Below are 124,690 nucleotides of genomic sequence, written 5' to 3' on the forward strand. Positions count from 1 at the left end.
ATTGTCGGCCTAAATTTAGTCACGTGACCTACAATTTAATCACATTAGCTACAATTTGGTCACATTACTTACAACAAACACTTTATTAATCATGGCCTGACCGAATCACTGGAAATGCGACCATTTTGTAACAAGCAGATAAAGAGTGCGAACAGACAACACTAAAATTTTATTGTAAAAAGTATAATTTGATCGGTATTTTATATACTAAGAAATGTGCTTTACAATAACGATATTCTAAGCTGTTTTACATTACCAAATAGAAGGAACCCTTACGCCGACGCTAAAACACACCGCGGCAGTACACTCTAAAACTGCAACTACTTCGGTAATTTAGCAACAATTTTCACCATCTCAGAAATGCTCTTAAAGGGCTCATAAGACCCCAAAAAATTGAAAAGCTTGTCACAAGGCTTATTTCTTGATATTTGGAGATGAAAATTTGGCGCATTTATCCTAAGGTAAGATTTATGATATACTTAAAATTTCAAATTCTATCCCAGGAATAACGTGTAAACTCTTATTTCGAAATTCAATTAATTCAGAAATGGTTTCGTGAACTCCTGACCCCGGGATCCCGATGCTGTCTGAGACATAACAACTCATGTTCTCATTTGTGAACCTATGTCTGAACTTAAAAGCTACATATTTTGACTGTTAGCTACATATAACCTAGCATGATACACGATTTGAGTACTGGCTTCATTCATCCGTCTTTAACATTTCTTGCGTCTTTCCAAACTGTTGACTGCTTCTCTTTGCAAGAATCCGCTTTAATTTCATATTTTATATACTTTCTTAGTTCTTTGGTGGTTTGTGTAGAATATTGTTGTGGAATTGACCAAAGCGATTATTGACCTGGAACTTCTGTTTACGGCTTACAGTGTACGACTGGTATACGAATATCTGTTTTGACACCTAGATCCTTAGAGAGACCCAGTTTTCCGTATAATGTATGCAACAGGCATAACAGATTAACAGATTCTTTGTTTGAGAATGGTGGTTCATGAAGCAAAAATTACTTGCTTATTAGTAGGTCTTAACATTTGCATCTTTTGTCTCTACACTTACATAGTAGTATTATGTTGGACAGGGAGAGTGGCATAGCTTGTGCGAGTGAGTGAGTGAGTGCTTGGGGTTTAATGTCGCACTTAACAATTTTTCAACCACATGACGACGAAGGATTCATTAGGGTGTATGTACGTGTAATGTGCCTCCTTGTTGCAGGACGGGTTTCCACCGCTCTTTTGTCTAGCGCTGCTTCACTGAGACGACTTACCGAAGGCAAGTAAGCCGCTCAGCTTGAGCCATTATACTGATACGGATCAGCCAGTCGTTGCACTATCCTCTTCATGCTGAACGCCAAACGAGGAAGAACAACTTCTTCTTTTAAAGTCTTAGGTGTGACTCGACCCAGGATTGACCCTGGATCTACCGCTCCGATCTACCAACTGTGCTATCCGGGTCGGTTTCGAGGCGCTTGTCTTTCAATGACTGCAGGAAGCGCGGGTTTAAATCCTTACTCCTTACAGCACATATGCAGGTGTCGGCCCTTGTTTTATATCACTATAGCCACTGGACAATTTGAACCGTTGGAGCCTGTAATAAAAACAAAGGCTGGCAGAGAGTTTTTGTGTTTCTTCACTTCCTGCCTCAAGTGACATTTACAGTGCAATTTACATGATAGCATTGATTTTCCTTACAGTTTACTTAGTAAACTTCAACCACAAAATTATATAACCCCTAACACCCCTAGGAAGGTGATACTAACCTGCGGTCGTTTAATGCAATGCAGACAAAATTCTGATATATTTTAACTTGGTGCAAAATAACAGTGCGGAAATTTATAGCATATCAACAGCCTAAAATCTCTGTGTGACAGTATTACGTTGCCAGTATTCCTTCACTTTTCTGTTCCCAGGCGCGTGTATAATTTAAAGCCAAAATAGAAAGCGACCCATGCGTTGTAAGGCGTGTGGTTCAAACCCGGCATTGGACAGGGAATTTCGTTTTTGCGCCAATAAACTATCGACGACGCTTGTGCTACCGTTTGCACAGTGTAACGTTCATTGAAGACCAATTTTCTTGCGCCAGTATTGTATATCAGTGCGTCACATGTGGGAAAGTTTGTCCATAAACTGCCATATCTTGATGGTTTACACCTGGCACTCCGGTTTCCTCCACCCAAAAATTGACCGCCATAGTGTAAGCGAAAAATTTAAAAAAACTGGCGTTAAGCAGTAATAAAATAAATAAATAAATGGATGGTGATGGTTGATATATATTACCACAACTACAAAAGAAAAATGTTTAAACAAGGAAGGGAAGTACATTTACATAAGTGTAGTATATTCCATGTTTTTTAATACATTTAGGCATATTTTAACTTAAATTGTGTTAGTTTACCGAAGCACAAAAAAAATCCTTCCTTAACATTAAACAGATGAAAACGCCTATATTAGTTTCAATACCAGAACATATAATAACTGGCATGTTGGCGAACGGCAATCGGTTGTTGGTTACCTAGATATATAACCGATATATCCACACCTCATTGAACACAAGCATAACTAGCTGGTCGGTAGACACAAGAACAAAACCAAACTTGCGTGACCAGTGAAAAGCTGTAGGTATTCTGCAGTTTAATTTTTCTGCATGGCGACCCGTTCACCGATTTGTCAAACTACAAAAGCGTAGCGGGTGACCAGATGTTATCGTTTGTGTGAAGATGACCCTGGGAAAGGACAGAGGTCACATTGCACCCCTTTTCAACCAATAGGTATTTCAGAAATATTAAGTGTACTGGTCACTTGACTGAATGGTATACAGATGGTCAGTTCCTAAACAATGAGGTCGCGAGTTCGAAACCAGCTGCATGTTTCCGGTCAGGTTGTCTATGACTTTAATTCGAGGAGTTTTTCAAGTACATCGGGGGGGGGGGGGGGGGGGTTATCCGGGTTTCTCCATACCACCAAAGCTTACCACCGTGGAATAATTCAAAGATGTTTCACGTTTAAATGAAATCTAAAGGAACCCCACCCCAACCCACAAAACTCAGATCCCACTCCTAAAAAAATAGTGTTATGTTCATAAAACATATCCTCTGATGAAGAATAAAATGTACAAAAATGAATCAGAAGTATATGGTGAATACGGTGTGTACATTGCTCATTGTGAATACAATTCCCTTTCATAGACCTACATGACAATTTTACTGAAGGCGTTCAATGTGTCTGTACATAATACATACTATCATGAACTGCCGCGGTTGCGACACTGTACTCAAACTTCTGAAACATGTATTTCTATGGCATGAACTCTTTCTCATACAACACATCTGATGTACCCGGATATCGAAATTCGCCGATTGTCTGCTCTGTATAGGTGTGATGTGGCGACGCTCTATTCCCCAATAATAATTTCTTGTTAGAAACGCACGGCTGAGCTGTACAGACTGGCTTATTCAATCTATTTTACGCCCTTCTTTATAGCGCAGCATATCTTCCCAACCCACTTCTGAATGCAAAGAGTAAAACCTGCTTTTGAGGTAGGTTTGCAAGACATGGGTTTGTTGGAATCTATGTGACAAAGCCTTTCAATTCTGGGCGTAAGCATGTACACGCCCTTGACGCTTCGTTGATTTTATTGAATCTTCAAAGATCTAGCATGAGTCTGTAGTTCATGAATTTCACCCTGCCCCAATCCTTAGTGGGCGGGACATGTGGTTTTGGTGACGAATTCTGGGTATCTTCAAACTCCGCCCCTTTCTACCTCTATAATGCGGTTTTGACGTATTATCCCCGAGGAATGGAGCTACTTGAGGTATTCTGCTTTGGTTTGTAAAGCTGCTATCTGGGGACCAGCCTATATGGTGTTCACAACGTAAAGTAAGTTTTAGATACCAGAATGTCATATTTCGCCTATAATCCGCGTGTACTGGATGGAATTGTGTTCAAATTACCTGTCAGAGATTTTGTACATAAGAAGTTGTAATCCTTTACGACTAAAATGGGACCCAAAAGTTAAACGTATGCAATTCTGGTGTGACGTCACAAAATGGAGGTCTAACACTCTCACGTGATCAGCTTTACTCCAGCTTTACTTGCAGGGAATCCGTTCCTCATAAAACCATCCCTGAGTTCCAATAGCAGTCTGGACAATTGTTGAATTTATCGGTAGAACATTTATAGATATTTTCACAACTAATCGTTGGATTATTTTATCCAGAAGATTACAGCAGGTCAGTATGTGTCAATATATGTCATTCATGAGTGTCCATTGAGACACAAGTAGAAATTAAGATTTACTACGAAATTAATGAAAAAATGTATGGTATATAACTTAAGTATAACGTAATGTGTGATATAAGATTCTATTACAGTTCGGATTACATTATTCTACAGGGTGAAGGAAACGTAGAACAAACACAAATAAGAGGAATTTTACCAATGTTCACTCAAAATATATTGAGCTATATCTGCAAAAATGCCTATAGAAGATAACAAAACTTAATCCAATAATTGGATAATCCAATTAGAGTTTAACAGTATAAACTAACTCGAAATATTGGACTACTCACCTCCACTGTATAAATGGCTTTGGAGATATATAACCGAAAGATAAAGATATTCCATTGGCATTCGAAATGAAACACTAAAAATAATGGACACAAGTACTTTTGCATTAATAATAAAGAAATCTAGACACCACCAGGTAGATTTTTAAAGGTTACGCAAGTTTACCTTTATAAAGTAAATAACATTCTTTATAAAGTGAATAATAACTTTTATTTGCTAAATTATTTGACTGATTATATGAATGATACACAATGAAATGTTTAGATATTAGGAACAAATGAGTTGGTGCCAGTTTATTTATTTTTATTTAATTTTTGTTATTATATACTACTTACTTTTCACTTTTGAGATGGTGTTCAGTTACATGGGTGGGGGAAACTGGTGTGCCCGATGTAATCCACCGACCTTTGGGAAGTTACAAACGAACTTTCCCACGTGTGGTGTACTTATATGCACAGTAAATTGGTTGATGTCAAGTAGTTTTGATAAGCTTGACAAACCGCGTCGACCGCCTCGTCCACTGCTTATAGTCAACGAGGTGACGTTGGTACGGCTGTGTCATGGTCACGGAACAGCGAAGGTCTCTGGGTCAAACTTTTAAAACACATTTATTCACTTTTACAGCCCTGGACCCCGAACTGCTCCAACCATCAAAGGCTGGTCTTTGACTGAGGAATCATGAGGGTTGCTATAGCCGCCGTCCTTGCTGCTCTTTTAACCGTAAGTTTGAATAACTTTGACAACATTATCGGATTATAGTTACTCAGCATCAAAACTATCATTTTTTGTTACACAAAATGCAGAAGAAATAAAATACTGTACATGTTTTTAACTATATTTGTTATATAAATCTTCTAGATATTTCTTTTTTTATTTATGTGCTATTATTTTATATTTATTTCAACATTTTTACTTTATTTACACTTTTTACATAACATTGTATGAATTTAAAAATCCTTTATTGCAAATTAACCCATTCGAGCCATTTTATCATTTCAGCTGACAAGCGCTCAGACCAGAAGTGGTACGTACATTCCTTTACCTGTAAGGATGCAACTGATTCAACAGTGCTACATTTTCGCTTTTCTTTCCCATATGACATGTGTGGAAACTGAAACAGAGAGAATCATAGAGCTGTTACGGTATTCTGGTTTCTATTAAAGACTTGGTTAAAGTATTTCCGCAAAAGATTCCATAAATTTAGGAATATTGACGTGTTGGAATTATCGTTGCTCAAAAGTAATATCATCTATACAAGACTAGCTGGATTGTGAAAAAAATAATTCTTTTGCACAATTTTTGTTTTCATGTAACCACAAAAGAAACACCGACTGTTAAATTCTAAGTGTTCCTAATGGATAGAACTTCATCAACCGTTTCTTCTTTTCCCTTCTAGCGACGGTCCAGTGTTATGAGTTTAAGGAAAAATATCAAATGATATTCACGGTAGAAAAAAATGACGACACAGACGTGAATTTTGTCTATGCTGTGAATTCTACCAACAGCAAGGTGGAGACATGTGCATCCAGCCTTACGCCTGAACTGTTCACGATAACAAATACCTCTTTCTCAATTGCCATCAACATCACAAAGAACATCGTTATTGTAGATGCAAACTGTGATCATACCAAGGTAAGTAAACTAGCGTACAAAAAACAATATAAATAAAACAACATTTCAGTCAGGTAATACAGGTAATCTGGTGTCTTTGTTTTCCTCTGATGATAACGTATCGACGTTGAAGTGTAAAATCAACAAAGGTAAAGGTGAAAATGTCTAAATTCGGAGATACGTACACATACTGCATTGTAGCAGTATCTGTATATGAGGCTTGATAACACTGATTGATTGATTGGTGTTTAATGCCATTCTCAAGAATTTTCTTTAATTATATGATGACAGTCAATTTTATGAGTGTAGTACACCTGAGGGCACCACCGACCTTCACCAGTTGCGTGACAAATGTCTTGACAATGCCCCGGTCGAAACAGCGAGGAATGGATTCAAACATATGACCTCATTTGCCATCGGTTAATTGCTTGAATATTTACCACCCAGCATTTACTGAGAAGAAAAGCAAAAGCTCCAAATTTTAACGAATTTTTCAACTGATTAGCATCATGCATAATCATCCAGAAAAGAATGACGTCCTCCTCACTCCTTTTGGATTTTGAGCGACACCCGGCAAAGTCTTCCTTTTTTGGCATTTTGTATACTATTGAGCCAACCTTTTTACCACAGTAGTTCATTTTCTTAATTATGCTTCTTTGGTATTTTAAGGTGGCACAACTTATTACATCTTTGTTTTCTTGTATTTGCAGGATGGTTTAGAATACCAATGGCAATTTTTGACAACTAAGTTTAAAGATGTGATCGTGAAGAGTCTGGACGTTTTATATGTAGTAGCTTGCAACTTCAGCAATGCCACACCCACCTTCATTTCTTCCCACAACAATGTCACCGGGTAGGTATTCTACTTCAGCTAGAATCATTTAATATCTTGGTAGTAAGAGCAGATGGACCATCACACTCAATTTATGATGTGGTTTCCAACCAAATTCGCTTTATTACATTTTTTCCTAGGTTTGGTTTTGCATGTACCTGTAAAATAGGACGTCATGGCGTTAGTTCCGTTCCTCTGAATTTTTAATTTTAACCCCTAGGTATGCATCTGTTCTGGTGGTGAAGGTTTTCAGAAGCATGAAGCACATGTACAAATACACTTCGTTGGCAAAAGGGAATTTTAACCGCTGTTGCTAGCACAACCAAATTACCATTAGATCAAGGTGTATTGAAAGTTGTATTCCTCCTTAAGACTTCTGGCACTGGGTATTCAGAACAGTTATATATCTTTATACACTAAAACTGTGACATAATTAACTGGTCCATTTCAGACCAACACTAGCGAATGTAATAGAATTTATCCACACATGGGTCGATCGAGGATGGCGGGGGGGGGGGGTCAATCTTAATGTTATAGCAAATATGATAAAGCAATTATACATGAATATGGACAGGTCTTTCAAGTTTAAATAGTCCTTATGACCAAATGTTTCCGCCATCGGTTGTAGTTTTCAAAATGTCAAAAATAAAATAAATAAATGAATAATATTGTGTCAAAACAACCAGCAATTTTTTTTTTCTGTCCAGTGATACAGCCGAGAACGCCCCCCAAATCAACCAATACACATTTGGAATAGAGGTTTTGGACTCCAGTAACGCTGTTGTGACAACTATTGCTTTGGGTCAGGATGTCAAACTCAGGATTAAACAGCTGACTGGCGGTGAAAACACTTTATTAAATCTGTCTATACAGGCCTACATATATGAACACGTCTGGACACTTAAGAATATCAGTTAACGGACTAATAAACTTTCTACAGATACGTCATACTAAGTCATACTTACGTTATGGAATTTATTACTGGTCTGCCCAATTGAGTAGATTTGAGTACAAAATGCAATCTTTCTGAATAACAGACGGGATATGTTATCAATAATATAACGTCGATGAGTTAACACATTTGGATGTTTATTTTTCAGATCCTGTCGCTGTAACTGGTCATACCTGCTTTGCGAGTCCCGATGGCATCTTTGACGGGACTGGCGATTACGAACTAATTCTCCCGAATGGGTTTGTGTTTGTTTCACCTTTTAATTAATAGTTACCCTCATGCCATGTTGTATTTATCGTGTCAGAAACCCTTAAATATGATTGCCGTTGAAATCGCAATCGAAATCCCAGGTAGAAGCGAATGACGATATAAATTTTGGCTTGAGTTATCTACAGTTTGATTTGATTGTATATATGTATATATATATATATATATATATATATATATATATATATATATATATATATATATATATATATATATATATATATACTATGAAGTAACTGTCAACAAAATGAATATCCCATTGTGACAAAGCCCAGAGTGAATAACGGTTTCACACATTTCTCAAAATCTGAAAGAGCCTTTGATGTGATGAACAGTTCCCGTCAGCAAGTCGCGAACATTGCAAATCAGGCTGCTTTATCATAGACATCCCTCTAACCTATATATGATTTAACGCGACCTATTCATGCATAGTGTTCAGTGTAATTTTCTATCACTAGGTGTCCAAGTGTATTAGGTGGCATACAGTTTATGACGGCGGGGTTTACCGGTTCTATAGGGTCCGCTATCTCCGGTACGCTCGAGCAGTTTCAGTTTACGGGATATCCCAGCGTGCACTATCAGTGCCTTGTTCGCTACTGCTTGGATGGGGACAACCAATGCACAGATGTACGTATCAGTAAATTATAGCCATTTAAGATACTTTTTAGAGCATGTATAAATGTACACAAAATGTCTTCTTGACGTAGTGTGGTAATGGATGAGGGATTTAAGAAATATACGATTTCTATATGTTTTAGTAGAAGTCAGGCTTATACGGGAAATGTCCAATATTTGAACACATCGCCACAGGCAATGAATAAATCTACGAATGAATCACCTGTATGCTTCACCAATGTTAGAAATAGGCCATTCCTTTGCCGAGGAGGAAATTTTAGGGTGAGATCATTCATACTGACAGCAGGAGAAAGTAAGGAAACACGAAATGATCCCTGTCCTCCCTCCCCTCTTCCTCCCCCAAAAACTAACTTACGTCCTGGTCACTATGGAGAAGGGGATGAGGGTGGGTGGAAGGGGGCTACAGCCAATCCACTACATCCTCACCTAATGTGAGACTTAGCTCCCCACAAAACTTCGGATTTAGTCCTACCGCCACAATAATATGACCTTCATCAAGTCTATAAATGAAGAAAACAAGTCAGATCACAGAAATAGTTTTCATTCACAAATTTGACGTTAAGCTATAATAATTCATTCATTCTTTTTCTAATGAGCGGTATACCTGAGAAAGGCGTGAGGTGGTTGCAATCGTCTTGACATACTGTTTTGATTTTTGATTGGTGTTTTACGCCGTACTCAAGAATATTTCACTTATACGACGGCAGCCAGCATTATGGTGGGCGGAAACCGGGCAGAGCCCGGGGGAAACCCATGACCATCCGCAGGTTGCTGGCAGACCTTCCCACATACGGCCGGAGAGGAAGCCAGCATGAGCTGGACTTGAACTCACAGCGACCGCATTGGTGAGAGACTCCTGGGTCATTACGCTGCGCTAGCGCGCTAACCAACTGAGCCACGGAGGCCCCGACATACTGTTTTGTATTCGTTCCGAAAGGACTTCAAGAATACAGGTTAGCAGTGCCAACAATAATGATACCATTCGAAGTACTGTTCTCATAGTATTGAAATACTGATAAATACTAGTCCGTAGTACATTGATCGTTTCCAAGTTCTAAGTTGCAGAGAAATAATCGAACCATGACATGGACGAATGGTTTTCTTTTGCTTAGTACTGTGCGTCACAGACAGGAAGAAGAAAGCGTGAAGTCGAAGAGGAGGAAACTATGGCACAAACTTCGATTAGCATAACAATGTATCCAGATCCGGTCACCGAAGAACAGAAATCAGGTAAAGTATAACCAAATTCTACGACTTAAATTACATAGAAGGCTTCCATAAATTTTGACAACTTGCATCACGGAAGATGGACTCACGAAAGGTGTTTTGTATATATATTCAACAGTCAAAACTCTATTCTCTTCAACTCACATCTTTGTTGCCGATGCATTTAGCTCAGATGGTAATGCACCTGACAATCCCATTATCATTACTCCGTAAATCTGGTTCGATATGTTTGAAATTTTTGCCGATGAAGATGACCATGAAGATTCATTCATCCGTAAAATGCAAACATGGCCATGAAACAATCTGTAGTATTTATGACTAGTTATTAGTTATAATAACACAAACGTCGTTGGAGTGTACAACATGCTAAATGCAGAAGAAAAAGAAACCCTTCGATTTGAAAAAAAGAGAGATAAATCGAAGCCGCTATAGAGTATGCCAATATATTTCCAAGCAAACATCCATCCTTCTAGTCCTATAGGCATTTCGTTTCATTTCTCTATCATTTACCTACTAAAATTTACAGCAATGTAGATCTAAATAGTGCGGTGTTATTCTCACATGTGTATACCTTTCTGGAAAAAATTATTTTGAATATTCAAAATCGCAAGAGTAGCAATTACATCTGACTCATTTAAATGACAATGTTGTCTTCAGAATGCGAAATCCCATCGAATGTGAAAAACAGTTGCCTGAACGACGTTGGCGTTATAGTGGCGTTTTCTGTACTGGGTGCACTTTTACTGGTGACCATGGTTGTGGCCGTCTCAGTGGTTGTCCGTGCATCTAGACAGTTGCAGGCCAGCCGTGCCAAGTCCGAGCTATGAGGAGGTTCAAAACAAAACGTGATACAGATCGTCGCAATGACTGATTATATATATATATATATATATATAATGGTATACAGCACCGGATCCGAGAGAACAACTCGGCGTATACTGCATAACTTTCAAAATTGTTGACAATTTTTTTTTTCTTTTGCAATACACATACGACTGTTTGTTGTTATACGACTGTGTATAATCTTGTACAAAATATCCGTGCATATATGTTTTAAGACGACGATTTGCAAAATAGTGCTGTTAATTATTTCGTACAAACTTAAAAAGCCTTGAAGTGCTGTCTTCTAAGCCTTAGATAGTGTTAACAATACAGATGATGGACAATGTGACATGTATGCATAACGTAACTGAATTTGCAATTTCAGGCTGGGTCAACATTTCCTGTGGTAAAAGGGGTTAAAAACTCAGTTCGAAAGATTTTCCGGGTGCAAATAAAGTATTTTATGTTGAAGTTGATATTGAGGTGTTCTTTATATTTGTTTATACTCACCACTCCAAGTTTGGATGATCATATTCACACAGAAAAGCAGTTTGTGAAATTTTGTCCCTTAAATACAGAATCGACGCTGACTGGTGGACAGTGGAGATTGAATTTCTTGTTAAATCTTACAGCCTTAGTAACCTATAGTTAAATTGAATTTTCCACTTGATTTCACACATTCATCGTCAATTGTGTTCAGAAGGATAAAAATCATCCAATTGAAAATGACACTTTCCACACTTCGGATGCTGAATACTTTGACAATAGAAGGTATTACACAGTTGACTCCGTTCTCCCTGAATTTTTTTTTTTTTTTTTTTTTGGTGAAGTTTGATTGAAAAGTGTCCACAGGCCATTTTCTTGAAGTATACTTCCCCTTAAGTAGCTCATAGCCAACATACCTCCTTATGGTAGTTGGAAGTTAAGAACTCCCTTAGCTATACTTGCGCTCCAGGAAACGGGTACAGGCTTTTCACCTGCATTCCCTAGGAATCTTTAGATACCTCATGGGTCGCTGTAATAGTAACATGACCGGTCTCGCTTCGTTTATGGAGTAAACCAGACCGCCCAAAGCAAATCACAAGCGCTTGGCAAGTAGTTAATTAACTCTCTCATAGTGATGCACTGGCCCACAACCATACTACCTTAGTAATACCTAGACACAACCAATCAGATGCTGCTCGATTAATCTCTCTTCCTGAGGTTTACTTTTTGATGCAGTTTTCATTTGTTTTACATTTTTTTCCATTATTGTCCACTCGTGTATACTTGTTTGCCGGACATTCCATATGTATGTTATTTGTGCGGTCTGCGAGATCACATTTCAGTGTACTACATAGAACTTTATGTATACTGCATCTATTCTTCATTCTCATAAAGCAAAAGCTTTACAAATGCGTCATTATAAAATGTAGAAGTTTCTCTGACATCACTCAATTAACAAAACCAATTGGCTTCTTTTAAAATGAATGGTCAACCTTTCAATATCGTATTCCGATTTCTTGAAATGTTCAACCAGCACATATCAGTATGACGAAAAACAACACAGAACTCTATGCATAATATTTTTTTAATTACATGAAACTGAAGTGAAAATGGGGAAAACAGTTTTATAAGCACAGAATATTGGTCTTTTAACCACAGGTACATTTATTATAATCTTATTTAATGAATTTCATAAGTTATATGAGAGACAGGTATGTTATTTAAGTTCACCTGTTCTATGTACATCTAGCAATGTATATGATAAGACATTCATATGGATCACTCTGCAAAATATCAGATCCCATAATTTTTATTTTTAACTTTCTTTTTATTGCCAGCACAAATAGCAGTACCAGCAGGTACAATAATATTAGCATACTAATAGACCAGTAGTACAAAACAAAAATATTCAAGTTTTCTCTCAAGGTATGCTAAAGTCTGTCAAGGGTGACTTGTAATAACTTGAAGTGCTGCATCAGGGTGGAAACCCCTGGCTCTGAGGAGCTCATGGCTTGTAACTCCACCAAATAGTTGGCAATGGCATCATGGCAAACAGCTGTGAACTTGCGTCTGTGATACAAAGTAAATTCACTCTCATAAGGAAAGGTTTAGACAATGGTTAGTGCAGTTGTCATGGTAACTTGTGTGCCATACTAGTCACATTACAACATTACATTCATGTCCCACATTATTCTTTCGCTGCAAAGTACATGAAGGTATGTAGGGTAAATTTGTCTGTACAGTGACGCAAGGTATGTCACATCTAATAGACATACTTTTACTTGCACTGTTGTGACCCTAAAACTGCTCCTTATCCCACACCACTTCAGACATCATTCATATGATGTTACCTTTTATCTCCTCTTTGTAGCATACAGTCTATAGAACTGTGAGGAAAAGGTGGGTCGGGTGATAATGGTAGGGCTAGAGCAAGAGATCAGGGAATTTCTCGTAGACAAGCTGCTTTGAAAGTAACTGGTACATCACACAAAGTACCACATTCACACTGATATTTGTCTGCCCCTATCACTTTCAATTACCCAACTGAAGACTACAGCACGTATAAAATGTATTTTTCATACACCAAGTAAACATCCAAATAAAAAATTTTGAAACGGACAGGCCGTGACGATTTAGCTACATAACAGTTTTTCTTCAAACAATTTTTTTTTTTTTTTTAAGGATGGGACAGTTAAACTTCTCTTTCACAAGAGTGGAAACAAAAAAAGTTTGGACTAGTTATTCCACATAAATATGTACTTCGGGTTTCCAATAGTTACACCCCAAAATTCCAAAGTTACAAATACTATGCAATACCACTAATTGTTGAGCAACAATCACAGACGGAATGCATATAGTGTGACTTACAGGGTAAACAAGGTGCAGACTTAGCGAAAACAGGGTCAATCAGTAACAATACAGTTCAAAATACAGAATAAATACAGACAAAATGACCATGTCCACAAAAACATCATTAGGTATTTTCCAAATGCTTAAGTGTACATTTGCTTTATCAAAAGTTTGGTGACCCTAGCAGCAAGTGTCCAAGAGATATTCAGATATAGACAGACCGAGAAACAAACAGACGCCAACCCCTGCAACATTATCCTTTGGGCAATTTCTGGCCCAAGGAAAATATTTTCCATATTTTTTTTTCTCACAATAAAAGTATAAAGAAAACAGATTTTTTATATACATTGAAGGCTTTTACAAATGCTCATTTATTTGAAAAAAAATTTATATATTGTATTGACAAATCTTCATAATCCACAGAAAACTTACATTTGTAATGCAGAGTCACGCATCAATGCTCATAAGTTAGCTATATGTCAATTTCTAATGCCTTTACTTTTGACCTTGCCACACCTTAACAGGTCAGACTGTATACTTTATCAGAGAGTTCATCAAACAGTTCAACCATGTATGTTTGGACGCTACGGTTATCTGATGGACATGATGGGATACAAGAGGCATCAGAGTGTTTCGAATTTGCAGTGACCTGGGCCAGCTCTCTTAAAACAAATCCAATGATGTCAAAAATTTTACAATGATACTTTAAGATGATTGAATCACATACCAGCCTCTAAAAAGGACTTGTGAGACAGTTCAACATATTACCTTACCTTTCAATTGGCTGTAACTGTTGAGGGGACTGGGTATAGCATTGTAACAGCCCATGCAAAACTGTAAGCAGGTGGAGTGGTCTCTTAATGGTCTGCCAGTAAGGGTCCTGCAAAAACAAAAGAGATGGCGACAATGGTAAACATGTGTACTTTGCAAAAGAAAATGGGTGTCCTGGGTAAAAATAATAGTAAACTGTAGTAAATCTAAGCATTTTTAATGGTACGTGTGTCAGGGTATCGAATTCCCCAAAACACAGCATGACAACAACAAGCAAAAGAATTGCACAATTTCAAGTACAAGGGCCGATTTCACAAAGCCATTTCTGACGTATATTGTAAGTCAGAAGTTGAAGACTTAAAACTTTGTTGCAATGCTTTGGTTTTGGTACTGCGGGGTGAAATTTTGGTACATTTGTCTTAAAGTGATATGGCTGACCAAAATTGGGACTTTTCAAAAAAGTCTGATTGGGAAGTTTTGAAATTCATTCATAAACAATATTCATTGAGTATGTTGAAATAAACAATATTCATTGAATATGCCGCTTGTACAAACCTAAAGTCCTGTCATTATTAAAATTCAACACAAAGAGGGCGGGCCATTTTGCCTCATTAACATTCGACTAAAAGAGCCTGAAGCATATGTGCTGCATTCAGAAACTTCCGGTCAAAACTAACACATCGAGCGAGGTACTTGTGGGTGACAGAAACAGCGACAGTGTGATCTTGCTATATTCCTACTCAATCGATATTCCTCCATCTAAGTATTATACTGAACATATACTAGCATGCAATAAGAGGAGGAAGCTTGGCTAAAAATGCTACTTATAATAGAGTTTTAAGGCGGTTGTCAACGAAGTCAGCCCCAGGTAAGTGGCAAGTTCAACAAGCACTAGCTAAGCAACATTTTCATGCTTCATGAGCCCCTTTTCTTTCTTCAATGTACTCCACCGTTCAAACTGACCACCAATTACAACTCTAGACTTGCTTGTCAATCTTTCAAGCTATTTGTTGAGCCCCTTTTTGGCCGATCCTGTCACAAGCGAGCCGTAGGTCTCGTGTGTAATCATCCATGTTTGGTTTACATATGAAGTTTACCAAGCCCTGTGACTTAAATATTCTGGCAGACTTGTCAGTTCTTAGGTTTTTTGGTTATTTTTAAACATTGACTTAACATACAATGCTGGGGGTGGGACCAATGAAAAGCTTGTAAATTTAATTCTTGAGAAAAATACTCAATATTCAAGTCATTCTATAAATACACAAAATACCTAATATTTGGGTGACCATGATGCTTTAAGATCACAGTTGTGAAGTGATGAAAATTTCAGTTTATAGGGCCGAAAAAAATAATCTTTAATTGTATTTCAAATTTTGACTTAAGTCCGTATCTGTCTTGTGGAATCGGCCTCAGATGACAAAAATTAGCATAAGTGCAGAAGGTGTTTTACATACAAACAGAAGGAGGCAAAAAATAGCATGAGTATGGGAGGTGACCAAGATTAGCATTATGTTTTACATAAAAACGGAAGAAGACAAATATTAGCATAAGTATGGGCGGTTACAAAGATTAGCAATATGTTTACATACAAACAGGAGAAGACAAAAATTAGCCTAAGTACAGTAGGTAACAAAGATTTACATAAAAATGGGAGGAGACAAAGATTTGCATAAGTACAGGAGGTGACCAAGATTAGCACTATGTTTTACATACAAACGAGAGGAGACAAAAATTAGCATATGTACAGAAGGTGACAAAGATTAGCATTATGTCTTACATACAAACGGGAGGTGACAGTAGGTGATTAAGATTAGCATGAGTACAGCAGAAGACAATGATTAGCATTAGTACAGGAGGTGACCAAGATTAGCACAGTACAGGAAGTGACCAAGATTAGCAATAGTACAGGAGGTGACCAAGAATATCATAAGTACGGTAGGTGACAACAATTGGCATAAGTACAGCAAATAGCAATGACTAGCATAAGCAGAAGTGGTGACAAAAGGTAATGGGGCAAATCCCCACAACCCTGAAAAAAGGTTAAGGTCATTAAAAAAAAGGGAGGCCTTAAGACATGTTTATAAGCCTAGCTGTCGATACTTTAAATGACCCCAATTACCCGAGGAAATAGGCCATTATTCAAAATGCCTAATTGTACATATGGTCTAAGTTTGGTAAACCTGACTACAAACCTTTAAATGATAAGAGTGATTCCGACATTGACTCCTACAACACCCCGCATATGTACCTACATGCCAAAGAAAGGCTATTAAACTGTCTACTAAAATATGGAGCTGAACTAACCAAAACTCATCGGGGCTCTGCAGTTTTTCACAATTGAATCCGCAAACACAAGAATTAGATATATTACTGCTCGACATACAATTTTGGAGACACCTTAGCAACAAGAGCTACACATTCAAAAATGAACCTATGAGCTGAGAAATTCCGTAAAATGTCATTTGCATTGCTTTCAATATGATTAAGCTTAGAGAACACCAGTGAAGTAGTTTTCCACAAAGTGTTGAAAGTGAAATATTAAATCAACAATGAAAACATAACCGTAGTTCAAATGTCATAACAAGGTCAAAATATTCCTAGCCAACATCAATTCTGGCTAAGTAATTGTACTACAAATTTCAGCTAAAATAACGGAAAGGATCACACTAACTTTACTGAAATTAAATAAGGTCACACAGACATATGGTCTGGCAAAATTCATTTTCATTAGGCTTTCTACTGGACCGGAGATAAACATGGTCACCAATTCTTGTAAAAAGATTTGGTTGATGGACAAACGTTCACTTCGCTGTCATCAATTTGCAATGCTATTCGTTTACTAGGAAGCAACTTTCAGAAAATACAAGCCATTCTTCGAAATCTAGAAACTGCAGCTATTCATTGCTAAAACGACAGTTGCCTGGCAACTCTAATGCTTTTTTTCATGCACCAAATCACTCTTAATGACTACAGCGTAAGTTCTTAACGCCAAACCAAAAAATGGAGATCTTAACGCCCTCTGAAGGAGAAAAGGAAGTCTGTAGTGGCATAAAACTATGACCGCGTACATACCACTGGTGGCCGCTTTAGATGCATGTCCGTCGCCAGTTGATTCAGATTCTTACAACCGCATAACTTTCTTCATGTGACACAAACAAAGTCAAGTACTTTCAAGGATCTCCACATAAAAATGGTCAAATTCAAGCACTTTCCAGTCCTTGAATTACCAAAATAAAATTCAAGTGCTTTCAAGGTTTTCAAGGACCCTTGCGAACCCTGTTTACATAAAAATTAATTCAAATTGGGAAAATAAATCTGACCGAAAAGAAAAAACCCACATTAAAAATAAGAGGCATATGAGATCACTGGATCATATTTTAAAACACCACTTGCACATATCAAAACTAGTGAGAAAGGGAATAAACTAGGAAGCTGACGTGTTAAGAGGTTGAAGAAAATCACTTAACAGTTATCAATAGTAGTAGTAGTGAACATAAGGTTGATGTTCCAGCGGTAAGTCATAAAACAGATATTAAAACATAAAATGGATATTCCAATAAAAGATGGATCAGGCAGACAAACTGAAACTGATTACAAAAAGTTCAGCAACAGCCATTAAAAGGGACTGGTATGTGTGAAATGACTGAACACCAAAAAAGTAGAAAATCTCTAAAAGGGAGATAACCTGGCCTCTAAATACGGTTAAATATAAATGTATTACCTTTGATCTGAACAATCGGTCATAGATTTCATGGAGCACGGGGATCTTGACACCGGTCTCCAACATAGTTCTGAATGTCCATTTAGAGTCAAAATTCATCTCACAGCTCCGCTGTTCTAAATATCTCACAATGAAGGCTACAAATAATCCAAGACAATAACATTCAACATTTTTGCATCATCACAAGTTTAGGTAAAACCATATTTTTTAACAATACTGACAACATGTTAGTAGAAAGTTTGGGACAATCTTGGACAAATTTATAGACCAACAATTTTTTTTAAGTTATATCATTGATGGTTACCGAGCAACACAATTCAAGATTCAATTTGCATTACGTGGGTCAGTTTAATGAGTCATGGGTTCACCAAACTCAAGTGCCAGGAATAAATAAACAGTCTTTGACATGTGAAAGACAGCTATGCACATCACATTTGTGCAAGATGAGTGATCTGCAATGAACGTTAGAATGCCTTAACAATTTCACCAGGAATCCAGTTATAGCAACAGAATCTACAAATTCCCTCTCCATGCCTGAGTTTGACCCTTCACCTTGTGTGTCTTAGTGACTGAAAAGCAAGCTGAAATGCTCTAAACAACTCATCTCTAATCTTTAAAGAAAGCTCTCACTGGCTTACTACTTTTTTTCTTCTTTTTTTCAATCACTGCATATTGGATTTCAGTGCTGGACATTGCTCTAGAAATGCTACAACATGTGTATTATGTAATTAGCTCCATTAGAGCTTAATTAAAATTGTAGAATATATAACTGAACACCATCCCTTTGGCCAAATAGAAAAAAAAGCTTTCCGCTCCGCTTCATTTTAACCACTGAACAACATTTTAAAAACACACACAAAAAAAATTTACAAAATCTTCTCACCTAATGGAAAGTACTGCTCTGTGTTTACATATAGTCTACCAATGGACACCAATTTGGCATTGATGGTGGCCATCCTGCTTGCTGCTGACAGTCCCACAGTTTCAGCAAATTCTGAAATGGACAAACCATAACCATACACCCTAAGTCTCAGTGTTCCAAACACATATCACTGTTTCTGATCAAGATACCATGAACTGCATGAACAAAATTCAGTGAACAAAAATCCTGAACATTACTCCTGTGTTTCCTTCATTTATTTTCTATTTGATTGGTGTTCAATTCTCTGCTCAACAATTTTTCCCTTACATGACAGCAAGTGAGATGGAGTCCCAGAAGTAAACCATCGACCTTCACCAAGCACCCGACTTAAAGTCAAATTAGCAATGGCTGGATTTGAACAGTGTGATACCTATGTATTTGTGTAGTAACACTTTATAAACTTTCACCTATAAAAGTAACTGATTAGAACAGAACAGCCTATTTTAACTGGGAAAAATGCAGGCAGTTTTACATCAATATTCACTAATACCTCTTACCTCTGTCAATTATATTGAGCCATAAATCTTCCACCAGTGCAGAGTCATGAAGACCTCCACATTGCACAATGGCGAGCTTACACTCAAACAGCCGGAACCGATCAGCAAAGTCTTCATACAACTGCACAAAAATCAACATCAGGAAAGAAGTTGAGATAAGAATTCATTTGTCTCTTTTTATCTGCCTTAGTGATTTTTGATTCCAGTAAAGGTGTTACCGTAAATGACCTAAAATTTCGTCCATGACTAAGTTGCCTTTTGGGATGATTATAAGACATACTACCCTCTAAATGATGAGTTAAACATTTATCAACTTTTATTTGTTGATGCTCAGCAGGAAAAAGGAATTTCATTACGAAATATAATATCAGAAGGCTTCTTACTTTACTGCAGAACCAAAGGATATGATTGCTAAGAGAAACTGAATAGTATGTTAGCCCACCATTAAACACAAATCTTTTCAATGTATTTACCGTCGTTATGTCATGAAGGTTGGAGTCCAAACGTTTTGCTGCCTCTACCACATCAGGTAAGCCCATGTTCAGTTTACTTATTGCATCATACACCTGCATCTGTAATCTTGCAACCTGAAAATATCACACTCTATCATGTCATAGATGTACATGCAGAAGTACATAAGCATTGAGCCTCGTGGCATTATACATTTTTATACAACTAAAGCACAAATTTATAAGTCTTATTTTCCATTAAACAGGAGAAACTATGAGTTCACGGACAACAAATAAATATGAGTGAAAGAAGTTTTACCACTGATTTTGGCAAAAAAATCTATCTTTGCTAAACATATAAAATTTTCTGTACTTACCAAGTACAGCTCAAATTAATGCGTTTCAGTAAATACAAGATTCATACATATATTATTTATGGTATTAAATTGATTCTGAAATCTTTAGGCACTTTATTAGTGATTTTGAACGGTAAAATATGCACTCACCAGGCTGCTATTATGTAATTATTTGGTTTATTAAATAAATTTGCACCATTCGAATTTTTGCCCAAAAATTTTTTGTCTGAACACTTATCCCAACACCATTTCATTAACAGTCATGATGATTTTATGAGAGAACAATTCCCTGAAGAAATCAAAAGATAAAAATTAACACATGAAAAAATTTCAATAAGCTTACCTCCATCTTTTCCTCCAGTTCATGAAGAAATTCTCCCTCTGTTGCAGAACTGACAGTTGTTCCTGAACTCTTAGCACATATAATGGCCCGGGATAAATACTCCAAACGTTGGGTGAGTGGGATGTCATTTCTAACATGGAGGGAAAACAACAAACAAGGAGTTCTTTACAGCAGAAAGTTTGCAATTTTTCTTCTGGGTTAGCAAATGACACAAAAAGCAGTCATCTTGGGTATACTAATTAAAGTACAATACAAGACAATAAACACTACATCTAACTCACCCATGTCTTTCTGCTAAACATGCTAAAATTTTGGCAGCTGCAGGGAAATTGCGTGTTTTCTCGTAGTATTTCCACAACATATCCATCATGGCTGTGCTCTCTGCCTGGGTGCCGGTCCTCCTTTTCAAGAATGGTTCCAAGAACGGAGACTGGATCTGCAGATGGCAACAATTTCCATTCAGCAAATATCAAAGAACTTTCCCTGATAAGGCATTGTAATGAACGTCAACACTGTAGTTGTTTTTATTTTCAATCATAACCAAATGTATTTAAAACATAAATAAACACTCTACAAACAAACTTTCCGTTTTTAAACACGTTGCCGCATTACGGCATAGTATGACAATTGCTAAACAGGAAACTACATGCAAAATACATCATTTTCCCAGTATTTCTCACACATACACTTACAAGAAGATACTTAAAACAATATCTAACCCTAGTTTAATTATATATAGTTCTCCACATTCAGTGCTCTATTTCATATCAAAAGAAGATGCCAGATTGTACTGGGAAAACACTCTTTTTGTAGTGCTGGTATATCTTGAAACGTGCATACTGTTGAACTGATAAAAGCTACCTGCAGAAGTTGTTCAGAAAGGTTTTTCTTGACGAGCCATTCATACAGTGACACATGAAACAACTCATCATCTGACCTCAGTGCCATTCTGAAGACCTGTTCCTTCTGCAAAGGTAATTCAGAAGAACATAAATCATAAGATTTTGAGCGGATGTGTTCACATATTAACACTTTTTATTTACCACAGCTTTAGCAGTAATTTAATTATTCTAATCCTGTTTAATCTGCTCAGGTCATGATTACATATTTCAACAAGGAACAGATATTAAACTATGAGTTTAGAATCTTAAATGCAGACATTTATATCTATACAGGTGTGAGAATAGCACATGTACAATATTACACCTTTTGTGTCCTTCCTAAAAATCTCATACCTTTGCTATCAAACCTTTACTAAAAAACACCCTAATATCTCTAAATATCCATGTAATTTTAATGCATCCATACATGCAGAACTTTCTGTAGGGACTTTTGCCTCAATTAGCAGAGAGAATGCAAGCGGAAATAAGCTCAATAGTTTAGACAGATGAGTATACACATCACGCATAACATACATTTTTTATTTATTAATTTTATTCCAGTGTTGAATAAAGCTAGTAAACCTGCATTAGGCCCACATCAACGGTGCTTATAGCCCCTTGCCTTCTGAAATTGTCAAATAAACTTGGTATTCTGCCCTGCATGCACCATTACTTACATATTTCTCTGCCTCCAAGTTGGAAAGTCTGTCAGGGTCTGGGGCAGGGGGAGGCCCCGGAGATTTGGGCACACTGGGAGCCTGAGGGTGGGCAATGCTCTGAGACAGCAGGTAACCAAAAGTTTCCAAAATACATGCGTAACAGTCACGTCTGGATAAAAAAACAACCCACAAATAACATTGAAGACTTGGGGCGAAGATTTTAGTGTTGCACAGCACCATTTCAAATTTATTTGGACTTTTAAATGTATGTATGGCTTTCAGGTTTAGCACGATTTTTAATCAGAGAAGTGCAATTTGCCTCTGCAGTAGAAGCATGCTAGGTCATGGGAAACAAATCAAGAGCACTAAGAGAAGACTGCTTAACTTACTTTTAAACTTCCAAGATTTCATACTACATGTTTGCACATGCAAGGGGAATGTTATCTGATCTGATGAGGTTATTTCATAACTTCCGTGAAGTTCATATGTGCTCCTACCTAAACAAAACACTTTAATCTTCAAAATCTCATGAATTGTGAGTTAAAAATGTATTACTTACAGTTATATTGTTTTACTCGTCAAATTTGTCTACAGGGTGTATGAATTACCTCTTTAGGTAGTACTGCATGCCATCTGTGTCCTCCATTGGCTCCCCACTCTTGTAAAAGTGAAGGGCTAGATTGGAGGGGTCATGTTTCTGAGCAGCGGTCAGACATAGGTCAACAATACCCTCATAGAAACGCACACTTGCAAAGCTATTGCACACAGCAGGAAGGTTCAGAGGGCATACAACATCCTTGTACAACTGAAATGTAGAAGCCAAGAAAAAGAATAAAGCCTCTGTGATAAAAAAAAAACGAGCCTACTTGTAAAGCAAGAAACTGTCATATATCTAGCATTTGATAACTCAAAAATCACTATGATCAGCACAGATTTCTGAAATGTTTAAACTCATAAATTTGTGCAACCATTATTTCATGTTTACAATTATCAAATTGAAATTATTTTAAGTTACCTGAAGGGCCTCTTTCAACTGTTCTCTCTTTTCTGACTGGTTTGGATTGGATTTAGCAGCTTGCAATAATTCATTGGCCTAAAACAAACAAGGAGGTGTATCTCTGAATGATACATATTTTTTCGGGATACAAAATTTCTCAATTTCCACTTCTGCAGACCATTTAAAGAGAAATTACAATAAGGCAGCTTCAATAGTTAAAAGGCATATATGGAGTTAGCTTTTCTGATGAGCAAAACATTATAATAGCTGTAATTGCCGTAGCTTGCTGAACTTTTCAATTTTTCAATAAATAAATATTAGAAAATTACATATCCCATTTGACAGAATAACAGTGGAGCAGTTTGTCTCTAAGAAAATGAGTGTTGATTCATTAGGCAAATTAATGTAGATATATTTTTAAATCTAGCACATCTATGAGTTATAATAACCATCTCTGCAAACCTTAATGAGCTTCCTTTCCACAGGTTCAGGTATCATGATTGCAAGAGGTGATCATTATGCAACTTTTGGTAGCAAGACATGGGACATATACAGACAAAATAACAGACCCACAGCAATAACCCTTAGCCACAACAGGCTAAGGAGTACAAACCATTGTCTTCTTGAAGGCTATAAACTTTTCCAATCTTTTCTCAAAATTGGAAATGTAAGAAAATATTTTATCTGTATAAAATACACACACTTTCAAAACACGTATAATCAAATTTACTATATTTGACGAAGTGTTTCTAATGTTTCTTAGAAGTGTTCGAAGAAAATGTGGCAATTACACACTGACATATGGTAACAGAATATTTGAAACCATCCTAAAACTGCTAGATTGGATGCATCTAAGACGTGAAGAAAGGCTGTATTTGCCACTGAAAATTATGTTCCAAAAAAAAAAAAAAAAAATCAGGAAACAATACGACCAAAACTTAAACACAACACCCCCTAGACTAATAAGATGTATAGTTACCTTAGAGCAGACTGCATCATCTTGGCTGTACAGTGAGGGACAAATCTCTCTTAATCGACTGCTTATGGCATTAATTGTGGCATTGTCATCCAGATAACGGTTAATTAAACAAGTGATGAGTGCTCCACACATCTGCAAAACAAAGAGGAAAGATCCTTATCTCCATTAAAATGTTTACAAAACAATACTTTATTCATCTTTGCGATTGTTCTTGACAAATTCAATGATCTATAGAATATTTCACGAACATGTCAATGCCTTAGACCTCTGGGCTAGTGCGGGCCGCTTTAGACTCAAAAAGAATAAACATAAACTTGTCTCTTCTGCAAACAGTGTTCATACTAGCTTGCTTTTCAACTTTTTATTATACATACACTTACTTCTTTCCCATTTACAACAAGCTGTTTGAAAGTCATTGCCCTTAGCTGATCTTGATGATCCTGCATAATGAAAAGAAAATAGTCAGGATGATAATTAATATGATTCCTGCAATGAAAGGGACTTTAAACAACAAATCAATTAATGCATAGATATTTGGAGTAAAGTTATTAATGGTGCTTTAAAGACAAAGGCATGCATGCATGTATAGTCCCTAATAAGCAGTATAAAGCTTCTCTGAGTCCAATAGCAATATATGATAATAACAATAATTGCTCTCACACCACCTTTCATATTTCTGGACGGTAAGAATATTCTGGAATACAACGTGCAGGAATCAACATGTGCATTAAATGTGTTACATTTACACATAGATGCATTAATTATCCATTCCATATTCCTCAACACCACATAGAATGTGTTGTTAGAAGCCATAATGAAGAAGTTTTCACTGATATGATGGCATGTCCTACCTTGGGAAGATTAGCAGCCAAGATGTGAAACTGATGGTCTACCAGTACCTTGAGAAGACCCAACACTTCACACGTGTGTGAGAGAAGATTTTCAATGCTGTGTAAAGAGCATTTCTCCAGTTTTGTGGCCTCAGCTGAATATAAAAACAATTATTATAGTATGTATTTTCCTCCCAGTTTACATGATAGATTATTGTGCCAACTACTGAAAATTGTAAAACTTTGTGAATTGTTAAATAGCAAAAGCTATTCATTCCATTTCCTGGTACTGCTGATTCATAACCATAAGTACACCACAGACTACATACACTAACCCAAAACAAATTATACTAAGAGAGTTATTTATTTAACTGGCAACAAATATAATGGCAGTAAATTTTATGAGCGGTAAACACCAGCATTTTGTCAGCAGTTAGGAGTCACACATGTAAGAATTTATCCCCCTTTTGCTCCCAATGAAAAAACATACATTTATTAATTTTATGTATTTGATGGTGTTTTATGCAGTACTCTAGAATATTTCACTTTTATGGCAGCGGCCAGCATTATGGTGGGAGGAAACCAGGCACAGCTCGCAGATTACTGGCGGACCTTCCAACATACAACAGAAAGAGAGCCAGATCTGAACTCACAGCAACTGTATTGGTGGGAGGCTCCTGGGTCATTGTGCCGTGCTGGCACAGTAGCCCCCTAGGCTATACATTTATAGCAACTAAGGAGGTGTTAATCCTTCACCCATATGACAAAGAGAAGATAAAAAGGAATACTGATGATTGTATATATATAATATTGATCAGTCTTTCTCAGAACAGGTATCAAAATGGCAGTATATGAGAGCCATATACTTGTTATATTGTGGCCATATGATGGTCTTCCATCTATTATTACATTACCTTGGAGCTTCAGTCCAGTTTGTTCATCCACCTGCCCCCCTTCTCTGTGTAGCATTATGTGGCGAGGTATGCCCATTGTGTCGTGGACAGACGCACTGGAAAAAGAAGAGAGAACAAATAGGTAATGCACAGCGAAGTAAGACATCAATGTTAGGACATGCTGATTTCTTACCTGTTACAGAAGTCAATTCGCTGTAATGACTATTGAGTGCACGGTTTGAAACCTCTCAATAGGAAAAGAGAAACTTCATTTGCCTTATATTCACCAAACAAAACACATTGTTAGAGGCAAATAAATGTCATAAAACATTACCTTAGTGTTGAAAATCACATGCTTTTCCTCGCAGGATATGATCCTGTCCTCAAAACAAACCTCACAACACAGAATTATTAATTCACAATTCACCAACCTGAGTATGAACTTAGTCATGGATGAAAATTTGAAGTCAAATGTAGTAATTTGTTAAAATGGATAGAGCAATTTCATTCAGTTTTGGCCCATGCCATTTTTGATATTTAATAGGCCAAAATAAACTTTACATTCACCATGTACTTATAATTTTTTTTTCAGGGGGAATGGGTGGGGGGCATTTTAGCTTACTTGCCTTACTCAAGAATTTTTCACTTATGTGATTGCATCACCTCTTGCTGTCACTTATTGACTCATTAGCAGTGAGAGCTGGGAACTACTTTTTACTTCAGTGACACACCTTTCTGCCTGGAGGGTAGAATCAAATTTTGAGTTGCATTTCACAAAGTGCCTCAGGTCTCCAGCCAACTCCAACACATAGTTCAGCTCTGCTGTCTTGAAACTGCTGGTCAGCTGAAATTTGTTATCTCAGTTAGTCACTCATGTTTGGACAGGTACATGTACATGTAAGCAGGTTCATGGTATCACAGATTTCTGCACTGCCTTATACACACGCCAGCAATAAATGGACTTAATATTAGACTACAAGTACTTGTTAGAGAGGCAAACCCCACTTGTAAAAGTATACAAATGGCAAAACAACTTACATCAAAAGAATTAAGTGTTAAAATGCATTTACAAGACAGACTGAAGTCTACTTGCAGGCATGATAAGTTTTAAATTTCAGAATGCTACTAAGACTATTTAATTCAAACCTTAAATACATGAGTGAATGAAACCCTTATTTAAGGACGGTGGCTCTGTCAAAGTGGACAATTTACTCTTCGCAGAGGTCTTCCATAACAATACATGAAGATTAAACAAGTACTAACAGTTTATACAATTCCATTTTTTTAAAACATGAAAAGTCAAACATACATCACTATAAATACCAGCTTATATAAATTTCAAATTCAAGAAGTAGAGAATGAGTAAAGCCTTCACCAGACACACTCCTAACACAGACCACAGCTTGTCATAGTGCAGTTTGATTTCCAAAATGATCACAGGTAATACTTACATAGGTAAATGTTCCCTGTGGTGTTTGGTGAGGAAACTCTGTAACTATATAGGACTCCCACAGTGGTCTGAAAAGGTCAAGTTTTGTATAGCTATGAATGTTTAGTATTGATAGCCAAAGCTCACAATATCAAAAGGTGTTCACATACATGTACGTTTATATCTTTGGAAAAACAGACAGGTGTCAACATTTCTCCAATTAATTGAATTTGTACTGATTAATTACTGGTCACTTAAAATTTCTTCAAATAATACCAGAAGTCGATGAATAAGAAAAAAATGTTTAACCAGTCTGTTTATTATCTACATACACATAACATGGGATCATGAGCCCTCATTATAAGATGTAACAACTGTTGAACAGATTATACAAAGTACATATTAGCATACATTATGGAACAATGTTCGTGGAGTTTGTTGGGCTCTGATGCCAGTGTAACTAGCATAACAATGGGTTGCACACTTCTAGTTAACAAGCTTATGCTAATATCTTTTCATTTAGCCCCTATAAACTATGAAGTTTTACAGCACTGAAATTATGTGAACGCTTCATCGCAACATTTTTCATGCAGATCCCAACACCTGCTAAAACATCCTCTGTAGACTAATTACAAATCCTGAAGAGTTACCTCAGAATACGGCCCAGGTATATGCAAATTCCATTCAGTTTTCCTGAGAAGAATGTACTCCCACCGTGAAGAAAGGCATGCTGGGCAGGAAGCTGGGCTGGGGTGGAAATCCGCAGGGATGAAAGCCTTGAAGGAAAAGCAACACATAGAACTGTTCGTTACGAGTTCATGCAAAAAAAAATAAAAATAAAATTTAAAAAAATGATGTTAAACATGAAAAATGAAAATCAATTCCAACCTTTATGTTTATTGTCTACATTAACAATTCATCAACCAGTACCTGAAGGAGAAATACTTTATAGCAGAATAAGTGTTCCTCAACATTATTCCATATATAAATTAAAGTATTTGCACAACTTGTTAAAAAAAATAATACATGTACATGTATGTACTTTGATATTCTGTTACACTAAAAGCTACATAACGAACACTAATATACATCAGCAATATGAATACATGTAGAACCAAATCATAAACATGTCCAAGTCACAAAGAGAAAAAAATAATAATTTAAAGCAATTTGAACACAAGGAATGAATTTATCACAAACACTACATGGAAATAAGAAATAAAAACTTCTGCAACATACTCATTTTATACTTAGCCAAAATTTGCTTTATGGTTTCTGTAAGGCAAAATACTTAAACATTGACAGAAGAAAAAGATTCTAAAGACAGTTAACCAAATAATATTAAATGTGAATAGTACTTCTGCCGTGAAGTACATGTGAAAGCCATCTTGATTCAATTTTTTTTATGGGTCAAAGTATGGATTTTGCATATTAAATTACCAATACACAGGTAACATAGAACCCAAAGTTTGCAGTGCTGAAATACAGTACCATTATACTGCTACCCTCTAGAGGTGCACAGAATATGTACATGTATATCCTGCCAACTTTAGATGCATGGTGATTTTTGTGAAGACTCTGGCCTTAGACTAAGTATAAAGGTGTGCCAAAAATTCCAATAATATGTTTCACATATTTAGTTCTCAACAGATAAACATGATTGTTTTGACTACTAGGTGGAAACCACTTACAAAGTCATGCCGGAAATCTGTAACTGTTCAATACAGGTGTTTGGAAATTGGAAGTTGAAACTTGACCAGTGTTAGGTCAAACTTTGATAGCACAGGTAAAACATACCTGGAGCGGGGCTGGACACCGCGGAGGGGTATCCACTGGGATATGCTCCAGGAGGAATCATGAAGGTGTTGCCAGGTGTTGTCATTTGAGTGTAGACTGGAGAAAGGGCTGTGGTGGGATAACAGCATATGGATTGAACAGTAATAGAAATAGGTCAAATTTCCAAACCCGAACTCCAAAATGAAACAATGTCAAGGATGTTTGAAAATAGAAAGATACTGAGGTAGAAATTCAATACCAAGATTTTAAGCTTTTTATATTATTTCCTGTTTACTGGGGTTATACTATAAATAACACCTATCTACATTTATCCTCTGCTTTTCATTAGGCAACAACAATCATGTGCTGACTAGGTTATTTCCCTTTGTTCAGATGTGAAAACAATGGTCACTTTGCCTATACATCAGATCTTTTGCACAATAAATTTCTGACAAGGCTACTCAATGACAGGATATCGAAACAATTAGTGTTTGTAACCCTCATACTGGGAGAGATACGAGGGTTACTAACAACATACATTTCAGTATTATATTTCTGTCAATGAAAAATCTTTTAACTAATAGTACACAGGGATTTTTAAGGTTACAAACTAAGAGGCCAAAGACATGTGTGAACATAAAAGCGAACCACTGTATTACAGTATGGGTCACCTTTCAACTCAATAAATGGTAAAACTAGATGTATTATCTTCTGAAAAATCACACTAGTACAAGGTACTTACCTCCACCAGAGAATACAGACTGATCCAAGGAGTGCGGCAAACCTGGTGTAGGCATGTTGTACACTGCTTCACCACCATACATGAAAAAAGCCATCTTGGCCCACTCTCCAACCTACACAATCAACAAACTCTTTCTTTCAACTAGCTGAAACTCCATATTATCAAAATAACTAGTGAAGCTGGGTGGGTAGGGGAAACCAGAGTGCATAGGGTAGACCAAAGACCTTGGGCAAGATACTGATGAACTTTCTGACATACAGATTTATATGAACACCATACTGATGACAAGTGTTTTCAAAGAAAGCAAGATTGTGTTAACCACACAACTGTCATCCACAATTTCCCATGAACAGTGCAAGCAGGACACGCCTCACATTTGAAATAGACAACATTAGGTTATGGTATGTCCCAAATTCAAGCAATCTGAAATTTATGCATAAGTATTCTATGACAATCTTTGACCAATAAAATCCTCTTAATAGTCACATGACCTTCCAGTTGGTCATGGGTTTGCTCACAGCAGGCAGTGACAAACTGTTTCGGGAGCCTCTGCAGGTCACAGGGGACACGAGATGGACGGAAATGATGGTACTGGCCGACAGAATTCTACTCCCTGCCTTGCTTCAGCTGTCTTTTTGTATCATTTTTTTAGCCCTTGGAAAAAATATATGGGTTTACACTCATTCCTGTGTAGTATGTTTCACTTTATCTCTTATCTCTTATTTCCTATTTTCTCATCAAGTTGGGAGGGGCTATTAAATGCAAAATCACCTCACAAAGAAAAAATCAGATGCAGAGAGAGTAAAACATGTCATCTAATTCAGCTGAATGAATTTTTAATGCCATTTTTGCTATTGTTTAAAGTATTTTGGCCGAAGATCTCCACATATAAGCTATAGGATGTAAGCGTTGAGTAAGGCATGGCTTGACAATACAAAATGTTGTCTTGCTTCGGGACAGATGTCACTTGTGGGAAATCCTTTGTGTAGTATCTTTCTCTCGGCAGAAATCTTGTGGTATTCACAAGCATGTTCCTGGATGTTGCAACTCGTAGAGATATGAATTTGACCTGATTGTGCTTTCCAAACAAGGTCTTACGTTCAAGTCTCTATTGATTTTTTTATTTATTTATTTTGTGCTCAAGAATATTTCACTTATACGATGGAGGCTAGCATTATGGAGGGAGGAAAACTGATCAGACCCTCAAACCTCTGTTGAAAAGTAAATTTTGGTAACTTATTTCTAAATTATTTACTCAGATACCATGATAAAACTAATACAAACTCCTGTACATATCTAGTGACTAAAACTGGCACATCTTACCTGCTGGTCTACATGTAGTTTGGAGCAGGCTAACAGGAGACACGTGGCACAGGCCTGATCCACCTGGAAAATGTGATATTACACAATGTTCACAGCACAACTTGTGATCTGTTAAATGGGAAGCCTCAGGAAGGTTACCTATAGCTGATATAGACTTTTGCTTTGAAGAAACAGGTCAAGTTCACTGAATAAAATGTATCACCATATTTGGATTGTAACTGAAATAGTCAAGAATATTTCACTTATACGATGGCGGCCAGCATTATGGTGGGGTGGAACCCGGCAGTCATTTTGGAGGAAATTTTTCCTGACGAAATTAAAAATAATTGAATATAAATATTTTCTTACGGTGCATCAATTTGAATGGTGTAAAATAAAAGATAATGGCTTAAAAGCGTGGCAATATTAGATCTGGCTTGGGAATAGGTGCGAAATTATGGAGAAAAATAATAATCTTAACAAAAACAATAGGGGTTTCAAGCCTGAAAAACAACTGAAAGTTCTGTTAGCCATAAATTTGTATACAGTTTTTATAGATTGTCAAATCCACCTTTCCAGTCCAAACCCAGACACTTGTTAGCTCTCTTTAATCTTACCTTATGCAGTTTGAAGAAAGCCTTCACTTCCTCATTATCAGGACCCTGCTTGTCCATTAGAATCTGACGCAACTGGTCCACAGGTCGCATCTTGTGAACAATGCAGATACCCTGAAAATGGACACTTATGCGTAAAATACCCATGCTCAGCATGATAAATTAAAAAAAAAAAAACATTTCAGGCTTTCATGACATAAAATATAACATAAGAACGCATACCTGTGAATTCAAGAAGACAAATTTCCTTGACATTTCCACATGTTGAGTAACAACAACCGGTGGATCGCAGCGAATTCCGCCCTCTGCGTCTTTTGTGGTTGCTGCATACCCAAATGGGGGGTAGGGTAATTCACATATAGCCCAGGTTGTCCCATCAATAGCCATTGTAGTCTGCAGATAAATCAGTGATTCAGTGAAGATGTTTATAGTAGCAGTGCTCTGGGTCAAATTTTAGAGTGAAAAGCCAGTTTCACTAAACTAAAGCAGAGAAAAAATTTTTGTGGACCAAAATGTCCGACAAGAACATTCATCATCCTGGTACTATAGCCCTATACGTCTGCCTGATGTTGCTGGAATTCATATAGTATACGACAAACAGATCACTGCTTAATTAAGTAACAGTTTAGATGTCCTTGGAACATATACTGTTGTAAATGTAAGAAATTTAACTGGCTAGGGCACATCCACTATGATGCTCCTTCCAGCAATTTACATATCAATTATTACCTACTTGATTGGTCTTTTACAGGTTTATAGGTTGATTCCTACATGCACCCTAGTTGATCTATGGTTAAAAACATATGTGAAATGCTTTATGAGGGATATTTGTACAATGTACTTCATCTTTGACTTATTTCATTGAAAGAGGCAATTCTCTAGCACATTTCCCTTTATTTATGACCTTGGTCAAGTTTATGGGTGAAGAAAATTGAGAACATTATCTACAGATATTTGTGATGACAGTTAACTGTTCAGACATGAGAGGCAGAGATCTACCTGTGTTTCCATGAGTTGATTCTGGAAAGGGAAGGAATCACAGCTAGTGGCCCAGATCAAATCCTCGTTCTCAGTTATGGATGATGCCAACAACAATGACCCTGAATGGAACACCAAAAAAGTATTTCAGAGCCATTTCTTTGACTTTACTGCACACAAATCTTTTTGAAGGTTTGATTCTGGTCACCAGGATATTCATGAAGAAACTGATATTATGTCTACCCAAAACTATTTTACTGCTTAGAACCTTTATCAAAAAAGAATATCACCTTACTTCTGAACATATTTTGTTCATCCATTTTACTTTACTAAATAAGAATTAAAGTTCTATTTTAATTCTAGTTAGGACATAGGAATAAGAAAAAATAAAAATTCCAACCACCTCTGCAACCAATGTTTTATGAAGCTTGCATCTTTAGTGACATAAACAAATCATTTTATAATCATTTTGATAATAACTGTATGCTTAAATTCCACTGATTCCTGAGTACTGCATAAAACATCAACTTTGCTTTAGTCATTGAAAAGGTTGAAGATGTCCAGTATTACAAATTAAATAAAAGTTTCTGAAATGTATAAAGTCAAGAAATTGTTCATTTATTCAACAGTTGTTTCAAATATCATTCTAGAATATTTTGCTTATTTTGTTTACAACAGCAGTCAGTAGTCACTTATTCAGTAGAGTTAGGTTTCAAGAACTGTGTTTGCCAAGAGAGGAATCTGGATTACCCTTGTCAAAGGCTAGGATTGAGCCTGCACCTTGTGTGCTAGCAGTTACAGAGTTGCATGCCTTAAGTCGCGTTCACACATATTGCAATTTGTGCTTTCACCTTGTTCAGCCTGATTCATCAGATGATTTATTTATTTGTTTGATTGGTGTTTTATGCGGTACTCAAGAATATTTAACTTATACGACGGCGGCCAGCATTATTGTGAGTGGAAACCGGGCACAGCCCAGGGGAAACCCACGACCATCCGCAGGTTGCTGAAAGACCTTCCCACGTACGGACGGAGAGGAAGCCAGCATGAGCTGGAGTTGAACTCACAGCGAGCGCATTGGTGAGAGACTCTTGGGTCATTACGCTGCGCTAGCGCGCTAACCAACTGAGCCACAATGGCCCCTTTATTGGATGAAAAACATGACAAAATATTATCTCATAATTTGTGTAGGAGGTCTCCAAAATAGCATTTGTTTTATTTTTGTTTAACAGTTCAATCTTTTCAAGTTGATTCCCAAAACTGCATGCGGCTTGAGCAGCCCAACTCCCTAAAATGAAAGTAAAATATTGAGACCACACCGGCCTTTCTTATGGACCAACGCAGTGACTTTAATAGTTACAATACAGAATATAAGATTACGGAGTGGAATAATCAAGTCTACAACCTCACCTCTCCTGTGATAAGCCATGTGCACCTTTGTTGGTTTCCTAGGAGAGGCACTAGCTGAAAATCCTGGAGGCAATCGAACATGCACTAACGCCAGAATGTTCGGGCGGCTTTTAAAGTGACCGAAAGGCGTTGTGGAAAAATACAGTCGGACACCTGAAAGAAATGAAAGGTAAACTGATTACACATCTATTTTTGATTCTGTTCAGCTCTCTGCAAACCTGTGAAATTAATATAAACACGTAAAGCTGATTCTAAATTCCAGAGATAAAGGAATTCATTTTTACTTACCATCGTAGTATTCAGGTTTCAGGTTCACAGGTAGCAGGTAGAACTACAGTACTGGTTGCCAATGAGTTCTGTTATGTGTACATAACACTACTTGCTCTTTGTGCTCCTTGCACTGTCCATATACTACTGGACAAAGCTATCAACTCCACTTCAGCTTACCAAACAGATATTTACTTCCCAAGTTATCTTGTGCTATATTGTGTACTACTCTGTGTATCTTAAGGTGCTACCGTTGCTATTCTAATTCTCCTCATCCCTGTGCTGGCCTCTTTATCCCCCTAAACTAATTTTGCCAAAATGCTCAGAAATGTTTTGCCATTTTGACATTCTTCTAGTCACAACAAAATCCACAGCTTGCTATACGTCAAGTGGATCAATCAAAAAGCAGAATCAGCAAAATAACTCAAGAGTGACCAATATGGTCACTGTGAGTTCCACATCAAGCTCCACAATAACTAATGGTCACAGGAATCTCTGTGATGGACTGTGCAGAAGTCCGGGACCCAACACATTATAGAATAAAAAGGAAAAAATATATTTGTAACATGGCAGGAAAAAATTGCTTCCCAGAAGGTGGCGAAAAGGTTGAAGGAAAATAATTTTGCTAAATTGACATTATGCTTGTTAAAACTGCTTGTTCTCCAGTCCATCTTATACACATTAGAGAAGCGGTCAATTAGTAACCCATGAAATAATACAAAAGCCTATATATGGTTGTAAACAAAGCAAGCTTCCCTTATAAACAACAACTTTCCCTTACCTGCTTTTGTAACAGCCACTAAATGAAGGTTATTTGACTCCGATCTTGTTACTGGAGCCAAGTGTACAATGGGTTTGAAGTTGGAACGGTCTATTGTCCTGTGCCAAAACAAGATATTCGTAATCAATTTTTTTTTTTTTTTGTTCAGCATCACTTTCAATACTGCCAACCACTGACTGGATTTTTGCTTGTGACACTGAGCAAGATGGTCTGAAGTCAGTCAATAGGACACCAGGTCAAAGCCATCAGACCAGATATATCCCACCTTGCCACAGTGTACTGACAACAGATCTTATTAAAGTAGATATGCCTGCTCATTTTAAACACTTATGCCCAAAACTTACGGAAAATGATCGAAAATTTCCCCCGTCTAGAGTTGGGGGTGGCATAAAATATGAGATATTAGCAACATTCCCGCTCCCCCCCATCAACCTCCCATTAAACTTCAAGAAGGCCTTTACCTTTGTTTTTACTCATGAATTAAAGTGAATAAAGTGAACAAACCAAAACTGTCCATGCTAAACAGGCTACTTGACATATTACTTTTCAGGTTGGCAGGTTAAATTTGTGGGTTACACTTGCTGGTTCACAGCCCCGTAAATAAAGTTAACAAATTGGCATACAATGTTATTTCAGTGATATAGGTCTGATTGGTAAATATCAGTCATCAAGTTCTTGCACAATAGAAGCTGATTTTGCCACGTTTCATGCATGTGTCATTTTGTTACAACTGAAACTCTCCTCCCATTTCAGAAGAATTCTATTTCCCGCCTTATCAAATCGGGTACCTTCAGTTTGACGCAGAAAACACATTTCAACAAAGTTTCCAAAACTAGATACACCACTAGTTCTAACTTCGTTCTCGCATTGCTGTGACAGCTGTCTACAGGTAACGGACAGATTACTGATTTCAACACTGAACAATTAGATGCATTTATTTTCACTGAAATGCCCCTTGGGATAGTCACAACTGTAGTCTCCTGCCGAATCTAGACTAGCAGACGGCGGTCCATTAATTTACATACAGCCAAGTACCCAGTGAAATGCATGTACAGTAATTTTTCGCGAGACCGCTTTGGACTTTGCTGCTAAAATATTTCAGTAAACTCCATGTGATCATGTATTTCAGTAATCACATAATCCATTTCCAGGAGTAGAACTAGCAACAATTGCCAAAACACCAGTTGGTCGGATTGGATTTCTCCTGAGACTGATCGGTCTTCTAAACTACGTTGAAACTTCAAAAATCATGGGATTAGCCATGATATCAATACAACTTAGCTGTTTATATCCGAATACTCAACAGGTTATAATTTGGCGCCTACTCCTCTATAATTTCCATGTAATGAACGCTATTGTTAGGTCATCAGGTATTTATTTACTTTAGACACATATTTGTTGTTCGGTGATGTTTTGAAAGACCTGCAAGCTTATCAATGTAGGCCTGTTTGTTACCGGTTCAGCGTCTAACCTCAATCCGCCTGTTTTGGCATGACATTCTCTTGCAGACCATACGTGAAACCTGCATTCTGATTGAAGATATGTAGACATAGAAGCTTTTTTGCATGACTCACTGGGCACATAATACATGAGATGTGCATTCTGGCAGTAGCTGTGGAGCAATTCTACTAGAGCTGTTGCATGTTCAGTAAAGTTTTTAGCCTGCAAATCCACAACCAAACTCATAAGAACCTAACCTTGGCATATATCAGACGATCCTACTCCCTTAAGAATTTGACCCAAATCAGAAGGAGTATCCAACATGAAGGTTATTTTGGCCTATTTCAGTGTACACAATGTTGTAATTATTAAATTCACCTCTCTGCGCTGTTTATTGTGAATTACACCGTAGATCAAGAACAGATTGATCACAATTTCCACTATTTCAAGACTCCAACTCCCTGGATCCAGAAAACTCACCTTGCCACCTGGGAAGCATGCTGCACAATAGATTCTAAGGGTATGGCAGTCACTTGGCACATCCCTGTTCCATCAGCTCCCAAATCGTAGACCTAAAATGCAAAACAACAACATTTATCTTTCAGTTTGGTTAGTGCAAACTTTATCATTGTGAAAGAACAGGAATTAGAAGGGATCAAACTCAGAAGTAAAGAAGTGTTTTCAAACAGTTGCAAACACTAGATGCGCTTACATATGTAGTGATTAAACAGTGTGAGTATATGTCAACCAGCGTAAAGTTGAGGGGAAAAACTTAAGGGGAGGCAATGCAGCAGTTCAAATTTTAAGTTATCCAGAGTTATTCTTGTAATACTCGCCTTTATGGTGCATTTTTCTGAACGCGTATATACAATGTTCCGAGAATTGTCTACTGCTATTTGCACAAGAGGGTCTGAAAGAAAATAGCATAGCATACAATGGTGTGTAATACCATATTGATTTACTAAAGCAAGTATTCACTGCCAAAAAAAAAAAAAAAAATTCTTTGCTTTAGGAATAAAAATCTACGGTCATTATCATACGTTTAAGAGACTTACAAGTGTTTCAAAATTAAGCAAAAAATGTGCTAATACAAACCTTCCTCGCTGATGGAAAAATTTAAGAATGACGGCATGAAATAGGACAACAATCCGGTTGAATGGTTGATTAGTCTGCACTTACGGCTGAACCAGCCATCATCAGCCTGTAAAAATAACCAGGGCTCTTGATGTTACAAAACAAGAAAGAAAACAAAAGATCCCAGAACAAAATCTTTTATTCTTCAATGATGAAAATATTTACTGAAGTTTTTACAGTCATTGCAAATGTGAAAACCAGACCTTTACCATCAAATTTAAGATCAGGCACAAGGCTGAAGTTCAAACCAAGGTTGAGACACCTTCGTGTATTTCATAACAAGTTCATAATCAGGTTAACCTTATATCTTCATAAAAGCTGCTGAACGCCTCATACAAAATGAATCGGATTTCTGTCTGGAATAATACCAAAGATTAACTGTGAACACACTTACGAACAACTATAACCTTAAAGACTTCTGGACATTAATAACAGCCGATGTACCTGATAAGCCAGTTCGTAGAGGCAACCATCTTTACCGGCCAGGAATATTCTGCCACTGTCCATACTGGTAATGGACAGCATGTGTTTGTCAGTGGGCACGGAGAAGAGCGGGTCTGGCAGCAGGTGCATTTCCCTGTCATGCAAATCACCGGGACTTCCTAGTCAACAATACCATCTTACTTTGAACTCAAGCCTTCTCAATAAACCTCAGATAAGTTTTACTGACGTAAACAACACAACACTTGGCACTGATTTTTTGAGGTAGAGTTTAAATTGCTTAAGATTTCTCAACAAGGGTCTTCCCCCAGACAACCCAGTTTAAGAGATATGTTTTGTCTGAAAAAATCAGTTAATATTCTAAAACTTCTTGGGGCCTCGATAGCCAAGTGCTTAGCATGCCAGTGTGGCACAATGACTCTGAAGCCCATCAACAGTCTGGCTGATGTGAGTTCAAGCAGCTTGGGGATGGTTGTGTGTTTCCCAACTTTCTACTATGTACCACCATAATGGTACACAATCGTACAGGTGAAATATTCTTGAATATGGCATAAAACACGATTGAAATAAATAAATAAAATTTCTGTCTCAAGTAAAAGAGCTGACCATCAAAATACAAAAAATTAAAAAAAGACTGACTGTAAACTTACCATCCTGTGGTATTCTGAAACTAACACCCAATAATACGATATCGACTGCAGTTGCCACACACAAAAGATACTGAATGTGGGGCTGAAATATGCCTAAAAAAGAAAACATCCACCAACATAAACAATTTACTCCTCTACAAACAACATTTAGCTAAGTATCTGAAAACTCTCACGACTAAAATATGAAATAAGAAAAGTTACAATCAAGATTATGGGTACTAATGTGACCAACCCTGATTTTGATGTTCACACATCAATATCATTCATGTATACTAAAGTATATGCAGAGGGTAACATACAGAATGTGAAATGTTCAATACATCAAAAGATATGCACCGACCACAAAAGTCTAACATATTCAATTTAACATGTGAGTTCCATGGTTCTCAAATTAGTAAATTACAACAAACCTGACCCACATCCAATCATACTTAAGGAAGTCAATAAATATGCAAATCTTCTGTACGAATCCACCTGTATTAACTCTAATCTGAGGTTAAACTAAAGGGCCCTGCACGGAAATTTTTGTAAAAATCAGACATTTAGAGCAGTTATTGCACAGAAACCAATGGCCAGTGAGAAGGGATTGGTTACTGAGTTGGGTATGTGGGCATAACCACAAGCAATATGGTATTGTCTCACGACTACAATGTCAAAGGAGTTTTTAACATTAAGTGTAGAAGTATTTAATATGAATCAACATGAAACACAATACGTGTTTACACACATTGTAAGTATCTGCTGTCTCAAGTAGGTAAAAGAAGTTGTAATGTACTTTCCCGTACCTGGTTTTGGGTGTGCCAGGGATGCTGTCAAAACAGTCTCAGTCAGGCCATCAAAATAAGCCAAATCTCTCCTGAAATCATACACATTATGTTCATTCACTAGGGGATTATCAAATATATTCAGCCAGCAAAATAATAAGCATTAAGCACCAGAATTGCACCTGACTAGTTAATTATGTATGTAAAAGGATATTACAAAATGTCGAAGATATACACACACTACATGTAAATAGTGAATTCTTCTAGAAAGTTTTCTTTGTATGCCAGTTAAAAACACTTTTCTTAATCTTCTCATTGTAACATGACATCACATAAATAATGTCATAGCTTCACATGGATTTGGACAAATCATAAATTTCAAACACTTACCCATCTTCAAATCGCCAGACAAATATATCACTGTCAATTGTCAACCAAACTCGTTCGATTTCTGGAAAGAATCCGGTTGTGCACCTGCACTGCATGCCTTCAGATAATCAAGGTTTGCTAACACTTCTTTCTATATTTTCACACTAGATACTAGATCTACACAAGATGACTTTTCTATTAATGAATAAAACTGATTGGTTTGTTTGTTTGCTGTAAAGTTGCATTCAACCTCATGTCAGTCAAATCAATGCACTGGTCTGACAAACCCACTGAGAGCAAGTCTATAGAACTGCCAACACTGGAAGTCAAGACACTGAAGATATCAAACAGGACGTGGACATCAACGTAGTCATAATACAAATGACACTGGCTTGACCAGTAGTTTGAGTATCTCATTATACAAAAAAAAGAGACAAATACACTTGCTTTTGTGGAATGTAAGTCTTACAACAGACAAATATGCCAATACTAACAGCAAGAAACAATATAATGCTATAAATCAGACTTTCCTCAAACTGAAAACATAAATTTATACCCAATTTGAAATCAGAGCGTCTCATTTCCAACTTCTCTTATTTTCCCTATCTCTCCCATGCTAATTTTGTCAGAACAGATGAGTGTAGAAAGAGGCGTATTATTGACACAGCAATAAAAGCCATATGGTTCTATTCCTCAACTAAAAAAAAAGGATACGTCCAAACTGCTCCACTAGTTCAGGAGGGAGTGGCACACGTTTCACATCACTCAGTTCACGCAAGGTATCCATACTTACACGTGCATCTATCAAACTGGGATAGTCAAAATCCTGAAGGCCACTCACATTTGGCTGGTCTGAAAACAGGAGCAACATGTCAAGACAGTTTGAATAGGGCTCATGTCTGGAACTAAAAGTAGACTATTTACGGTATACTGCAAGGACTAAATGTAACTGCTTTAAAAACATTTAATATTAAAAACCTCATCTCTTCCAACAAAATAATTAACTAGTATTTGACCTAAACTTTCATTCATAACACAGTCACTCAGTTTGCCTGATGCTGAGACTTCCACTGATCGTACTTTTGAGGTTTGTTTAGAAGGTAAAAATAGATAATGTCCTGTCGAAACCATGTAAGTTTCAACATCAAAAATAATATTTTATGACCATTATTTACCTCTAAAAATTCACAATTTTGGATGAATTAGTTTATCCAATACAGTAATCTTTTTTCTACACATGACAGGACAGAATATATAAGCAAAACTTTGTCACATTGGTGCTTTACTTTGACAAGCAACCTATTAACTTTGTGAAAAATTGTTTGATACACATTTTATTTATTTATATATATTTGATTGGCATTTTACACTGTACTCAAGAACATTTCACTTATACAACAGTGGTCAGCATTATGGTGTGACGAGACCGGGCAGAGCCTATGGGAAACCCATGACTGTCTTCAGCTTGCTGTCAGACCATTCCAAGTATGACTGCAGACAAAGCTAGCATTGGTGAGAGGCTCGTGAGGCCCCAACACCCAAAACCTTATAAAGACTTTAACCCTCAGAACAAGCTCAATCTATATGTCATATTCGTGGAATACAAGTGACCTCTAACTAACAAATGGCCCCACAATCACTGTCAAATGCTTAATACAGTGGTCGCATCACAATTAAGAATGGAAACATGTGTAAATGGTAATGGTACCACTAAATCAGAGCAGGTTGATTGGCTTACTATGTGCAGGAACTCTGAGAAGATCAGCCAAGTCGAGGTACATTCTATCTTCCTGAAGGGCTCGATCAATCAACTGCCCGGCTGATTCCATCATGTCCTGACTGCTGGGCAGTGAGAAGACTATGCTGGGCATCCCAGAGGCCATGATGGGTATGTATCAAAATTGTCTGTATCAGAAAATAACAATGATGTTCATTAATGCTGAATATTCAAATATAAAAAAATCAATAAAGCGATCATCGCCTTTAGATCACCATATTGATAAAGAATAATCAACTATTGGATTTGAACATGTATTGCAAAATTATCAGTCAATAAGTTGACCACATCATGACAGTTGACCCTAAATGTTGATTGGCCGCCTGTTTAAATTATACACAAGCAGACTCATATGATGGCGGCCAGCATTATGGTGGGGGCAAACTGGAAAACAATGATGTTATGCATTACAGGAAAATATTTAAATAATCCTCCATTTGACTTCCATACCTGTTGAACTAGGGAACCCTTCCCTTAGAAAGTATACTGTAAAAATGTAGTGTAAAAGGACACTTGTTCCTGGATTTGTGCAGAAAACATATTGCATAATCGAATTAGAAAAATCAATCGAAGGACCATGCATATTTCACCAAAAATAGAGCAATCTCTATTACATTTAAAACTGTAAAATAAAGACAATCATCGGTAAGAATGTATGACCCCTAGAATAGTTTGCCATCTTTGATTCTAACATACTCTTGTCCATATTTCTAAACCAAGGGGCAGAGAAGACAAGATGGGGTAAGACAGCTCTTCTAAAGGTACAATTTCATTCTATTTTAACATATACTATTACTGTAAAAAAAAGCATGTCACATGAAATTCTAGTCCATCTGGATGGACTCAGTGTGATATTTTAAAATTCTGACATTCATTGTAACACCAAGACAATCAACGCCTCTCAAACACATGGCACAGATTTCTTCACCTCCCCACTTACAGCACTCTGACTCACCTCCTCTGCTCATTTATATGTAATTTTATGGTGGAATCTCTTTATACTATTGTCTTAATTTACTATCCCTTGGCTATGAAACAAGTTATCTCCCTGTGTGGTGGTCACATTGACTGCTAGAGCTTTGGCGGTACTAAGTGCCTCGCCGTCCACAGTCACTTTGGAAGTGTCACATGATCTACTTCTGGGTCTGAAATGCAACCGAGTTTTGGTATCGAAATCCTCAAGAAATCTATTATATTTTGATTGCCGTCTCCAAAACAACTTCAGCTTTCTTACGTCAATCCAAAAGGCATAAAAAAACTTGTATTTTTAATGCAGGTAAGTTTGGGAGCCGTGAGTGCAGACCTCATTGAGATTGGCTCCATCGAGTTGGAGTGTGCAAATATGCGGCTATTTGCTTGAGAGTCGGCGATGGACTCAGTGTTAAGATAAATGTCAGAATTTTAAAATAGCACACTGAGTCCATCTAGATGGACTAATGAAATTCCATATCTTTATGTATGGGTAAAGGCTCCCGACTTTCAATTTGGGATTGGCCCAAAGTGCCATAAGCGTTCATTTTGATTTTGGACAATGCACGGTAAGACTCTGTAATGCCTGCTGCTGTTGTTGGCAACTAGCCCCCCCCCCCCCCCACCCCCACCCAACCCGCCGGCTAAGAAGTTTGATTCTGCGAGTCACATAGCTAATTCCATTTTCAACCCTGAAAATGAAACTAAGGCTGAATCGAATGATATTTGTGACGATGGTGCATACGTCAGTTGAGAAATCATTAGAACACTTGTGACTAACCTAACGCCAGGGTCACATCGTGTATAACAGTACTAAAAATATATGTATGACAAAAAAAAAATAACACTGCGGCTTAGATACGCCTGATGCCGGTGTTGTTGTTTCAAGATCACATCTTAGGAGGATCAACATGCAAATTATATCGAACGTTAAAAACTAAGAAATGATACTTATAAAAATGTAATAAGTTTCACTCAAACATACACTGACGAAAGATCAGTTCTAGTGATGAACACTGTCGCCAATAAACCTTTTTCAAAGCTTTCTCATACTTCACGAAGTTCTCGCATAAAGCGCCATTTTCTGAACACACGTGCTACTTCGACCTGTTTCATTTGAACTAAATGAATACGAAGAACCTACGCGATTTCCCGATTAATGGAGAGTACATAAGAGAGCGCTGTCAAGGGGGAGTAACTGAGGATTTGAGGTTTTCATCATGAATTGTATTGTATCAATTGTAGTTCGAGTGTAATTATAAAGAAGCCACCTTGAAGATAATCCACGCAAATCTGCAGCCACAATTTCTCCAGATATTAAAGATGCAAATGTATATAAGAGTAATCTTATCAACCAAAATTCTGCACGCTTTAAGTTAACTAAGCGTATTTTAATAAGCTTACTATCCAGTATTTAAGTAACTGAAAAGACAAGCATATGCTATGCAGATTGTTCTGTAGTAAGCATACTATAATTTCTGGTTATTATAAGCTGCAGCTCTCAAAATATTGCCCGGTGATGTTCATTTTCCTATTCCTTCCCATGTTATCTATCACTTCGTCGTCTTTGGGGCAAATAAGTGGTGAGTGACCATGACTCATGGCAGACAGAAGAGGTCTTGGCGCTCTGTTCAATTCCAAAAAGAGAAGTGCCTTATAATCGTTCATTCATTCAAACAATCATTTCAAGACATGTGAATGAGCTTGGTGTTACATGATTTAATTACATGGTCTACATGATTTGAATGCATCTGGATCCGTTACAATATGAAATGCAGGGGAAATAATTTAGTAAACAACTTGCCACCAGAATTATCTCCCTTCCTCACGCCGAAGGGAATGCTGGGATTGCTCGTCCTTTTTACCGACATTTTCCACGTGCAGGTAGTGAAAATAGTTGAGCAGTACTAAAATTGACAAACGTAGTAAAATCGTCATATTTTGTGAATAAACGTTTGCCTGTTTAAAACATCAACCAATTCGTTTCACATTATTTCCTGTTTTAGGTGTTGGAATCTTGCTAAACATGCAGAACGACGCCGGAGAAAGCGTAGATATGTACATCCCACGAAAATGGTATGGAACAACCATGTTTCACCACATTTAATATTGCTAGGCCTACCGTTATTATGTTTAAAATGGGTCTCATGAGTTTAAGCTGTCTCATGAGTGATCGCAAGTGCTTAAGTAGTGCTCTACTAGCCAAGGATTTCGGCTGTGATCTTTTGATGTGGGGTTAGACGTAGCTCACAACCGAGGAGTCTTCCATGTTAAAATATTGGTATTAAAGAACAGTTCCGTGCAACAAAAATCCGTGCAGAAGGAACCAATACATGCATTAACCGGGCAAAACTCCAATAAATTATGTTCACCAAGACATTCTCTGTTCCTCTGCCAATTTTTTCCACATTCTGTAGCCTGTACGACCAGTAAATCCAAGGTAATTCACAGTTGTGACTTGCGCTCAAATGCCGTGTCAATGTCGTGACCTGACAATATGGGTTGTTGCTGCCTGCGCATGTTTTGATCATCTGGCTGTGAGTTTTGATACACAGCAGAGGCGCAAATTGGCAATTTACTGAAAGCTATGGAGCAGAATGATGGACCCCACAGTTTTTGTGCAAACTGTCGAATGAAGGTTGTAGTAAAAAAAGCAGGGTTATCTTTGGCATCCATTCCATTCTATACTTCATGGAAAGGTCAACCACTGCTGCACATGTGCACCTTGTTGACCCAGATTTATAAAACATGGCAGCATGCGCCCACCTGCTAAATATGAGACTGTTTTCGACTTCAGCTAAGATTTACAAGAGAATGGTGATGTAAAGGAAAGTAGTGTTTGTGGCAAAATGTGCGTAAATATTTCGTCTTTCAGAATTTGCCATGCTTCATGTGTATTCAGGACAATATTAACGCGCCTGCACCGACATTGAAAGTGGAGGTAGCCCTTTGAAAACATATCAGAATCAGGTCAATGTAGTTCTGGGGCTATGGGTGGCCAGCGGTCCCCGCATATCAGTATATATAAACCACCTTTAGACTGAGGTCTTGGGCTAGTGCTGTACAAACTTAGAAGTAAAATTTCACAAACCCTTGTAACTCAAGCCGTCTTTATGTTTGGTATGATTTGAAAATGCAAGTTGTCCACGTGTTATAGTTGTCAAAATGTGCACTGGAAACCCTCTTTCAGCAACAATTCAGCTGTTAAGAATTTTGAATCAAGAACTTCAACTGACGTGTTAGACTTCATGCTCGAACATCTGGCAATGTGCGTGCAGGCTGTTAAAGATATGCTGTTGGCAACTTGATCCATTGACAAGAGTATGTTTGAAGGCCAAATATTAAAACCAAATAAATTTCTGATGAAAAATCTTGGTAAAATTTTTTTGAAACAGCCAGCATGTACCTAGCTTCAGGAGGGTAGTAGTCCATCTAGATGGGCTCTGGGAGTTATTTTAAAATTCTGTCATTCATCGTAAAACTTAGTCCATCAATGCCTCTCTAGAAACATCAAGTTGGATTACGCGAGTTCTCTGTTTGAGCATTTTAGGCTCCAGTTAATATGTATGGTAAATCCAATTGTTTTCACTGCCAGGGTCTCCATCGCAGGAGAACGAAAGTCTTGTTTCTATTTGACACAACCGTGCAATCCTGTATTGTCATGTGACGTGTACTTGCAGGTCATCCCACAGGGGAAGTCTGATTTTGCACTGAACTGACTTGGGAATGTAAATGACAAGCTTGTAAAATTGTAGTGCGGACAGTTCTAACCGAGTCACTTCATCTAGTATATCTACAAGTTACTATGTTCGCTATGTTCTTCAAAATTGTCTGAGGTATCCACAAAAGCATTCCCACTCGAGAGTGCATTTAACTTGTGTGTTGTTGGGTTAGCTGAATATGAATGAGCTACCTCGTAAACCACCGACTTATTTATAGCCCGACAACTGATGATGTATCTCACGGGAGTCATTTTATTGCAACTTAGTCCCATCTGATTTCTGCCAGGTTTGAGTTTGGCTCTGTACTGTTTGGTACATTAGTATGTCATCAAATCAGTTGACACACAATGTGGCTAGCATCTCCTTTGCCCGAACTTCCCGGAAGCTCACTCAAAACATGGCACACTTTTGTTTGACTTGTAAGGACTGGTTCATGTTGTAAAGATCAGTAAAAAAATTTTTGTTAAACACTGCTCCCAGGGCTCTTACTATGTATTTTCAATACTCCTACCCATAATTTGATATCCGTTGACAGATTTTTAAAAATATTTCCAGCTCGGCAAGCAGCCGGATCATAGCAGCAAAGGATCATGCATCTGTTCAAGTCAACCTGGCAGAGGTGAGTAAAGTACCTGTAGCATGGTGAATTTTCAGGCTGTTTCAGGACCATTACAGTGGCTGTACAGTGAATATTTCAAATGCAATTTTTTCTTGACAATTTTGCTCTATATTCTGATGTAGATCATTTATCCTGTATTTGTTTATTCAGTGTAAAATATGCATCAGTTGTTAAGAAACCTTTTTAAAAGGTATGTATTGTAACAACTTGAGTAACAATCCAAACATTTTTAAATATTTAAGTTGTGCAATTTGTGATGTTCAAGTATTTCACATAAATTAATGAACAGTCCTTAAGTAACGTCGCTCTGGCCGGTTTCATCCTGCCATAATGGTGGCCTCCATCGTATAAGTAAAATATTCTTGTACAGCATAAAAACACAAATCAAATAAATTTAGTATTGTCCAGTCATTCTCTGCTTAGTCTATAGAAAGTAATCTTTTATAGATTAGATGTAAATTTAACAGTTGCCAGGACATAAGGTGTGAATTTAAAATCAAATAAATTGCAAAATTATTATTCACAGGTGGATGAAAGTACAGGGCGCATGACTGGAGCCTTCAAAACCTATGCCATATGTGGAGCTATCCGGAGAATGGTAATTGTCCATGTGTACTGTGCTGTCAGTTGAATAGGAACAAGTCGTTTGCAGTTACCACTGCAACACATATGTGAGACATAAACCAGTTGTTTAGGATGCTGTGTGGCTGGTGCTGCCCTGTACATTCAAAAAAGAAGGGGAGGGGGAAGGTCTACCTCTAGAGCATGTGCACAATTAACACGGTTCAGTTCAGCTACATGTACTGTTTGAGTGAAGTGGTGTGACTGTATTCGCTTTCTACACTTCTGATATACAGTTGGATTGTGTAAGAGGGATAAGTTAATTATATAATGACCACTCCCATCTATTGTTTAATAAGAATTAGATAATTAATGTTTTTTTGTTTTTTTTTTTAGAATAACTTCTTGCATTTAACCAGTTATTGAGAATGTTTTAAAACACTTGAAAAGCTTAATTTATAAAATTGCTGTTGTACTAAATACGTTGAAACCAAACTGTTGAAAGGATTTTTGACTTCTTCACTTAATTGCCATTCTGTAAAACTTCATTTTTTTTCTAAAACTCTCCAGGGAGAATCAGATGACTGTCTTGTCCGGCTCTCTAAGAAAGATGGAATTATTGCAAAGTAAGTAATGATATCTGTTTTGTTCTTTGTGCACTGCTTGTAATTCTGGAATTTCCGAACATAGAAGTAGATGGTTGAATTATATAACTGTTATACAGCATGCCTCCAAATTATCTGAAGCCTATCAGGAAGCTCAATAAAAATGGCTTTGACAAACACTGCTGAGTACTAGTATTGGCCTTCAAAACATCATGCAGCACCGATCTAGAGAGTGAAGAGTTTAATGAAGGTGTAATTTTGCTACTGAGAACTTAAAACATCAATACTGCTTGGGTTCATGAATGGTCAGCCAGCGTGGAATGGTTAGTTCCAGGTAGTCAATATGATTAAGGTCACCACCATAACAGCAACATTGCAAAGGCGCAGATAAGAGCCAACTGTCTTTTGTTGACATGTCTATTGAAAGAATTTTTTCGCAGTATAGGAAATAAAGTTGTTTGATGAACAAGGATGGACATTTTTTTTTTGTATAACTAAATATTCCCCTCCGAAAAAATGTAGACCCTGATGTTAACTTTGGCTTGGACTTGGTTTCCATTTATTGAGGGTTATTTAGAATCATAAAGGTATTAACAATATAATGTCTTGGTTTAACATCTAAAATCACGTATAAATAACCTGCTGCAGGGACCTTTAGACTGCGCACTGTATGTGGTTTGAACTGGAACTCTCTTTGCATTAATTTGAAAATGGTTTAGATTACAAGTATGCTACATTTGACATGTGAAGCCATGCTCACAGGATACAATTGTGGAGTCAACCAATAGGATTCGACTTGACAAATGAAACCGAATATGCGCTATTTTATGTCATTGTAGCACTGAACAAATTGCATCGCCTGAACGCGATATAAACTATTTCATTCTTCGCCCGTGTATAAGTGAAATATTTTTCAAAACAAAAACCACAAATTTATCAGTATAACAAATCGCAACTTGTGGACACAGCATAAAGTCTGATGTTTCATACCTGATGGTGTACAGCTGCAGTATGCAAGACTTAAGATAGCTGGACAGCTCCAATTTCAGTATCAAAAGTGTTTTTTTACATTTTGTCATGTGAATTTGTATCATCTTGTCTTTGTCAACTCCATTGTTGATAGTTAGCTAGATGAAATCACTGCATTTAATAATAATGGACAAAAAATTTTAGTGTACAAACTTGAAAAGTTACAAGTATCCTAAGTGTAATATTTTTGTTCTGTTTCAGGAACTACTGATGTTTCCCTGGAAGGAAAACAATCAACATGAACATTTCTTCTACATGAATAAATCCATCTATTTGATGTCATAGGTCTATGTCTGTGGTTTGTTTTCTTGCTGTCGTCAAAAAAGGAATGATTAAAAAAGAAAGTACAGGTATAACTCGCTTTGAATAACGAGTAACAGATTTGTCTCAGAGACAGCAACACATGCGATCATTTCAGTCCATCAAAACCTAATGCAAGTTTTCGGGACCATTATTCTTATTTTCAGAAAGAGGTCTGAAGTCTGTACTTTGCATGTGATGTAATTTTCTACATTATGGCTGAAGAGGTCTGTAATACCTGAATTTGATCGAGTTGAAGTCAACTCACCACAAACTTAAAAAATTTAACAATAAAAGTATACTTCCTGGTGCAGTTTGACCTCAATGAGGAACTCATTGTTAGTTTTTACCTATACTTCATAGGTTTCTCGCAAATTTCTGAAAAATTGCTATTCTTAAGGTCACGTGATAGAAAAGTCACTGTATAACAGAAAGGGCTACATATACAGGCTAAGACTTCTGCATGTTTGCGAAAATGGTTGAACTAAGTGAATAGACACGAAATTTGTAGAGCTTCAAATCATATTTGAAATTTCAAACGTACATACTTAATACATGTTAGGGGCCTCACAGTCCGAGTGGTTTGAGTGCTTGCTCAGCACAAAGACTTGGTGCTGTCCAGTAGGACTAAGAGTGACCCCGGAGACATCATTGTGATTGCTGTGAGTTGACGTCCGTCTCGTGCTGACTTTTCTGATGGTAAAATGAAAGGTCTGTCTTTTCTCTGTGCCTCGATTTAATGCCTACAGCGCCCCTCCCACAACGACCAACATTTGATTAGCACGTGTACGATAAAAACCAAATTGCAGTGGGTTTGCATTGCTGTAGTGAGTCGTGACAGTATTCGAATCCAACTTATGACGCTCTAGATTATTGGCCGTCTGTTCATTCTTTCCCTCTTATATCTGGAATAATTGTATATTACCGGCATGTGAAATACTTTGCTTGACCCCTGCTATATTTATTTGGCCTTTTCAAAGCTTAGAAAGCCTCTGTTCTCTAGCGGATCAATATTCTTATTCCTTTTTAGGAATCCAAGCTGAAAGCTTGAATACCATTGTTCTAGATCGGATTGTGAAACTTATTTTCAAAAAGCGCTTCTGGAACTCGATATATATGTAGAGCAATGCTAATTACACAGAAGTTTGAAGAAGACATTAAAATCGTCAAAAACCCGTACATCCCAGATTAATCAAAGTGCCACATATATTTTTTCTTCAATTCATTTGAACTTTTAGTCGCTGAAAAAATTAAGACATTTCATGTCTCCTCCGCCTGTGGGCAAAGTATATATACATTAATATACCGCTATGCAGTAAATACGTTTCTTCGTAAATGACGTCCAGTCACAATATCAAAAGTGAATTTTTGAATAGTTGTGAAATACTTCGCTTAAATCCTACTACTGTATATATTTGAGGCTTCCAATAAAGGCTTAGAAAGCTGATTTGTTCTCCATATGAATTTAAAAAACTGCTACAAAGTAAATACATTTCGCAAAATTGGTGCAAAGCTTTCGAGCAGATATGTTTACGAGTCGAAACATTCAGGGTCAAAACGACGTTTATAGCACAAAACCGCCAAAAGAATTGAGAACAACGTACATCGATGTAAAGTACAGAGAGAAGCGAAATGATGCAAAGTAATGCAGTATACATGCAATGGTGATGGAAAGACTTAAGGAATGTTCTATAGTATACATGCAATGGTGATGGAAAGACTTAAGGAATGTTCTATAGTATACATGCAATGGTTATGGAAAGACGTAAGGAATGTCCTATAGAAGGAATGAATTAAATTAGTATCCATAATTGTTTAAAAAGTTGTCGATAAAAATGTATGTCTCAACTGCTTTTTAATTGCAACTGTTCATATATGCAACATGGAGAACTAATTCAACACGATTAAGATACACACCTCCCCTAGCCCAGGGTTAAGCAGAATTAGACTCAATCATGAAGCAGAGTGCCAGATATTCTATTATAACCTCTGACAGATTGAAATCGTCACACAACACATATGATCTAACCAATACAAGACGAGACATGTTAACACCACATGCCGGACCCTTAGGTGGTACATGTATATGCATTACATGCTATCCAATTAAGAAAGAACAATTTACATCGTCAGTAGGCCTACTGAAATTATCCCTGTAGACGTAAAGTCGACGAGACAGGAAATTGTGGTTTTCCCGAATTTCACATAGATGTTATTTATGAGAAATTCAAGGAACTCTACAAACAACGAGAGGTCCGACGAAGAGTAACACTTAAATGCAGTGGAACTGAACAATTGGCTTTGCTTACACTTGCAATTAGAGAAGAGAAATCCAAAATGGAGATACCCCTATGCGGTACGTGAATTTGAGCGTCTGCTTCTGCAGTGAAACATTTAGACTTCTAGAGAATCTACATAGGCCTGCATACACAGTTGACGCCAGAATTTTTGTCGATTGCACAACATTAGGCCTGCTTTCTCCAAAATGACCCGTGCAGTGCCTTGATTAAGAGAGTAGATACAAGCTTGGTGATACGGACTTACTGACCCCACATTAAAACCAACTTTGTAGGGAGATTTATATGCATATTCGGACTCCTGTGAAGTTGTGGTATAAGGCCTACATGTATAGGGCCTATATGCTCTGGAACAATCGGCCGTCTACTTCGTCGCGCATATTCATTATTCAAGATTCAATAGCAAACTCTATTACCTGACTATATTGGTTAAAAAAATTGCTAATCCGGTTTAATTGATAATATTCAACCAGTTTGCCCACGAATAGGGCTGATGTTTGATTGGACATAACCTTTTCCATGCAGCTGAGCACTTTCCTCACAACCACCACATATAGTGACATTTTGGGCACAATATAGGCTTATACTTAACGTAGCATACTTGCATACTTGTCACGGTTTATCTATATCTTGAGCTATGCTATCTAAGGTGTGCCACTGGTAAAACTGATGACTATGAAGAAGAAGATCAGTTGTTAATCTAGCACTGAGCAATTTTCATCTTCACAGCACTAAAGGCTTCCGGGCATGTGATCTTCGAAAATGTGAAACAATGAACGATTTTCAGCTTTAATTCCACTGACTTACAGGAATACTATGCACCGCAGTGAAAGTGATAAAATCCGATTCGTTTTCAGCAGGCCAAACTACATCTAGCTTATATCTTCTTTTTTCATTAGGCCTTCACGGTGCTCGAAAAAAAGGCCATGATTAAACAAACCATAAATAAAGGCCTATATAACGAGCTTCTAGTCGCGTCACATGACGCTTGGAATAAACTTTGCAAACGTAGCCATTACCCGAGTAGACTTTCACATGCATATTAATGCAATCGGATATGGGGTTCTGGAGAAGAGAAAAATTTTCTAGATATTTGGAGGTACTTCTCCAATAAGGTGGCCAAGTAGCATTGAGAGGTGCGTAAAGTAGCTTAATAACGTCTCGTATGCGCAGTTTTCTAGGGAGATCGGTAAAAGAGGGTGCAGGAGAAAAAAAATATTCTTCCGAGCAAGAACAATTATAGTTTTCCAAGCCTTTAGTTTCGTAGCCTAATGAGAGAAAAATAGATGTACGCGGGGGGAGGATAAATTTACATCGTACGTAAGACTACGTACTTAAAAAAGCAACAACAAAAAAGACTAGGCACTTTTAACACTGGGTTAACTAAGAGTTACAAGTACAAGCAAAATACAAACGATGACAAACACAGAAAATACGTCATACAAAAAGGAGTGATGTTAAAGCACTTTTTGCCAGTAAGCCCTGGACAAGCCACTTGGCATTTTTTGTCCTTTGGTCACGAATTTACAACTAATGTTAAAGCATACTCCTATTGATGGCGTCAAGGGAATTATCTCCCTTACAACCACTCTTTCGATCACGCGGCAACCATCCGGGTACTTTTGTTGGTAGGTGACATCGTTACACACAAAGTGCGTTCGGGAGCTCCCGAATTTAGTTCATTTTTGAGGTAAGTTTCACACTGTCCAGACCTAAGACGAGGCTGAGTATGGTTTGAACGATTTCTTTATATGGGGAAGTTGTTAATGTTGTCCAGTGTGTTAGTGAATTGAAATGGGATGCCATGCCTCGGCTCTGGTCTACTTTGTAGTGGTACCGTGGTTCATGATAACTGGAATTCACGCAGGCGTGCCACTATTGTCTTCCTTCACGGATTGTGATTCCAAGTATAAACATTTGTTATTTTGATTCCGTATTTTATGAGTGACGTGCCTGCGACATTAATTTTCGTATTAAGACTAAATTTTGCGAAGTCTTCACTCAGCCTGCTTTTGTATTAATAGTAATTTTGTTTCCTTGTTCACTTGTAGGGCACTTCAGTCGTATCACTTCGTTGGTTATAGCTTGTGTGTCTCATGGTCATATCCTTATAATTACGAAACGATTACAAGGATTTGCTCCTTAAACAAAATTCTGAGAACTTAATACATAACTTTGACTGATTTTTCAGGATTTGGGTTTCTTGTATTAGACTAGTAGTATGTTTAGGTATTGTGACCTGCTAGCTGTGAATATATAATCTCTACCTTTGCTTACACTCCGGTAGAGCTATGGATCCTTACATTTACTTTTCTTGGAGTTGTGACATTTCTGTTGCCTTGCATCTCGGGCACTTTTTTTGTGTCTCCTAAAAGTAAAGATCTGTGCAAATATGCATGCTGCAGTTTCAGAAGTCTCTATGCTTACTTTAACGATTTCCCATTTTTTGTCATGGTTAATTCTTTTAAAAACTGTATATCTTTAGTACATCTTTTTTGTAAAGCCCAAATCTTCTCTTGGCATTTTCAAATATATGGCACTCTGTCTAGAACTAACCAAACTGTCGTGTGGTGGATTACTTAGATTACATTTCTCACAGACCACAATATGTTTAATTTATTGCCACCTATCATGATACAAGTTAGGAAAATATTACAAGAAATTATGAAAAACTGTTCCTAATTGATCTCTTATTTGATTTTGCATAGGTCATTGTGAAAGGGAGCAGTCATGTCTGACATTAAAGATGAGAAGGGAGATGAAGACAAGATGTACGGTGGGTGTGAAGGGCCGAATGCCATGTATGTGAAACTGGTTTCATCAGATGGACATGAGTTTATTGTGAAGAGAGACCATGCCCTCACATCAGGAACTATAAAGGCAATGTTAAGTGGACCTGGTAAGTTGGTCGGAAGATTGAGTTGTGTAGCACAAGGTGTCATTTCAAGTCACTTAGGAAAATTAGTTTTACTACAATGCAATGACCATTGTCCATATAAATGCCTGTACTGTGATTTTCCTCTTTATAGGTTTCGCTTGTGGACAACACAAAACAGCCAGGAAGATTGACTTGTGTTGCATGTTCATCACTAACTCCACAATCAATCAGTCCTGGTACATTAGTTACTTTATACCTTATGAGTAATCCACATTGCCTTTTGGGATTTGAATTCTGAGTTCAAAATTACATTAGTCACATGATAAATCACCAACTATTACACCTGACCAGAGATTCTCATGAGAATCTCATGGCTATGCGGCTGAAATACTGTGTACACATATATATGATTTTGTAATCATTGAACAGCTCAGTAATCTGAAGGTGGGGGCCTCTGTGGCTGAGGGTTAGCGGGCCCTGTGGCTCAGAGCTTCTCATGAATGTGATTGCTGTGAGTTCAAGCCCAGCTCAAAGCATGCTGGATTCCTCTCCTGTTGTGCGTTGGAACCTGCAGATTGTCATGGATCCCCTAGGCTGTGTCAGGTTTACTCCCCCCATAATGTGGAGTGCCGTGAAATAAGTGAAACATTCTTGAATACGGTATAAAGCTTCAATCAAATAAATAAATCATCTGAAGCTTGTATTCAGAGATTTTTGCTTTTAATTACCCTCGTTGTAGATTTTGTTTGAGCAAAATGAGATTTGTCTTTAAAATACACAAAGTGTTTGCTCAATACTATTTTCAGACCAGGCATTTTCAGGATTCCCATACCACCTCTGTTATTGGGGCTTTGCATACACAGTAATCTCACTCTGCAGGTTGAAATGTGTATGTCAGTTAAAGAAAATATTGTCAAGTTACATGTATTGGACAAAATCCCTTGATTTACTCAGGTGAAACTGATTTCCTTCACCCATGAAATTGTAAAATAAAGACCCTGCCTGCATTTGTGTAGGGCACATCCAGACTAAAGCCATTGATCCACTGAATGAAATTCCCTGTGACATATTTTTTTTTAAGACTTAATGGAGTCCATATGTTCTACTTGTAGGTCAATTTGCAGAAAATGAAACAAATGAAATAAATTTCAGAGAAATACCGTAAGTATATTACTTTAGTTCAATTATAAATTTCTAATTACCTACAAACCTGTAAGTTAATGTAATTAAAATTAGCTGTGTTTGTCATTTATGTGGATAGCGACGCGCTCATCGGTTTTACTATGCAAACAAGCCTAAAGGTGTCTGAAAATTGCAGTTGCAATCAGCTACATAACATTTGTAGTGGTTCACACAAGCTGTACCGAGCAGACCAAATTTACAATGCAAGCAAGCTGAAGTTTGCTACAAAAAAATTGCAGTGGTAGATGGATACATATAGTTTTATTGAAATGAAGGTAAGATGTTGAATGAAAGCTGTATTGAGCAGAGGAAATAAGTCCAAAGCTGGAAAAACATTTTTTTGAAGATTTTAAAAAAAGGGAAAAAAAGTATACTAGTAAGGATCATAACACTATTTATTTCTCTGTCATCTCAGTTATTTTTATATTACTAAAACTTGCTTGTTATTCCCCTTTTTGCAGTTCCCACGTGTTACAGAAAGTCTGTATGTACTTTACATACAAAGTGCGTTATACCAACAGTTCAACAGAAATACCAGAGTTTCCCATTGCTCCAGAGATTGCACTGGAGTTGCTGATGGCTGCCAATTTTCTGGACTGTTAAATTGTGCTGCCTGTCTGAGTTCCATGGCATTATAGAAGAGACGCTGGCTGTGTGAACTATGGCATATAAAGTGTATAAATAGGCCCTTGTTCATCCAAGCATTTCTAGTGTTGTGGCAATGTTAACAGAATACTCCCTTTGTGAAACACTGCCAGAATGTGTTAGTGTTCACTACAGAAATATGGCACAGATACCTTGGATTTTTCTACTGGAAACTGGAAAATATGGCTGCTTGAAATGAAATATTGTATCCTAGTTGTAGATGTGATCAGAACAGGCTTAAAAGAGCTGTCTTTAAAGTAGTTCCTTTATTTCTGTTAACTGAGACTCCGACATGGAATGCATAAACCAGGTTTGTTTATAAATTTCTGAATTTGTAGAAAAGAAATCTAGGATATTAAAGTAGGAAGGGGGTGTGTTTGAAGCTCCTCGTAATTTCTGCTAATGAAGAATAGTAATGAAATGAAAACAGCTTATTATTGTGGTGTTTTTTAACACTTGTCAACAGTACTTGCAGCATGCAGACGGATCTTGTCTGTAATGCTATGAAAATTAAGCAATAGTTTTGTTCTTCTTCCTTTACTAAATTCTCATTTTTAAAGGTACATATAGTCCATTGTTTAAGTTAAGTTTTTGATCTGTTAGCTGGATGCTTATATTGTTGGTTTCTTTCAATCAATGATTGTAGCATGAATAGCACAGCTATTTCATTGGTAAACATGTGTCCAGTATCCATGTTATCACCTTGTAAAGCCCTGTAAAACATGTATTATATCACAGTGTCTCATTATTTCTGGTCTTTTTTTATATATAAATATTCAGCTTCCCTTTTATGTAGGGCAAAGAGAGTGGTGTTTCACTATAGTACCGTTCGAACTATGTATTTATTAAAACCTCGTCAAAAAATTATGCTATTAAGGTTTGTAAAAGTAGTTTCATTTATACTTTTAAGTTGAAAGTGTATTTAGTCTTGATCGTTGTAAAACTCCTGCATGCTTGAGTTTGAAACATCAGAGAGAGAATTAAAGTCCTATCTATATATAGATTTGAATGGGTTGGTCACTTAATAAGTGTACTGTTTTTATGCATCCCTAGCTCCATGCAAATGTGTTTTCTTGCCTGAAACCTTTCATTTCCTATCGTTTTACTTGAATACTGAAGTAGTCTCAGATGGTTGAAGCGCAAGCTCAATGCAACCGTCAGACTAAAGGTCTTTTGTTCGAATCTGTGTAGCCTTGAGGTTTTGGCTACAGCTTCCCATTCAAGAGGTTTGTCAAATACGTAGGGAAGGTTAATGGTTTACTCAGGAGCTCTGGTTTCCCCAACCCATATACCTGAGTGCTGCCATATGTGATTGTGAAAAATGCTTGAGCACGCCATTATACCACCGATCAATAATACGGGATGGTATTAATTAAGGGGAGACGAAAATGTTACGAAATCAGTCAATCCAGCTCCAGCAACATACACATCTTACACCTGCACTGGTATATGTTTGACATGTTCGCTCTTAGATTATTGTTATTTGATTTTATGCTTGGCTCTCCAATTCAAAAGTGGCTAATATTTGCTCGGGACAGCTGTGGCTCAGATCGGTAAGGCGCTCTCTCGCTATGACTGTTTGGCCTTTGACCAGTGAAATTCAGCGCTACTCTGTTTCCTCTGTGGCTTTAAAAGGATACGGTACATGAAAAGGTACTATAAAATCTTAAGAGTGGTTTTAAGGAAAATGAGGAAAGTTATTAAAAAAAAAAAAACATGACCAAATTTCTTTAGTTTTTTTAGGCTTGTTTTTTTATGTTTCTTAATCTCTCAATTTTATACATACTTTTGTTATACTTTATGTTAGGCCACATCATATACTCCATATCAATTTAAGTCCATATTCTTAAGTCCGGAGGCTTGTCTGGTATTTGGCAAAGGGTGAGGCTTTACATCGGGCTTTCTGGTTTCCTCCACCTGTAAATCGGGGTGCCGTCATCAATCCCTCTACCTCATTTAAGACATTTGTAACTGGTTTGAAGCAAGTTGTTCTTTGTTTTTTTTTTACAGGAACTTGTGTTGGCTGCGATTTTGCTCGTCGATCCAAAAAGCAGTTGACGGCAAGTCAGTAGTGTAGTGAGGCCGATGTAGTATTTAGAGAAAGTAAAATTAACTGGACTCTCCGGCTAAGACCAGTATCAAGGTCTGGTCAAACTGAGCCTGTCAAAGTCTTCTCTGGAAAAGTTTCCAAAGTGTTTTTGCCAGGTCACATTTTGAGGCACAAACTCATTGGCATTATTCACAACCAGAGTAAGAACATCGGTAATTCTCAATAGGTATTTTGATCAAGCGTGAGGTTGAAAAGGCTTTCTCCCAAATGGAATATAAATATATACATATATGTTGATGTGATACTAACATCAAGGGCGTGTAGCTTAAAGAGAATAACAGCTTTGGACAAAGCCGGTTGTTTGCAAGTCTTAAAGGAGAAGAGAATTTAATTATCAAACAAATACCATTGAAAAGAGTATGCATTTCCTTGCATGTGGAAAAATTCTAATATGTACCTCGAGTTCATAAATTATAAATAAATTCAGCGCCAAAAGCCGCTGTGGGCGTTTCCATTTTGCCGAAGAAACTAGTCCTGAAGTCTCCTGTGTTAGGAGGAGAATTTCTGTTGGAAACCACCGAAGTGCGGTTCGTACATTACCGGAAATGTACGTTACCTGCCAACCTCGTGTACTTTGCGTTGCTTCGGTGATTTCCGCTTGGCGATCGAGGAATCGGAATCTTGGACGTAGGTTCCGAGTTTACTGGTTCTAATTATAACGATTATAGCCGGTTTAAACAGTATACTATCAGGAGGCCTTCAGAGAAACGTAGTAATGACTTTAAATCCACCAAAAACAACAGATTTACTGCCCTAGCTGATAACCAGTCGGCCAGCGAGTCTATAGCTGGCCTAAATAACCTGGAAATTCTTAGCAAAACGATATCATTTTCGAAATGGATTCTAGCTACAAAGAAGCAAATATACTGCCGTATCAATTTGACCCATATAGTGGACGACGTTGAAGTTTCGATTTATGACATTGACATCTCGGCCAGACTTCACATTCCGAGCTTTCACAGAATTTTTTGTCTTCATCCAGGCATTTCCCACCGCACTGGCAATATACGGACTGGTAATCTACAACATGACCGTGTGTTACTCTGTACATTTCGTGTATTTACATAAGATGTAATATTTATTTACTATTCTCTTCGCAATAAATACCATTCTATACCCCGAGGGATTCTAAATTCATACCTATATGCGATGACAACTAGCGGTACATGCTATTGTCGGCATTCCGAATACACACTTAGAAAAGAAGGTGCAGCCATAGAACCTTTAGGGGTTCCATGGTTTGCCTCTGTGGTGGCACCCTCTAATGTTCCATATTCAACCTTATTTGTAGGGTTCCATTTAGCACCACACATGGAAGGTTCCAAGTTGCACCCCAAAGGTACAATACAGACATCTTTATTCGGTGCAATTGTACAACCTTTAAAAGGGTTAAGGCTTTACATCAGCCGTGGAAGACACTAGATCAGCATAGATCCTTATTGGTAGGTTTCAGTATAGCACCAATGGAAAAGGTTACGTACTGTACCCACAAGTTCAATATTGGTGCCATTCAAAGGTTCAAGATAGATTCAAGACCAGCACCCAGTATTGTTGAACATAATTTCTGTAAGGTTTAATCTGACATTCAATAATGAAACCAAAGGGTTAGTTTTAATTGGCCACCTCTGGGATTAACACAGTAAGAATTCAATGATATTTACTGAGTGTAATTCCTTTGCAAAAATATGTACAACAAATAACATTTTACTTTCTAGGATTTCAAAAAGTGAAATGGTTCACATATTGTCTTTTTCACGGATACTAACATTAATACCAGTTGCTTTATATCGCACTGACCTGAGTTTCGTGGTCAGCAATTTAAATTCCATGGCCTGCAATAAAACTGCCTCATTCACACGTACTGCACCACACTCCTTTTCATATTCAATTAGAAAATACATGTACATGGTACCATAGTAGTCAACTCTCCACTTTTTTTTTGTTTTGAAGAATGTATATTCAAGACAAACACACTTTGATTCAAAAAATTAAAGCCATTGATAATTCCTATAACATAATTACAGGACATATTTTACCTTAATTCAAATAGTCTGACAAGGAGCATCTGTGATGTACATTATTATATTTGTACAAAAGTTATATGCCTTTGAAAAAATCTCCATGGAGAGTTTTAAATGCCTTTTCTTTTGATGTTTCCTTCATCCGTACGTTTAGCTTCACATAAATCTGAGGTAGTGTACCTGTAAGTTCATTATTAAAATTTCAGACATTACTAGGTACAAAAAAATTATGCATACATATATACAAGTATATGCAAGAATGCATTGCCAAAGTATGATTTTCATCAAAAGTATCGCTATACATTCACTTTGTGTCACTTAATTTGTGAGAATTCTAAACTTTACACAAGACAAAGAGGTGGCCAACTGAATAGTCAACATTTTTTAAATCTAAGATTTAATACTGTTATAACAGTAAAGGTAAACTAGTCCCAAATTTTGTTACAGTAGCAGTAGCTTTGTCCAGGGCACCATTGTAATAAACAATAAAGTTAACATGTAATTAAAATCTATGGTCAAAATGATTGAACCGGCTTCGGAAGCGGTAGATCCAGGGTCAATCCTGGGTCGAGTAAACCATAAGACTTTAAAAGAGGAAGTTGTAACTTCCTTGCTTGGCGTTCAGCGTGAAGAGGATAGGGCAACGATTGTATAACAACTCGGGCGGGGCAGCTTACTTGCCTCCGGTAAGGCGTCTCAGTGAAGCAGCACTAGATACAAGAGCGGTGTAAGTCCGTCCTGCAACAAGGAGGCACTCTAAGGATTCCTTCGTGTCGTCTGACTGAAAAATTACGACGTTAAACCCCAAGCACTCACTCACTGAAAATAATAATGCATACTCTTAATTTACCGGTTTGTAAAAAATTAGTCAGCTCAGGGCAAGTATAATCAACGATTTAACCAGGTCAAAATGAATCAGATCACAATGCTGGTACACATATATGACTGTTTATACGAATTAAGGACATAAGTTTTATAACAACCAGGCAGAAAGATTTGTACATGTACATATTTTATGGACAACCAACCATAACTCTGCAAACAATTGTCAGATAAGTGTAAAAAATATGATCTTCCATATATAAAGCACCTTAATATATGTGGAAATTCGTCAAGAAGGGTGGCGGAGTAGGAAGAGTAGAAAGGTTAGGAAGAAAGACTTAACTCTTTGAATCCCTAATGCGCATGTATAAATTTATCAATGTTTTCATGCAGGTACAAAGACCCTGATGACAAGCTGCGGTCATGATACTGATTTTTGAACAGCCAAATCTTGGATATGGATACAGTCAAAACAGTATACAGAAAATGCCTAAACAACTGTCAGATACATTTAAAATCCTAATACATGTACTATTCTGTTTGATTCCCTTTTTTCTTTGAATGGGTGTTTTATGCCGTACTACAGTTATCTCACAGTATATAACGTTGCAATGAGAGGACGCCAGGCAGTGTCAGGGAGAACTTGGATTCGACCATGCATTTTCCTCAATGGTGAGAGTCTAAGACCATGCTGCCACTGAGGGTCTCACAATATCAATTTGATTTGGGGTTTTCCGTTATACAGTTATATTTCACCTAAAGTTTTTACCCCAAAATGGACTGTTCAGTGGCACACGGAGTATTACAAATTAAAAACATATTTTTAAGAGGTTGAGTGTACTTGTGTGCAAATAGCCGAGTACCTTAAATTAGACCTCACAGCCACAGAGGGTCGTGTAAGTTTGAAAATCCTACGTATGTTATACCATAAACGAAATGATATGAATTGAAATGATATAAATGATGTTGTTATATCAACTACTCAAAAATCAAAATATGACAAGCATCACTTCAGGTAATCTTGCACAATTTGTACGAGAACATATGCCATAAAAGTCAAAATGTGTCCAGCACAGGCCTGTGCTTGTACAGGCTATAGCTTGTGCCTAAAGGGGCGTATATAGTCGTGTACAAGATAAATACATGCACGATGTGGATGTCGGCGTTATAGAGTGTATAGACGTTTACTGTCTGTCAGTTTTCAGTTCAGTTAATAGTATTTTATAAATACTGTGTACAGTTGCCGTTGTGGAAATTCAGCCGTATTCCTGTCACAGATTAATCGTTTAATAAAGAATGTGAAGCTGAAACACCCATCGTTTGGTGTTTATATTTTGACTCCTCGATTCGTCCACACATATGATGGGCGCCATATGCTTAAATATAATGCAGTAAGCAAGAGAATTATCTTTTTCTTTTTAAATTCATGTTTGTTGAGAATGGTATTGAAAAGTGAAGAATTGTAGGCAGTTATTTCATGTTGCCTTAAACTACCAGAACACTTATGTACGGTTGAAGACAGAGAGCATGTATAATATGTTTTGTTCAATTTCTTGAAATACAGATATGAAGTTCATATAAACCTGTCTCGAGGAATAAAACTGGTTATAATGAAAGAGAAGAAATTCTCTGTTAGAATACCAAGGCAGAGAATACACCAAAAACTACATGGTAAAGTAGTCCACACACGCTCAGTATTTTCGTGGAAAGTGGACGAAAACTGGCAGTGGTACCTCCATCGTGAAAAATTTAGCTACAGCAGTTTACTTAGATTTTTTTTTTTTTTTTTTTTTGATTGGTGTTTTACGCCGTACTCAAGAATATTTCACTTATACGACGGCGGCCAGCATTATGGTGGGTGGAAACCGGGCAGAGCCCGGAGGAAACCCACGACTATCCGCAGGTTGCTGGCAGACCTTCTCATGTACGGCCGGAGAGGAAGCCAGCATGAGCTGGACTTGAACTCACAGCGACCGCATTGGTGAGAGACTCCTGGGTCATTACGCTGCGCTAGCGCTTTAACCGACTGAGCCCAGTTTACTTAGAGAATTTCGTAATAGCGACCCAGGTGATTATAAGAACTGTTTTTATCTCTATCACTGTATTATCTTCCGATTTGATCTTTCATATAAGCATGGTAGCTCACGGTATGGTTAAAAAATCTGTATTCAGTCTTGACGTAGGACAATATGTATTGGCTGGTATGTGGGCTAAATTTAAACTCCCGCCATTATACTATTCTCGCGATAATAGCAAGTTCCGGCGAGATCGCCCGTGGGAAGGCCTTTTCTGTCGCCGCCTCAGCAAGGTTCGTGTGGGCAATGTATACGAGGCTTTAAAATAAATGTTTCTTATATCTTTACCAATGGTAGATATACCGTTAGCGGTCCAGAAACAACTCAACAGGTCATTTGCAGTTATATCTGAGATATTTTAGAAACTGATGGATGTTTTGAAGTGGGATTGAGGGGGATTTGAACAGGCATGACATCTGGACAAGTCCATTGACTGTCGTTGCTGTTGCAGCGAGGTAGTAAACATAGTTGTTTTCACGTTTTGTAGTATTTTGACTTTGTTGTGTTATTGACAAAGATGTTATAAGTATCGCATTCATGAAACAGTAGGGGCGAGGGAATCTAAATCGAATGAATCATTATTTTTGAATCTACTTGTCTTGTCAGCTTCCAAACTGATGGAAGTGAATGAAACCTATGCCAAAAGGGATTTCTTTTTGGTAAATTTTATTGACAACTACATTGTGATTGGATACTTTAATGGGACTAAAGTGTATCCACTGTTCAGAGTATAACCTGTTACCATTTGTCGTCTCGGACTTCCTCCCACATGTGTTTCCCACAGTTCAGTTAAATTAAACGTTGGGGTCTGTTTTTAACAATGCTTGATATTTACCTACCTCACCGCTTTTATCACTGAACTGGACAAAATCCTGTCGGTCCATTCCGCAGCGCACCTCAAGTCAGCCTGCCCTCACTGGAAAAGGCCTGCCATCATAGCCTTAATCCACCTGCCCACAGTTAATGTTCAACAGAGCCAAATATTACCAACTAAAATGCCTTCGACGGAATGGATGACACAATGAAGCACAAGCATAACATATATCGTATAAATTGATCCTTCTCCTGTCTTGGTCATGCTAGTTTAATTAAATTAAAAACTAAGATTTATAATTTTCAACAATTTCTGACATCTACCTGTCTCAACGCTTATTCGTTGAATTAAAAAGCCTGGTAGGTTCATTCTGCTAAATCCATTTTGAAACGGTTGAACACGCCAATTTCTGGCGTGCATTAAAGAGAATAGGACCTTTACTACCACTCCGAGTGTAAATCCATTCCCGGGTCGAAATGTGTTTGAAATCCACAGAAATATTTCCTTCTCCCTCGTCAAAATATTTTGCTGTAATGGCAAGTCTGGTGTACTTAAACATCAGAACTGTGTGCGAAAAGATACAGAGATCAACCTGACAAGACAAGACCACAAACACAGTGTTAAATGACATTTAGCGATTATTTCATCTGTCTTTGTGGATGTAGAATGCAAGGAACAATTTGCCGAGTCAGTCGATGCTAAAGGTTCCAGTCTGGACTTGCGGACACCATGTGCACATGTTTTCTGCCTGTGGCCTCAGATAAAATATGAATTTGGAATGCACCCAATGTGTCGTGTGTGCACACCATGACACTGAAAAGAAACAGAGTCACGGAAAACACAGAAAACTTCCTCGCCCACTGAAACTCTTGTGTGGCAGAGGCACGTTTGTCGAGTTAACAGCAGAAGAGTAATAGTGTAACATGTGACATCCATACGACTTGAATTTAATTGTAGAAAATGGGTATCCAGAAAAATGATCCTATAACATGCTAGCAGCGATTTTTGCCTGCATTTGGCGTGCAGGCAGGCATTAAGTTACATTGCATTGGCTATTGAACTAACGTATTTACCATCGTCACATATGCTACCTGGTTGAAAGCTGGAAGTTCGTACCCACTCCTTTCCATTCAGGCTACTGTCCTTCGTGGGAAACAGATACACTGTGGAAGCCCGTTTCCTAATCGTATTTTCCCCACATCAGAGCTGTTCCTCACTAGAAACAAAATACTTCCCGCTCGCTCACTTTAGTGTATCACTGTCAACCATGTCATCATAATTCACTGATCGCCAGATTCTGCATGATACCTTGTCATTCTTGCTGTTGGTGCATCCTGTACCGTTAACAGTGGAACTGTAGCTTTATGTAAGTGAACTGCTCAGGTGAGCTAGTGGGAGGTATTTCATTTCTGTTGAGGTACAGCAGTGATGTGGGGGGGGGGGGATATGATTAGGTGGCTTGCATCCCAAGTGTTTCTTCTGGCAAAGGCTGGCCTAATTGAACGGTGTACGCACTTCCAGCTTTCCAACATGCCTTGCAGAGCAGCTGATCCATAAGACGTATTTTACAAAGCATGCATAACTCTATGGAAATTAAACTATTGTGATAGTGTTAACATAGAGTTCATCTAGATGCACTCAGTGGGTTATTTTAAAATTCTGACATTCATCGTAACACCAGGTTAACTCCCACTCTCAAAAAACAATACGTAGATTTCAAATTTCTGTATCCTTCCCATTCTTAGCAATCAGACTCCTCTCCTCTCCTCAAATCGATGTAGTTTTGTGTTAGAATATTGAATATGTTCCTCCTAATTTACTATTCTCACAGATGAAACTAATGAATTTGCTGCCTTGTGGTCACATTGACTGCCAGAACTTTGGTGATATAGTACCTTGCCATTTACTGCCATTTTGAAGTGACACTTGACCTACTTGTGAATTTGAAATGTAGCTGAGTTTAGGCATTGGAATCTGCCAGAAAACTATTATATTTGCATAGCTGTCTTATAAGCACCGCTTCAATCTTAATTCAAACCAGAAGGGCCAAAAAAGTACATGTATTTTTAGTGCGTGTAAGATTAGGAGCCATCAACGTGGACCTCACTGAGATAGTTCCACTGAGTTGGATTTTGAAATTTGTTTTTTTATTGGAGGAGCAGGGATAGACTCCATAAGACTATGGATGTCAGAATTTTAAAGGAGCACATTGAGTACAGCTAGATGGATTGGTTAACAATGCCTACAATACTTGCTCCCAACTGTATTTGTTCTGTGTATAGTCTGTTGTCTGTTGAGTTCCATCTAAACTTGTTCAAATTACACTTGTTAGTTAGTCCTATGCAACATGACTGTGTTATATATTGACCTCTCCAAGTTGTTACAGAAGCTTTCCTTATGTGTGAGTTAAAGTTTCAGTGTTCATTTTTGTTAACAGATGTATTCGGCGAGCGCTAAAATAGTGAAGCCTCAAGGCGAGAAGGCTGATGATTTTGAGTCATCAATCTCCCAAGTGAGTTTCTGATTGTTAAATATGAAATGTTTGCAAATGATGTGTTGTATAGTGAAAAGCAACACTTAGTGACAGAGTATATCTGTCACTAAGTCAACTTTCTAAATAATATATAAATTTATATATAATATATCATGTATTAATTGTTCACAGAAGGACTTTTGTTGGGCGCTCACTTTGTAGAGGCATAATACAAGTAATGGTCTAACCGTTGGTATAGTAATTGGTTTTCTTACTTGTGTAGAAGATCGTACTTGAGCTTGGCATAATTTATCAATCTTTCTGTTATAAAAATAATAGATAAGTTCAAAACACAGACTAAAAGGATTTTCCACAATGAATTCATTGTTATAGAAAAACCAGACATGATTAGTTTTGACAGGTTGTGAGTGTACTCACTACATTCCTTATGTTAAATGTAGGAATTGAACCGCAGATGATGTTCATATTGTTTTGTTATCGGGTTTCATTGTATGTGAAACACAATTTTATTGCCTATTTTAGGCTCTTCTGGAGCTGGAGATGAACAGTGATCTGAAGGCACAGCTCAGAGAGCTCTACATAACTGGTGCCAAGGTAGGTAATTTTGCAGGGTGGATTTTTGTGCATTGTATAACAAAATCTTAGTTTATGGTTTTTCTGTTATTGAATTTGACTACATATTGATGTTTTTGTAGTGTAGCTCTGTTTTCATCCAGTGCCATGGAGTCTTTGCTGTAATTGATAATTATCTGTATTTTTCCAAACACATGGTTATTATGGAAATATTGGCATTTTATGGGGGGTGCAAAATGAACTAGAACATAAAGAGGTATTTGCCACATGCTTCCAGGAAATTGACATTCAGGGGAAGAAGGCCATCATCATTTTTGTGCCAGTACCACAGTTGCGTGCCTACCAAAAGATCCAGACCAGACTTGTGCGGGAACTCGAGAAAAAATTCAGCGGCAAGCATGTTGTATTTATTGCCCAGGTAAATATTTTCTCATTTTTATTATATAAATAGGCACATTTTATGATGGACAGGCATTGTTGGTATTGCATGTACATCCTCGGAATTGTTCATGGTGTCTGAAATGATGCCCTGCTCTGCAGAATTATGTTCATGTCAGTGACTGAAGTAAATAAATAGGAATGTTACATGTGTTTTGATGGAACAGTCTTCGATACTCTGATACATGTACACAGTGTTCTGTGAGAAATGGCTTAGGCTTGTTTCCTTTGCTGTACACTTGTTTCCTTTGCTGTGCACTTATTCGGTCTCCTGTACCTGGGACTTTATTTGTCCCAGCCTGTACAAATTACACATTCATTCTCCAATATAAAGAGGGAAAGCATTGTTAAGGTAAATGTCAGGGTCTCCCCAATGCTCTGCCCAGTTTCCTCCCACCATAATGCTGGTCGACGTCATATAAGTGAAATACTCTTGAGTATGGCATAGAACACCGATCAAATAATTAAATACTACACGTATTCATCAGAGAGTTTCTATAATGACATAAGAATAATGTCCATCGTTGATGCTGTGTATGCATGAATAGCTATAAATGACAAAATTGACGCCTTGTGTACATATTGTGTATTAAAATCAGTGTTCAAGTAAATATTGGGGATGGCATCTAAAAAAATAGTGGATGTGTTTTGCTTGTGTGTTTATTACCATATATTGCAAAATTCTTGATCTTTATTATATTAGAACTTTTGTTGAGGTAAATGTTTCAAGACTTGATGTATTGAGAGGAAGTTTTGCCTTCATGTACCTCCAACAGTCACGCTCTTTGATAGCCTAACTACGAAAAAACAATGCATAACCTACAAATGCAGCAGAAATTTCTGGATAGATGTGTTATAGATACTTTCAAAGTTTCCCAACTAAACATGAGTTTGCAAGCTGTATTTTTTTTTTTGTTTTAACATTTTCCAAGAATGAAAAGTTGGGATGGAAATGTGATCTGTATATATGTAGTTAAGGGGTAGAGAAAAGAATTCTCCTATCATGCTTTTTAATGGTAATTTAACAATTCCTTGCAGCGCCGCATTTTGCCCAAGCCTACGAGAAAATCGAGGAGAAAGAGCAAACAAAAGAGGCCAAGAAGGTAAAGACGGTTACACAAAGGTTCCACAGTTTGAAATTTCCACTCTAGTCCTGTAAATGTCAAGGGCAAGCAGTTTGACCCATTGATCTGTTTTTCAGAATTGTGTTGATATGCAGATAATAATCATTTGTATTAGAAGAAAGCAGTAAATATTCTATGGTCTACCAACTGATCTAGTATTTGTAGTTGGAAATCCATTAGCATTTGATGGGAACTTCTATTCATCAGTGATGGCATCGAAATCCTCAGATATGTAATAATTCCTTAATCTCAAAACAGGCACTGATATTAAATCTTTACATTCTGAGTCGAATCGTGGCAATATCTCTCTTTTTGAGTTGATTAAAACTTTTTGGGATACACAAGAGTTTGTTGCGAGGAGCCTAAAATAGTTAGATTGAACATCCCAAAGTGTGATTCTCTTGCATCACTTATTTATGACAATAGTGGAAGAGCAGAGTAATGTCCCTTTGTGTCACCATCTGGCAAATCCTTAAAGATTAATCGAGATGCATGCACAAAATGGTAAGTTTGGAAAAACAAGGCTTGGGTGTGAAGCATTGAACACAAGGTTTGATTTTGTGTTAAGTGTTGTTGACACTTCCATGCTGATTGGCAAGAAGCCAATGCCAGAAGGGTGCTTAATTTAATAGACTTTAAAACAGAAGGGAACATAATTCTTTTGTATAATGCTATGGCACACGTTACAGTAGTAAGGCATAAGAAATGATACATTCTTCCACACTAACTCAGATGAGGTTTTATTTAGACATTAAAGTCAAAATCCAGAAACTAGAGTGTTTAGTTAAGAAGATACCATTGTACATTCGAATGGTTTCATCTGCATGGGTAAGAAATCATACTGTTAAAGGTGAACTACGGAGGTTTTTGATCTGATCTGATTTTTGGTGTTCCCATTCTATCAAAAACTATTCACTGGCTCTATTTTTAAACTTGTTCTCGCAACGATATGGCTGAAAAATTGCGTAGAAGAAAAAGACAACATCGGACTCAATGTACTGATAAAGTATCTCACATGAAGTTTAAGAAAGCATCACCATTTGTCTTTGTGATGTTGCATGACTGAGGATATTGCAGTTCAAAGTAGGCAGAATCTCACATATTGAGAAAATGAAAGTGCTGCCATGTTATCAGTTTTGATCAATGAGGCACAAGTTATCTGTATAACACAAAGAGTTCAGCTGTTTCTGCATATGCTGCCAAAACCCTGGTTTGATTTTGTAGCCATGTGTGAGGGATACAAGTGACACAACTTCATGTTTCAAGGTTGCTTTATCATTTCATATTCCATGGCCTCTTAGGAATTCCAGCTTAGAAATTGATTTTTTGAGTTAACAAGTACATTAGAAAAATGGCTGTGGCCATATAGGCCTGTTTCCAGCTGTTTTCCTGAATAACTCGGGTTATGTTTCTTGAGTCTTTCTTGAAGAGTTGTTTTAGTATCCTTAAATGCCATGACTTAATATCCTTGGGTTTTGGAACATCAAGGTATCAGTCACAGGAATTTCTTTAAAAGGTGAATGAAGGGTACAACCAAATAATGATCTGACATTCTAAATACGAAGTACTTGTCAGCCAATTATATTGATTTACATTTAAATTAATTACTGGATTATTTTGGGGCCTGAATGGTCTAGTTAGCATAGCACTCTTGAATCTTCCACCAATGTGGTATTGAGTTAAAGTTCAGCCCCTCTCCGTTAGGGAAGGACTGCTAGCTCTACCTACAGATGATTGTGGTTTCCCCCCTTGGTTTCTGTCTGGTTTCCTCCCACCATAATGCTGGTTGCCATTGTATAAGAGAAATAATCTTGAGTGTACGACACCAATTATATATATTAAAAAAAAAAATTAATGAATTATCACCAAATACAATACATGCAAGTTGATAAGTGTCCATTTTTTTTCTTTGCACAGTCGTACTCTGACAAGTGTTCACGACAACATTCTTGACGACCTGTGTTTCCCAGCCGAAATCGTTGGCAAGAGGATTCGCATAAAGCTGGATGGGTCTCGGCTCATCAAGGTTCACCTTGACAAGGGACAGCAGACCAACATTGAACACAAGGTAACTTGAACTCTACTTGTGTAACTTCTTTATGTATGAAACTTCAACTATTGTCCTCAGTTTTATAAATAGTTTCACTTTATAAGCTTGGCAAGTGAATTAAAGGGTTATCGGGGTTCACCAAGTTATTGTGTTCTTATGGCAATCACAACCTTAACCATTATGCCCACCTCTTGAAGAGGATTTACTTATCGATTTGTTAATGAGAGGGCAAGGCACAAAATAAAGCTTTCACAGGTGCGCGCATAAAATAGAGGGTGCACCCAACTTTCACAGCTGACATGCACATTTGAGGGGAATGCTGCAAATAATCACTAGCCAATAGTATTTCTTCAGGCTACATGTGACATTGTTCACATCCAGAAAAATTTTTGCGTTGGTGATCAAGATTAGATCCATCTCTGTGCGGTCAGCCTTCATCAGATATACATATGTACATGTATAAGCGTCAACGTGGAGTAAATGTACCTCCATTGCAGAGGAACAACTGTTTGATCAGTGGACTCCTTAAATGGTAAAGTATGTGCTGTTCATGTTTAAATACAATAAAACAACAACAAAATACAATGAAACGACAGCAGACTTTTTGTCAAAAAGGGGAAGATGTTGATCCAACGCCAGGAGTCTAGTGTACAGCAATAATAACATTGCTTCAATAGTGAAACCCAAACAACAGCACAAACCGATACTCTGTCAACATTAAGTGGTAGTAAGACCATTGACATTATACTGGTTCAGACAGTATTTATCCAAGCCTGAGACGTGATTGCAGAGCCTCTATGTCTACAGACAGCCTTTCATATTGTATTTGTTAGCATGAATTCCACAGCTTCAGTGACGGATTACAATACAGGCAGAGCAGTAAGAACTGTGGTGGGCAGGTGGAAAACAAAGATATAGGCCTAGTACTACATCATGTGGGCCCAGAGAGACAAGTCTGGTCAGCAAATGGTGTTTGATAGTACTGACGATTCCTCTTCTGCTAGTCTCACGAAATCACTGTTTGATAACAACTTGTCTGATAAAATGAGTTGGCCACCATCATGCAAGTGAAATGTTCTTGAGCATGGCGTAAAATACCAGTCAGATAAATAAGTAATGCACTATGTGAACTGTGTAAAGAAAACATCTACATGTAAAGCAAGGTACCTCAGTTTTAGTCTTTCTCATATAATTTGTGCACTCAAGTTTCAGCTGGTGCATGTACTTAAATGGGTGCACATTGTGCATGTAAATTTTGCATACTTATTGATAGTTGTTACATTTATATCTGCTCCCATTGGTGTCAGATTTTGAAAAAAATGTGTGCAGTTCTATTGTGTGAAACCTCTGATCATATTTGAAAGTTATCCTGATCTGTGCTAAAGTTTCCTTTCTTATTGGTTGTTGCTTGCCATGCTCCAACTCCTCCAAATATTCTGAGTTTTTTAAAATTTTGTTTCAAGTTCAGTTTATGTAACATCAGATCAAGCATGAAAACCAGCTGGATCAGTAAATAAGACCTGCATATTTTATTGATTTTGTTCTGATAGGTTGTTAGTATGTGCAATAATTGTTCAATAATATTGTCTAATTTCGATAAAATTTGTGTGCAAGTTCATTCTGTAGGCACTCGGGTCAACTTTGAACTATCATAAGCAGGGTTGGGAGGCATTGATACTCACGGTCGTCTGATTGTATCTCATCTTGTAATGTCAACCAAGTAATTGTCCTGATATTAATCATTTCATGTTAGACAAATGTAATTAAATCATGGGTAGAACTCCACACATTATTTTTTAAGGAAATTTTTATTTACCTTTCTCTTTGTTTGCAGTTGGACACCTTCACAGCCGTCTACAAGAAGTTAACAGGAAAAGACGTCAATTTTGAATTCCCTGAGTTTGTCCTGTGAGCAAAATGTGAAGGCTGTAACATTTATGAGAATAAGAAAAAAATCCGTGCTGAAATCCAATGTGTTCTGTTAACTGATATATACCTCCATGATTAGTGCATGTACAGGCCCTCATTTGAATCTGCAGAATAGAACAAAGTCGAGTAGAACAGCTTATAGGATAGCTAGTGTTATGATCGAACATGGGCTTACTTTGCAATGTTTTGTTAACATTTTTATTGTAGATCAGGAATCGTATGTTAGAAAGGAGGATAGGGCAAAACTTTGATCTTGTTGGAAACCTGGGGATGTCGTATTAGTGAAATATTCTTGAGTATAGCGTAAAACTTCAGTCGAATAAATACATAAACTGATCGTGTTGCCGTGCAATTTCTGATCAGTGATTGTATGAGAGTTACTAAGAAAAGTTTCTAGCTCTGTTGAATTAACTACTTTTAATGGAAATCGGCGTGTTCCACAGTTTAGTAAAGCATAATTTGTTCAGGAGTTTAACAGTTACCTCCCCTTGTTCTCGTGGCTCGGGAAGCTGAACTTTTACACTGTCCGGGAAAAAAATTTGTGATTTTCCTCGGTGTCACTGCTTATAGAGCCTTGGACTTTTGAGCAGCCTAAAGTTACGTTCGAGACCACTAAAGTACCACCCGTGTGGTATGCAGTAACTTGACAAACTGAAAAGTCAATAGTTTACCCAGTGCCGACCGGTTTCCTCCACACAAAAACTAAGGCCATCGTATATGTGGCGCACCTTTGAGTATAGTGGAAAAAAAACAAAATTTATTGTAGGCTGCCGCCCTTTCGGGATTAGTATTCTGTTACCGGCAGCAGCCTTACAACAGAAGAGGCTTAGAGAACGGTGCGGTGGTTCTGAGCTAACTTTCCTTCTAAGAACTGATTGCTGCATGCTGAATCGTTTTTCTCACACTGCGTAAAAAGAGCACTCCGCTTCAGGCGGACTGGGGTTTTACCAATCGATTGAATATTGCGAGATCAACGGGTATATCTAAAACATGTTGAAGTAAGCGTTAGGATCAGAGAATTTCGGCAACCACAATGACCAAAGAAAAATCGTCCGGAAAGGTGCAGTTATATCCGCAGGTAAGGTTTAAAAACATACTTTTGGTGCTGCAATTTGCATTTTGCCAGAGGGATATAATAGTACCTTCCAAACCACCAAATAGACATATATGTTCTGTATATGGTCATTAGATTTCTCAGAATGAGGCAAATTGAGCCTGTCGTGGATTTTATGTACAATACAATATTTAAATCCAGCCTCCCTAAATTCGTCGTTGGGTAATTACCATCATATGATGGGACCGTGTTATATATATAAGCATAGGAAATATGTTGATTTCCTATTTGTCGATACCTATAGCCTATCGCAGTTGTGTGGGTGCCAATACCCATGCTTTCATGTGTACATTTCTCTCTAGGGTGAATACCAGTTTTATCCACCATATATACATTTGTGACGTTTAGTCCCTGGGAGGCAGGTCATAATAAAACTGAAAATGCACCAAAGTGAAACGGTCAGTAATTGTATTCTGTGTAGCGTGATGTTTGTCATTTTGAATAATTTGAGTTGCACTTCATAAATTTGTCGCGAACAATGGTTTCATGCCGATATAGGCCATTGTCTCAAATTACGTGAAGTGTATTATAACATACACGCACGCAAATCTGATATACACAGTGGATTCGTAATATCGACTTGCATGATTAGAGGGCCTGAGGCCGGTTTCATGAAGCGAAGCTTGACTCTTCCCTCCATAAACGCTTTGCTCTATGTAAGTAAACGATGAATTTAAACTACGGAACACCAGTTAAAATTTGAATTAGAACTATCTAACCAAGTATGTACCCCGACAAGATTGGAATTCAGGTGACTGTTTGCCCGGCAGAATAATGTATTTGTCAAACGTCCCAGACGCAGGCCTACATGCATGAAATGCATGGTTGAACTAAAATCTTTTATGTTCAAGTTTTGAGTTTAAGTCAGAGCAACTTTAAACAGTAGGATGTAACGTGCAGGTTTGTAAGCAATGATAATCAATGTAATGGATTCTCAACGCTTATGGATAAAACCACATTCAGTATATCAACGAGTGAATAGGCCTAATGTGCATGTATTAAATAAGTATTAAAGAAGTAGAGTATGATGGTCATGTGATTAGATGGATGTGCTATAGCTAGTAAATATATTTAACATCTTAAATACGATAAACAATTTATCAACACGCATTCTGAACGTACATTGTTCACTATAACGGTTTGATCTGTCTGAATAATGACTATGCTGAGGCCCATAAAAAAACGGCCATAATTTTATTGCTAAAAATTGATGAAACTGGCCAGAGCTCGAACTTTGTAAACTGAACAGATGAAACGTTGTATACCAAGCTTCAAATCAGAATAACCAACAGGAAACAAGCCTTGAAAACTGACATGCCCAAAAACGTGTTATACAAAATTTTGTCAAAAATGGACTGGTTGAATCTCGAACATGATCTCTAACTTTTCAAGCATAGTAAAGCCATGTATGTACCAATTAGGTTTTGCAAAGAAAAACCGGAAAATGTCAATTCACAAATACTTCAGAGTGCATTGTTCGTGCTCGTGGTATATAGGGTTACATGTAACACCAGAGGAAGTGCTTGAAACTCTTAAATAAAACTACATATTTCAGAGAAATAAATCAAATATACCACATTTATTCACTTTAACATGCATATATATGGTTTTACTATATCAACATCTTTTTTCGATCTGTATATACTGTGTGTATGATGGCTGAATGCCACGCGAAACACTGTAACCTGAAGTAGGTGTAGATGGTAATATTGCAGTGGCTACAATATCAGGAGGTTCTCAATTGTCTTAACAAATCAAAACATCAAGCTTTTGTGGTCAAATGAAGAGCAGCTAAAATGTGGTTTCCCACAATTTCACTTTACTTTATTGAGTCTGTACTATAGAGATCTAATCAGCAGAAATCTAACTTCCGGGACAACTAATGGAATATGTAACTACGGCGGATGTGGGTTGAAACTTTGCAACTTTTTGGAAATTTGTTAGGCATAAAGCTTGGTACAACAGTATAGACCTCGGATTTTTTTAACACTTCTTCACTGCCACGCGTATATAGGCCTCATTTAATATTGTCTTATTGTTACTGTTGCATATATTATAGTTATGGTACCACTTACGTAAACTATGGTTCCTGATTTATTTATTTACAACATTTAAATTAAAAAGACCGTTGAATTTGGCTTCCCAAGAGGCTGTGTCTAGACGTGTTTCTAAGATATATTATTTTATACAATCCAAATCATGGTAGGCACGTTTTAGGGGCAAATCTTATATGTCTCATTATGACAGTCCTCCCTACTAAAGTTTCCCCGTCCTTACCGTTGTACAATATTAAGCTTTACTCCCATAACGAAGGCAGGGCAGAGGTTATATACTTAAATTTACGACAGACAGCCGGTACGCTAAGGACTGTATAAAGTCTTTTTTCCAACCAACCATCACCCACTCCCCCTCAAATTAGCTAAGGATTTATTTTGTCTTTTATATGTTAGTGAGCACATCCTAAACTTAATATTAAAAATAAAATCATACGTTTCATGTATATATCCGTCAAACAACAGAGAAATAAATAAAAACATCTCTTGTTTTCAAACAATTTCCTAGCTCGATCATTGCTTATAAATTTACCCCGCGAAAGAGGGCAAATATGAGCAAAATTTTCCGAATAAAGAGACGTCCCTTTGTCATAGCAACCGTTAATGATCCCTGTGTCACGCGCTTGATGACATCCTCTCCGCCCATGAGTGTGTTGCCATAGTTACCGCACTTACGGCACATTCCGGCTGAAGTTACACTTGGTTGTGCATTTAAAAGACAAATAAATGAAACAGCTTGACGTCGCGAGGTACAAGGGGATATTGTTAATCCATTCGTTGTACCTACTATTATCTTGTCACTTAGGTTCGTTGTCATCATGAAAAAAAAACAATCTCTATGTAAAATAAACAAACAAAGTGAAGTCAGAACAACCATAGAGTGCCTTTTGAACAATCATAATATTACTTCCTCTATTACTGTGCTATAAATTGTATCTGTATGTATATATTTTTGATATGTTGATATTGCTCGACTTCATGTTGCATATTTATATTTAGATGCTGATGTCCTTATGAAAACAACTATGACCTCAACACGTGTAATTTAATATTTAGGTAGCTAGCGTATATTGTTTGTCTAACAAATAATTTCCTTGACATGAAAAAAAAGTAAGGATGGTGTCGCTTTCAAGAAAGGTTTGTATTCCTAAATTAAGGTCTGAAAAGATCGGTTAATTGGGACTGGCTACATAACCAAATGATGCCGTAGAACTGATTGTTCGCCATACTCTTCAGGGAAAGCTAAGTTCATGCAGTCTGTGCAGTGTGAATTAAGCTCAGCTGATTCCCGCAAGGTTATATTGTAAAAAGTACAGTGTATGCGAATTACCATCAGAATACAACCAAGAAATCAAGACGAAAGAGAGATTCGCCTCAGTCCATAAGTTTGGGTAAGAAATTGTCTGCTTTTTTCCTTTTTCATATGTATATATAACTGACATAGAGATAGTAAAAAATGGTTAAAATATTTCTGTAGACAAACATTAGTTCCCCTAAAACATATAGTGTTAGTTAGTAGCACATCACAAGTTATTTCTATTTGTATTCTCTACCGGTACGCTTTAATTATTTGTCTAACTGCCGGAGTCAGGAAATTCCGTGATCTAAATTCCATTTTTCCGAGTTAAATTATATACATCGGGTGGGCATAAAAAAATGTGCCGTACTTTGACACTCAATATCTCCGAAACCCTCTGACGTCAGCTTCTAAAAAATTACACACTCAAAAGCCATTATGTCCTAAGTATACGGACCAAATTTCAATTTCATCTATTAAGATTTCTGTTCATCGGACCAAAATCAAAAAATAGTCAAAAACACATGTTCCGGACATTTCAAAATGATGCTCGGCCTTGTTTTACTTGAAAAGGTGATCAATTCCTTGTCCGCCGCAGAGAAAACCATCTTGATTCAGCAAAGCTAGTGCCTATCTAGCAGAAGAGTTTCTCTGACACTAGAACCAGACAATTTTTCCAGACGACACTTGATTGACGCGTATTACACAGGTGCAGCGCGCTCTCTACTCATGAAACCTGTCAGGTGATGCAATGTGGGTCACAGGAACGTGCGTTTTTGAGGCTATGTTTTCATTTTAACCCTGTGTACAGACTACTCAAGCTATGGTCTTGAAAATTGGTCAGTATATTAACAAAACCATGCCATTTGAATGTCTGAAGTTTGAAAAGTTTGAAAGGGTTTGAACAAAGGATAATGGAACAATGCAGCATCAATGTACGGCCCATTTTTTATGCCCACCCTATATATATATATATATATATATATATATATATATTATATATATATATATATATATATATATATATATATATATATGTCTGCACACACCACACACACACACACACTGTAGAATAATGAGTGTACTGTAGTATAATGAGTGTGTAGAGAAAGTTCGTAAGTAACTTGTCTAATGTCAGTAGTTTACTCCGGGCATTGAGTTTCCTTTACCCATTAAACTTATACCGCCACCGTATAAGTGAAAACTTCCTGAGTTTGGCGTTGAACACCAAATAAAATTAAGTGTAGACTGCCGCGGTCCTTCGCTAGCAGAATTCTGGTTCAAATGAATAAATAAAATGCATGCCAACCATGTGAACCGGAGGTCCGGGGTTCATTTCTGAATTTGCTCAGATCTAGGGCCTGAAAACGAGCAGTTTTGATACCTTGTATTCTCGACTCAGAATCATCATACTTTGGGTTAGTCAAATACTGGTCGGTTCAGCACCAGTATGGTGCATGGGTAGAGCGCAAGGTCTTGTCTTCTGAATGGCGTACGTTCCGGTAAGCCGGCATGTTAATTTTCAGCGGCATGTTTAATTTTTGCAATGCGACAGGCTTGTAGAGTAAACCGTCGTGAAATCAGCGGTTAAACCACATGTATAAACACACGCAAAGCTGCAAGCTACAGTTTACCTTGTTCTTAGCAGCGTTCACTTTACAGATTTGTTGAAGCGTAGATCTAACGTCCCACCACATCTCAAAGAACACTCAAATAAATATATAAATTTCTCTTCAAAAAGATTGTTGTATAAATTGAGATATTAGATATATTGAGATAATAGATTGAAGCAAATTATTGAACACGTAAATGAGTGTGACCAGCTGTGATGTACGATAATAGATTACACTGCACACTGGATACACACCGAGACAGCCACGACGCTGAGTAGTATACTCAGAGCACACTGTGCGTCTGGACAGTTTCTGTAGTGAGTCGCACACTACTTACTGGATACAAATCGTGAATACCCACGACGTATGTACAGTGCTGAGAACACAATTTAGTTAATTCTTTCTTGAGTGCCACACTTTCTGGATAGGCTTACACACCCTAAACATCAGTCTGGATATTACGTAGAATACTCAGCGGAGCACACTTTAATTATCAACCGTCTAGCCATTTATGTAGTGAGTCGCACACCCACTGAATACACACACCGTGGACATCCACGAATACCCAGAGCTCACTACCTCTCTCTGTCTATAAACGCAGTTAATGTCTGCTTTGAGTCACCCTAACAATTAGTTTGCCCACCTCGACATACTGAGTCGTCAGTGAAACTTTTCATTAGTATACTGAGCGTAAAAATCACCCAGCATGCATACAAATTCTTACATACTGTAACCAAATTAAAACCGAATTTTCAGTATACTGCGCATTGTTCAAAACTGATGGAGATCCTGAAACTTAATTGGGCAAAACAAGACGCACACTTTGAGCTCAACAACACTTGTTGGATATTAGGTTTCAATACTCACAAATGTCATCACTTCTTTGTCCAAATATCTTTAAATACAGATTTAATAGCCTGGGTGATAATTGCTTAAACATCTTTATAAATGGATAAGATAACAATACTATACATACTATTCAGATTACTCTAATGATTACTAAAACGTTGAATATATGTATACTTTAGTATTTGTGTCTTAAAGTATGTGTGTCTTAAAGTCTGTGTGTCTGTCAGTCGCTATGACACTCTTGTCAGTTAAATCCCGACCTCCCTTTGATTTCCCTAGTTCTGTTAAAGCATTCAAATCAATTAAACACATGCGATTGCTTGCATTGTAATCCGTTCCCTATGATTTGCTTGCATATTTCCTGAATGTTAAATCTTGTTTAACAATTGAGTTACAGCTGTCCAATCTTGGATGCATGGATTGCCAGCTTTGCAAGTTTTCAGTTTAATAAATCAACAATCTATGAACCGGTCGTCCAGTTAATCTGGCGAAAAGTTAAATCGCTTTAACAACAAACAAGAACCGTGTATACCTGATCAAACGCCCCTGCAGTCGTACACTATTTTCGATTGGATATAGATATACTAATTTCACCCCGTCTGCCACCGATGGGCGACGTCATTTATTATAGATCAAGCCGTATATTTTTTTTTACCCCAGTTTGTGGCTGCGGACTGGTTGGAATCACCCCGCCCACACCCGTCCAGAGAGTGGGGTTGTTGTGCATAGAGTGGTGTAGACCCAAACACACTGGAACGTCACGTGCTTTTGTCGGCCCTTTTCCCTTCTCACCCGAGCCGAGAGTCTGGGCGGAGACTGGATCAGATGTGGCCGTGACTCAGTGGAGAGCACTCGGATAACGGACTGACTGTTCACGACTCCTTCAGCCAGCTCGCTTCAGCTGCAGGAGAAGCAAGTCACAAGCATAGGCTTTATACACAGCTTTGCCCCATCGGTTGGGCCCACTGGCTTGATTATTACTCATAGCTGATCCCTCTAATAAAAGACACACATTCTGGCGAAAGGAACAATGGATACCAGAACAGTTTGGATATCTTTGGAATTGGTTTTACTTACACTCATCGTCGACAGTTCAGGTGAGTACATCCAAAAGTTTGTTTTTTTGTTAGCTTTTTTACCTTTATTTGTAATTTAAAAAAGATGATGTGGCTTACATGTCGTCATTTTACGTAACATTGAATAAGCTGAAGTGACGAGTCCACATGGGGTGAATTAGGGTCGTATTTTCAAACGAACAGTATAGGCAAGGTAAAGAGACAATCACTTCGTTTTAAGTTTTATGTGTGCATGAGAACACGCACTGGCTGGATATGCACTGATGTTCTGTACTATGTTTCTGTCTGTGTATTGACCATATGGCTGATCCGACTGCATGTGTGTGTGCATGAAGACGGTATAAGGAGTTTGGAGGATATATAGTTCATATATATTTTATACCATACGTACCATATGCATCTGGAATATAGAAAGATGAATTACTTCTGGACGGGTTCTGAATGTACATGTAGGGTGCTTCATTTATCCATGACAGGACTGATCAATTCCAAGCATGCATCTGACTATAGGTAAAGTAATAAGGCACAATAAAGGCAATACGAGTCACACACCTCATCACCGCCTTGTCTTATGTCCTTGGTATATAACTAGGCCAATACAATGGTGCTGAACAAAAAACCTGTTACCAGAATATTTTCTGACTCCAAGTACCAGTGTATGATAAGTATCGACAAAGTCGCATTAAGTTCCTCTTGGCAGATTTAGCCTCGCCCAGCAAAGTATATACTTGTTGATGGTGCTTATTGATGGTGCCTGTTTAATATTTCCTATCATGCAGCATACAATTGTGCTCACTCGTGATGGGGCTTGTTTGATAGTTCAAAGCGTACAGTATGCTGTTGTGTCCATCTCAACGTACAGCCAAACGTCCTTCATGGATATTATATTGACCCTAAGTAATGCAGTTTCTAGGCCAAAAAGAGAGTTTTTGTTCCGTTTGTTTCACGGGGAATGTAATGTATAGCAGTGTGTTTATCAAACACGACAAAGCGATCCTTGCTTGATTTACAACTGTTTCCAACACTGAGATGACATCATGTACCCGCAGCTGGTACAGCCGTATAACCTGCTTTTTGAGAACTCCATGTACATTGTTCAAAAGAAACATGTGGAAGACAATTTAACCTTTAGATAAGTATATGTATTGTGTAAAAAAAACCCTTTTAGAGTTTGTAATGTAATGTTGTGTATGTATGTTAAATCGGTGAAATTAGTAGTTTTGTTTTTGTGGTGCTCTTAAACCCTATACGAGGCCAAGACCTTGCATGCACATAAATCAAACTTTGTACTTAGTTCATGACGCCCTATACTCTATGCAAAGAAGTCAGGATCTCGTGTTGTGGACAAAAAAGAACCTCCTCACTCTTAACCGTGCCTGGTTTGGTTATAGATAAATACAGACACATTTTGTTCAAGGAAATACTGATATATATATATATATATATATATATATATATATATATATATATATATAATATATATATATATATATATATATATATATATATATATATATATACTCAACAATCTGAGTCATTCAATGGAGCTAATTCGACTCAGAAAATGAGTCCTATGACTCACGAGTTTTCTGCCTAGACTAATACAAATGAGTCAAAATATAGCCAGATGACTCCATTGGATTACTCACATTTTTGAGTCAGTTGACCCAAACTTTTCTCTCAGTACAGTATCTCATTTTCTCTGCCTGTTCCTGATTGACATTTACTAATGAGTACCATAATGCTATAGGACTGCATTATAGGTAAAACGCCATCGCTCCTAGAAAATGGGTCCCTGTCAAAGTTGAACTCACAACATCGCTTGTCAAATTTAAAACCTTTTCAGCTGTGTCGAGTCAGCGGATAATTTAATGGTTTTCCTGTTCAGCGAGTTAGTAGGCTCCTCGAGACATACATGTAGTTCTCAAGTAAAGATTTGTAAAACAATATACAGATTATGAGTCTACGGCAGTATTCTGTAAAGGTCTCGTTGTTCCAGGAAGTAAGCATTTCGGTGGGAAATGGGCGTTGATCGAGCTGAGCGTGGCTCTGTCGGGACAAAAACAGGCCTTAGTTAGTACTCAGGAGTGACACTGTATATGCAGTCTAAACGCCTGCGATACGCTTTCTCAACGATACCAGAACATGTGCCATGTGAAGACTGGGTCAGTTTTTTCGTGAACATTCTTCAGGGAAATTCAAACGATTCAAACGATACAGAAAGCCATTCTTGATCGTATCCGTTGTACAGAAGATTCCATAGGTAGAAGTTCTTCTGAGCATATCTGGAAGTGCTATGGTTTAGTATATATATGCTTAGATATCAATGAACACAAGCTACAATTAATAGTCAAATATACATGTCAGTCCTTAGCTATCCAGAAAATTAAATATGTGAATTCTAATGTGGAATAAAAAAAAGGAAGAGTAAGGGTCTCCCCGAAAATTTGGTAATGTCACGCAGTTGTGAATTAAGATTTGTCTCAACTCTCTTGATATATAGATTAAGATGTTTGCGGCAGCAGTCACTTATAACTGTTAGCGTCAATTACTTTAAGCAAATGACGTAAATGACCTATAAGCTCAAAGCACAGTGTGGTATAAGCGCTGGGCATACTGCTAAAAAATACTGTGGGAGAAATGGTCGTGAGTCAGATTATATTTCATGAGTCCTTACTGAAGGAATTTACAAATTTTCCCAGATGTTGTTGCCGGTTAGATTTCTACCAGACTCGATAAGCGAGATAAATAACGGCGGATCAAGACCTTTGATTCTATGTATGGCAGTGTATAGCGTTCTTGTGTTTCTCATATGGGCATGGTATAGAATAATCTGACAACGTATTTCACGCCTGAAAATTTGACACCTGAAAATTTGACACTAGGCTGACATGAAATATTTAACCCTTTTCTCTTTTCACATATCATAACTGTTTCATCACACTCATCAACCATTTTTTTTTGGACAATATATTTCTCCTTTTGTTATACACCCAACACCCATGCATGCAGCCCTCTTTGATAGTGAACATATGTTTTGTCTATCTGAACAGATGTTCCCTGCTCGTAAGCGTTTTGACCCTTTCCAAGCTCTTCCCAGTTTAGCTTGTCATATAAGCCAGCCTATGTGAATAATGTTTCTCGAGACTATGAACACAATAGTAATCGTGATCAAACTGCACAAAGAAAAAGGCGATGACACTGCTTGTCTAACATCTATGAATTACTAATTGGATGTATTAATTTTTATGTCTTTTGCACACTTACAAAAAACAGGTATTTGTTGAAGATGGAGTACTGTATACTAGGTATTACATTGATCTTGTGCTTCATATTTAGACTGCTTATTCCTGGCACCTTACAGTCATCAGGTTATTTTATGCACTAATTTCCTGGAATCTTTTCTAATATATGGAAGCTTTTGCATGTGTTAACTTCATTTCAGTTAATTGTAAAGGCTGTTGATATCCGCTCATCTGTTCTGATTAGCTCACATGGTTTGTGTTGCCGTGTGAAAGATAAGCAAATTTCCTATTCTTGAACTATATGCATGTAAGTACTCTCGGTGTCCAATCTGGACCAACACAAATCGCATGTCTCCAGATAATAGTACATAAACTTCAGTATATATTTTTTTACACATGCTAGGATGTAGTTTGTATAGAAAAATAGTTCTAAAGACTTGGCATAAATGATGTTCAGACCTTTTAATACCACGTCTACCTCGCAATACTAATTGTGATCAATTGATTTGTCGATAATTTAATGTGTATTCTTCTGCTTTTACGTATTGGTAGCTCATATGCACGCTGGGAGAGATACGTGAAGAAAAGTTTATGATATAAAGGAATTCACTCACATGATTATGGTTTTTTTGCACCTTGCTTCAAATAGCTACAAATCTTCCGTAAATTCTTGTAAGTGCACGAATGCTAAAAGTAGGCTATATTTAGTTCATTGAATTCTATTGTTTACCCTTGTGTGCAACTGAACGCGGTATGTTTATGTAAACACGGTTAACTATATGTCCTTAGGACCTGAGAAGTCCTATTATAATATTTCCATGGAAATTATGTTGAGGAGTTGAAGTGTTTTCTAGGCCAAAGTAGTCTGTAAGCGTTCCTCAGCCACAGCCCTTGTTAAATCTGATAAATGAGAAAGAGACGAGTGTACGACCCCACTCTGACCGGTACCCCCGGAAGTGAACTCTTAGCGACCGTCCCCGTATTTATGCATCGGCTTCAGGGCTTTGAATTATTATACAGCATCCTCTGTTAATGCGGATTAATTACCAAAAGTGTCATAATTTGATGTCTAAAACAACAACAAAGACATCCTGTTTTTATCTGGAAAAATCTTTGAGCTAAATGGGACACTCCTGTCCTTTGACCTTTTAAGAAGCTATGGGCGCCACAAGGCGTCAACATAGTACTTGAAGAGTTCGGAAGCAAGGATAGAAAATAAAGAATCATACTGTTTTGTATTACTTAGAAACTCATTTTCGACATCTACGGCAGAGACATTAAGACTGAATTGTAGATTATATTTTTATGTGTGTGAAAGCAGTGCATGTTTAATATTCAAGGTTGTAACCGATGTTATTTTATCAATGTGAGGAGTACACACTTACAAGTAGTTAGGCATGTGCGCCTTTCTGTAGCTGTTGTCTATATATGTCGACAAACGAATTCCACTCATGTATCAAAAAGGCCTGAATAAAATAAATACTAAACTGTTATGGCCCATGTATATCTTTTGTCCCAAGGTCATTATCAAACATGTCTGAAGGTGGGGAGTATATAGCAAACCATATCACTAATTTGTGACATTGCTTTAAGATTTAATTGTAAAAATACAAGGTTCACTTGATCGGTCGCTCATGCATGAGGTTGGTCCACATATTTTAATGTCTGATAGTAGGGAATATGAGAATCTGCGGAGCGGATCTGTGACATTCTCTGCTTTTAGACTGGAATAGGTCACCATTTCCCCTGGGTCTTCATCAAAAAGACAGGGCTAATGATGCCTGAAACTGGAGAATATGACAAATTTGGTCGCCATTCTGTGACATTCTCTACTTTCAGATTGTTTTATCCGGAAATATGTCATTTTCCAAAATTGTCTCTTGACTTGCCCTGCATGTCAATATGATCATATCTCAGTTTGGATCGTGGTTGTACCAGTTGTTTATGTGGCAAAACAAGAGAAACCAATTTAAGAAATGTTTCAACAGATGACCGACAGTAGCTATTGGACTTAATATAAACAAGGACATATGTTCAGGGTAGGACATTGTTTCATTCTCCGTCACAGATTACCTCTCCATCCGAAATGCACGGACTAACTGTCTATCGCAAACCAACCGACTAAAGGTTCATCCCATAACTAACTGTCCATCACAGATTGACTGACTAACTGTCCATCCCGGATCAAATGATTAACTGCCTATTGGAGATTGACTAACTAATTGCTCATCCCGGGTCGATTGACAAACTGTCCATCCACAAGTGACACACTAACTGTCCATTCCAGATCAATTACCGACTAACTCTCCATCGAAGATTGACTGACTAACAGTCCATCCCAGACCAACGAACTTTGTATGTTTCTCTCTCGAATCATAAGTTTTAAAACATGGTCTTCAGTTTTATTCTTATTTTTTAAGAGCTGTGACAATGTTTAGGCGTAGTTGGTATGATATCCTGAGCGGCAACATCGGCGTTCATTAACAGGGCAATGTTATCATGGTATCTTAAAAAGTACTGCAGGTATTGAGCTCAGGTTTTGCACACATGTAGAACATAATAACACGAGAGGGGTGTTCTATCGTTGATTCGATGTGTGTATATTAATTACCGTAAATGTCAAAATTCATAACTTAGTGTGGTGTGCATTAGAATCAATGTTAAACAAAATGTTAGTGGTGGTTTCTTTAAAAGGTACTGCATGTATTGACCTGAAGCTTTACATGCGTATAAAGCACAATGATACGAGAAGAAAGCTCCATCGCTGATGCTCTGTGTGTATATTAATTACCGTAAATTACCAAATTCATTATTTCGGTACTGTATGTATTGAGATGACGTTTTGTAGCTCTTTGATTGCTAGCCTTACTGCCAACTCTGTTTCCTTTGTCGCATTCGATATATTATGAATGAGTCTAGCACTCTTGCTATGTCGATTTCACATCACGCCGCTTCTCTGATATTGATAACCTTATAAAACTGCAGTAAGGCATTTGGGTCACTTGCAGCGCGAAGGTAAACACAGATGCGTGTATGGAGGGTAATCTTATACATGGGAGTAAAGGTCGTTTATTTTCTGTCCGGTAGTGCTGCCAAACCTCCAGTTGATGGTATTAATGATAAAAAAATGTCCTTATTAACCCTAATAATTCTTATCTGAAAATACTACTCGGATTCTGTCAGTTAATTAAGTCGCTACATAAAATGCTGAGAAATTCTAAACCCGCATCTAATTTCCACCGTGAACATTAAGCCCTATCATGAATGCTTAAACTTTAGTTTACTTTGTATCGTCAGTGAAAGTGCGATTTATTTATTTATTTATTTGATTGGTGTTTTACACAAGAATATTTCACTTATTCGACGGCGACCAGCATTATGGTGGAAAGAAACCGGGTACAGCCCGGGGGAAAACCACGACCATCCGCAGCTGGCAGGCCTTCCCACGTACGGATGAAGGTGTGAACTTAAGCTGCAGGTCCTATACTAATTTATTTATCAGTATTTTTCATGAATATTTGGAATACAAGGTCAAATTCTTGATGCAAGTAATAGGTTTACCATAGGTTTATTTATTACAGTTCCAGGCCGGACTAAAGGTCAAGCTTATTTCCGAGATTACAATACCTTTGTATATGTTCCTTTTCCGGCGGGTCATAATTGCGTCATTTTACGTATATATATGCATCAGGAAGTACTTGAACATGTACCTTCCACAAACTCTCATACTGTATATATTATCCAAATGAACTAATTTTTATGGACATATAAATATGCTGAAATCTGCTGAAATGTTGGTCTGCCTATAACAACTCATTCCTCAAACGCTGCATGGCACAAACTTACAGATTGGTTTCTCGTTGTTTAGTTAAACCTCGCGAGATTCCGTCACGTATGTTTACAGAAGTTCTGCCGTGCAGAAGTCGTTTAAAAAATTTAGCGTACAAGCGCAGATCGAGTTTCCTCTACAACTGTGTCGGAATGGGTCAATATGTCATCCCTTAAGCTCTCAGTTACCATGGAAACGCGGAAAGGGCGGGAAAGGTCTAGCCTAGGCGCATTTGTCTCCATACAACCAGCATCATGTACCACAAATAACTGAAATTATCAAGATAAGAGACTTTAGCCTATGGTATAGATTTCATTTTCCCCGTTTAGCAAAACGGCCGGAGACATTAAATCAAGATGGCAGTGAAATGTGGAAAATGTAGGTCAAAATTTTATATGCTATCAAACGTAATCCATTTATACATGGGACCTTTATGGCAGTAGTTATTACAAATGCCAACAATAAAACAGTAATTACTGAATCAGCAGATGGATATCACTCCTGTTGCGAGTCATACAGGATATTTATTATGTAATATATTGCTATATTATATATAGAGCTATAAATTGTCAGAGTAAAAAAAAATGATACTAATTTCTTCTTTTGTAGGATTTCGAATTCTGTTTCTTGGTTTTCTTTATGAGTGTTGCTGGTTCGGGTACTGGAACCAGCAAAGGAGGTCGCTCTCACTACTTCGGCTGCGAGTCAGGGTTTTTTTCATTCCGAGCGCTCCTGTTTAGCCGTATAGTCATATATGTGAAGACCAAGCAAATAAATACATTAGTAAATAGGTAAATAACCTTATTGCTGAGAAGAGGGGGGGGGGGGCGGATGTAAATGCATTAGGTCGCTTATAACATGAGAGTGTTGAGGGGCTATCTGAAACAGTGAACATTCTTATATACTGAGCCAAGTTCTCCCATATAGTTCGTGTAGGCACCACGCTGCAAATGAGAGGGAAACTCGTCACTTCGAAGGTCGAGATAATCATTTTATAGTGAATGCACGTGGGACCGAACCATGGACAAGTGTTAACAGTAGTCATGTCACAAGAAACGGGATGATTGAATTTGTGTTAACAAGAATGGTACTTGTTAACTGCAGAGCGGCTTTTTTCATGCGTTTCTCGATTCGGTTAAACTGTATATCTAAGAATACATGATGTGATGACTAAACGAAATTGATTTGAGAAAATCACACAAAAATGACTATCTGCGTTATGACAGTTTGCTCTGATTGGTTCTGTGTGCTTACAAAAGGGTTCTCGTGCACTTAAGTCAGCACTACTTTGATTGGCAAGAGTGACATGCATTTGCAACTGATCAAAATCATATAACCAAGTTTACACTTATAATGAAAGAAAGTCAATTCGTGGAATAATGTTGATTACTCTCAGACAACTAGTGTAGAGTATAAACAAGAACCTACTCAAGTGTGTCCTTGTTTTTACTCTCAGTGTTTACAGAAAACTTATACTGTCTTTGAATGTTTTCACAAATCATATATGTAACCGGTGAAGCCACTTAACGTTGTAATTCCGACTACTGGTTAAAGACTTCCGTATTTTAGCGATGAGGGTTCTTCCTGGTGAAAAACGTTAGATTTGGGTGAACAAACTCTCCCCTAATTCTCGACAGTCTTTAATTAAGAGCATGTGTATACTGAACTTGAAATGACCTAGTGTATATTTCTGAAGCTTGAAAGTAAAGAGGAATATTGTCCAGATACGGCAGGCAAAATGGAGGAATGGAATGGACGTCAGTGAAAATTTTTTTTCTTGGGAAATGGCCCCTGACGGTATAGGTGTCTGTTTTCACGCACAACGATATGGTTTTGAATGCTGTCTGGCGCCAAACGGGGTGGAAATCTTAAACTGGGGCATGGTGCACACGAGAGCCGTTTCGAGTGCTTCCTTACATATTATGACTGCGATGGTTTCTACATTACCGGTAGCCAACCCCGCATATTGTTTACGAAGTAATTAATAAAACTGACCTGGAATACACACGCATACACGTACGCTCCCGCATATACACGATAGCCAACTTGGATGGCTGTGTATAATGGGTCATCGGAGAGGGCAAATTAATTTTTACGCAAGTGAATGATGACACAGTGCAAGTTGCAGTAGCTAGATAAAAAAAAAAGCTCCAAGATAGCATGTATATGAAACCTATTAGAAACAGTCTGTTACCCGGGATTAAATGACACCGACAGGATGGAAATTCAGTGTTAGGTTGATTAGCTCAAACATTAAAATGCTAAAAAGAAATGTAAGGGTACAGAGTAGAGAAGATGCATGACGACTGGTACAGAAATGACAGAATGGTTGAAACTTAGTGATGGGATTTTAAGCTCTTATGGAGCAGTCGTTACAGAATGGTAAGGTCACACAGAGGAGTAGTGACAGGGTGTTAATTAAGCTCACACAGAGCGGTAGTGACTGGATAGTAGAAAGGTATGGCAAATAAGCCTGACGGTAGAAAAGTGCAGACAGGATGGTAAGGTCACACGGAACTGTAGTGACCAGATGGTCAGCTCACACAGAGCATTACTGACAGGATGGTAGAAAAGTGGTGACCGAAAGGTAAGCCCACACGGAGCAGTAGTGACAGGATGGTAAGCTCATACAGAGCAGTAGTGACAGGATGGTCATTAAGCTCCCACAGTACATTACTGACAGGATGGTACAAAAGTTGTTACTGGATGGTAAGCTCACACAGACCATTACTAACAGGATGGTAGATAAGTGGTGACGGAATGGTAAGCTCACACGGAGCAGTAATGACAGGATGGTCAGCTCACACAGAACATTACCGACAGGATAGTAGAAAAGAGGTGATGAGATGGTGAGCTCACGTAGAGCAGGAGTGACATTATGGTAGAAAAGTGGTGACGGGATGGTAGGCTCACACAGAGCAGTAGTGACAGGATGGTCATTAAGTTCCCACAGTACATTACTGACAGGATGGTAGAAAAGTGGTGACGGGATAGTAAGCTCACACAGAGCAGTAGTGACAGGATGGTCATTAAGTTCCCACAATATATTACTGACAGGATGGTAGAAAAGTGGTGACGGGATGGGAAGCTCACACAGAGCAGTAGTGATAGGATGGTCATTAAGCTCCCACAGTACATCACTGACGGGATGGTAGAAAAGTGGTGACGGGATGGTAGGCTCACACAGAGCAGTAGTGACAGGATGGTCATTAAGCTCCCACAGTACATCACTGACAGGATGGTAGAAAAGTGGTGACGGGATGGGAAGCTCACACAGAGCAGTAGTGACAGGATGGTCATTAAGTTCCCACAATATATTACTGACAGGATGGTAGAAAAGTGGTGACGGGATGGTAGGCTCACACAGAGCAGTAGTGACAGGATGGTCATTAAGCTCCCACAGTACATCACTGACAGGATGGTAGAAAAGTGATGACGGGATGGTAGGCTCACACAGAGCAGTAGTGACAGGATGGTCATTAAGTTCCCACAATATATTACTGACAGGATGGTAGAAAAGTGGTGACGGGATGGTAGGCTCACACAGAGCAGTAGTGACAGGATGGTCATTAAGCTCCCACAATATATTACTGACAGGATGGTAGAAAAGTGGTGACGGGATGGAAAGCTCACACAGAGCAGTAGTGACAGGATGGTCATTAAGCTCCCACAGTACATCACTGATGGGATGGTAGAAAAGTGGTGACGGGATGGAAAGCTCACACAGAGCAGTAGTGACAGGATGGTCATTAAGCTCCCACAGTACATCACTGACAGGATGGTAGAAAAGTGGTGACGGGATGGAAAGCTCACCACACAGAGCAGTAGTGAAAGGATGTTAAGCCCACACAGAGCACAAAAGTGACAGGATAGTAAGTTCACAGAGCACAGCGACGGGATAGAAAGCACAGGGAAGCGACAGGATAGTAAGCTGACGGAGCACAGAAGTTACTGGATAGTGAACTCGCAGTACACAGAAGTGACAGGATAGTAAGCTCACAGAGCACAGGAGTTACAGGATAATAAACTCGCAGAGCACAGAAGTGACAAGATAGTAAGCTCGCAGAACACAGAAGTGACAGGATAGTAAGCTCACAGAAGTGACAAGATAGTAAGCTCGCAGAACACAGAAGTGACAGGATAGTAAGGTCACAGAGCACAGAAGTGACAGGATAGTAAGGTCACAGAGCACAGAAGTTATTGGATAATAAGTCCACAGAAGTGACAGGATAATAAACTCGCAGAGCACAGAAGTGACAGGATAGTAAGCTCACAGAGAAAGGGAGTTACAGGATAATAAGTCCACAGAAGTGACACGATAGTAAACTCGCAGAGCACAGAAGTGAGAGGATAGTAAGCTCACAGAGCACAGAAGTTACTGGATAGTAAGTCCACAGAAGTGACAGGATAGCAAACTCACAGAGCACAGAAGTGACAGGATAGTAAACTCGCAGAACACAGAAGTGACAGGATAGTTAGCTCACAGAGCACATAAGTGACAGGGTAGTAAGCTCACAGAGCACAGAAGTGACAGGATAGTAAGCTCACAGAGCACAGAAGTTACAGGACAATAAGTCCACAGAAGTGACAGGATAGTAAACTCGCAGATCACAGAAGTGACAGGATAGTAAGCTCACAGAACACAGAAGTTACAGGATAATAAGCTCACACGAGTGACGGAATAATAAACTCGCAGAGCACATAAGTGACAGGGTAGTAAGGTCACAGAGAAAAGGAGTTACAGGATAATAAGTACACAGAAGTGACACGATAGTAAACTCGTAGAACACAGAAGTTACAGGATAGTAAGTCCACAGACGTGACAGGATAGTAAACTCGCAGAGCACAGAAGTGACAGGATAGTAAGCTCGCAGAACAAGGCAGTGACAGGATGTCAATCTCAGATAGAACGATAGTGATAGGATGGTAAACTCACATTATACAGTGGTGATAGGATGGTAAGCTCACATATAACAGCACTGACAGGATGTTAACCTCACAGAGAACAGCACTGACAGGATGTTAACCTCACAGAGAACAGCACTGACAGGGTGTTAAACTCACAGAGAACAGCCCTGACAGGATGTTAACCTCACAGAGAACAGCACTGACAAGATGTTAACCTCACAGAGAACAGCACTGACAGGGTGTTAAACTCACAGAGAACAGCACTGACAGGGTGTTAAACTCACAGAGAACAACACGGAAAGGATGTTAAAGTCACACAGCACAGTAGTGGTAGGACCTTAAGGTCACGAAACGAGATATCAGTTTCGGTATTTTAATCTAAGACAGCACAGCAATGAGAGCATGTTAGCATGGATTGTAGATTGTGACAGCATAGCAGTGACTGTAAATGTTAAACACAATATGTATCTATATATTTTCTTTAAATAAAGACATAACGTATGTTTGACTAATGGGCCCTTTCCTTTAGTGGTTATAGTTCGTCTGCATGGACGTGTATCATGTAATGTGTACCAAATGACACGACACGTTTAAGAACTAGTAATGCGACTGAGAAGATGTTGAACTTTGAAACTGGTACCACATGTTTACTTGGTGTATTCCGCAAGAAAACATTCTCGGACCCTGAGACATATCACCCTTGCAGTGCATATACAGATGTAGAACTTGTCAAAAATCACAGATAAAATGTCATATAATGCCTTATAAAGTTTATATTATAGTCATTAAGGACCCCTGCATGTTTGCTCCGCGCATTATGCGCCCTTCTCCTGCCGTTATAAACCGAATCTTACTTATAGGCTATGTCTAGATAAGAAAGTATTAACTTGTGTATAATTAGGCGGATCATTCAGACATTAGATTCTCTTATATCTTATTAGATACTGTTTAGATTACGACTAGTATCACTCAATCAAAAAGTCGATTTAATTATTAGAGTCTTTTCACAAATTTTGCTACATGCAGTCACGACTTCGCGACAAAAGCGAAGTAGAATTAACTGTTTGTTTACAACCTCAAATGTGTAAACCAACACAGATTTGTGACTACAGTAATCATGTCTAATATCCGGTGCCGTGTATCATCCAGTCATCTGTTACAGCTAGCATTTTTAATGTATATCATAACCTCCAAAAAGATTAATCCATTGATATCTAATGAATGCCTAAATGGAAGACAAATTTTGATGGAGGTAATGGTGCATAAATTATAATATTTAAATTTTGTACTTGCATAAGGATAATCTTCATATCTGTTTGTCAGATAATGAATCATTCAGTAACTAGGAACAGATTTTTCATATTTTGGGATTACCTGCATATATTTTACATTTCCCTAATCTATCTAGGCTCCTATGCTAACAACCCAAATTCCAAGTGACTGAAACATGGCGGCAGCTGCGAAAACAGTTGGCAAGGATATTATGGAATATTATCCGTATTTATCAAAATTGTGGTTTATTTTATATCCAGAGTAAGTCATTTCATCATTTCAACTTTGACCTTTCCTTTCCGAAGCAGTCAATAAAAGTGTTGTGTCCCACACGCACTGTTGGAAAGTCAAGCTGATAGACTGCTTAAAGTCTCGTATCAAGACCTGTGTATATCATTTCCCATGATAACGGATGAATAAGAGCGTTGTAGAATACTTGTTGACACAAAGACTATCATCATCTCATTACTCTCGTAACAGTGAGAGAAGTTCCACTGTTTGGTCCACATGTCTGGCTTATTCAGGCCTTAAGTATTACGTTCAACTAGAGGTAATGAAGTGAAAACAAATTGACTAGCTATAACCAATTTTTGCTACATAAAATTCGGATGAAAATCTAATATGTCAACATTTATTTTGAATGATTTCCTCTCCAACATACCGAACTGAGATAAATAACCTTCTTTGCCGAAAATTATGGAAACCTATAGAGGGACTTTTGCGATCTTGCTATTTCATCTTGTATTACAATGGTGAAGGCAGTAGTGCAATGAAATGGATGTAGCAGTGAATCACCTCACTTCGCAACTTATACCTTGCTTGGCTACCTTTTTACCTCACGTCTGCGCTACCTCGTCATGCATTATACAAATCCAGGTAGTTACGCCCGGGTAGCCAAGTAGCGAGGTTCGAAACAGATTTCGAAAATAGATTGCTTGTAAAGTTGTTGGATCACCTGAGTTATTTCAACGCTTGCTTCCATGTTTCCTAATATTTAAATGGTCGGCATGTGAAGATTTGTGTTTACTCCTCTGTGTAGTGTGAGTGTTTGTGTAAATATGCAAAAACAGGCACAAAATATTGACATTTCCGCAGGTAAAAATTATTATCTCGGGTGTGTTGATCATGGCATATGCTTATGGAAAAGCGCTGAGGTAAGAAAGTTGCCTCATGGATGTACCGGTACTTCCTGATGATACAAAATGTACGTTTGAACATCTTATTAACGACTATACGTGTAAAATACTGTGCTACGTAAACGCTCCTCCGTAACTTATTGCCAAGAATTTATGTGATCCAACATTTTGTCAACTAATAATGCCTTACTTCCATACAAAATGTGGTGCAAGTTATGTAATCTATATTATAATCTTAGCATAAATTAGCTTATCCACATATTGTTGATATTCGGTGAACACCCGTTCAAGTACCGACCGGGATATAATTACTCTACTAGGTACACATAGTGTTACTATTACACCATTTCGAGCATTGGGTGTAAATAATGTGCATGGAAGCTTGACCTTCTCAATCTAACCCACATTAGTACTCGATATTTCAATGTTGCTCATACTATATTGTTTTACATCCAGTACACCAGAAGCAAATAATACATGGAAACTTGCAGCATGCATGTTAGAAAAGCATAGTTTACAGCTTTAATCTGATTTTCTGTGAAAGATTTTTGTCTGTCCTTCAGGCTTGCAAATCAGATGCGGTGATGGAGACTGGATTCAGGTCCATCGTGGATGCTATTGCTTTGAATTGGAGCAGAAAACGTGGTTGGAAGCCAAACAAGAGTGTCAAAATCGTGGAGGCTTTTTGCTTTCTATTGGCTCTGTGGCCGAGCTTGTAAGTGACCATCAGTCTTCTATCTTCACTGTCTGTTTCCATATTCATAAATAATTTAACGGCTGAAGGCCAAATTAGCCATGCTAATTCAGGTGCATGGCGTTCTGATTTATAACGCACTCTTATATAGATCCGGTGAAATGGGTTCAATAATAAGTCATGTGATGGCTTTAAAATCAGCGATCGTGTAAATGGTATATTAATGTCAGCATTACAAATGATTTACTTAACAAGTGGCTCTTAGTAGAAAAATTACAATGTAGCAAATAGTGACTAATGGACCAGCAAAATTTTATCCGTTAATTCTCATTGGCAGGAAAATATCAGTAAAAAACTGAAACCTATGATAAAAGATGAAGATCATCTTAATTGGTGGGTTGGACTAGAGGCAGACCCTGTCCAAGCTGGTCGTTGGAAGTGGGCTGATGGAGGGGAGTTTAGTCGAAGGGTTAGGTAAGATAAGATAAGAGTTTGTAGTCCCTTGTTGTGAAATTTGAATCACTAAAGCAATAAAGCTTTGGGCTAAATATACTTGCCTTGTCACGATCAATATCCATAAACCAGTACATGCAATCCAGTCTTTAAAAAAATATTATAGCAATGACAACCTGTTATAGTTGGTTAGATGATAAAAGCTGTGATTTTCTGATTTCTGTTCAGCCCTTGGAGTCCTGGGGAACCTAACAACGCTGGAGACAAGGAGAAGTGCGTAGAGCTGAATTACAAAGGAAAACTCAATGATGCCGCTTGTTCAGAACTGAATCCATTTGTGTGCGAGAACATGGGACGTAAGTATATGGCAAAAATGTTGCTCAGTTTAAGTAGTTTTGCGACCAGCATCAATGTATTTTGACCTAAACTCAAGTTTTTTACTTTTTTTAACAAGGAAATAAATTCCCCAGCTCTCACTGTTTTCGAGGGGCTGAGGGTTGGGGGTGATGGCAAAACGTGGTCGGCGAAACTCGGGTTGTCCTTTACGCAGTCTAGCGTTCGTTGGTTTACCCAGAGCACTGCGTGGGTTCCTCCTCACATACATGTAAATGACCAGCACCTTAAAATTCTGGCGAAAATTTGTCTTTTGTCACATGAATGGTGAAAAATATGATGTGTAACAAGCATGAATGAAATAATCCGTCATTTTCTTTTTTACAGACCGGTTTCAACCAAAATTAACATATAACAATGTCCCGCTAGAGTTCATTCCAAAATTTATTATCTTCAAATTGTTTCTTTTTCTTCAAGCGCCTCTGGGTAGGATTGCTTGGCTGCCAAGTATGTCAAGCTCTGAAAATGCGGTCTCTTTGATAACTTTTGCACGTCATGCTATCCTATCAAATGTCCACATATTTGACAACTGATGTATGCAGACATACTGTAATTTCAGAAACTCTTATACCTGTGATCATATGCATCTACAGAACGTTTAAGCAGATTCCACACCCGCGGCGTTAAATGTGTGTGTAATGTCTAAACATGAGCGTCTTTAAATCAGGAGAAAGGATGGCAACGATTGGGAGCCGCATACCGCGTGCACCTTTAAAGGCGAAAGCCTTCCGCACATATTTCCTATTTCGTCTATTGTTGTTGTGAACTCTCTTCCTCCATCATTCTGTCTTACTTTAACACGAGGTAAATATTTCCTACCTATATACCACTGCATGGGCTTTCATATATAAAGTTTTAAGCGTTAAGCCATACAATAAGGATCTTTCGAGTAAATGTGGTTTGGTATGCCAGAAAGCACTTTGATGTAAAATGACTTAACTCTGTCTAAACTTATCTTTTGTTTCTTGCTATCCTGAAACGAACTTAATTGTGGTCTTCTAACATTAAATACAAAATGCTGTGTTTCAGAAAGCCTATATAAAAACAGGCAGAAATTAAATCGTAATTTCAGAATCTGATTCACGTTACCTTGCTGTTGATTTTACCTCCTGTCATTTATTGTCTCTTACCATAATTATATACGTGCTGAACATGTCAACCAAGGTACGTGCTATGCAATAAAAATACTGCTGAGTAAGATCATATCAGGAACAATCAGTCATGGGTTGCTGTTATTTTCAGATAAATTATAAACATATATATTTAAAACATTTTATTAAGAAATTTTTTGACACTATAATACTCATCTATACCAGTTTTAGACAAACTTGAGCGAGGTAAATCTAATTAGTACTGAAACGGTTGTCTTGGTAATGTATATATAAGCCTGTTTATGCTCGCTTCCTCTCCGGCCGTATGTGGGAAGGTCTGCAGTAACCTGCGGATGGTCGTGTGTTTCCCCCCGGACTCTGCCCGGTTTCCTCCCACCAAAATGCTGGCTGCCGCCGTATAAATGAAATATTCTTTTGTACGGTGTAAAACACCAATCAAATAAATAAATAAATAAACCTGTTTATATCCCGTCCTCAGATACAACTACCACTGATATGGGCACAATCTTGACAACAACGGTACAGTCTTCAGCGGAGACCAGACAGACTTCGACGGAATTGCCCGTGGAGACTGATCCGAGTACGGCCAAGGAAAACACGGTTTCACAGATTAGGTCGGAATCCACCCGGAAACGGGACACAAAGGGCCCCCCCACCAGAATAACAACGCCTCGTCTTCCCGAGGCTGCTCCCCCTAATACCACAGTACAATCCACAACTATCAGCGATGAGATGGAGATCATTACTGTACCATACACGGAGAAGATAAACGAGATAATCACAGATCTAAATGTAAGAGCAAAAAGATTGTGATTTAATTACTAATATCGAAAATGAAGGTACAAATGTCAGGCTTCAAATTATATGACAATCAGGGTAAAAATACACAGTTGTGATTTTTGCATGGTTCAGTCTGTCTCGTATTTAAAAGTTATGCAAACTGAAACATACAATGTTATATTCTCCAATAAATATACTGATATATGTGAGAAGCATTGTTTTAGCAAGATGTACACATTTTGTTCTTTTTTAGGAAAAACAAAGTGCTAAAACCGTGGCAAAGGCTGCCTCCTCATTAGCAACGGTAATCACTCAAAAGAAAATCCTTACATCCAAAGAGGTTGCGTTAACAGCTCGAAAACTTAGTGAATTGGCAACCAAGGTTGATTTGACTAATAGCTCTGCTAAAGAAATCGAAGAGGTCGTATCGGTAAGTCTGTGTTCTTGTTTTTTTTTTAAATATATATATATATATATATATATTAGAGGGGTTTTTCTCTCTTTTTTGTCTTTTGGGGTTTGGGGGGGGGGGGCTTTGGGGTCAGTACTGACTTCCAGGGTTTCTAGTTTAATAGTTACTTCTCCATGACATAAAACTCTCTTTTGTCGTCGGAGGTGCATATAGAGAGTTCTGAGGGCTGGGAGATTTATCACCGCCTATACGAGCTAATTATTTGAAAATCCTTGTTTTACCGCATTTTAGATGATGCCAGGACTGAATTAAACTTTTAGGACAATTTGTGGGAGGGGAGGGGGGAGGGGTGATAGATTGCCTGTGTGTCGATCTAACTACATGGTTAGTGTTATTACTATACACTTCACGAATAAGACATTTTTGATTACCTGTCTTCGTCAAAATTGAATACATACATTCTTCTTTTTCAGGAAGTGTTTAAGGCAACAAGTAACCTCATGTCTACAAACAAAACACAGACGTGGTCAGAGTTATCAAGAAAAGATCAGCGTGAGTCGGCTGAGTTAATTCTGCAAGGAGTTGAAAGCAGTGCTTTTGTCTTTGCCAAGTCTATTGAAAGCCCTGATACAATCAACAAGAAGGAGGATAACATCGGTGAATTTTCCTTTTTTTTTCATATGGAAAGTTAGGAATAAAGGCTTGTCTTGGATACTATAGTGTCAGAATGAGTTCACTAAATTTTTATACTAAATTATTTAACCCTTAAATTTTATTTCTTTTGTTGGTCAGTTTGCCAAGGAATGTTTATCCCGTTTAATACATTTATTAAAACTGTTATAACAGCTATAGTGTTTCTATGATTTAATGTTTCAGAAATGGAGTTACAAGTTCTAGGGCCAGAGCAGTTAAACAAATCGAAAATCGTATACGAACCAGAGGATAAATCTGATGTGTTCGTTCTTCCAAGCGACATGCTGAAAGACAATGAAGATGGGGGTAAGGCTTACGAAAATGAATAATTAGTTAAGCGTTCTAGGATTCATGCAGTCGCTGTATCAACGTATATAAATTCTGATATTTCAATTACTCGTTCATTCAAAATCTGTAGGCATCACCAAAACATTCAGATGTTTCCTCTCTTTTATAATAGGAGAAAGAAGAATCGCCTTGCTTTGTACGCGTGGAACGTAATCTCAAGTCCCCTGCTTTCACTAGCTGTGGGGCATTGGTGATAATAAGTGGTCGAGGATGCTCGTGTGACCCTTTGCGCAATCTTACGTTTCTTGAAAACCACGTGTCTTCCACCGATATGGTCTGCACATTTGTTCATCACTTATGAGTTGGGAAGTTCGTCAGTAATGATTGTCATGAGGGGGGCCCCGGTTTCGCCCACCCATAAGCCTGACGACCTTAAAATAAATATAAATAAATAAATGCCCATAAAAGTGACTCCCATCGTAGGCCTAAATGTGAATAATTTATGAATGTACCGTTAAGTGAAAACCAAATAATAAAGATAAATAATAAGTATAATTATTAATAAGTATTTAATTCTTAAAACTTTACAATCCTTCACAGGCCTCACCAAGGTGGTTTTTGTCACCTACCATAAAATTGCGGACTTGCTGCAGCCAGAGGCCGACAAAAGTGGACCGGATGAAGGCGAGGTAGACCGCCCGTCTGAAGCTCAGCAACTTGTCGTTTCTAACGTTATATCCGTTTCCGTCCTGGGAAAGACATTTCAAAACTTGGAAACACCCATTAAATTCACCATGAAGCATACTAAGGTAAATGAAGATGGATAATTCATTTTCTTTTTATTTCATCATGGTTAAACGGATCAGTTTGTTGATTTACAATTGCCTTATGCTGAATGTCACTTGCAGGAATTACATTACCAGTGTTCATGTAAACATGACTTGACAGTACAAGTGATGCCAAAATGGCAACATTTGTTTGTTAAATCTTAGCCACGGCACTTTCTTTTGAGCTTAAGGTCTTTATATTACGTATATTACAGTAGAAATATATAAAAAGCTACTTATATATTTTTTGTTTTGTTTCCAGAAAACTCAGAGCTATCCAGGAAGTGGCAACCCATCTTGTGTTTTCTGGAAATTTGCCAAGAGGTAAGTGTGAAACCTATTACGCAATGCCCTTATACACTGCCATAATATTTATTGTAAAGATCGAGCAAAGGTTGCCTCGTGGTGTTTGAAAACACTGCGAGGTAGAAGATAGGGGATTTGCTTCACTTTCTTACTGCAGATCATTTTATAAAAGGGAACTATGTGAGATGGGAATATCCTTTAATGAAGTTTCACAGCATTACGAAGGCTTCCTAATTTATGGAAATATGTAAGGTTCATGATTAGAAAGCAAATGGAAACAACTTGTAATCGATGCTCTTTGATCTAATATATTTCGTGTGAATTGTAAAAATAAATTCATCCAGGTTGGTTAAAATGATCAAGAGACCATAGTACATCATATGTTCCACACCACATCCTTACTTTTTGCATTCACTTTTTTAGGAATTGTGGTCTTAGTTATAATTAACTTGTTTGGCAATCTTATGATCACAATAGTTGAGAGAGAGAGTATCAAATTCCTAATTTACATACTTTAGCTCACCGTTGATCGCCTGTTATTCGTGCATATGATATTGATGAAAACATCCCCATATGCACGTGTGTCCACTCGCATGCATGCTACGAATGCGTGGAATTCTAGGCATCTATTTAACTGTGTATAACACACAGCTTTCACATTACTTCTCGCCAATGCGCACGCAAGGCCAGGTTAGTGCTAAATGCTGACAGACATTGTTCGTCCAGGATTTACGAGGAGTATGTGGCAGGAAAGCATCCGCAGGATATTAATATGTGTTTTGGGTGGTCAGTTACACCAACATATTCTTCGTCTGGGTGATGAAGTGGGTTTACACTTTTTACCACGTGGGATTGTTTTTCTTCTAGCCTTTAGCTGTCTGCAGTGCCTATTTTCGTTTCTCTCCATGGAAGATTTGGGATTATTTACTGCTTGGCTTGCAAGCTTTACTCACCACCTTTCCACAGTGGAAGAGGGCTTGTTACCCGCTGCTTTTTAAGTATATACATGATGAGTTAAAATAAAATCCTGACTGAGGTAAATTTATAACAGGCCTGATTTCAACGGTAATACCTGTGACCATTTGCCACATATCACGCTGTCGTCACTGCTATGATGGGTTTACCTTCTACCATGTGGTCTTTTGTATTTTATAAAGTTGCATAATTTAATGTCCCTTCGTCTAGGTATAATATACCTAAAATCTTCAGGGTCCTCCTAGAGTGATTTCTGTACAAGGATACTTGCTTTTCCCTGTTGGCTATCTACATTATTTTCAAGTTGGATCAACAAAATGGATAAAACTGGCTACAAGAATGGATTTTTTTGTGCGTACACGTGTTTGTATATGAGAGAAATGGTATACAGTGACAGGTGACATTAAAGAAACAGAATTTAACAGTTCTTTGATACACAATGTGCAGAGTTACAAAGTTAAATAAGGCAGAAACCCAAGCAGCTGTTGTCTATTGTGACCTACTTAATTTGTTTGTTTGTTGTCATTGTGAATAATTGGATAAAGTTCGGTAAGATTTTTTACCATAATGCCTGTTGTTTGAAATGGGACAATGTGGTTGACATGTGTGATCACATGTGACATTATCAGATTCGGTGAATAAAACTGAACATTAAATGAGAAGCTCAGGTAAGAGAACTTCGTATACAGATCATGTAATCAGAGTTTTAAGTCTACCAATAATTACCTTTTAATGTTTACCTGACATTGTTGCCGCTATCTCGGCTAACCGAACCACACTGTTGTCATGAAACGGGATAACATGCTCTTGTCCCAACACTAAATTGCTGAAAGTCGTGTTGCGCTATTGGTCATTGTCAAACTCTGTTAAAACACGTCAAAGCTAAATGCAAAGCTAAAGGTATAAACCATGGAACCAAATCAGTGGGAACTCAGTGAGCATTACAAAAGGAGAGAGCATTCTGATTTATCTGATTTAGCTGTTGTGTCATGTGATCTAAACAAAGTCTCCAATCCATGCCAGCTGGCTAAAATCCGCTATTGCCAAGCATTAAGTATAAAATTGCAAATCTTATACACGTTGGCCATTATGAATTCCCAAATCCTTAAGTCACATAGCTGTTTCCGTTTCCTTTATTTTAATTCCAAGAAGTCAAAACCTCTCAAGCATGTCAAGAGGATTATGAAGTTGACTTAGGATTAGCAGATATTTAATCTTAAGTTTAAAATGTCATGACAAAAATGAAAATCAAATGGTTTAGGTGAAACAGAAATAAGGTCACAAGTAAAGATAGCGCTAAGATTAAGGTAGCGTTTTTATCCCGGTCTGAACCACTTTCATCGATACGCGTATATAGCTTCCCATCTCACTTTAAGACGCCTTTCCTGCTATAAGTTAATTTATATATGTGTTGGCTATCTGCATTTACCTCACTTCACAGGAATCAATTTGAATTTTGCTGTTTTAAAGGTTTGACATCTGTGAAATCTCACAATGAACCTGATGACAGTACCCTATCGCATCAATGTACATGCATATGTGTACCCATATTTAATCTTTATGTTTATATTGGTCACAGCTCTGAAACGTCCGGGAAATGGTCAGAAGAGGGCTGTGGAGTGGTCAAGACCAACTCATCTCACACGGTTTGTGAGTGTAACCATCTGACCCACTTTGCCGTGCTCATGGATGTCCAGGGTGTCAAGGTATCATCATGAACAGCCGGTATTTTCGTCAATAGTGAGATGACTATATGTGGTGATTAATGGATCCCAGCTTTGATAAAATATTTAATCGTGAATGAGGCGAAAATTTTTGAATATTGATGAGTTGTATAGGGGTATAGTGTAAAACAGTGTATAGGTTTTTACCTTTTTTAAATGGCTGCTGAAATTCGATATTTGTTATCAATAGATTGGCACTTGACAGTGGTACTCTTGCAAGAATTATGGTGATCAGTGGTGGCGACATCATAAAGTACATTTTGTCCGTTTTGTTTGTTTATTTATTCGATGCTAATTTATTTCCAATTGTATTTATGCTTATTTAGCTGACATATTAATTCGTCTGTAATTTTCTCCTCGAATTGTGTGTTATAAATGTGTCACCGATAACTTATACCTTTTGAAAAGCCCGCTCTTCTTCAGTGTTATATTAAGGTCATGATAGCATTTCTCTTGTCCAGAGGCGAGTTGTTCAAAAGTGTATTAAAAGCCAAGCCACGTTTAAATGATAATGGACTAAAGCTAATACCGAGCTAACATCCTAATACACCCTTGAACAACTGAACCGTGAACAATATCAAATGCATGCAGTTCTAGGGTGTATCTGTGATGTAATCGCCAGGTATCAGACGACCACGATATGCCTCTACAGCTTATCACTTACGCAGGATGTATTGTGTCCGCCGTATGTTTGGTCATCAGCTGGCTTACTTTCCAGTTTCTTAGGTAAGTACCCAATCATGTTATTCAGTCAACTCCGGCTAAAGTTTCTATATCACAAAGGTACAATCATAAGTGCACAGATGAGTGTTTTTTTTTATTTGACTGAAGTTTTACTCTGTTCTCAAGAATATGTTACTGACACGACAGGGCCAAACATCATGTTGAAAAGAAACCAAGTAGAAAATAGAAAAAAAAACCAGGACCTTCCGCAGGCCATCGACAGACCTTTGACGTACCGCAGAGAAACCCAGCATGGATGCACAGAAGCATTGAGAAATTGTCCAGTGTGTTTTAATTCACTGTAGGGATTACTGGGAAATAATAATATTAACATTTGTACAAACAAAAAAGTCTTAACTTTGCTTTGACCTGAGACTATGTGAGACAACAACGGCATCTTTATGCGGCTAAACTATCACCTTGTGCATGTATATAGACGGGTGTGTCGATGGATGAAGATGTAGACCAAGATATAGTACTCCCTGTACATGACATGCAATCTCAGTTAACGTTACCGGATTACTTATCGAAAATGCCCAGCCAAGCGCTCGTACCCGATGGAATATCATCTTACCGAGTAGTATTTTTTCTGGAAAACTCAAAAACTCTGTCGTGGTTTGATAAACAGCTCGTCTCTGTGTAGGAGGGCTAGACGGAAATGGGACACCAATGTAGGCCCATTCAAAAGTGTATTCCTACATTTATTTTATAAGTATACATTTATTTATGAGTCTCATTGCATTTATCATGCTAAGTTCATTAAAAAGGTTTATAGTTGTATAAGGTAATAAACCTAGTCATGGCGAAAAAAACATTTAAAAAAATATTATATGCGTCCTTACCTTGAATGCAGAAACGAAAGCGATAAACCCTGTGCATTAATTCTGCTATAAAAATGTGTAATTTATGTCTCCGTTTTAACTCATATATTAAGTAGTGTATAGATATTTAATATATAATATAAATAACCTACATATGACCTTGGTTCCGCCAGGGCATGTCTACGAGAGATAGACGACAGTTACAAGACATAATACAAAGTTTATAAGAATTAGTATATTTTCCTGTTCGCCGTGCTACGTCATTGTTGTCTAGATAATTTTAGCCAAATACGACTCGTCAAAGAGATGTGTCATTCATTAGTATAACTGGACTTAAGTTTATCAAACTTATGCCGATTTTCAACAAGGTTTTATCTTTTGTCATATCTTTGTCCAGGTGTCTTCATGGCGAACGCAACTCGATCCACAAAAATTTAGTTTTCTGCCTATTCGTGGCAGAAATGCTGTTTTTATTTGGAATCGACAAAACATGCAATAAGGTAGGTCAAAGTGCTTGCTTTATTCTGGAAGATTGAGTTTTATTTCACCTCACGAAGTTTCTTGAGGCAAAATAACGTGTTCTGTAACCAAAAAATAATCCTCGATATGCATGCTTGGAGTTTTTATTTTAATTTTATTAAATATTTTTATACTCGTGTTGAAATGATATCAAAAGTCTTTTCTGCCTCTTGCAATTCCGTATGCAGATTCTTTGCGCAGTCCTGGCAGGATTGATGCACTACTTTTTCCTGGCCTCTTTTACATGGATGTTTTTGGAAGGCGTTCACATCGTGGTAATGATAGTCCAGGTTTTTGACGCCGCTAAATCGCCGCTCCTTTGGTACTACTTGGCTGGTTACGGTAAGCGTAATATAATTGCTTAAAGGAAAAGACAACTCAAGATCGAAGTAGGCACCTCTAGCTAGCCAACTTAAAAAGTATTTCTCTGGTCGGAAGTGGTAAGGTCTGCCAGAAACCTGCGGATTGCCGTGGGTTTCCGCCGGGCTCTGCCCGGTTTCCTCCCACCATAATGGTGACCGCCGTCGTATAAGTGAAATATTCTTGAGTACGGCGTAAAACACCAGTCAAAAAAATAAATTAATAAGTAAATAAATAAATAAAAACTATTCATTAAAATACCAGCATTGATATTTTTACATTTTTTTCAAAAGTGTTCAAGGCATTCAAACACTCTTATTCTACGGTGGAATTTATGGACCATACTATCAGTGTTTAAGAACTCTGACCTCAAAGAAAGTTTTTCCAACTGTAAACGCGACATTAAATGTTTTTACCAGATTTGTAAAAGATTACCGAAATAATGTTCTGAACAAATCCTTCCTTCTGGTGAGCGTAAGGAAAAAAGGCGATGTGACGTCAGAGTTTATTAATACTGTCAGTGTGGTCAATATGGTTCACCGTAGAATTCAAACATTTTAATATCTTGAGTGCTCTTCAAACATTTAAAAAGATAAATGACGGTATTTTTTAAACATAATTTTCAGTTGTCTGTCTGGTGAATCTTACCTCATATTATAGCTTATTTTGCTTTAACAAACAGGCATTTATAAATGAAACGGTCTTGACAAATGGGGTACTTCAAAAGTACTGCAGTTATACATGCATATAAAGCACAGTGACACAATGGAGATGTTCCATGGCCACCTGTGTGCGTAGTAATTATCATAAATTATCAAATTCACGACTTCAGTACTTTATGTATGAAGCTGAAATTTTGCAGTCTTGTGTTTTCTAAAATCGAGTCCTCCACCCATTCGTGCAAGCATAAACAATTCCCTGTGGGTGTATAAAATGTCCAGCGGCGTAAAGAAAACACCTATGAAATATATAACTAAATGAACATATAAACAAGACAAATGTATATATAATGGAGAGATTAAACATCTAATTTACGACATCCACAACATCAAAGGATCGATTTCGACTCCACCACACTAGTAAATTAGGCTAGAGAGCACCAGAATAGATTTGTTTCTTTGTTTGTATTTTTAGGGGATTAACGTCGTTTTTAGAATTATTTCGGTCATATCAGGGCGGCCCATCCTTGGCCGGACCCAGTTCCGACATATTTATGGTGCTGCCTCAATTGTACACCATGCCGGAGACACCAGACACGACGTCAATCTAGTCACATTATACTGACACCGGTCGACCAGTAATTGGTCTATTGCAAAGACGCCTACGAATTAATATGTGATTTACAACCTACTATATGTGGTTAAATTTGATGTGTCATTTGTTGATACAATATGCAAAGATTGTACCAGTCATCATTCATTTATGAGCAAAAAATTAAGTCATGGAAGAAGTAGCGTGGTAAAATTGTTGTCTCCTTTTACTCTATATAGGCATTCCTCTGACCATCGTATCAGTGTCAAGTGGTGTCAACTATGAGGGCTATGGGACAGAGCATTAGTAAGTCAGCTAGAAAGTTAAGCAATCTTTGTAATATGGACTTAGTAATCTGACATCAAGGTTTTCGTGTGTATTACATGACAATTCAGAGAGGCGCATAAGTCGCCAGGTGAGCTAATTAGCGACATCCGGTTGCTATCTTTAACGGCACAATTGCAATTCATGTATTTTGTTGGCTGGAAGTTTTGTATTTAAAAGTAGGCTAGCTAGACTGCCAGAGGAAATAAAGATGGGATACTCGACTTTTAATATGCAAACAAATATCCCATTATATATGTATAGAATAAAATAGAATGAAAACAAAACATGAAATAATTCGCAGTTTGTATTATAGGCTGTTAGTCTATGGTGTTTTAACTTTTGGTTGTATTGCTTGATTAGTAACGTCGTTTTCATGAGGGTCCTCGCTGGCTCAGAGGTTAATAAAGGGCTGTCCGGACCTCATTTTGGTCGCGGCTTTAGGATGGTTCAGGCACTTGGTACTTGGGGAAGGGCGGTGGTTTATTCCATGACAGCTGACAGCTTACAAATGCGGTCGCTATGAGTTCAAATCCAGCTCATGCTGTCTTCCTCTCCGGCCGTTCGTGGGAGGTCTGCGGATGGTCGTGGGTTTCCACCGGTTTCCTCCCACCATAATGTTGGCCGCCGTCGTATAAGTGAAATATTCTTGAGTACGGCGTATAACACCAATAAAATAAATAAATAAATAAATAAATAAATAAATAAATAAATAAATAAATAAATATTTCTTAACGCCGCTAAAGATCAAGCAAATAAATAATTTTTCATCAACTATATAAGAATATGAACGTTTTGGAGGTTTTGTTAACGCTTCCTGGACATTTCAGTTGTTGGCTGTCCGTGGATAATCTGTTCATCTGGAGCTTTGCGGGACCCGTTGCGGTCATCCTCCTGGTAAGTACCTGACCCCCAATAAAGAAATCTTCCAACATGTTCCTTATACCTAGATAATCGGGTGAATGGGGAAAGGGCTATATGCATTATGAACCATCATATCATTCACGTCAGTATATTTATTGGAGAATTCACTTCATAGTCAACATTGTGAACAAGCTAAAATTCCGCATAAACATTTTAGGATTGTCAATCTTCATTTTACTTATATACTTATATTTGACTGTGCATGGTCTGTAGTTGGTTTCTGACATTAGAGACTCAGAGGCATCTGGGATCCATCATATGGTATATGGATTGCCGGGTGCTGTCAAATTAAGTTTAACATCACAGACGATGGGATAATGACTTTTAAATGCCCTTTAAAACTTGCAAATGTCGCCGGAGTTATGTCCGGTTCCTTCAACTCTCGCCAAATTAATTCGAGCGTTCTTGAAATTCAAAATGCCATAGAAATGGGACCCTGACTCGCCAGTCTCATTAGACGAGGTTAAGACTACTGAAAATCCTATTAATCTTTATATTTCATCCGTCGAGTTGCTGCCGATAATATCTTTTTAAGTATCAACCGTTTTAAATGTTAATGCTGAATAAAGGCAATTCGTTGAATGGCAAAGGAGATTTTATGACAGGCGTGTGGTCTAAGCAAAGACGCGTTTTGCGCATGTACGTCTGTGGCATGGTTCATTTTATTCTAAATAGTTCTTATTTAATTAGCATAGCAGAACGAAGTCCATATGAATCAGTTTCCTTAGTACTAGCTCAAATACACGTAGAATAAACATAGAATATATTTAGATCATCTTCCACGGTATAACACCATTACATTTAACATAAATTTTTCGTTTCTAAAATAACTGGTTAAATTGACTTGGCACAGGATTTGAATGCCCATTCCTTGTATCTTTTCATCACCATTGAAAACTGTTAACTGTTGATCCTGATATCTTAATGCTTATACCTTCTTAGTTCTTTGGTTTAATACTCTTTTGGAAATCAGCCGTATGACTATTGACCCAGAACGTCTATTCTGGTGACGGTTGGCTGGTCTATGTGAATGTTTGTTCCGAGGCATATATGCTAAATTTTGCTTATTATCTCAATAACTAAGTGTGGTTAAGATTTCTTGATATTGTATGCGTATGTTAAAGAACTAGACCTACATACTTTTGATGCTCATGCAAAATTTTCCATTTGCATATGATTTATGATAGGCTGTAAGCCATTAACAGATGAAAGTGACTCGAGGTGGTCACATGAAACAAAGTCCTATAGGATATTATTCCATACATCCAGGAACAAAATGGAAGAACAGTGAGCCGTATTCAATACACTGACTTAAACACAGGGTTTAGTCTGAATGTTATTATAGTTTTATAGTACTTTTTCATTTTTACTTGAAAACATTAGGAAACATCTGTTTCTTCAAAACTGCTGAACGGCATTCTGTGAAATTCTCCATATTTGAACTCACTGCGCAGGCCACTTTGTAATACAGTATATGAGGGCTCAACAGTGAATCCATATATATGGAATTTACTTGCCTTTGGTAGTTTTGAAGATACCATGGCAACAAGCCAAATATGAACTTGGATGACCTGAGAGACCAGGTCCAAGTCCGTTTGCGCTGAAAACGGACTGTATTAAATAGCGATTAGAGCCTTAACCTATTTTCTCAGGGCCGGGTCCATGTCCGGCTTGTTACCATTATATTCTCAAAAAGAATTAGGCGAATTCATTGAATTTTCAAACATACATTCACTGGTGTTTTCTATACGTTAATATTTGAGTGTTCGGCCCTTTTATAGACAGTGCCTCTAAAACTGTAGGCTGGGCAGTAATGTATCAAATACTAGTTTTTGAGATTGCAGTGTTAAATATTAATTGTCCTGAGATGTAGAGCCGAGAGGTTAAGATCTTACGTGCGACCTGTAATGCACAGCTGTTTTTATCTATTCTCATTTTAAAGTCTATTGCAGAAGTGCTAAAATGTCACTATTTCTGTGAACAAGATTAGAGTGTTAGTGACGAGGATATCTTACATTTGATTATATGATATAATGAAAAATGTTAAATAAAAAATGTCGAATTTTTTGAAGTCCAGGGCTTGATGACGCGTCGGGTGCTCTATTTTAAGGAATACGTGGCTGGCCCAAAACGCTTTCGCCCAACATTTATGCTAAAGTCAGTTTTTGTTCGTTATCTGTGAGTGCTATTGTAATGGATAACATTAGGGGCATTTATAGTACATGTATGTGTGCTTAAATGAAGACATTCTCTGACATGTAACGTGTCTTCTCCTTTATACAGCTCTCTGCTTTCGCCATCCACTGAAAAAGGGCTGGGCAACAATATTCGAGGAGCAATGTGTGTGTTTTCCCATTCAAATCAATTAGTTAATTAAACATATTGCCAGAAAATATAGCATTGTGTATGCTCGACCATGCATTGGCTGGTATATAATAAAGGTATTCACCTTTATCTGCCCATAGCTTTGTATGTGGCCATAGCTTTGTATGTGACCATAGCTTTGTATGTGACCATAGCTTTGTATGTGGCCATAGCTTTGTATGTGGCAAATTTATGGGGAATTATGTTTTCTTGTTCTAAGCTGGGATCATGTTTTTGTTTTAAATCGCAGCTTGGACCAAACACTTTTTGTTACTGTTACCTCATTAATTCTAAAATGAATTGCAATGTGCATTTCTTCTGCCTATGTGTGTGCTTTAGGCCTACATGTGTAGCGAAATATGAGAGTTGTATCATAATGGAATATGTCCTTATTCTAATAATTCGAATTATCCCATTGTCGCAATATTACTCGGAAGCAATGAAGCCTTGTCAGTATTTCAGGTTTTTGTTTGGACATAACTTTGTACTATTAAGAATGATCGAAAGTTTCAGTCAACTACACCATTAAATTAATTGTACCACGCACATTGCAGCAGATTAAAAAAAAGGACACGCATCCTGTTTAGGTATCTCTGGTCTTATTTTTTTTTTAACGTTTCATATACATGATTTGTGGAAAATGCTGCTCTGTATACGTTGGAAAGCGTGTGGTGTGATGTAGAATCATCAGTTTGGACAGTGTTTACTAGAATAATGAGTCGAAACATTTTGATCAACCTGTTGATTTGACTGTTTCATGAATGAATATATCTACATATGCATACACGTGTTGACTGTGATAATGTAACTTACTTACAGGTGAACGCTACCATCCTCACGTATGCCATGAGCACTGTGTGTAAACATTCGGAGTACGTCATTAAAGAGAAAACCCGCTCGGATAGTACCAGGTGAGTTTAAGATGATTGTGTCAGTATTCGTAGTGTTGGTCCATAGTTTACCAACTGAAATATATTTTCTTACAGTAATAGTCACCTTGAGGCGGAATTTGGCTTTACTTTTAAACATGAAAGATTTAAGTTGGGGCGATTTAATTCACTCATGTCCATAAACAACTGTTTATATATAGGCATATTCAGGGTGTTCAATAACCCCGCCTTCACATTTCACACATGTACGCCGTCCCGACTCTTTTCTATTACCTCGTCGATGTGGCCGAGGTGGTTAGCATGCCAGCATGTTGCAATGACACAGGCGGATTTCACCAATGCGGTCGCTGTGAGTTCAAGTCCAGCTCATGCTGGCTTCCTCTCCGGCCGTACGTGGGAAGGTCTTCCAACAACCTACGAATGATTGTGGGTTTCCGCAGAGTTCTACCGGTTTCCTCCCACCATAGTGCTGGATTATCGTTTATGGCCGTTTTAGGAGCCTAATACGACTCTGAGAGCCAGTGTTTTCCACCTATATGGTCATATTTTTACGTCTTTACACTGGATTTTATAGTCCTACGTCGGGCACTCTGGTTTCGTGTATGGTAATAGTCAAATATTCTGGATCTGACATATCTGAGCGGGCAGATAAATAAAGGTTTTCACTGTATGGAGACGTTTAAACGCGGTTATATTGTTACCTCTCTGACGACATTAATCAATGATACATTTTTCAGGGCTTGGATCCAAGGTGCGCTGGCGTTAGAGGTTCTGCTGGGTCTGACATGGGTGTTCGGGTATTTCTATATAAACGACAAGATGGTCGCCATGGCCTACGTATTCACTGTGCTTAATAGCCTTCAGGGTCTCTTCATCTTTTGTTTCCACTGTCTCCTCAATAATAAGGTATATACATCAGTTAATAGTAATGTTTACATTTATAAAATTTATTTCACTTGATAAAACACGCCTTTTGGCTATCTACACGATCTGACTCTTACACGAAAGATCTGCATTCGTCCGCGAATCCGATATTGCAAAGACTATCAATCTCCTTTGCTTGTGACTTGGCCTTTAATGAGAGAACACATACAAACGTTAGTTGCCATGGTTTCAGGGTATTTTATCTGAGGTGTCATATCTGGTGGCCCTATAGATGTGAGGAAATGTTGCCTTCCTGCTATACAATGAGAGCAAGAAAATGTGCATAATATTGCGTATGCTTACTTTATATTCAGTATATACATATACATCTTAATTGCCGCAAAATGTCAACGACAAATAACACTTCAGTTGGCTGTATACTTAACAGCATAGATTTAATCCCGACTAAAAATACTAATTTTAGAACTACATTTATACTTCTGACAGTTGTCTTGCAAAGTTATCCTTTTACAATTTCGTTTCAACAGGTGAGAAAGGAGTACAAGAGGGTGTTGGACATATCTCGCGTCACTACGTCGACAAACACGCGTAGTGCCACAAGAAGCAGCCTGCATAGAAAGCAAGATCCTTCCTATGAAATGTAGGCACCATCTGTCATCTCTGTGTGGAAGTTTCCATTGCTAAAGAACCATGACAAGGCGTGAATTTTGTGTGTGAACAGTCAGTCATTGTCATACTATAACTGTGCCAAAGACTTTACGTGAATCAGCTAATGGGATTCTTTTCGAGACAAACTTGCCGAAATCAGTGTACATATATTGTATAAAACTACTTGTAAGCGGCAGCTGTATTTCAGGAAATGCAGTGTCAGTAGCGGTTTGTATTTGGTTTGTCGCAGTAATGTATACACGTATACTGTTGACAAATCCTACACATTTGTGTATCATGGTTTGGAAGAAAACATGCCTGGTTCCCAAATCTAGATTTAACATGCATGTAAGAGAGACATCTCTGCAAGCTGAGGGGATGATCGAATTCAAGGAGCGGAATATCTTTTGCTTAGAGGCAGTTTCGCAGCTTAATATTTGTTCTTTTTCCCTTTATCAGCGGGAAAAGTTCTTGTTCTAATCCATGTGACAATGCATTTTTCATTCTGACCAACCAGTATTCAGTTTATACATTGTAGATTGTGCATATATATATATATATATATATATATATATATATATATATCAAGCAATTTTTGTCATGTCATGTAATGAAACGGAATTGATTGCGAAACGTCAATCCCGTCGATATTTTAACCTCTATATATTTTGCAAGGCAGTTTAAAGTTGCCCTTTTAATATGCTTGTATTTCCCATGGATATATTTGACATTGTGTATATGACCTTGATATTTGCTGATGAACTTAAGAGTCAAACATGGAAGATAAGCGGTCAATTGTCCTGCAGAAAAAAACCAAAAAAAAAAAAAAAAAAAACCTTTCTTTTCGCAACCAAGAACGTAAGCCTCCGCCTTTTCATATAGCTGTGGTTTTGTGTTACTTATCACTTGTGCAAACTGAATACCAGGCTTTACGCGCTTGATATTTTACTTAGCGTGTTCAGACATTGCAGGGACCCAGACTTATTATTCTTGTGCAGAAAATGCCAAATCAATAAAAAATTTTAAATTGTGCAATATATGTTGTTACGTTTATAGTTTTTACATCAGTGCTATCATCAAACAAGTTAGACCTTAACTGTGAGAGACATATAAGCTTTATGACTTCATCATCAGTGCCCTCGGTTGGGCCTATGTGATAAAAAAAAAATGTTTCAAGTGTCCGTTGGAATACTTTTGAAGAGAAGAATGCATGCGTATGAAGTACTAACAGAAACAACAGCTGAACGAGGGCTTCTGACCCCATGCAGTGACCTCGGCGTTGTTCAAGATACATCATATCTCGCTATCATTCAGTCCTCGAAAGCAAAGACTGCATCAACCAATCATGCACATCACGTCACACGTCGCGTTCTTCAAATCTTGTCCATATCTTAAAAACGTATGAGGTATTTCGTTTTTGGTTCGATGAGACATTGAACCACTTTGCTTTCCTTCACTTCTACAAGCAAAGCTATGACTAGTCGATGTATACTTTCGTGATCTCGAGCGATAATGTTGTCGAATACGTCAGAATTAACGGACAGTTTACAATGTGGCTGGCCTTGTTCAAGTCCCAAATACACTCAGACTTCTTCCTCTTACATGTATACTGACTGAAGAAGACAAGGTTTCCCCAAAATTGGAAGACTGCCACGATAGATTGGATCATCATGTATTGCATACAAGACAAACTGCTTGGCATCGTTCTGCTTAAGAAAAAAATCACAACACAAATATAATGAAAACCAGGAATAACAACTTAGGTGATTTTAAACAGGTCTTTGCTGTGGGAAATGAAATTGAAACATCCGAAGAGCTTTTTGTATAAATGGATATATTTAACGCCTTCTGTTTGTGATGTGAATTCATTCGAGCAACCCAATTACGAGACACACGTGCCAGACATCCGCGCACATGTATGAACATGCTTGCCTTAAAATACCCAATGCTACAGGTACTGCATCTGTTTCTCAGGATTATTGTAACTTCAACCCCGTGCCAGCTTTACGCCTTCCATAGTTTTCTGACTGGTATTGAACGACGTGCACACGATTTTTTCACATGTATAACGGCGGTCAGGTTTATGGTTGGAGAGCGAGTGCTTCGGGTTTGACGTCGTACCCAACAATTTTTCAGTCATATGACGATGGAATTCTTAGGGTGCATGTTATGCGCCTCCTTGTTGCAGGATGGATTTCCACCTCTCTTGATCTAGTGCTGCTTCACCGAGACGCCTTACCGATGGCAATTAAGTCGCCCCGCCCGAGCCATTATACTGATACGGGTCAACCAGTCGTTGCACTATCCCCTTCATGCTAAATGCCAAGAGAGGAAGTTACAACTTCCTCTTTCAAAGCTTTAGGTGTGACTCGACCCAGGATTGACCCTAGATCTACAGCTCCCGAAGCGGACGCTCTACTGTGTATGGTTGGAGAAAAAGGAGGACCCGGAATAAACCACCAATCGTCTTCAGGTACATTTACCTGAAAATCGCTACCTGCGAGCAAGTAGAGTCGGCGAAGCCTCTCATATTCATGGGGCCAAACACTTCACGAACAGTTTTATAACATCTAATCTTCTGCACGAGACATCACATCATTGCCTTAAATCCAGTCGAGATACAACTGTATGATGCGAAATTGTTTCGCAAATATGTTATATGCTGATCCCACAAGGGTAAATCATGTAAAGCGATGTTCTCTGCAGGGTTTTCATTCACCACTGCGCATCTGCCAAGTTCCATGAAAATTAATGAGTTGCGTTGACAAGGTCTCATTTAACCTCATGTCTATATTTGTTCTCAAATAGCAATAACTTGAATTCAGAGAACGCAACCGAAAACTTCTGGCACATCTACATACTGTTTGCAACAATATCTATTTTTGATAAAATCGGTTGAAAACTTTAGATCTCTCACAATATCTCACTGCATCCAATTCCACATTCTGTAAGTACCTTCAAACGAAAATAAATGTTGAATGTTTTGGAGCCACCTGCAGCTTTCATGCATCGGTGTGCAATATAAAGGCTTTTTTCTGCATACTACTAGCGTGGAATCGTTCATCAATGATTTACTTTCATGATTAGGACTCGCACTAATACCAGTGAAAAGTGATAGAACCTGTGTTAGCCAATTCCACTCACGCAACAAAATGTTTTCTGAAAACTTCACATGTAACATTACTAAAATGAACAAAACAAACTCCTCCTCACAGGATTAAACTTTTATTCCTGTTTCAAAATGGAGAGACCCTGGTTACTTCCCATTCATGCATCAGCAATGGTTACTTCCACTTCCACACCTGGTTCGATGCTGATGGAGGTCTGGTATAAGTCAAGGTACATTTTTTATTACAGCATTGAGTTCGCAACCTCGTGTGTTCCGTGTGCAAGACCCCACATCAGACATTCTGATTGAACGCATAGACTTCACCCATATTCCACAAACTAGGATTCTGCTGGTGGACTAGTCCCCGTTTTACTGTTATTGTATGTTAAACACATCCTTTTTGAGTAATTCTAGACCAGTGACGTCTAATAAATTGTAATTCACATCACTACCTATCTTTTACACTAATTCTGCTTCAGCCATGGTGCTAGTGGGTATGTAATTTATTAAAAAGGTTTATTTAAGCATTTACATGAACGGTCAGAATAAAACACTGAGGTAAATTAGCAAGAAGCCGTATTTCACCGGTTATGTGCGACCATTTGCCAGCAATCACACTGTTGTCGCTACTCTTGTCTTTCTCTCTATGCTGTACGTCTTTAATTACATTACACAGTCACAAATGAATTCTTATTTCAATTGCATGACTAAGTTGATGTAAAGAATTGAAGACCACTGATTTACCCTCATCGTTTTAAACATATTTCATGTTTTTGAATTTCAACTGTTAGCAAGCATATTTTTTAGTTTGGATGTTTTCAATCTCTTGTCAAAAGACATAACTGTTTCCTGGTATTAAACCCCAACCATTTATTCGCTCATTCAGTCACCACACTATGTAGCACCCAAGTTGAATTAAATTACCTCCCTTGGATACCTCTTGCACAAGCATATAGAACAACATGTACTAGTAGCTTTCCTGTACAAGTTACATTCTTGTGACTTGGCTTAACTTGTTAACCATTAATCACGCGCTTTACTTTAGGGCCAAAACATCTTTTGTAATCAGTTTTAACAATTAATGTTCACGATGTATGTCCAAAGTTTCCAAGTATAATACAACATTAATGTTTGGGGACACATCAGATTTGAGTTCTGTAATTTTCAATTTTGCATCACTAAGGCTACAAAGTATGATTATTATCACTGTATTATAACATTACCTTATGTCACAATTTCTGGATAAAAATGACAGGCTGAGGTAAAATGTGTGGGCACATGTGGGAGCCAAGGAATCAAATGTGATTCACCTTTAGTTACATGGCAATTGTACAAAATATCTTTCATCAGTGTTACTATTAATAATAATATAGGCCAGTACAGGAGCCAAAAGGTGAAGAAAATAGGACACCACTAACCACTATGTATACTATATAATATAAAGGATACAATCTGTTTGACAATTTCTGAGGGGCTGTGAAGATCAATGAGCCTCTTGTGTATCCTCATCTGGTATCGATCCCAAGTCTTGGATCCTTCTCCACAGGGAGTTTTACGGGTGGTTATCCTCAAAATTTTCGTGGGCATGCGCACAGGGCCTTTAACCTTTAGCTGCTTCTCCTTAGCCCCCTTTATCAGATCAGCACACACTGCCAAACAAAAAAAAAAACTTTTACGGCAACTCACTTTGCATACTGATTATTTAACGATGTACTTTTTTTTATAAAATTTCATCAGTCACTTTTGAGTTCAGACTCAAGATTCTGTCACTTATAAACCAAACATCTTGCGCTTAACGGTACATGTACTTTATATTCACGTGTGTATTTGTTGACAAATATGTTCTATTCAGCTCACATCACATGACTCACACAGCCTTCTTTGTACGGGCAAATGTTATCTCAGTTGGCCTCTATGGCCCGCACGGGCAAAGATGGTGTATGTAGCCCTAGGTGTCAACAAAGTACAAAGTCAACGAAGAACATACATATTCCAATGCAAATAGAGTGTGCAGGAGTACCTAACAGTGACCACATTTAAAACTAAAACTGTAACCAACACTGAAAATAATAGACTCATTCCACTACTGCTGGGAAAAATATTCATAAAAGACAAAAAGTGACCTGACAATTTCATCTATAAATTGTTGCATGTGGCTGTGATGTTGAAAGGTATACGCCCTGCATCTCTGATGCAATAAAATGAGAAATGACACAGTGAACTACCGATACATCTAAGGGATTCCCCTATATTTTCTCTCCTGCAAAGGCTACTTAGTGAAAAACAATTTGATACTGGAATCACAAAAATGTGCCAATTGAACCTTAATGTACAAAAAAAAAAACCCTCTGACCGGATTAGTCATACGTAGATATATTTTATTTTGTGTCACTTTAATTTTATTGTTTGGACTTGCAAATGTTTTGAGATCTTTGTGGAAATTTACCAAGTAGTTTTGGAGCCCAAAACCCCACAACTGACCGAAGACAAACTCACTAGTGTTAGAAAATGTTAAGACCACAAGACTATGGTGGAAGATCAAGATCTTTGTAAACCTTCTGGACTCTTTGCACAAACCATGGTGTTATGTATCTCTGCAGGGCTGACATTATATACACTATCATAGCCCTGTCTCGTCCCATAACCTTATCTTTTTAACAGCTCTGTACTTTCCATACTGTACTCAATAGGGATCCACTAATGCTGTTCACCCAATGTGTCTCTGTACCTCCAGTCGTCTCAGCTATCAATTCCACATAGGTGTTCCTATGTGTCATCACAAGAAAATACACACAAGCATGAACCTGGTGGAAATTGGTTAAATTTTTTGGCAGACAGCATTAGTGTTCTCAGGGAAGTACTGAAGTGTTCAAGTTAAGCTTATAGAACAAAACAGGGCTGTGATAGTGTACGTAATCAGAGTCATACAGAGCTAGCTGTTATCGTACAACGTTGAATGTGTCACACAAACTAGCCTTAAATGATTTACGTGTATTACATGTCAATGTTTCGAATTGCAAAGATTATATTATAATATAAAAGTGCATGAGCCCATAAATGTTAGAAGTCCTCTACTAATTCCCAGCAGGGGTAGATTTTTATTTTTCCTTTTAGAACTGTTTTTTGCATGTAGTGATAAATCTTCATTATCTAAAATTTGAAGAAGTGAAATTCAGTATGAAGAATTTGAACTGAAAGTTTTTGGTCTATCAAGCAATATGAGACACTATGTTACACACTTTGGGAAAAGAACAATTTTTTTTCTAAATATGGCCATGCATATATCAGGTACAGAAGAAAGCTCTTGATCATAGTTTGTCAACAGCTTTTGAAATAGTTATTAACATCAAACATGAGTACAGCTTTTCACTTTGTCCACAGAACACACTTCTATTAAGGCCCCGTCAATTTTCCTGGCACATACTCATATGGCGACCTAGGAGTCCCGTATCAGCATAACTGGTGTATTTTTTATATGTTTTGGCATATTACATCTTGGAAACACAGTTGTTACAGGAGGCCAGAATCATGATATATTTTCGAGCATGTGTTGTTTCTTATTTAAAAACATTAATATTTCATACATAATAATACGTCATTAAAAAATGTCATTAAATGGTTATTTTCATATCAGCCTTGTTATAGGTGCTATGTGTCATACTGGACTTTGGCAGGCTGTATTGGTCAATAGTCTTCCTTGGGCAAATACAGCAGGTCTTGGACCTATAATAAAGCCAATACGAAAGCAACAATTTAGAAACATGATAATAGTAAATGAGCCCATCTGTCGGACTGGCTAATGTAATGCAATTATAGGGCTTGCATAAGCATACCTTTTTCAAGACTTTTTACATTGCGACTTGTCAGAGTGATTCGGATACGATGAATCTGAGCCTCCTCAGTGGGAACTTTGCCAGAATCCTTATAAGCCTGCAGGTTAAAACAAAGTGTGTATTAAAATCACACTGGAAATGAAAGGCAGGTCATTAACTTATTGTAACCACAAAAGTTTTCTCTAATATAGAGTCGTGCAAAGGATCTGTTCTCTGGATATTTTGCTCATGGGTATTTGGGTAGGTAAGGGTAATTCACGAAAAGTGTCGTGCTGTAAAATTCAACAATTAACACAAAATTGTTTTGGTGTACATTACTGTTGAGTATATTTACTACACCTGAAGAGTCACAGATTTACGTTCGTAACTTAAAACTTTATAGAATCAAAAGATTCCATTGGTGCATGTAACTGTAGTTGTGCAAAGACAGCAGAGCAACAGGATGAGAATGGTAATCATATTTAAGTTCCCCCCAACAAACAAAACTAAAGTATTTACATTCTTCAGTAATCAAGGTATTTTCACCATTTCATGAGTTTTGATTTGTAGGAACAAGAAAAACTTGTTTATAAAATTTGTTATGGGGTTGTATGTAAGCCATGTTCTGATGGGTTATGTCCACGCTGTGGATAGTTCCAAGAAACTATTGGTAGCACAGGACTCAATGGATCACCCATACACAAAGCTTTAAGGAATGGACCGACTCGATGTTTAGTTATTATTTTATGATGATGCCTGTAAATATCAGATATTGCTGAAAATATTGAGTGACTGACTGCTTGGGGTTTAAGGTCGTACTAAACAATTTTTCAGTCATATGACGACGAAGGAATCTTTAGAGTTCATGTAATGTGCCTCCTTGTTGCAGGATGGATTTCCACCACTCTTTTATCGAGTGCTGCTTCACGAAGACGGAAGGCAATTAAGCCACCCCAACTGAGCCACTATACTGGTACGGGTCAACCAGTTGTGTTTCACTATCCCTTCACGCTGAACACCTAGGGAGGAAGTTACAACTTCCTCTTTTAAATTCTTAGGTGTGACTCGATCCCAGGATTGACCCTGGATCTACCGCCCCGCCAAAGCGGACGCTCTACTGCTGAATATAGACATCAACGTCTCCTTGGGCCTTGTCATATAATAGTTAGCCCTAGGCGACTTTCAACTCCTCTCTTTATACTGTGCCGACAGGGTAATTACAACTGCCAATGGTAATCCCTACACCATTTCATGTTCAGTCAATGAATCCTTTCTGAATAATGGCTGCAGTCCAAAACAGGTGTCAATGTTGGCTCTTACCTCTCAGCTCGCCTGCAACATCCCAGGTATATTCCATTTGTTAATGGCACAATAGCCTCCTATTCACCACAAACTCTTTTTAGGTTAAACGTGATCTAGGAATGATGAGGAGAGTTGAAACAGCTACCGGGGGGGATTATGTCGAAGCTTTCTTCACTTTTTTTCAACTGGACGTTAAAACATTTCTTTTAATTTGTCAAAACACTGTACTACAGTTTTATTGGTCTGATATATTAACCTCGGGAAGAAAGGCGTTCATGTCATCATGGTATCTGAAATTTTGTACTTTGCAAAATTAAGCAATGTAACTAGCATTCAGAGTGAAAACTCACGTCTATTTATTCCTCCAGAAGGCCTCTTATCCTCCAGCACCCAGCAAAACCCAGAGCATATTTCATGGCATATTTTCAGCAAGGCGATAATTCTTACAAACGATGTTAGTGTTTTATGAAGCCATGCCTGCATGACGATATTTATATTCTTACATTGATGAAAAGCTTTCGTGTTGTCATGTTATCTGAAATTTTTTAATTACAGAATTAGACAATGTAACTCAGCATTCAGAGTGAAAACTCATGTCTATTTATTCCTCCGGAAGGCCTATTATCCTCCAGCACCAAGCAAAACTCTGTGAATATTTCATGGCATATTTTCAGAGCAAGGCAATAATACTTACAAACGAAGCTAATGTTTTATGAAGCCATCCCCTGCATGCTTTCTATCACAAAGAAGGTAAGAATATAGACTTCAGCCTTCCTAGGTTTTTATCATTATGCTGTACAGGAATTCCCTTTTGTGATTTTGTGGATGCTTCTAACTCCTGTTCAAATGATCTCAATCTTAGCACACAGATTTTCAATATTTTCAAGTTAATGGCTCCATACCTCTGTTTTTATTTACTTTCACTGGTGAAAAGGCATTCAGAACATGTTTACGGACGTCTGGAATCTCATAATGAGTGAGTGTGTGCTTTGGGTTATACGTTGTATTTAACAATTTTTTCAGTCATATGACAACAAAGGGGTCCTTAAAGTGCGCGAGCTTCCGGGGCATGAGCAGCCCCTAAAACCCTCTCCTATAATTTGACTGGGCTAGTTGTTCTGCTTGCCTATGTGCGACCCCACCACCTTTTCACCTTGCTGCCTACAGGCCTCATTACTCTTGTGAATGTATAAAAAACACTGCTTAAGTTTATACACGTGGTATTAGAGTAGGCCTAAATATTTCACAACTCACATAGCTCAGATTGGTATTTCAACGGGAAAGTAATTTATATATATATATATATATATATATATGAACTATCGAAGCGATCCAAAAACTAAATTTGTGCTACAATGGCAGTATAGGTCTTCTTCGTCACAACCTTGAGGATGGATATTCAGGCATCGAAATAAGAGGCGATCGAACCGGCCAATCGCCTGTCAATCTCCTAAATGTAAATTCAAGGGAATGAATTTTCGATCACCATGTAAAATCCAGGGGAACGATTATTTAATGTCTTGGCAAGTACAACGTCCTTTCATTAGGCTACAAATAACTAAATTTATTTTACTTGCAGGAAAATCCGTACAAATTTATGCTGGTTTACATAGAAAAAGAACTGATCAAAGATGTCGGTAAAGCATAGACTACTTACATTTAATGTGACCAATCATTGGATCAGCGAAAATTGCGTGACCAATGAAATGTTTCGTTTCATGATTCCAAGTAAATGTTCACACCTCTGAGGAGTTTGAGGACCCACATGGTTTGAAAAATGACTTCGAAAAAGCCTGAGACAATTCATCAAAAACCTTTTAACAAATGGACATTCAAGGAGGAGTTTACTATCCTGGACCGAGAGTGATGGATGGGTGTTTTATGCCGTACTCAAGAATATTTCACCTATATGACCGTGACCAGCATCATGGTAGGAGGAAACCTCTCAGGGAAGCAACATTGTAGTCCAGTCACCTACACTTATGAGAGTGACGTAATATGTGAATACATAGAATATCACCTGTATTTTCATGATTAATATTTTAATTAACACTAATATGTCAAAATCAATCCAAAAAATGTTATTAAAATCAAGACATATATATGAAAATTCTTTGTACTAGTTTTCTTTCAAACACGATCAAACCTGATTCTTAAAATGAAGAAAACATTCCTATACACCTCTCCGCGACGCCCCCCCCCCCCCCCCCCCCCCAAGGAATACAGAAAGCCGTCAAAAATACCGCACAATTCTAGGTTAGATGAGCCAAGCATAAGGCGATCAATGGAGAGGATTGATTGATCCCTTTGACATCTGTAAGGGGGAGGCATATTTTCCATCTTCTGGCTGAAAATCCATGAGGACGATTTCCGATCCCCCTCATTCATCCTTATATCGAGGCATGGTATTTCAAATGCTATAGGGGGTCCAAGAGCTTCCGGACTGTGACCGAAACCACGTGTTCATTACAAAGTGGTGTAATGAAGGCAATTCAGAAACAGAGAAGCAAATCTCAATGC

General features: G+C 37.8%; 7 protein-coding genes across 9 annotated transcripts in view; 5 read left to right on the plus strand and 2 right to left on the minus strand.

The window, feature by feature from the left end:
- The first annotated feature begins 3,838 nt into the window (after window positions 1-3,838).
- LOC135471518 (uncharacterized) lies at window positions 3,839-11,395 on the plus strand. Of its 2 annotated transcripts, none has more exons than XM_064750783.1 (10): window positions 3,839-3,887; window positions 5,202-5,297; window positions 5,577-5,601; window positions 5,974-6,209; window positions 6,899-7,041; window positions 7,728-7,861; window positions 8,121-8,211; window positions 8,698-8,866; window positions 9,988-10,105; window positions 10,760-11,395. In XM_064750783.1, exons 2-10 carry the CDS (start codon window positions 5,256-5,258, stop codon window positions 10,927-10,929), a joined length of 1,128 nt encoding a protein of 375 aa, XP_064606853.1. In that variant the 5' UTR covers window positions 3,839-3,887; window positions 5,202-5,255; the 3' UTR covers window positions 10,930-11,395. The 2 variants fall into 2 exon arrangements, with proteins under 2 accessions (XP_064606853.1, XP_064606854.1); XM_064750784.1 differs by lacking the exon at window positions 3,839-3,887 and adding an exon at window positions 3,978-4,240.
- Window positions 11,396-12,485: 1,090 nt separating this feature from the next.
- Window positions 12,486-42,535, minus strand: LOC135470899 (nuclear pore complex protein Nup155-like). The gene is made up of 38 exons (XM_064749948.1): window positions 42,382-42,535; window positions 41,893-42,059; window positions 40,869-41,006; window positions 40,176-40,272; window positions 39,807-39,877; window positions 39,022-39,114; window positions 38,375-38,532; window positions 37,892-37,997; window positions 37,633-37,706; window positions 37,277-37,368; window positions 35,357-35,454; window positions 34,309-34,461; window positions 32,920-33,020; window positions 32,143-32,313; window positions 31,924-32,034; window positions 31,328-31,390; window positions 30,005-30,116; window positions 29,284-29,391; window positions 28,726-28,761; window positions 28,137-28,296; window positions 27,509-27,575; window positions 26,789-26,901; window positions 26,079-26,173; window positions 25,186-25,319; window positions 24,715-24,774; window positions 24,335-24,466; window positions 23,374-23,451; window positions 22,967-23,163; window positions 22,377-22,527; window positions 21,680-21,784; window positions 21,100-21,254; window positions 20,819-20,948; window positions 20,144-20,257; window positions 19,671-19,791; window positions 19,135-19,245; window positions 18,252-18,388; window positions 14,533-14,639; window positions 12,486-12,979 (listed from the first exon to the last, which is right to left on the minus strand). The coding sequence occupies exons 2-38, from the start codon at window positions 42,035-42,037 to the stop codon at window positions 12,841-12,843; spliced, it is 4,233 nt and encodes a 1,410-aa protein (XP_064606018.1). The 5' UTR covers window positions 42,038-42,059; window positions 42,382-42,535; the 3' UTR covers window positions 12,486-12,840.
- Window positions 42,536-44,899: 2,364 nt separating this feature from the next.
- Window positions 44,900-49,726, plus strand: LOC135471278 (small ribosomal subunit protein eS21-like). The gene is made up of 5 exons (XM_064750444.1): window positions 44,900-44,976; window positions 47,178-47,241; window positions 47,768-47,839; window positions 48,373-48,428; window positions 49,638-49,726. The coding sequence occupies exons 1-5, from the start codon at window positions 44,927-44,929 to the stop codon at window positions 49,645-49,647; spliced, it is 252 nt and encodes an 83-aa protein (XP_064606514.1). The 5' UTR covers window positions 44,900-44,926; the 3' UTR covers window positions 49,648-49,726.
- A 3,909-nt stretch (window positions 49,727-53,635) lies between these two features.
- Window positions 53,636-57,750, plus strand: LOC135470432 (elongin-C). The gene is made up of 4 exons (XM_064749370.1): window positions 53,636-53,723; window positions 54,742-54,932; window positions 56,024-56,072; window positions 56,555-57,750. The coding sequence occupies exons 2-4, from the start codon at window positions 54,764-54,766 to the stop codon at window positions 56,694-56,696; spliced, it is 360 nt and encodes a 119-aa protein (XP_064605440.1). The 5' UTR covers window positions 53,636-53,723; window positions 54,742-54,763; the 3' UTR covers window positions 56,697-57,750.
- Window positions 57,751-63,978: 6,228 nt separating this feature from the next.
- On the plus strand, window positions 63,979-73,226 carry LOC135470125 (small ribosomal subunit protein eS7-like). 2 transcript variants are annotated; one of them, XM_064748885.1, is made up of 7 exons: window positions 63,979-63,999; window positions 67,018-67,092; window positions 67,597-67,668; window positions 67,925-68,065; window positions 69,124-69,188; window positions 71,127-71,277; window positions 73,094-73,226. In XM_064748885.1, exons 2-7 carry the CDS (start codon window positions 67,018-67,020, stop codon window positions 73,169-73,171), a joined length of 582 nt encoding a protein of 193 aa, XP_064604955.1. In that variant the 5' UTR covers window positions 63,979-63,999; the 3' UTR covers window positions 73,172-73,226. The 2 variants fall into 2 exon arrangements, with proteins under 2 accessions (XP_064604955.1, XP_064604954.1); XM_064748884.1 differs by lacking the exon at window positions 63,979-63,999 and adding an exon at window positions 64,201-64,221.
- Window positions 73,227-80,896: 7,670 nt separating this feature from the next.
- Window positions 80,897-114,488, plus strand: LOC135470249 (adhesion G protein-coupled receptor L3-like). The gene is made up of 19 exons (XM_064749069.1): window positions 80,897-81,212; window positions 96,145-96,296; window positions 96,613-96,749; window positions 96,957-97,084; window positions 98,712-99,025; window positions 99,267-99,443; window positions 99,899-100,082; window positions 100,302-100,424; window positions 101,007-101,215; window positions 101,496-101,557; window positions 104,094-104,220; window positions 104,861-104,964; window positions 106,180-106,282; window positions 106,490-106,643; window positions 108,152-108,218; window positions 109,067-109,133; window positions 112,344-112,435; window positions 113,152-113,320; window positions 113,827-114,488. The coding sequence occupies exons 1-19, from the start codon at window positions 81,146-81,148 to the stop codon at window positions 113,941-113,943; spliced, it is 2,553 nt and encodes an 850-aa protein (XP_064605139.1). The 5' UTR covers window positions 80,897-81,145; the 3' UTR covers window positions 113,944-114,488.
- Window positions 114,489-117,164: 2,676 nt separating this feature from the next.
- Window positions 117,165-124,690, minus strand: part of LOC135471768 (small ribosomal subunit protein uS10) — a 9,216-nt gene continuing 1,690 nt past the window's right edge. The window contains exons 2-4 of the mRNA XM_064751098.1: window positions 120,890-120,986; window positions 118,506-118,705; window positions 117,165-117,271 (exon numbers count right to left, since the gene is read on the minus strand). Of these exons, the coding sequence (XP_064607168.1) occupies window positions 117,215-117,271; window positions 118,506-118,705; window positions 120,890-120,986 (354 nt within the window). The 3' untranslated portion in view covers window positions 117,165-117,214. The remainder of the gene's footprint in view (window positions 117,272-118,505; window positions 118,706-120,889; window positions 120,987-124,690) is intronic.

Source organism: Liolophura sinensis, chromosome 7 (genome assembly GCF_032854445.1).
Source record: "Liolophura sinensis isolate JHLJ2023 chromosome 7, CUHK_Ljap_v2, whole genome shotgun sequence".
NCBI lineage: Eukaryota > Metazoa > Mollusca > Polyplacophora > Chitonida > Chitonidae > Liolophura > Liolophura sinensis.

Excerpts from the sequence above, each read along its gene's own strand:
- LOC135470432 (XM_064749370.1), top strand. The coding sequence starts at position 54,764 with ATGTCTGACATTAAAGATGAGAAGGGAGATGAAGACAAGATGTACGGT. Across the intron at positions 54,933-56,023 it reads GGCAATGTTAAGTGGACCTG|GTCAATTTGCAGAAAATGAA; the intron begins GTAAGTTGGTCG and ends TTCTACTTGTAG. Across the intron at positions 56,073-56,554 it reads ATAAATTTCAGAGAAATACC|TTCCCACGTGTTACAGAAAG; the intron begins GTAAGTATATTA and ends CCCTTTTTGCAG.
- LOC135470125 (XM_064748885.1), top strand. The coding sequence starts at position 67,018 with ATGTATTCGGCGAGCGCTAAAATAGTGAAGCCTCAAGGCGAGAAGGCT. Across the intron at positions 67,669-67,924 it reads TCTACATAACTGGTGCCAAG|GAAATTGACATTCAGGGGAA; the intron begins GTAGGTAATTTT and ends ACATGCTTCCAG. Across the intron at positions 71,278-73,093 it reads AGACCAACATTGAACACAAG|TTGGACACCTTCACAGCCGT; the intron begins GTAACTTGAACT and ends CTTTGTTTGCAG.
- LOC135470249 (XM_064749069.1), top strand. The coding sequence starts at position 81,146 with ATGGATACCAGAACAGTTTGGATATCTTTGGAATTGGTTTTACTTACA. Across the intron at positions 100,425-101,006 it reads GAAAGACAATGAAGATGGGG|GCCTCACCAAGGTGGTTTTT; the intron begins GTAAGGCTTACG and ends AATCCTTCACAG. Across the intron at positions 106,644-108,151 it reads GTACTACTTGGCTGGTTACG|GCATTCCTCTGACCATCGTA; the intron begins GTAAGCGTAATA and ends TACTCTATATAG.
- LOC135471278 (XM_064750444.1), top strand. The coding sequence starts at position 44,927 with ATGCAGAACGACGCCGGAGAAAGCGTAGATATGTACATCCCACGAAAA. Across the intron at positions 44,977-47,177 it reads ATGTACATCCCACGAAAATG|CTCGGCAAGCAGCCGGATCA; the intron begins GTATGGAACAAC and ends AAATATTTCCAG. Across the intron at positions 47,840-48,372 it reads GTGGAGCTATCCGGAGAATG|GGAGAATCAGATGACTGTCT; the intron begins GTAATTGTCCAT and ends AAAACTCTCCAG.
- LOC135471518 (XM_064750783.1), top strand. The coding sequence starts at position 5,256 with ATGAGGGTTGCTATAGCCGCCGTCCTTGCTGCTCTTTTAACC. Across the intron at positions 6,210-6,898 it reads CAAACTGTGATCATACCAAG|GATGGTTTAGAATACCAATG; the intron begins GTAAGTAAACTA and ends TTGTATTTGCAG. Across the intron at positions 8,212-8,697 it reads GAACTAATTCTCCCGAATGG|GTGTCCAAGTGTATTAGGTG; the intron begins GTTTGTGTTTGT and ends TTCTATCACTAG.
- LOC135470899 (XM_064749948.1), bottom strand. The coding sequence starts at position 42,037 with ATGGCCTCTGGGATGCCCAGCATAGTCTTCTCACTGCCCAGCAGTCAG. Across the intron at positions 39,115-39,806 it reads CCTGGCACACCCAAAACCAG|GCATATTTCAGCCCCACATT; the intron begins GTACGGGAAAGT and ends TTTCTTTTTTAG. Across the intron at positions 26,902-27,508 it reads CACAGGGAACATTTACCTAT|CTGACCAGCAGTTTCAAGAC; the intron begins GTAAGTATTACC and ends AACAAATTTCAG.